Source organism: Somniosus microcephalus, chromosome 13 (genome assembly GCF_052327205.1).
Source record: "Somniosus microcephalus isolate GS21.2 chromosome 13, FLI_Smic_1.0, whole genome shotgun sequence".
Taxonomy (NCBI): domain Eukaryota; kingdom Metazoa; phylum Chordata; class Chondrichthyes; order Squaliformes; family Somniosidae; genus Somniosus; species Somniosus microcephalus.
The window spans coordinates 20,042,566-20,186,744 of NC_140999.1; the positions used below are offsets into that span (position 1 = coordinate 20,042,566).

At 43.8% G+C, this 144,179-nt stretch overlaps 2 protein-coding genes across 12 annotated transcripts; both read right to left on the minus strand.

Moving 5' to 3' along the window:
• Positions 1 to 5,823: 5,823 nt before the first annotated feature.
• Positions 5,824 to 43,648, minus strand: LOC147108116 (cold-inducible RNA-binding protein-like). 8 transcript variants are annotated; one of them, XR_015080527.1, is made up of 11 exons: positions 43,508 to 43,648; positions 42,642 to 42,751; positions 41,947 to 42,053; positions 40,532 to 40,673; positions 40,147 to 40,228; positions 39,960 to 40,015; positions 36,902 to 37,025; positions 36,349 to 36,429; positions 7,874 to 8,007; positions 7,098 to 7,334; positions 5,824 to 6,100 (listed from the first exon to the last, which is right to left on the minus strand). XR_015080527.1 is itself a non-coding variant. In XM_086004609.1 (6 exons), exons 1-5 carry the CDS (start codon positions 42,739 to 42,741, stop codon positions 39,961 to 39,963), a joined length of 486 nt encoding a protein of 161 aa, XP_085860735.1. In that variant the 5' UTR covers positions 42,742 to 43,648; the 3' UTR covers positions 36,386 to 37,025; position 39,960. The 8 variants fall into 8 exon arrangements, 3 of the variants coding, with proteins under 3 accessions (XP_085860735.1, XP_085860734.1, XP_085860736.1); XR_015080525.1 differs by having other exon boundaries at positions 42,642 to 43,648; XR_015080528.1 differs by having other exon boundaries at positions 39,960 to 40,012; positions 42,642 to 43,646.
• A 4,546-nt stretch (positions 43,649 to 48,194) lies between these two features.
• LOC147108117 (cold-inducible RNA-binding protein B-like) lies at positions 48,195 to 76,455 on the minus strand. Of its 4 annotated transcripts, none has more exons than XM_086004607.1 (9): positions 76,319 to 76,455; positions 74,489 to 74,596; positions 72,641 to 72,744; positions 72,020 to 72,152; positions 71,362 to 71,416; positions 71,210 to 71,283; positions 65,030 to 65,106; positions 63,395 to 63,467; positions 48,195 to 49,250 (listed from the first exon to the last, which is right to left on the minus strand). In XM_086004607.1, the coding sequence occupies exons 2-7, from the start codon at positions 74,586 to 74,588 to the stop codon at positions 65,102 to 65,104; spliced, it is 471 nt and encodes a 156-aa protein (XP_085860733.1). In that variant the 5' UTR covers positions 74,589 to 74,596; positions 76,319 to 76,455; the 3' UTR covers positions 48,195 to 49,250; positions 63,395 to 63,467; positions 65,030 to 65,101. The 4 variants fall into 4 exon arrangements, with proteins under 4 accessions (XP_085860733.1, XP_085860732.1, XP_085860731.1 ...); XM_086004606.1 differs by having other exon boundaries at positions 48,195 to 49,279; XM_086004605.1 differs by lacking the exon at positions 48,195 to 49,250 and having other exon boundaries at positions 62,941 to 63,467.
• Between the last annotated feature and the right edge of the window lie 67,724 nt (positions 76,456 to 144,179).

Below are 144,179 nucleotides of genomic sequence, written 5' to 3' on the forward strand. Positions count from 1 at the left end.
GTGAAGCAAGGCTGGGTACAAGCCGAGAGTTTTTTAAATATAAACTAACAGAAAATGCTGGAAACACTCAGCAGGCCAGGCAGCATCCGTGGAGAGAGAAACAAGAGTTAAAGTTTCAGGCCTGTGAATAGCAAGAATGTCCTCTGTGGCAGAGAATTCCACAGGTTCACCACTCTCTGGGTGAAGAAATTCCTCCTCATTTCAGTCCTAAATGTCCTACCCCTTATCCTTAGAATATGACCCCTGGTTCTGGACTCCCCAGCCATCGGTAACATCCTTCCAACATCTACTGTCCAGGCCTGACAGAATTTTATAGGTTTCGATGAGATCCCCTCTCAATCTTCTAAACTCCAGTGAGTATAAGCCCAATCGACACAATCTCTCCTCATACGTCATTCCTGCCATCCCAGGTATCAGCCTGGTGAATCTTCGCTGCACTCCTTCCATGGCAAGAACATCCTTCCTCAGATAAGGCGACCAAAACTGCACACAATACTCAAGGTGCAGTCTCACCAAGGCCCTGTACAACTGCAGCAAGACATCTTTGTTCCTGTACTCGAACCCTCTTGCTACGAAGGCCAACATACCATTTGCCTTCTTAACCGCCTGCTGCACCTGCATGCTTACCTTCAGCGACTGGTGCACAAGAACACACAGGTCTCTTTGCACTTCTCCTTCTCCCAATCTATTGCCATTCAAATAATAATCTGCCTTCCTGTTTTTGCCACCAAAGTGGATAACCTCACATTTATCCACATTATAGTGCATTTGCCATGTTTCTGCCCAATCACGCAACCTGTCCAAATCGTACTGGAGTTTCACGACATCCTCCTCACAGCATACCCTCCTACCAGCTTTGTCTCGTCTGCAAATTTGGAGATATTACATCTAGTTCCCTCGTCCAGATCATTAATATATATTGTGAACAGCTGGGGTCCTAGGACCGATCCCTGTGGTACCCCACTAGTCACTGCCTGCCACTTGGAAAACGACCCGTTTATTCCAACTCTTTGCTTTCTGTCCGCCAACCAGTTCTCTATCCAAGTCAATGCCTTGCCCCCAATCCCATGTGCCTTAATTTTGCACGCTAATCTCTTATGCGGGACCTTATCGAAAGCCTTCTGAAAGTCCAAATACACCACATCCACTGGTTCTCCCTTATCTATTTTACCAGTTACATCCTCAAAAAATTCCAGTAGATTAGTCAAGCATGATTTACCTTTTGTAAATCCATGTTGACTTTGTCCGATCCTGTCACTGCTTTCCAAGTGCTCTGCTGTTACATCTTTTATAATGGACTCTAGCATTTTCCCCACTACCGATGTCAGGCTTACCGGTCTATAATTCCCCACCTTTTCTCTGCCACCTTTTTTGAATAGTGGGGTAACATTAGCTACCCTCCAATCCATGGGTACTGTTCCAGAGTCTATCGAGTTCTGGAAGATGACCAGCAATGCATCTACTATTTCTAGGGCCACTTCCTTAAGTACCCTGGGATGTAGATTATCAGGCCCTGGGGATTTATCGGCCTTCAATCCCATCAATTTTCCTAACACCATTTCCCTACAAATACTGATTTCTTTCAGTTCCTCCCTCTCATTAGTCCCTATGTTCCCCGACATCTCTGGGAGGTTATTAGTGTCCTCCTTTGTGAAGACAGAACCAAAATATGTATTTAATTGGTCTGCCATTTCTTTGTTTCCCATTATAAATTCCCCTGATTCTGACTGTAAGGGACCTACGCTTGACTTCACCAATCTTTTTCTCTTCACATATCTATAAAAGCTTTTACAGTCAGTTTTTATGTTCCCTGCAAGTTTACTTTCATAATCTATTTTCCCCCTCTTAATTAATCCCTTTGTCCTCCTTTGCTGAATCCTAAACTTCTCCCAATCCTCAGGTTTGCTGCTTTTTTGGGCCAATTTATATGTCCTCTCTTTGGATCTTGTTATCCCTAATTTCCCTTGTTAGCCACGGTTGAGTCACCTTTTTTGATTTATTTTTATGCCAAACTGGGATAAACAAATTCTGTAGTTCATCCATGCGCTTTGAATGTTTGCCATTAGCCTATCCACCGTCAACCCTTTGAGTGACATTACCCAATCAATCCTATACAACGCGTGTCTCATACCATCATAGTTCCCTTTATTTAAATTCAGGACCTTAGTCTCCGAGTCAACTACTTCTCTCTCCATCTTAATGAAGAATTCTATCATATTATGATCGCTCCGACCCAAGGGGCCTCGCACAAGATTGCTAATTAATCCTTTCTCATTGTATAATACCCAGTCTAAGACGGCCTGATCCCTAGTTGGTTCCTCGACATATTGGTCCAGGAAACCATCCCGTATACACTCCAGGAATTCCTCCTCCACAGTATTGTTACTAATTTGGTTAGCCCCATCTATATGTAGATTAAAGTCACCCATGATGACTGCTGTGCCCTTAACGCACGCTTCTCTAATTTCCCTTTTAATGCCATTCCCAACCTCTGCATTACTGTTTGGGGGTCTATACACCACTCCCACTAACGTTTTCTGCCCTTTGGTATTTCTCAGTTCTACCCATAGATTCCACATCATCAGAGCTAATGGCCCCGATTTTCTCCCAGCCGTTGGGTGGGGTTCCAGGCGGGCGGGGACTGAATATCCCGAATTTGGGGGTCCCGACACCATCCCGCCCAAAACCCCACCCCACGTAAGTTTCAGGGGCGGCGGGTACCCGCCCCGCACCGGGACCTGCTGAAACCAGGCGGGAAGGGATTAGTGCCAGTTTTTAGCCTAATCCCTATTTTGAGGGGTTTCCCAACGGCTCCAAACCACGCCAGGTTAGAGCAGGCGGGCCGTCGGGTTGAAGGAGTTGGAGGGGTCGCGATGTCGGTGTTCAGGTGAGTGATGGGTGCATGAGTGTAAAGGTAAGTGTGTTTGGTGTGTCTAAAGAACTTTTACTTACCTTCACAGCCTTTCTTCCTGTAGCCGTCGGGAGTCCATCACTCAGCCGGAACTGAAAGCTGAACGGCTGCGATGTCAAAAGTGACAGCCTTCAGCTTTGAGTGCCGGTAAGAGTTCTAACTGAGTCTGTGCAGAATGACTCATGTCAGAACTCAGACTATCAGTGTTTGACAGCTTCAAACAGCTGTGAGACACTGATATTTCATCCCAGATGAAATTTCAGTCTGTGACATCACCTGTTGCCGGGTGGCCCTTAATTGGCCTGCTGAGCCCGCTGGGCGGGCTCAACGTCAATCAAGGGAAAATTGCGCGGATTGGCCGGACGTTGAAGTAGGCGGGTCAAAAACCCGAAAGGGGAAGTCCCGCCTCGGGAAAATCTACCCCAATATCTTTCCTTACAATTGTGTTAGTCCCCTCTTTAACCAGCAATGCTACCTCACCTCCTTTTTGCCTATCTTTCCTGAATATTGAATACCCCTGGATGTTGAGTTCCCAGCCTTGGTCCCCCTGAAGCCATGTTTCCGTAATCCCAATCATATCATATTCATTTACCTCTATTTGCGCTGCTAATTCATCCACCTTATTACGAATGCTCCTTGCATTATGACACAAAGCCTTCAGGCTTGTTTTTTTAACGCTCAGACCTTTTAGAATTATTTACTGTGGCTATGTTTGTTTTAAACCCTTGATTTCTCTGATTGCCACCTTTCTTTTTCTCCTTCCTGTGTTGTGCTTCTATCCTTGTTTCCCTTTCCTTTGTCTCCCTGCTCAGGTTGCCAACCCCCTGTCATTTTAGTTGTTAATGTGTTACTCATGAATTTTATTTGATCTCTGCACAGGGTCGATTTTAACTCACTCTGTCCGGCAGGAACAGGGCAATTGCAGCCCAAAAATAGCTTTGGGCAACTTACCGCTTTGTTTAGACTGGTGGTCTGACTGCCGCCATCTTGTGTAGGGTCCTGATATGGGTGGCCAGAGCACCTGCCTGTTTCAGGCAGGCAGCCACTTGTAATGAGCAAATCAAGCTCCTATCACATACATAGAACCCAGATTGTAATTTTGAGGTACAAATGGGCGGCGCGTGTAATGCACACTTGGCCCATTTAACTAGGTATTGAGTGGTCCACCAGCAATCCTTAAATGGATAACTGGAAGCCGCTCAGTAAACGGCCGAGGAAATGTTTAATTATTTTTGGATGGGCCCAGGAGGAGCAACTCTCTCCCTCAAAAAGTTGTTACAGCTGGGGGTTAATTGAAAATTTCAGAACGGAGATAGATAGGTTTTTGTTAGGCAAGGGTAAAGAACCAAGGCAGGTAGATGGAGTTAAGATGCAGACCAGCCATGATCTAACTGAATGGTGGAACAGGCTCGAGGAGCTGAATGTCCTACTCCTGTTCCTATGTTTCTTAATTTTCTACAAATGGTAAGGGACATTTCAGGAATTGGACCAAAACACAAGAGAATACATTTGCAGCAGTACATATTTCTAACCACGTAGGTCTCAAATTGACTGATAATTTGATTTTTTTCAGAAAAATAAAATGACCTACTAAGGATAAACGGTGTTGAAACATGTAGCATTACAGCGCGCAATTTTTGAAAATGTATAACTCTTTGGCAAGAATATTCTGTCTGCAATCTTGTATAAACAACTGTGTAAGGAAAGTGACAACCTGTCAGTCAGTTCCTACTGTCACTATGCTGATTAGCAAATTGGAAGTAACATGTACATATTTTAATTTAGATACCCAACATGTTACATTTATCATTGACCTGCACGAGTTCCACAATTAAAGGGGTGCCATCTTCATGAAGTGTTTGACAAGTTTGTTTATTTGGAAAGAGAAGATTTTATCATCATCACAGGCAAGTGATCTGAAGATGTGGTTTGTAACAACTTAAATTGTCTGCCTGCAAAAGCCAAAAATATTTTCCTTAAAACTTTTTAAATGAAAATAATGCCTCCTTAACATTATACAGCAAATAAGTGTTTTTCAAATTTATATAAAGTGCTTCATAGCCAATGAATTACTTCTGAAATGTAGTTACTGTTCTTATGTAGGCAAATATGGCAGTCCATTTGTACATAGCAAAGGTCCCACAAACAAGAGATAAATGAGTTAATCTGTTTTGGTGATGTTCATTGATCGATAAATGTTGGCCAAGGTACTGGGAGAATGCGCCAGCCCTTCGAATAATTCTGCAGGATTTTTTACATACACTTGAACAGCCAGATAGGGCCCCAGTTTAGTGTCTCATCCAAAAGACATTACCGCCTACATTGTAGCACTCCCCCGAGTACTGCAGTGAAATGTCAGTCCAGCTTTAAAGTCTCTGGAGCAGGACTTAAACCCATGTGCTGACTCATAGGCTAGAATGCCATCACTGAGCCAAGTTGACTGTAATGGACTCTATAGCATGATTTTATTTTAGTTTCTAATGAAGTTTGGCTTCAATGTCTTTGTATTTTGTAATATTAAATATGTGGTGCATGTGTAGCCCTACCCACAGTCCCAGGAAACATTCTGTGGCATGATAATTCATGGCCTTGGTGTGTAGCTTTTTAAACTGGAGCTTCTGAGTGCACAGCACTATCCCCTGGCCTCATATCTCTATACTAGCCTCCAGTATGGTGTACTGAAGTTGTGTGCCAAAGGTCTATTAAGGCAGTGTTGCAGAGACCAGAAAAGTGGTACCACTTGTCTTAACAGAACTAAGAGTATTAATTACTGCAAATATGGGTTTGACTTGGATTGAGTTCAGATTCCAAGACACCATTTACTGATTCCAATGACTTTATGGAGAAATGGATTATTCACTAATACAGCCAAGAACCATCTAAAACACCAAAGAGGATAAACACTTACAATGTAAATTTTAATAATTCAAGCATTTATTTTGTATATGCAAAATCAAGCAAGATAATGTTTCCCATTGCTAACATAGCCCTTTTCATCAGACGGTTTTCAGTAACATGCAGAATTACATGATTGTTTTCCTTTTACTTAGTAATTTTCTTGATCCAGGCGATATAACTGGAAATCCTTTTGTAAACATTTGGCTCAATCAGACCGTTGTAATCGTTGCCAAAGGAAAGTAATCCTTCAACCTCATTCTTTTTGCAAATCAGTGGCCCAGCAGAATCCCCCTGGAAAACACACCAGTATTCAACATTTAAAAAAAATGAAATGCAACTACAATAAACAAAGTACTTCACTGACAAACTATGTAGCCATCAAAAATAAAATGCTGCTTCAGGACTGCATTAATTTATGTTTAAATTCACATTAAATGTTCATATTCCATACAATTTATGAACACGACAGAAAGCAAAAATTGCAGATGCTAGAAATCAGAAACACCTGGAGAAAACATACAAGTTAATGTTTCAGTTGTAGTCCCTTTGTCAAAACTTGAAAATATTAGATGAACCACATTTAAAAAGGAACAAAGTGAAAGGGGAGGGAAAAACACACGAGGAAGTAGGATGTCCTGGCTTAAAAGTCAGGCATGATATTAAGAGACAACAGGAGACATGGAGAGAGAAATTAAAAGACATTTACAAGACATAGAACATGTAAATAGCCAAGACGGAGGGGGCAAGGCAGACAGAAAGAGAAACAGAGAAAACTGGCTTGGAGTGGGAGGATCCCTTTTTGGAACACTGTGTTGGCAAGGTGATCTGCATCCTTGGTGTCAACCTGGTTTTTTTCTCTTCTCAAAGGCTCCTGGGCAACTGGCGCCTGCTCTGCTCGTCAACGTTCACTTTCCATAACAAAATTTAAGTATAAAAAATTATAAGAGGGTGGCAATAACACCGTGAGTTGTTCCAGGGAGCATCGTCAGTGGTAATCAGAACAAAATTCAATGAATTGATTTTAAGTATTACAAGCCAGCAAAATGGTAGAACTGGATGTGTCTGGCTCATACAGCGCTAAACTTATAAACACGTAATACTCGTGTTTGTCAAGATGAAAATTTAGCAAGGAGGCAGGCCCACCCCTTTACATTTTTTATGTAATTTACTAATCGACAATGTGTACAGAAAAACTACTGGTTTGAAAAATGAGCACGAACCATAGCTGTACATAGGTGAAAATGAAGAATAAATTTCAACTGAAAATTAAAGTGTGTGAAATACTTACCAGAGGCATCTTTTCTCCCCATTCAAGTCACCAGCACATATCCTTGTATCCTTCACCAGATGATCAAACAAATGCAGTCTATTGCACTTTGCATTGCTTATGACCATTATATTCGCTTCTTATTTCTCAGGATATTTTCCTTTATCATTTGCTCCTCATCCATCAGAAAGATTTCTCTTTTTTTTTTAAGGAAGGTTGATGGTTTTCAAAGTGTCAAAGAGTCCCTTTCTTATCAAGCTGCAATTGGGCACAATGCAAAAGAAATATTAGAAGAGCATGCTTACATTTATATAGCACCTTTCATATCTCAGGAAATCACAAAGTGCTTCACAGTTAATTAAATACTTGGTGTGGTCACTGTGGTAATGTAGTTCAATATGGCAGCCAAAATACACATAACAAGGTCCCCTAACAGCAATGAGATAAATGATCTGTTTTAGTGATGTTGGTTGAGGGACAAATAGTGGCCAGGACACCAGAATTCCCCAGCTCTTCAAATAGTGCCATGCGATCTTTTCCTTTTGGTACATTAAAATGGAGAATTTAACTAAGCAGCAGCTAGCTAAAACTGTTTATTTTAAAATATATTCAAACTACTCCTGATAATGCCAAGCTATCCAATAACTCAAAATAAGCAATGTAAATAACACAGCAGTGGTAATTTAGTGCTAAAAATGAAAATGATCCAATAATTTGTATTAATCTACAGTAAATTAAGAGAAGCAGACTGTATATTGGAAACTTAGAGATACTCTTTTTTCTAATTCTTACACTACCTTGGGAAGCATGATGTTGTTTACTTTTGTGATACTGTTATATTCCAGCTGATGAAAGTAACCCTGAATTCGTCTGTGCTTCATTGTTTCGTAGCGAATGAGCACCCAACACAACCTCAAATGGTAATTCTGATCTGCAATAGGAAACCAAAGGAGGAACATTAATCATACCGAACTGCAATAGTATCTTCAGTAAAATTCATAATTTAGGATCTTAACCTTTGTGAACAGAATGCATGTTTTTCATCCTTTAATTATGCAGTTAAAAGTCTTTTTATTTGACCCAGCCCGTGACCTAGGAACATTAACCATACTGAACTGCAAGTGGATCTTCAAAAGTACAAGTGTACAGGTGGAATGGAGAGGATTAATTATAAACTAAAATAAATAATAACACTGAAGAGAAAGGGACAGAGAATATTCTCAAAGGTTTGGAAGCAGAGGGAGTAAATTGAGAGTGAGAGAGAACTCTACTTCAGACCAACAGCAACAAGACGTTGAGTGTCCAGTATCAATGCACAAGCAACACTTGGAACAGATCAACCTAAATAATCAAGTGTTTAAACACTAACATTTTTATGCTCACCCGCTTGACCAGCACTTAGCAAGAACTGACAAGTGATGAAATAAATTCATCTCAATATGCAAAGATGCTTTGATGCAACCAAACCAGTGATGCATGGAAGTGGCTTTGACTTCTTGTGATCCAATTCTGAAGTGGTTAGCTACGTAGATTTCGTGACTATTCAAGTGTTAAATTCTCACAAGAAGGTAAACGAACAGTTTAGCAAGAAATCCTAGCTAAAACAAGTAGAATGGGAAGTTAAAAGATGCAGGCCTAGAAATTGAGTTTTGGCTTAGCCAGGGCTTTAGCGCCGGAAGTTAGTGCCGGCGCTAAGTCCCCCTGCGCGCGCCAAAAATTCAGCAGGGCCGCGCCCAAACGGCTGCCGGCGCTACTGAAGGGTCTTTGCGGCGGTAAATCGGCGCTAACTGCCGTTTCGCGCCGCAATTCCAGCGCTGCGGCACCCGATGCGGTGCGGCAGGCTCGGGAAGTGCAGGCCTCCTCCTTCCCTTGAGGAGCTGCCTGCACCCGATCGCGGCCCGCGAAAATCTTTTAAAAAATGAGCCCGGCACCTCGGACAAGTGCCGGGCTTGCTTCTGTTCCGGGGGGGGGGGGGGGGGGGGGGAAGTCCGGGGAGGGAGCTGCGGCCAGGCGGCCGGCGGGAAAGCGGCCGGCCGCCGCGGGGCCTTTAATGCGCCGGCGCAAAGACTCGTAAGACTCTGTTGCCAGAGTCTTAGTTGCGGCTGTCACGGGCGAGGCGGCCGCAACTGAATTTCGGCGCTGGGGCCCGTCGGCATGGCAACCGGGACGCTGCGCACACCGATGACGTCATCGGTGCCGGCGCAGCGCTACCGGTCTACCGCGGTGTAAGGGCCCCAGGCAATTTCGGCGCCGGCGCCAAATGCAGCGCTAGGCCCTCTAGCGCCGCCAAATCGGCGCTAAGGGCACTCAATTTCTAGGCCGCAGTGTTTTAGGCAAGATATTATTTCAAAAACTGAAAAATAGAATGAAACATCAAAAGATTCCTTGCGTGGCTCAGCTTTGCTTGTTAAGAGCTTAGCCATAAAAACCAGGAAGGTCCAGGTGCAATTCCTGGTACATACAAGGTTAGCTGCTCTTCGCTTTATCTGCCTAAAAAGCGCATCGAGTCCCAAGAGAAAGTGCATGAGTGGACAGTGGGTGAAGACAGGATTGGACAATTTTAATGCTCCCATAATTGAATAGCCTGCTGACTAATTAGGGCTGGTGGCAGAAGGTGGCCAGCATCTGCAGGACCGTACCTCAGATGAGGGGCAAAAATTGAAGATAAGCAATTAATCCTCTGGCAGCAGTTTAAATCTCAATTCATGTTTTAATAACAGATAAAAGTTTATTTTCTTTTTAATTCCACCCCCTCAAAAAAAAAAAAGTTTTTTTTTAATATGCAAGAGGTTTTGAGAGGATAAATGGGGAGAAACTGTTTCCACTGGCAGGAGGATCGGTAACCATAGGAGACAGATTCAAGATACAGGAAACTTTGGTTTATCTGGAGGTTTTATGTCCAGAATACCCGATCTAACGGCAAAAATCAGGAGCCGTTTTCCATAAGTTTTTTTTTAGATCTCGTTCTTTTTTTCCCCCCAGTCAGGCACTGCAAGGTCTGTAGCTATAGCAACAGCTTCAGCTAGAGACGCTTGCAGCTGCAGCCGACTCTTTAGCTGTTGCTAAGCAACAGTGTTTGTTGTCAGATACGGAGATGAAAACCTCCGTATGCTTCAACATTAACTTTGTATGTCCGGCAGTTTTGATAGATCGGCAGTTTTGATAGATCGGCAACACGCCGGTCCCGTCGGTGCCGGATATCACAAAGTTTCCTGTAATTGGCAAAAAAATCCAGGGGGAAAATTAGAATTTTTTTTTAAACACGAGTTATGATGATCTGGAATGCACTGCCTGAAAAGGTGGTGGAAGCAGATTCAATAGTAACTTTCAAAAGGAAATTAGATATATAAATTGAAAAGGAAAATTTTCAGGGCTGTGGGCAAAAAGCAGGAATAATTGGATAGCTCTCTCAATGCGCCGTCAGGCACGATGGGCCAAATGGCCTCCTTCTGTGCTGTATGATTAGATTCTATAGCCCAGGACTACAGAATGTAAATGGAGAACACCCTCAAATTCACACTGTCTGCTGCAATTAAAAGTGAGGTTCAGATGAATTAGCCCATTTCATCTCATCCTCCCAGAATATCAACTTTCACCTCCCCCAATCATAGCATGAGTCCAGAGTACTGGCCAACTGTGAAGCACTTTGGGATGTTTTGCTATGTTTAGGTCACGATTTAAATGCAAGTCGTTTTTTGGGCTTTGGCCACGCTTTCTAGCAATACATTCCAACTGATCATCATCCTCGGTGTAAAGAAATACTTTCTAGAGTCTAGACTGCCCCACGGTCTTTGTATTTCAACTGGAAGTGAAGTAGTTTTATGCTTTACCTTGATTAGAGCACATTGGCTACATCTTATACTGAATGCTTGTACATAGTGTTAAAAAAGAACTAAAATGCTGGGAATAAAATTTAACACTTGTGGTGCTTCATCAATGTTCCCAAGAAAGTGAAGAGGAAGAAAAGGCTATTTCTCCCATCAAATTTACCTCCACGATTTCAACTCACCCAGCTTAGCATCCAACTGATGTATCTGATTCCATTATCTTATCGGGTAGATCATTACAAACGTTTATCACTCAAGTAAAGATGTTATTTCTAAGATTGGTTTTAAATTGACATGGTACTAACTTCAGAAAGAAGTTGGATTTATATAGCATTTTACCTTGGGTACTTTACAGCTTTACTTTTTTTTGAAATGTAGTCACTATTATATAGGCAATCAGTGCATAGCAAGGTCACATAGATTAAAATGAATGATCATGATTTAAGGGGGGAATGATGGCCAGGAGACAAGAACTCCTTGCTCTTCAAATAGTGGTACCTTTTACATCACCTGAACAGGGCCTCGGTTTAACATTGTATTTGAAAGAGGGCACCTGACACAACAGCACTCCCTCGACTATCTTGGGTATCTGGCTAGTAAGTGCTCAAGTTCACAGCGGGACGTGAACAGACAACATTCTGACTCAGAGACGAGTGTGCTACTAAATGAGCCAAACTGATAATAGTTCATCTGGGATTATTCTTGTTGCTCTTCTCTGCACCCTTTCCAATACATGTATATCGCTTTCAAAGCATGGCAACCAGAAGCACAAAAAGTATTCCAACCTGAAGCATTAAATCGTTTTCAGTTTTAGATGCTGATATATCCGTTATATATTTCCATAGTTTTCTGCTTGAACTCATTTCTTTAAATTAGTTTTTCCTTTCAGGTTTTGCCTATGGACATGCACATTTTATAACTGGCCACCAAGAGGTGCAGTTTACCCAGAGATGGTGGCGCCAACCATCTAAAAGGTGCACTATTGTAAATCTATGTATCTATATTTTGTTTTAAGTCTTTTTATGGGTTCTCAAGACAATCTGGAAAGTTTCTTTCTAAAATCAACAGTATTAACTCATGTGGGAAATGCAGCAAGGCTGGAGTTATACTGCACTGAGTGCAAATTCAATCCAGTGTGACACAGAAATGACTCCAAAGCAGCAAGATGTGATCCTAATAGTCGGTCACCAAGAGATAGCAAATTTAATATCTTATAAGTGAAATAATCAATATTGCATGTAGGTTGATCTCCCATTGTGTTTCTCAGTGAGTATAATACATTGTACAATGGGGAAAGCATGGCAATAGGACTGGGTGGTTCCACTCACACCTGTCCAAGCACATCCAATGCATCACTATCTTCTCTTACCACCCTCACACAGGTACCGTCAGTTCCACAAGGATGTATCCCCTTAGGCTTCTCCTCTTCATCTGCATGCTGCCCCTTGATGACATCATGCACTGGTACAGGGTCAGCTTCCATGTGTTTGGTGAGCACACCCAGTTCTCCCTCCCCAATACTTCCCTTGACCACCCAAGTGCTCAGACTGCCCATCCAACATTGAGTCATGGATCAGTCAAGATTTCCAACAACTGAACAATCGGGAAGATTAAAGCCATGGCTTTAGCCTCTGGATTAAGCTCAACTCCCTTGCCACTGACTCCAATCTCCCTCCTTGGCCACTCACTCAGGTCGAACCAGACTGTGCAAAACTTTGATTTTGTTCCAACTCACAGCTGAACATCAAATCCCACATCTTAGAAACCTCACTGCCACTTCTGCAACACTGCTCAGCTCAGCTCTCGTCACTACCTCATCCTCACTGAAACCCTTACTTGTGCTTTTGTCCCCTCTCGGCTCAATTTCGCCAATGTCCTCTTTGCTGGCACCCCACACTCCAGCCTCCATAAATTCCAACTCAGCTGTCCGTATCCTATGCTGCACTAAGACTCATTCACCGATCATCCCTTATCCTCACTGACCCGACATTGCCTTCATGTCCTCCAATGCATAAAAATCAAATTTGTTCATGGCTTTACCCCATCTCTACAACCTTCCACCCCGCACACCCTTCAGTATGCCAAACTACTGTACACCGTCCCCTCCCTTATGTCTGCTTCTCCACCTTTATAAGCCTTATCAAAACCCATCTTTTTCATCAATTTTTCAGCCAACTCTCCCATCATGGCTCATAATTTGTTCCTTTAAACTTTTTATTTTTTATTTTCTGCTTGCAATCTGATGTGATAACAATGCCACGTAAAAATATTTTCAGAAAAATAAGGACTCTTACAAAAGAGACAGACTTCACAAACTAAGTAGGGACAATGAGAATTGCGGGGGAATATCGAAGCAGTTACAGTCATAAAGGTCGTGGGTGGGTGGAGGCGGAGAAAGAGAACTTGATCTAAAACTAGATTGATCAAAGAGTAGAAAGTAGCCATCAGGTGCCAAAAGAGGATACACATCTACAACAAGATGAATGAATATATGAATATGAAAAGTGTTGGGAGTGAATTACCTGAACTGGAGGCCATTATAGCAGATGGGAAGATGTAATAGGAATCTCTGAAACCTCCAGTGCCCAATGTAATGATAATAGAAAAAGCAGAGTCCAGCATCCAAGAAAGAAGGCAATGTAGTCCTTTATATCAGGGGCACCTAGGGAATTAAATGAGTTGTTCTCTTGGGAGATGGATAGTTACATTATTGAGCTATTCTGGTTGGATATCTGTAAAGCTAACACAAGGTTATGAGTATGTAGCTGTGCCTAAAAACCTTGCACACATCCGAAAACACAACCATGATTTTCCGTCCACTGATTTCAATAGACAACACACCCACAATTTTCCAATAGATGCTGGCAGTTGGCTTGTAGCTAGAAATTTGGTATAGGAGCCTGCTACAGAGTGCCAGGTCAGAATGAGAAGAGAGTTTACTCAATGAAGATTAAGAAGGGTATGTGAAAACAGGAAACTTATTTTAATGGGGACTTTAATTAATCAAATAAAAAATTGGGGCTACACAAGTAGCTCGGAATCAGGAGTTGATATGGCTTGGACTCATAAGAACATAAGAAATAGGAGCAGGAGTAGGCCAATCGGCCCCTCGAGCCTGCTCCGCCATTCAATAAGATCATGGCTGATCTGATCCTAACCGCCAATCCACTATCACAGAACCATCTCCTGAATCTAACAGAATTAGACACACGAAATAGGAGCAGGATCAGGCTACACGGCCCCTGGGCCCGCTCCGCTACCCACAGGGCCATGACCGATCCGAACCTAGACTCATGTCCAAATTCCTGCCCGCTCCCCGTAACCCTTAATTCCCTTTACTTCTAGGAAACTGTCTATTTCTGTTTTAAATTTATGTAATGATGTAGCTTCTACAGCCTTTTGGGGCAGCATATTCCATGGACCTACCACCCTCTGAGTGAAGTAGTTCCTCCTCATCTCAGTTTTGAAAGAGCAGCCATTTATTCTAAGACTATGCCCCCTAGTTCTAGTTTCACCCATCATCGGGAACATCTTCCCCGCATCCACCCGATCCAACCCCTTCACAATCTTATATGTTTCAATAAGATCGCCTCTCATTCTCCTGAACTCCAATGAGTCCCAATCTACTCAACCTCTCCTCATATGTCCATCCCCTCATCCCCGGGATTAACCGAGTGAACCTTCTTTGTACTGCCTCGAGAGCAAGTATGTCCTTTCTTAAGTATGGACACCAAAACTGTACGCAGTATTCCAGGTGCGGTCTCACCAATACCTTGTACAACTGAAGCAATACCTCCCTATTTTTATATTCTATCCCCCTAGCAATGAAAGCCAACATTCCATTGGCCTTCTTAATCACTTGCTGCACCTGCATACTAACCTTTTGAGTTTCGTGCACCAGGACCCCCAGATCCTTTTGTACTTCAGTACTTTCCAGTTTCTTGCCATTAAGATAATAACTTGTTCTACGATTTTTCCTGCCAAAGTGCATAACCTCACACTTTCCAGTATTGTATTCCATTTGCCAAATCTCTGCCCACTTACTTAGCCTGTCAATGTCCCCTTGCAGGTTTTTTATGTCCTCCTCACTCACTACTTTCCCTCCCATCTTAGTATCATCTGCAAACTTTGATATGTTACACTCGGTCCCCTCCCCCCTCCTCCAAATCGTTAATATAGATTGTAAAGAGTTGGGGACCCAGCACTGACCCCTGCGGAACACCACTAGTTACTGATTGCCAGTCTGAGAATGAACCATTTATCCCAACTCTCTGCCTTCTGTTAGATAGCCAATCCTCTATCCATGCCAGAATATTACCCCCAATCCCGTGATTTTTTATCTTAAGCAATAATCTTTTGTGTGGCACCTTGTCAAATGCCTTTTGGAAGTCTAAATACACTACGTCCACTGGTTCCCCTTTATCCACCCTATATGTTACTTCCTCAAAGAACTCCAGCAAATTTGTCAAACATGACTTCCCCTTCATAAAACCATGCTGACTTTGTCCTATTAAATTATGATTATCCAAATGTCCTGTTACTGTCTCCTTAATAATGGACTCCAAAATTTTACCTACCACAGATGTTAGGCTAACCGGTCTATAGTTTCCAGCCTTCCGTCTACTGCCCTTTTTAAATAAGGGTGTTACATTAGCAGTTTTCCAGTCTGCCGGGACCTTTGCCGAGTCCAGGGAGTTTTGGAAAATTACCAATGCATCCACAATCCCTACCGCCACTTCCCTCAAGACCCTAGGATGTAAGCCATCAGGTCCAGGTGATTTATCCGCCTTGAGTCCCATTATTTTACCGAGTACCATTTCCTTAGTGATTTTGATCGTGTTTAGCTCCTCCCCCCCTTTAGCCCCCTGTTTGTCCAGTGTTGGGATATTCTTAGTGTCTTCTACCGTAAAGACTGATGTAAAATATTCATTCAGTGTTTTTGCCATCTCCATATTTCCCACCATTAATTTCCCGGTCTCATCCTCTAAGGGACCAACATTTACTTTAGCCACCCTTTTTCTTTTTATATAACTATAAAAACTCTTACTATCTGTTTTTATACAACTTACTAAACATTATGGCCTGTATTTTCCGATCCCCACAGGTGTGTACGAGCTGTGTACACACCCGTGGGGACCTCGCAAGTGCCGGTTTCAGGCATGCGAAGCGCATGCGCTGAAAACCGGCACTTCCGAATCCTCTTGACAGATCATCCTGCCTGCCCTGGAGAAGGGACTCTGCGGTGGAGAGTTCCGCTTTCTGCAGAACCTCCGCCCGCTGAAATCCCTTAAAAATCTTACGCCTGGTAAAAGCAGGCGTAAGGCCTGCTTTTACTAGCATAAGAGTTTTTTAAAGTTTTTTTTTTTTAAATTTCTCCATTTAAAAATACTTTAAAAAGTTTCTTTTTAGCCCCGTAAAAAACTTTCAAAATTAAATTTGTTTAAAATATAATTTTAACTAATTTTAAAAACGTGATTTAAAAAAAAATTATTTAATGTTTTGATGTGTTTTTGAGTGATCCCCATTCATACTTTTGACAGGTCTAAGCTGAGTGACCCATCAAAAGTATGAAGGGGGATTCCCTTCTTTCATTGGTTCCCCATGGCCGACATGGTCCCAGGGATGCTTGCGAACCGCATGCGCCCCGGGATACCTGGGCCCTGCACATTTCGTAGAGCAGTGGCCCAGGAGTGGAAATGTCCAGACCTCCAGAGCCCTCAGGTAAGGGTGCAAATTTTTTCCAGATCGGAGGCCTCCGCACGCAGGCAGCCTCTGATTGGAAAATACAGGCCAATGACTGCATCAGCAAAGCAACTAGAGGCAATGCATATCTTTGCTTGGTAATGGCAAGTGACTCAGAAAACATGCAGACAGGTGGTAACAACCACAAAAAGATCAAATTCAATATGATCTAAGATTCAGAAATTGAGAGGACTAGGGGGGCGGGAGTGGACACATACATTATGTATTTTTTTTTAAAAAGGATAAACATTGAGGAAATGGGGGGGAACAGCTTAAACAAATTGATGGGATGGGGGCATTGCACAACAATACATCAGTAGAGGCCAAGTGGTACACCTTTGAATGCATAATGCTAGTATGCAAGGTTAATTAATTCCAGCATTAGCAGGCATAGACTTGAATACATGCAAAAATATAATAGGGTGGGCAGAGGGGCAAACAAAGCCCTAGATAAAAGCATAGCTGCAGGTGGAAAGCATAAAAGTAAGAAATTTCTTCAATATCTTAACAGTAAGAAGAGTTAGAGAAGAGGCAAGAATCCTAAAAGATGCTAATGAGGCCAAAACTGCAGAGGCACATACTATAGTTAATACACTAAATGAATAGCAGAAAATGCTGGAAAAACTCAGCAGGCCAGGCAACATCCATGGAGAGAAAATAGAGTCAACGTTTCGGGACAAACCCTTTGTCAAGACTGGAAAAGCACAGGAAATGAAATAGATTAAAAGGCCAGGCTGGGAGAGCTATCCACTATCGTACTAAATGACTAGTTCCTCCAAGTATTCATCAGGGTTGACATAACATGTTGTGCTAAATAATATTAATCCAAGTAGAATAACTGACATAAATGAGATTGAAGTTCTAGATAGGATTTAAGGGCTCAAAATAAATCCCCTGGGATGGTTAGTATTTATGTAACAGTACAAAGAGAGACAAGGGATCCATCTGTTTTGTGATGCACTGACTGTTACTATGAGGGAATTGTTGCACACTGGTGAGGTCATGCTAGATTGGAAACTAGTGGTGTGGTACCCATAATCAAAAAAGGAGACAAAAGCAGACACAGGCAATTACAGGCTCATTCATTGCTATGCAAAATAATGGAATCAACTATGAATAAACTTGATCACCTGTATGCAGATAATCTAGTAAATAGCAACCAACTTGGGTTCAGAAGGGAAGATCCTGACCAACTGCTGTTGTGGAAGTAACATTCAAATAGACTATGGAAAGCCCCATGTGGTGTAGCTTGCTCTCCAAAAAGCATTTGACAAAAGTTCTGTATGAAAGACTAATATTTAAGCTTAAAGCTCAAAAACTGCTAATAAAGGACAGAAAGCAGCAAGTACTTGTTAGAGGAGTTATGTCATGTCTAGTCAGAGATAAAGAAGGCATTTAAGCCCTAGAGGCAGTTCAGAGAAGAGCCATAAGGGCTGAATTATGAGGAAAGATGGGGGGGAAATGTGTACTGCAACCTTGAAAGGAGGCAACTGGGAGGCTTATATAGGCATACAAAAAGGTAGGACATGACAGAATTGATCCCGAACACTACCTAAAAAATAAAACATGAACATAAGACAAGGGAACACAAGTTCAAACTAGTAAAAGACAAAATTAGGACTAATGTCAGTAAGTTCTTCCGCACACAGAATGATTCAGACTTCTAGATAGGGCAAGAGGCAAAAACCTCAATTATTTAAGGAACAGTCGGATGCCATGATGGGGGTGGGAGGGCTGTCGGGCTTTTCTGGAAAGATGAGCTAGTGTGGACTTTCCTCATTTGTATCTATCTTGTGCTCCCAAACATCTTCCATTATTACTCTCCAACTAGCCATTAGGCTATGTAAAACAAATTCTACAAGAGACTGAACAAATACTGTAATGTTGCAGTTACATAATGATTTTTTTTTTTTAAATGAACAAAATGCATATAAAATACAATTTAAATAAAATGAATGGATGCAACACAAAATATTATGATATAAAGTTAGCTCACCTTGGGAGTGAATTTCAGTTCCTTATATATAGTACATAGTATTTAGAATTAGTGACTTCATCTTTTTCCATGGTCTGTTTACTGTTTTCCATTTCTGTTCTTTTGCTGGTGTTGGGCATACAGCCCACTTGTGTGCCATGTGACTAGGCCAGAATGAATTGATTTTGCTGGCTGATATAGGGAATTATACTACATTCTTCTGCGATTTTCCTCTCCAACCTTGTGATCATCCAACAGCACTAACTCAGCAACACAACCTCCTTTTAGATTTGAAATCCAGACAATTGGATCTCTTAGATTTCCAATTTGCTTTCCAATCAGATGACCAGTTTTTGACAGATCTTCTGCCAGGTTGTTAAAGGCGTTAACCCAAGTTGTTTTGCAATATGTACAATATCTTGCTTGCTGCAGTCTCTTACTTTATTAACACAATAGTACATGCTGACACAATGCTAATAATGGTGGCACTAGGCATATAATTCATTCCTCAAGCAAGGTTTCTTGATTTCAAAGAAATGAATGACTAATCCAATGATCATATAGTGCCACATAGTACTATGCTTTGCAGCCATCAGAGTAGCTGAATCATAGACGGTTCAGTGCCCAGTTTGTGTAAAATTAGTAACTCTTACAAAGGGTATCAATGAAGGATATGCAATTTGCCTCAATGATCACAGGGTTGGGAAGGGAAAAACAAAATTGGATTCTTGTTCTTCTCCAGCCAAATATTAGAACAGTGACTCCATTTTTAAATCCCATGAGGCTTGCGGTTTGACCCAGACCATTCACATTTTCTTGCTGATTACTGGACCACAAGTGCAGCAGATGGGGAGGAAGGTGTTCTCATTAATGTTTGCACAGGTCATACTTTTAAAGCCTCCTAGAATGTAGAAAAAAATTGTTTGATGCCCCCTCTCCAACAGCTAGTCACTCAAACTGGCAAAATAAAGCAGCTCACCCATGTAACTCAACAATCAGATAACTGCTTAGCACAACCTATTATTATGCACACTCCAAGATGTCAAATTGGTTAAACTAAATTTAAAAATATCCTCATTATCAAATGAAACACATTGGCCTGGCTTTTCCGGCCTCGCAAGTTCCGGGTTTATGCATGCGCTGCGCCTGCGCGAAAACCCGGAACTTGAGATCTGTCAAGAATCTTCTTCCACTTCCCCAGGAAATGGACACTTGCTGGTGGAAAGTTGTGCCCCACAAATGCCCATGAAGCTCTTGCGCCTGGTAAAAGCAGGCGTAGGGCCTTCTTTCACCAGTGTATGGGTTAAAGTAAGTATTAAAATAACATTTTAAAAATCATTTAAACATTCAAAAAACCCTGTAAAATAAGTGTTATTTTTGGCCCCTTGAAAAATGTTTAAACTTTTTAATTAAATTTTTCTTTTAAATGTTTAATTAAATTGTATTAATTAATTTTAAACATGTAATTTTTTTTATTTCAGTGCTGTGTTTTTTGGGCGATTCCTATTAAGCTTAGGGGGATTCCGTACATAAATGGAATCGTCATAAGCATAATGGGAATCCCTTTTCTGATTGGTTGGGCTGGCCCACGTGATCCCAGGGACGCTTGCGAACCGCCTGTGCCCCGGGATACGTAGGCCTCCACCCAGGCGTACGTGTAGAGACCCAGGTGCGCGAGTCTCTGTGGATCCAGAACCATCAGGTAGGTGTGTAGTTTTATTGTGGCTCAGAGGCATCCGCCCGTGGGAAGCCTCTGACTGCAAATTCAGGCCCAATTATGTTCCATTGTTTTAATCATACCATTCACACTCCTGACTTGCAATTAGTTTTAAAAAAGGAACCCAAAAAAACCTAAATCATGGTGTACTTAACAAGGCAGCAATCTACTGGTCCTGTACACTGCAGCTATCCGTTTGACAAGATGCCTGCTTTAATGTGATAGGAACTGGCAGTAGTTATACTAACTGGCTCTACATAGTTCTCTAGATCAGGTAAAAGGGCGGACGGCCAGTTCTTTGCCAACTCTAAAATGCTTTAATGCGAAAGTTTTAAAAGTTTGCTCTGCCTTGGATATAGTTATATTGTAATTGTGCAAAGTGAAGCAATGCCGGACTACCTCGCACGATGGGCTTGTATTATTTCCCAGAATTTGGTGCGCTGTCAGATCACTTCGGAATTACACAAAATGCAAATTAGCTAAGCATTCTGGAAGTAAAAAAAAGTCTCGAGTGCCAAAGTAACATTTCACAGTCAGAAAATATTGTTTTTTGTACATCTCATTAAGGGACAATACAGTCACATGCACTGTACCAAAATTCAAAAAATTTCATATAGATTTGAAGAATAAAACCGCATCACCACAAATGGAATTACTATTTAAGCAGCTAATACTTCATCCACTATAGTGTTTTTCATAAATCACTGTCTTAACCCAAACAGCAGTTGATAACCCTCCAGTGCCACCAAACGTTCACACTCAAGACACTTAGTTGACACTATCGTGCGTTAGTTTTTTAAAAATTATCTGCATTCAGCCCGACTGTTCCTAATCAAGTTCATGTAATTCAGTAAACCATACTACCAGTTTTTCTAACACTACTTCACCCAGTACTATTTTTCATATGCATTAAATTTACAAAGGAAACTGACAAATAGCAAATAAAGTAAAATGATTAAACACCATAAAAACACATTTTTGAAGGTGATATTGGGCCAGAAATTCCAGAACGGGGCTTGCAGCGCGTGCAAGCCCCATATTTGCACTTACCCCGCGCTCCTGCCGATCAGCTTCTGGGACGCCTGAACTTGGAGAAATTGAAAGCACATTCCCGGGCAGCGTATGACGTCACGCCGCCCAGGAGTGCAGCCAGCGCGGACCCAGGAGCATGCAGTGTAAGTGAGACACGCCCCTTGAGGTCTCAGTTTCACTGGACACGCCCCCAATGTTTCTGTCAAGCTGCTTTGCTTTTTTACATGCAAAGCAGCAGTTTAAATAGGTTTTTGGAAGTTTTTTGAAGATTTTGGTAACTTTTATAAACTTTTTTAAATGTTTACATTATTTTGAGTAATCTGAAGTAGTTTTAAAGAGAATTAAAGCAATTTAAAGACTTTTAAAAGCCCTAAAAGAATTTTTTTAATTCCATTTATTTATTTAGCAATGTCGTCGTCATACGTGTCTTCACACTGTTCCCTTTGGGGAACTGTATGAAGTGGTGGAAGGATTTATGGCCGTGATTAACGCTCATTCCGTGACCGTAACCATCTTTGAACCAGCCATTAGGGCGGTTAGTCCTATGGCGGGAGGGTTTTACGGGCTCCCACAAGCTATACAAGGAGGGGGGGGCCACCCACACCCACAAATATCCCACTGGATGTCAACCTAGAATTTAGAGCCGGAGCTCCGACTCCACTTGCCGGGACTGTCTGGAGCGGGGTTCGAAACCCTACCCTGATCTGGCCCAGCGGCGGGGATCCTACCGCTATGACAAACGCCCAATCCGATTAGCTACGTGAAATGGCAGCATAGGGCTCCAGTCACGGGGAGGGAAAAGGCGCAGGAAACGTATGGGTGTCACCTTTTGTGCGGAGTGGGCCTTTTGCGTAGCAGTAAGCATCCCTGCCGTTGGGCCAGGAGTAGGGTTTTGAACCCCACTCCAGACAGTCCCGGCAAGTGGAGTCGGAGCTCCAACTTTAAATTCTGGGTGGACATCCAGCGGGATACTTGCGTCCGTGGGTGTTGGTGGCCCCCCCCCTCAGATGGGTTGTGGGAGCCCGTAAAACCCTCCCGCCATAGGACTAACCACCCTAATGGCTGGTTCAAAGATGGTTACGGTCACGGAATGAGCGTTAATCACGGCCATAAATCCTTCCACCACTTCATACAGTTCCCCAAAGGGAACAGTGTGAGGATACGTGCGATGATGACCTCTTGCGCAATGCACCTCCTTGGACCCTCAGTCGCAGATGCGAGGGGGCAAGTCGTGCAAGTGTTAAATTTTTTATTTTATTGACATGTAAAATGTTGGCCCAATAATTCCCTTCCAAATGCGCTAGTACGGTCGGGGTACTTACGCATCTGGCCGGATGAAATGCCGGTTTTCAGCATGCACAGTGCATGTGGGGAAAACCGGCATTTCCTGTCCTCTGAACGAAGGGGTTCAGAGGCAGAACGCGTGCGACTGCACAGGCAGCGCGTGCGCAGTATAATTCGCCGCTTTCATTAATGCTTTCAGTGAGGTCCAGTCATTACAACTTACACATGAAAAAAGCATGGGTACAGTTGCTACAGAGGAAGATATTTCTTATCGTGGAGCTTCTGAAAGTATGTATGTCTGTATATATTCCTTTGCGTGTTATGTATATATTCCTTTACTTATGTGTATGAATGTATTATTTAATTATGACTTTCAGAGAAAGTAACTTATTGGAAAATCATAATTAAAAACATACATTCATAGTAAAGGAATATAAAACATACATACATATACGTAAAGGAATATATGTGGACATACATACATAACTCATTCTCACATTCCATTCACACAGCCACAATTGCTCCTTCTACCTACCGTTCTGAAAACCCTTTTTAAAAAAAAAAAAAAAAAAAAAAATTTTAACTTTAAAACTTACTTAAAATTTCTTAAAATAACTTCCCTCCCTTTCCCAAACAAAAATATTGCATTTCAAAAGCTCCACGATAAAATATATCTTCCTCCGCAGCCAATGAACCACTTTACACTTGCTTTTTTTCAGTGTAACTTCTAAGGACTTAACCTCACGGATTTCATGAATGAAATCCACGAAGTTCACTGCGCAAGCGCTGCCTGTGCAGTCGCACGCGCTCGAGGTCTGGAAATGCCGGCGTTCCCCGCATGCGCTGTTCATGCTGAACGCCGGCATTTCCAACGGCCAGAAGCGTGAGTAAGCCGACCGCACTCACGCTTCTGGCCTGGAATTTCTGGCCCAATGATGACCTCTGCCGAGTATGTACCAAGATGGCAGAAATGGCTCAACATTTGTGTGGGCATATTATTATACTCATATAAGGTGGTGTTGGTTACTGGAGTAATAAAAGCAGATCAAATAACATTGTACTATGTTAATCCTCATTCAATGACTGGACTCTTGTCCTCTATTTAAAGAACTCCAGCTACATGATGTCTTTTTACAGCAAACTGTGACAAAACCCATTATTAAACTGCATTTGGAAGTTAGAAAACAGATGAGAGGTTTAACTTTTCGTAATGTACAGCAATTCTGACTTTCAAATTTTATTTTTGATAACTTTTATAATACAAGTCTACTTGCAGGTAAGCAACTTGAAAGAGAAACTAATGCAGTTTCAACAAACATGACAAAAATACCGAAACATTTTGCAAAAAAAGAGCGCACAAAAATAAAACACATCTAACTGAAATCAGCGAAGAGTTGAACAACTAACTGAATCTTCTGTACTGCTCTTTTGAAAGCTCAGCAATGGCCAAAGCCATTTCATTCACAAGTACTATATACACAAAATGTAACTGACCAAGTGTTTCCTTTAGAAATATTGCCAGAAGAAAAACTCAATTGTACGCAACTCAAAAAAATCAAGATCAGAATTACTACAAATATCCTTTTGCATCACAAGCACATATGATGGGGGATGGACAAGATGCCAGTTTATCACACCCTCAGCCATACTGTTACTTCCAGGCTCGACTATTCCAACGCTCCCCTGACTGGCCTTCCATCTTCCACCATCCATAAACTTGAGCTCATCCAAAACTCGGCTGTGTGAATCTTAATTTGCACCAAGTCCCGTTTACTCATCACCCCTGTGCTGGCTGACCTACACTGGCTCCCAAACAACAGAAAATGCTGGAAATACTCAGCAGGCCAGGCAACTCTGTTTCTCTCTCCACCGATGCTGCCTGGCCTGCTGAGTATTTCCAGCATTTTCTGTTGTTATTTCAGATTTCCAGCATCCGCAATATTTTGCTATTGTACATTGGCTCCCAGTCCAGCAACGCCTCAAAATTAAAATTCTCATCCTAGCGTTCAAATCCCACCATGGCCTCACCCCTCCCTATCTCGCTTACCTCCACTCGCACTACAACCCAGAGAACTCTACATTCTTCCAAATCTGGCATCCTGTCCATCCCCCACCATTGGCAGCTGTGCTTTTAGCCGTCTAGGCCCTAAGCCAGTAGTGGGGAAAGTCCGGCCCACCAAGCCAGTCTATCCAGCCCGCTGGACAGGACAGAACAGAAATAGAACGGGAGCCGGGGCTCAAGCTGCACATTCGTTTATCCACTTTCACCTTGTGGGTCAGAGACAGACCCGAACTGCAGCCAGGGAACACACAGTAATACATGATTCCATTTTTCAATTCGCAAAAGCGATTCTCCCCAGCCCGATCTGAAAAGGAACTGGTCCACGATTTTGGGCCCCAATGGCGGACGTCTGTACCCAGAATGCACTGCGTACTCGAATATGCCCCATCCATTTTAGAGTCGCGCCACGGCTGCTCATCTCCATTACTCTTTTGCGGTGCATCTTTCCTCTCCTGGTACCCAGAGCACCCTTAATCTTCTATACTCAAAGAAATACAAGCCTAGTCTATGCAACATGGGGGCGTGGGTTGGGAAGAAACCATCAGGTACTGGAGATTTGTCAATCTGCAGCCTCATTATTTTCTCCACTATCAGTCCCCCCCACACTTGTATAATCTAGTAGGTTTCTCCCTGTGATGTTATTTTCCTCCAGTACTTTGTCTTCCTCTACTGTGAAGACCTACACAAAGTAATCATTTAGCAAGTCTAACATTTCCTTATTTTCAATTACAATATTACCTGCGTCTCCCTATTAGCTGACTCACTAAATCTTGATCTCTATCATTCAATGGGAAAGAAATCTTGGTTTACAATTCTTCTACATGCCGCTCAAGTCTAACTAACAGCCATCACCTCCTGGCTTTGATGGTTACCCTGAAACACCTTCATTTATCAACATTCATGGTTTCACCATTTCCTCCACTACTAAAGCTGTGTCCAAGCTGCCTATTTTCATCATGTCAAAATTTTCCCCTCAATCTCTCTCTAATGTCCAAGTGCATCCAACAATTAAATACTGGCACAATATCATGGAATGCTCTAGTTCTTCATAGGATAGAACAAAAACACTTGACAGTTGAGAAGTGATTCTTCTCTAAACTCTGGCCTCCAACTCCCTCCTCTCGCTACAAAATCCAAGCTGATTCAAAACTTGAATATGCCTGGGGAGCTAACTCATGCTGACTAACACCTCTCTTGCACTCCTGTGCAGGATATAAGAAAGTGTTAAATCTGACAGGTGATCTGTTTTTCATCTCAAGCTTCGCACCTCCCTGCATGACAATCTACCTTGTCTCGATTTAAGTGGGGTTTTTTGGTGTTAGCTCTAAGCTGGCACACCTGGAGACTGGAATGGAGTTGATCTGCTGTGACATCAGTCAGAAACCAGTCAGGCATGTTTGCAAGACTTCAAGGCACTGTTAATTAACCAGCCAGCCTGGCTCTTGCAATTTTTCATATTTATTTAGAATGTTCATGGAATCCAACAGTGAGGCTAGCCTTCAAGCAAATAAGATAACATGTTAAGTCCTTTGTCTGAGTTGAAACAAATGTTACATTTGAACAGAACATAAATAGCAGTCACAGAGACGAATCCATAAGTGAATCCAAAGTTGAACTACAAAGTTCCTGGGTTCCCACAGTACAGTATACATGCCAGCTTACCATTACCAAGCCACTGAATTTAAAAATGTGCCACTTTCATACATTTATTTAAAAACAAATACTGCAGTCAAATTTGCTCAAGTTACCACATGCTGTCTACTATAGCCAGACCCAACAATGAACAAAGTGTGAACCAGCGGCGAGAGCGGGATCTGAAGAGCGACACCAGCGGGGATAAAAGGAGCAGCTCCCGAGGCCAGCGGCAAGAGCGGGATCTGAGGAGCGACACCAGCGGGGATCCGAGGAGCTAGCCAGGAGCTGCACGTACCAAGCTGAGGGGGGGGGGGGGGATCCAATTGTGACAACACAGGAAAGCAGGTAAGTGATTGGTTGATGAGTATTTCTCTCTTTTTTTCTAAACTTGGGCATTGGTTTAAATTAAGAGCCGGGATTAAAAACTAAACATAAGATAATTGATATTTCAAAACTTGAAAACCTAATTAATTAAATAAAATAAGTGATGGCAGGGCAGGCGATGTGTTGCAGCTGTTGCACGTGGGAGCTGGTGGACACCAGTGTGATCCACAGTGAGCACATCTACAGTAAGTGTTGGCGGCTTGAGGAACTTCGGCTCATGGAAATATAGAAGATAGGAGCAGGAGTAGGCCATTCGGCCCCTCGAGCCTGCTCCGCCATTCAATGAGATCATGGCTGATCATCCAAATTCAGTACCCTGTCCCTGCTTTCTCCCCATAGCCCTTGATCCCTTTAGCCTTAAGAAATATATCCAACTCTTTCTTGAATATATTTAATGAATTGGCCTCTCCTGCCTTCTGTGGTAGAGAATTCCACAGGTTCACCACTCTCTGGGTGAAGAAATTCCTCCTCATCTCTGTCCTAAATGGCTTACCCCTTATCCTTAGACTGTGACCCCTGGTTCTGGGCTCCCCCACCATCGGGAACATCCTTCCTGCATCTAGTCTGTCCAGTTTCAATGAGATCCCCTCTCATTCTTCTAAACTCCAGTGAGTATAAGTCCAATCGACCCAATCCCTCCTCATACGTCATTCCTGCCATCCCAGGTATCAGCCTGGTGAATCTGCACTGAACTCCTTCCATGGCAAGAACATCCTTCCTCAGATAAGGCGACCCAAAACTGCACACAATACTCAAGATGTGGTCTCACCAAGGCCCTGTACAACTGCAGCAAGACATCCTTGTTCCTGTACTCAAAGCCTCTCGCTACGAAGGCCAACATACCATTTGCCTTCTTAACCGCCTGCTGCACCTGCATGCTTACCTTCAGCGACTGGTGCACAAGGACACCCAGGTCTCGTTGCACTTCCCCTTCGCCCAATCTATTGCCATTCAGATAATAATCTGCCTTCCTGTTTTTGCCACCAAAGTGGATAACCTCACATTTATCCACGTTATATTGCATCTGCCATGCTTCTGCCCAATCACCCAACCTGTCCAAATCATCCTGGAGTTTCTCAGCATCCTCCTCACAGCACACACGCCCACCTAGCTTTGTGTCGTCTGCAAATTTGGAGATATTACATCTAGTTCCCTCGTCTAGATCATTAATATATATTGTGAATGAATAGCTGGGGTCCAAGGACCGATCCCTGCGGTACCCCACTAGTCACTGCCTGCCACTCGGAAAAAGACCCGTTTATTCCAACTCTTTGCTTTCTATCTGCCAACCAGTTTTCTATCCAAGTCAATACCTTGCCCCCAATCCCATGTGCCTTAACTTTACACGCTAACCTCTTATGCGGGACCTTATCGAAAGCCTTCTGAAAGTCCAAATATACCACATCCACTGGTTCTCCCTTATCTATTTTACCAGTTACATCCTCAAAAAATTCCAGTAGATTAGTCAAGCACGATTTACCTTTTGTAAATCCATGTTGACTTTGTCCGATCCTGTCACTGCTTTCCAAGTGCTCAGCTATTACATCTTTTATAATGGACTCTAGCATTTTCCCCACTACCGATGTCAGGCTTACCGGTCTATAATTCCGCGTTTTCTCCCTACCACCTTTTTTTGAATAGCGGGGTAACATTAGCTACCCTCCAATCCATGGGTACTGTACCAGATTCGATCGAATGTTGGAAGATGATCAGCAATGCATCTACTATTTCTAGGGCCACTTCCTTAAGTACCCTAGGATGTAGATTATCAGGCCCTGGGGATTTATTGGCCTTCAGTCCCATCAATTTCCTGAACACCATTTCCTTACAAATACTGATTTCTTTCAGTTCCTCCCCTTCATCAGACCCTATGTTCCCCGACATCTCTGGGAGGTTATTTGTGTCCTCCTTTGTGAAGACAGAACCAAAATATGTATTTAATTGGTCTGCCATTTCTTTGTTACCCATTATAAATTCCCCTGATTCTGACTGCAAGGGACCTACGTTTGACTTCAATCTTTTTCTCTTCACATATCTATAAAAGCTTTTACAGTCAGTTTTACAGTCAGCTTACTCTCATATTCTATTTTCCCCTTCTTAATTAATCCCTTTGTCCTCCTTTGTTGAATCCTAAACTGCTCCCAATCCTCAGGTTTACTGGTTATTTTCTGGCCAATTTATATGTCCTCTCCTTGGATCTTATGCTATCCCTAATTTCCCTTGTTAGCCACGGTTGAGTCACCTTTTTTGTTTTATTTTTATGCCATATACTGGGATGAACAATTTCTATAGTTCATCCATGCAGTCTTTGAATGCTTGCCATTGCCTATCCACCATCAACCCTTTGAGTGACATTCCCCAATCAATCCTACCCAACTCGTGCTTCAGACCATCGTAGTTTCCTTTATTTAAATTTAGGACCCTAGTCTCCGAGTCAACTACTTCATTCTCCATCTTAATGAAGAATTCTATCATATTATGATCGCTCCGACCCAAGGGGCCTCGTACAACAAGATTGCTAATTAATTCTCTCTCATTACATAATACCCAGTCTAAGATGGCCTGATCTCTGGTTGGTTCCTCGACATATTGGTCCAGGAAACCATCCCGTAAACACTCCAGGAATTCCTCCTCCACAGTATTGTTACTAATTTGGTTAGCCCAATCTATATGTAGATTAAAGTCACCCATGATGACTGCTGTGCCCTTTTTGCACGTTTCTCTAATTTCCCTTTTAATGCCATCCCCAACATCCGCATTACTGTTTGGAGGTCTATATGCCACTCCCACTAACGTTTTCTGCCCCTTGGTATTTCTCAGTTCTACCCATACAGATTCCACATCATCAGAGCTAATATCCTTCCTTACAATTGTGTTAATCCCTTCTTTAACCAGCAATGCTACCCCACCTCCCTTTCCTTTTTGCCTATCTTTCCTGAATATTGAATACCCCTGGATGTTGAGTTCCCAGCCTTGGTCACCCTGGAGCCATGTTTCCGTAATCCCAATCAAATCATATTCATTTACTCCTATTTGTGCAGCTAATTCATCCACCTTATTACGAATGCTCCTCGCATTAAGACACAAAGTCTTCAGGCTTGTTTTTTAACGCTCTTAGACCGATTAGAATTATTATTTACTGCGGACATGTTTGATTTAAACCGTTGATTTCTCTGACTGCCACTTTTGTTTTTCTCCTTCCTATCTTTTGCTTTTATCTTTGTTTCCCTTTCCTCTGTCCCCTTGTTCAGGTTCCCAACCCCCTGCCATTTTAGTTTAAACCCTCCCCAGAGCACTAGCAAACACTCCCCGTAGGACATCGGTTCCGGCCCTGCCTGGGTGCAAACCGTCCGGTTTGAACTGGTCCCACCTCCCCCAGAACCGGTTCCAATGTCCCAGGAATTTGAATCCCTCCCCCCTGCACCATTCCTCCAGCCACGTATTCATCTGAAATATCCTTCTATTTCTACTCTGACTAGCACGTGGCACTGGTAGCAATCCTGAGATTACTACCTTTGAGGTCCTATTTTTTAATTTACCTCCTAACTCCCTATATTCAGCTTTTAGGACCTCATCCTGTTTTTTACCTATATCGTTAGTGCCTATATGCACCACAACAACTGGCTGTTCACCCTCCCTTTCCAAAATGTTCTGCAGCCGCTCTGAGACATCCTTGACCCTTGCACCAGGGAGGCAACACAACATCCTGGAGTCTCGTTTGCGGCCGCAGAAACGCCTATCTATTCCCCTTACAATAGAATCCCCTATTACTATAGCTCTCCTGCTCTTTTTCCTCCTGTCCTGTGCAGCAGAGCCACCCCTGGTGCCAGGGAGTTGGCTGCTGCTGCCTTCCTCTGATAAGCCATCCCCCCCATCAGTATCCAAAGCGGTATATCTGTTTGAGAGGGGGATGTCCACAGGGGACCTCTGCACTACCTGCCTGCGCCTACTACTCTGTCTGTTAATGAACTGGAGTCCGAGCTTCTGACACTGCGATACATCAGGGAGGGGGAGAGTTACCTGGACACTGTGTTCCAGGAGGCAGTCACACCCCTTAGGTTAAATAATTCAAATCTGGTCCGTTGTCAGGGACAGGAGGGTGCGACGACGAGCGAGGCAGGTATGAGGATCCAGAAGGTAGCATTGGAGGAACCTCAGCCCTTGCACTTGTCCGACGGGTACGAGGTTCTTTCTCCCTGTGTGGACGAGAGCAGGGACTGCAGGGAGGATGAGCAAACCAGCACCGTGGTACAGGAGGGCATTCAAGTTGGGGGGAGGGGGGTGGGAGTAAAAAGAAATGTAGTAGTGGTAGGGGACAGTAGTTAGGGGGATAGATACTGTTCTCTGCAACCGAGAGCGAGAGTCCCGAAGGCTGTGTTGCCTGCCAGGGTTAAAGACATCTCCTCTGGGCTGGAGAGGAACTTGGGAATGGGAGGGGAAAGATCCAGTTGTCGTGGCCCACGTAGGTACCAATGACATAGGTAGAAGAGAGAAAGAGGTTCTGCTGAGGGAGCATGAGCAGCTAGGGGCTAAATTAAAAAGCAGAATCACAAAGGTAATAATCTCTGGATTACTACCCGAGCCACGAGCAAATTTGCATAGGGTAAAATAAGATCAGAGAGATGACGTGTGGCTGAAAGACTGGTGTGGGAGAAATGGGTTTCAATTCGTGGGGCACTGGCACCAGTACTGGGGTAAGAGGGAGCTGTTCCGTTGGGACGGGCTTCACTTGAACCATGCTGGGACTAGTATCCTGACGAATTGAATAATTAGGGCTGTAGAGAGGGCTTTAAACTAAATAGTGGGGGGGAGGGTTCAGGTGAGCGGGAATTTAGAAAGTCAAAGAAAAAGGAGAAGGCAATAGAGCAGGGTAGCGATGGGGGTAATGGTAACCAGAGTGCGACAGGAAGGAACAGAACGTATAAAAATAAGAGTACATCAGAAAGTGGGGTCAAAGCACGGAAAAATAGTAAAAAGACAAAATTTAAAGCTCTTTATCTGAATGCACGCAGCATTCATAACAAGATAGATGAGTTGACAGCACAAATAGATATAAATGGATATGATCTGATAGCCATTAGAGAGACATGGTTGCAAGGTGTCCAAGGCTGGGAACTGAATATTCAGGGTTATTTGACATTTCAGAAGGATAGACAGAAAGGAAAAGGAGGTGGGGTAGCTCTGTTAATAAAGGATGAGATCAGTGCAGTAGTGAGAAATGATATTGGCTCAGAAGAACAAGATGTAGAATCAGTTTGGGTGGAGATAAGAAATAATAAAGGAAAGTCACTGGTGGGCCTAGTGTAAAGGCCCCCTAACAGTAGCTACACTGTTGGACAGAGCATAAATAAATCAAGAAATAATGGAGGCTTGTAAGAAAGGTACAGCAATAATCATGGGCGATTTTAATCTTCACATTGATTGGACAAATCAAATTGGCCAAGGTAGCCTCGAGGAAGAGTTCATAGAGTGTATCCGGGATGGTTTCCTAGAACAATACGTTGCAGAACCAACCAGGGAGCAGGCTATCTTAGATTTGGTACTGCGTAATGAGACAAGATTAATAAATGATCTCATAGTAAAGGATCCTCTAGGAAAGAGCAATCATAGCATGGTTGAATTTCAAATTCAATTGGAGGGTGAAAAAGTTGGGCCTCAAACCAGTGTCCTGATCTTAAATAAGTGCAATTACAAAGGTATGAAGGCAGAGTTGGCTAAAGTGGACTGGGAAAATAGATTTAAGGGTAAGACAGTTGATAAACAATGACAGACATTTAAGGAGATATTTCATAACTCTCAACAAAAATATATTCCACTGAGAAGGAAAGACTTTAAGAGAAGGGAGAACCATCCGTGGCTAACTAAGGAAGTAAAGGATGGTATCAAATTGAAAACAAAGGTATACAATGTTGCCAAGATTAGTGGGAGGCCGGAGGATTGGGAAATTTTTAAAAACCAGCAAAGGACGACTAAAAAAAATGGATTGAGAGTAAACTAGCAAGAAATATAAAAACATAGAAACATAGACGGTAGGAGCAGGAGGCCATTTGGCCCCTCGAGCCGACTCCGCCATTCAATGAGATCATGGCTGATCATCCAAATTCAGTACCCTGTCCCTGCCTTCTCCCCACATCCCTTGATCCCTTTAGCCTTAAGAAATATATCTAACTCCTTCTTGAATATATTTAATGAATTGGCCTCAACTGCCTTCTGTGGTAGAGAATTCCACAGGTTCACTACTCTCTGGGTGAAGAAATTCCTCCTCATCTCTGTCCTAAATGGCTTACCCCTTATCCTTAGACTGTGACCCCTGGTTCTGGACTCCCCCGCCATCGGGAACATCCTTCCTGCATCTAGTCTGTCTAGTCCTGTTAGAATTTTATAAGTTTCAATGAGATCCCCTCTCATTCTTCTAAACTCCAGCGAGTATAAGCCCAATCAACCCAATCTCGCCTCATGTCATTCCTGCCATCCCAGGTATCAGTCTGGTGAATCTTCGCTGCACTCCCTCCATGGCAAGAACATCCTTCCTCAGATAAGGAAAACAGATAGCAAGAGCTTCTACAGGTATATAAAAAAGGAAGAGAGTAGCTAAAGTAAACATTGGTCCCTTAGAGGATGAGAATGGGAAATTAATAATGGGGAACAGGGAAATGGCAGAGACTTTGAACAAATATTTTGGATCAGTCTTCATGGTAGGAGACAGTAAAACCATCCCAATAATACATAATCAAGGGGCTATAGGGAGGGGGAACTTAAAACAATCACGATCACTAAAGAAAAAGTACTCAGTAAAATAATAGGACTAAAGGTGGACCAGTCCCCTGGACCTGATGGCCTGCATCCTAGGGTCTTAAAAGAAGTGGCTGCAGAGAAAGTGGATGCATTGGTTGCAATCTACCAAAATTCCCTGGATTCTGGAGAAGTCCCAGCAGATTGGAAAACCGCAAATGTAACGCCCCTATTTAAGAAGGGAGGGAGACAGAAAGCAGGCAATATCGACCAGTTAGTCTAACATCTGTCATTGGGAAAATGCTGGAGTCCATCATTAAGGAAGCAGTAGCAGGACATTTAGAAAATCATAACAGTCAAGCAGAGTCAGCATGGTTTTATGAAAGGGAAATCATGTTTAACAAATTTGCTGGAGTTCTTCGAGGATGTAACGAGCGGGGTGGATAAAGAGGAACCAGTGGATGTGGGGCATTTGGATTTCCAGAAGTCTTTCGAGACGGTGCCACATAAAAGGTTACTGCACAAAAGAAGATCTCACGGGGTTGGGGGTAATGTATTAGCATGGATGGATAGAGGATTGGCTAACTAACAGAAAACAGAGTTGGGATAAATGGGTCATTTTCCGGTTGGCAAATGGTAACTAGTGGGGTGCCACAGGGATCAGTGCTGGGGCCTTAACTATTCACAATCTATATTAATGATTTGGATGAAGGGACCGAGTGTAATGTAGCCAAATTTGCTGATGATACAAAGATAGGTGGGAAAGCAAGTTGTGAAGAGGACACAAGGAATCTGTAAAGGGATATAGATAGGCTGAGTGAGTGGGCAAACATTTGGCAGATGGAGTATAATGTGGAAAAGTGTGAGGTTATCCACTTTGGTAAGAAAAATAAGAAAGCAAATTATTTAAATGGAGAGAGATTACAAAATGCTGCAGTACAGAGGGACCTGGAGGTCCTTGTACATGAAACAAAATGTTAGCATGCAGGTACAGCAAGTAATCAGGAAGGCAAATGGAATGTTGGCCTTTATTGCAAGGGGGTTCGAGTATAAAAGCAGGGAAGTCCTGCTACAACTGTACGCAGGGTATTGGCGAGACCACACCTGAAGTACTGCGTACAGTTTTGGTCTCCTTATTTAAAGGAGGGATATACTTGCATTGGAGGCTGTTCAGAGAAGGTTCACGAGGTTGATTCCTGAGGTGAAGGGGTTGACTTATGAAGAAAGGTTGAGCTTATACTCATTGGAGTTTAGAAGAATGAGGTGTGATCTTATTGAAACATAAGATACTGAGGGGGCTCGACGAGGTAGATGCAGAGATGATGTTTCCCCTCGTGGGGGAATCTAGAACTAGGGGGCATAGTTTCAGAATAAAGGGTCGCCCATTTAAAACTGAGAGGAGGAGGAATTTCTTCTCTCAGAGGGTGGTGAATCTGTGGGATTCTCTGCCCCAGAGAGCCGTGGAGGCTGGGTCACTGAATATATTTAAGGTGGAGATAGACAGATTTTTGAACAATAAGGGAGTGAAGGGTTATGGGGAGCGGGCAGGGAAATGGAGCTGAGCCCAAGATCAGATCAGCCATGATCTCATTAAATGGTGGAGCAGGCTCGAGAGGGCAAGTGGCCTAATTCTGCTCCTATTTCTTATGTTCTTATGACCCCATGAAATATAGTAGACCTAGTTTTCAAATTTAAGTTACAACCAGTTGTAGGATTAGGAAGTAAATACAAAGTCTTAGTACTGTCAATTACAATCAAACAGCTTTGTTTCAAACATTTTATTGAACCTTATAAAAGAGACAGCTTTATAATTCAACAATCTTCAGAAATTCTGTAGGCTCCAAAAATCAAGGTTAGACTTGCAGTACTTCGCGTTTTCACACTACCCTTAGCTAGCCAGTCACCACCCCCCACAAATAAAGGCTCAATGAGTTTATTGAACTAGGGGCTAAGCTATACAGATCAAAAAGGCCCCAAGCTCTGCAAAATTAACTGATTTCAGTTGGGTAGCAAAAGGATTGCTGCAACTAGCCTCAATACCCGAGTTAAGATAAAGCAGCCAGGATTCCCACTCTTGATCACTAACCAGTGGCCCATGCTGGAAGTGTATGCCTGTAAACAGTGGGTGAAGAAAAATATCACGCTTGGATGCAATAACCCCCTTGCAAATAAATAGTCAGCTGCCACTCGCCATCAATGCTCAACTTTAGCTCCAAATATCTTCTACTTATGTTAAAAAAACGTCAGCACAATGGAACAAGACTACACCGTTTACAATACTAGAAGCTACAATGATGGATTGTGGAATTGTGGTTTCCAAATATGGCCATAATGCATTGCGAGCCCAACACCACTGGCTTAGCATAATATACTGGAGACTATTAAAAAGTATTGCTAGGATTTTTATCTAAGTTATTTTATATCCATATAGCTGCAACATACAAGTACTTACTACAGTAAAGCAGACTAATTCTGGTACTAATATATTGAACACCAGTTTCTGGGGCATTTTTTAAAAATAGGTGCATCAATGACGATTTTGAGTTTCAAAGCACTCCTTTGGTGTCTTGCAGCTTCATTTTTATTTGCCTGGCTCAATGGGACAGGACACTTCACCTTTTACCAAAAAAAAATTAAGGTGGCAATTGTAGACACAGCAACTTTCCTGAGCAATGACATTACATAGCAAGTGCTTCATTTAACTAAGTGATCACCTGTACTAGTTTTAGCCTCAAGTTAATGGAAATGTGGTACAGTAGATGGGCAATTTAGGAGCCACCAAAAATATTTACATGAAGACTACAGTATTAATCGACAAGCACTTAAAGTTAAAATGTAACTACATAATCAGCAGCCTAGTACAAATGTGAAGCCAAACATACCATACATGCTTTCCTCCGCCTTCAGTGTCAATGGGTGATCAGCATCATTATTCACTCATGAAGTCATCTCTCCATTTCATTCTGTAATATGAAGAGAGACCATTAATTATATTTGGACATTTGAAGCAACTCAGCAAAATATAAACTTTTCAGGCATAAGGATGTGATTACATTAATGTGGTAACTTTTACAATTTTCAGAAAACCACTTTCTATTTGAGTCACTAACAAGGCGAATCCTATTTAAGGAAACACATTGTGCCACTAACAGTATAAGATCCAATTTCCTTTTTTTGAAGGGAGTGGGGGGGACAATATTTTTTTTAGCGTGCTCACTTTGTTACACGTCAATGGAGTAGATACAGCAAGCAACTGAATGAACAAAAGATCAAGGAATGAAGCATTATAGTAAGGTTTGCTGTGGTGTCCAATCTTAAGAGTCGGATTCTTCAAGAGAACCCAATAAAATAAATGAAATTTCACAAGCATATTATTTCAGAAGTGTTTTGAATGAACAGTCAACGTAAACTGCCCACGAGAGTAAAAGGAGTTACCTCAAATCTAGGACTATATCCACATTTGCACTTAGCCATGTGCTGTTTTCATCTCAGGTTTCATTGAAGAAGGCACAGCACTTCGTTCTCCATGGCCATTTCTTTCCAAATGCTAGCAAAGATCCTTAGAAGTTGTGAAGTGTTATAAAAATCTTTAATGGACTTGAACACCTTTCTGAACAGACGTTTGCACTAAATTTAGCTGTGCCCAATTTTTCCTTTTTCTTTTCAATAAAAAAATATTTTACAGCAACAGAGACAGTTTATTTTTGAACTGTTTGTAACCTTTATCCTGATGTTTCGGATAACTGAACTCCAAAAAGCTATTATAGACCATCCAGCTGCTAGTACTAATTTTATCACTTCACCGATACAGCAGCTAGTTTCGGAATGGAAATTTTCCATTTTGTTATCAATTACTCCTTATCAGTCGTTACAAAGCTATCAGTTTTTGAGAAACATGAAAAGGCAGAGAGAGTAGGTTTTTTTTTCTAATTAAGTTTCAAACAGAAACAGATAGCCTTTTGATATCTGGCACTAAAAAAGATTCTTTTCAAACCAATTATGGCCATGATACACAGAAAACCTCCACTTCAAAATTTGCCTTTTTGCACAAATGAAGTGATGAGAGTTAGCACTAAAACATAAGATGTTTATATGCATTAAAAATGGCTGATCTAAAATAAAAGCCAAGGACAGATTCGAGTCCAACCTAAGGAATCATTTGAAATAAGCACCATAGTTGGCAATGACCTCAGACATGCCACTGACATGGGAAAACGAGTAGTACTGATTATACGAGTACTCCTACAACTGTTGCAAAGGGACAGTTGAGATTTCAGTTTAGATCAATTGGTTAATACTGTACTACAGTACTTTATACAGTATACTACAATCATGACAATGCAGTGTATCTGGAACAACTTTTTGCCACAGGTTGCTTGATGCTAAGCTGGCAATTTGTTCACATCACTTAGTTGTCAAGATATGTGGGGCATCAACTGCAGTGGCTATACATCTACAACTGAATAGCAATACAAGACTTCACTGCTGGCTCAAGAGTCATTTCCTAATACCCCCTAATTCGTTTCTAAAATGACCTTTCTCCAACTGCTTTTACCATTACAAATGAATTACAATTAATCCCCACCTATACCTTTTCTATATCCCATCCCACAAGAATCCAACTACAGGAAGATCAGGGTGATGAGTCAGGTATTTCTTTTAATGAGGCTTCGTGAAGCCTGTTTCAGTACAAAAAGGTCAACTCTAAACCACTTGAACATACAACACAAAGAAAGCCATTTCCAAATATTTCTCATCCAATACATGTCAGCTTATAAAGATACATTGCTCAGAACTTCATTTGTAAATTTTGAAGAATTTGGAACATGATTAACTAGTTATTTACAGTGTACAGAACTCTTGAAACTACTGAAAGATGCACAAATGTCCAATTACAAGTTAAAAATGAAGCCTTTTATCTTTAGCAGTATCAAGGCGGTTTGTGAGGCAGAGAATATCTTCTGTTCCCGTGTTGCTTCCCTACCTTGCTACACTAAAGGAACGTTTCAAATGACAATTTTTTACAAGAATAAGTGGCTATAAAAGCCTTTATTTTAAAATAAAGACCACAGCTTGTTCAGCTTCTATAAAACATCAGTTTGCTTAGCATAAAAATAGATTGAGAACACACTATTAACCCCTTTTGCATGTTTGTTTTCACCAGAATTCCAGTCAACCCCACAACTTCAATTCAGAAATAGCTAGACATTATGGGAAGCATTTGAGCAATGTTAAGACAAAAACAAAGAAACAGATCTAAAGTAAAAAGAAAACCTCAAAACATTACTAAAAAATAAAATATTGAGGGCTCTGCCAAGTGCCTGAGAATGCTTAAGATTGCTTGATTGTTTAATTCCAAAATTACTGAGCCAACACTTAGTGTGCATCCTCATGTCAGAAGCTGTCAGGCTGTGATTAACAAGGCCAAACTGAATTACTACAAGTCAGTGAGAATACAAGTACACAATACGATTCCACGAAGCTCCGAAAATCTTTATAAATACAGCCATAGGAAGGACGATCTTGAGTCAGGAAGATTTATTTATTCGTTGTGTGTAGCTGAGAACAAGAAGCAGGTACAATGTAAAAAGACTGCAACAGTAATCATAGCTTCCTCTTCCTACTGTTAGATCAGTGGTATGGACTGACTTGATCATGGTTTAGACAGCTACTGGGGTATGGTAGAACATTATCTGAAGCATCACGTAACATTGAAAGTTATGGCATTTGCATTCCCTTATCAGAGTAAATGCAATCTCATATTGAATATATTATGGGAATATAGCAGGGAACTGATTTATGAGATTTCTGATATATTTGAAGTCTGATACTGAACTTTCCTAAGATGCCCTCAATGGTTCAAAAATTTAGAATACACTGCTGCTTTCTTGGTTTTGGTTCAAGGTAGTAGTACATATATAAAGTGATTTATAAAAGGAGTGGACAAATTCATTCAGCTATGCAAATGATCGCTGAAAAGTTTGACATGCAGAACAAGAGCTAAAAGTATACTAGCCCAAGACGTCAATGCAAAAAAAAAATGCATTAAACTAAGGTACTATATATTTGAATTCAAGGTTTGTAATCCATTTCTCAATATTGCACCGTTGCAGTTAACTTATAGAACCTAGTAGCAGGGATCAAGCACTGTGGTGTAGCACAGACCAAGAACCTGTTCTTTCCGCCTGGACCCAACAGAACTGCAAGGCCAGAACCTACCATCAGTAGAACTTTCCGCCCCCAGAGATGCACTGTTGACTGGTACTACAGGAAGAATCAATGTTGCATTGTACTGAGCGCTGAGGACTTTCATTATTCAGGTTATGGTTAAGTAACCCAAATCCTTTGTGGACAACGTTGACATGCAGATACACTGCTTATTGGCCATTCACATTACATAATAATTTTAGCAAGTCAACTAGATCTTTTCAGAAGATTATAGTTACCCCAACCCGACAGTTTTCACTTGATTTCCATTTTTAATGGCACCTACCTTAACTGTCATAACTGTCCCTGTAGGATCCACCGCCGCCATAGCTCCCTTGACTCCTAGGGACAAACAAAAACCCCTGTAGTGTTTGCAGATCAGTTCAGAGCAAATAACTAATCATAACAATATGTACCCAAACATAAACTGAATATAATAAAATCAAACGATAATAATAAAGAAACATCTTTACCTATCTCTGTTATAGTAATCTCTTGACCCCGAGTAACCACTTCTTGAATCATAGCGTGCAACGTACCCTCTATCTCCTCCACCTGTGCAAGAATCCAAATAAAGGTGTGAATACAATCAAATGGACAAAGGTGCATTAATAATCAAACCAAACCACATGAACTGGGCCCACGTTCGAAGACTCCAGTGGCCATAAGGTCCCAGCTACAAGTTAAAAAGTGATTTTAATATTGCTATACACTTTCTCCAGACGCGGTCATTTTAGTGTTCAATATAACAAACAAAAGGACCAATGGCAGTCTGGCGAATCGATCCTTTTAACTGCCACTGTCTCGGGACACTAAAGTGGATAAAATTCTTTAAAACCAGATTGGATAAGTTGGTACCTCTAGAAAACCCACGTGCTCTACGTCCAGACCCACCACGGAAAAATCCACGGCTGCTCGCATTTCCACCCCTGTAGCCTCGGGATCGGTCTCCAGAGGATTTGCCAGCTTGATCCACCCTAATCTGACGCCCATCAATAGACTGGAATTGAAGAAAAGCATCAAATAGTTATTGGTTATCAAATGGCATTGTTTTAAAATATAAAAGAACCTGTATTTGTATAGCGCTTTCCATAATCTTTAGACATCCCGACGTACTTTACATGGAAACGTAGGAACAGGAGTAGGACATTCAGCCCCTGAAGCCTGTTCCGTTAACTTCAACTTGCATTTATGCAGCGCCTTAATGTAGCAAAATGTCCAAAGGTGCTTCACAGCAGCGCAAGACGACAAAAATTGACACTGATCCAAAGGAGAAGATAAAACAGCTGACTAAAATTTTGGTCAAAGAGATAGGTAGAGAGGGAATTTTAAAGCTGAAGGCACAGCTGCCAATAGTGGGGCGAAGGAAGTGGGAGATGCACATGGCCAGAGTGGGTGGAACGCAGAGTTCTCGGAGTGTTGTAGGTGGTGACCGAGATACATAGAAGATAGGAGCAGGAGTAGGCCATTCAGCCCCTCGAGCCTGCTCCGCCATTCAACGAGATCATGGCTGATCATCCAAACTCAGTACCCGGTCCCTGCCTTCTCCCCATATCCCTTTAGCCTTAAGAAATATATCCAACTCCTTCTTGAATATATTTAATGATAGGTAGGGGAGAGGCCATAGAGGCATTGCTGAACAGGGAGTCAATGTAGGTAATCAAGCACAGGAGCAATGGGTGAATGGGACTTGGTACAAGTTAGGGGACGGGTAAAAGACTTGGATGAGCTCGTTTATGGAGGGTGGCAGACAGGAGCCTGGTCAAGAGAGCATTGGTAAGCCAGAGTCTGGAGGTAACAAAAAAGCATGGATGAGGGTTTCAGGAGTTAGGCTGGACAGAGACAGGCGATATTAGAGGTGGAAATAGGCAGTCTTTGTGATGGATATTGGGTTGGAAGCTCAGCGTCAAATAGGACACTGAAGTGGCACAGTCTGGTTACAGCTGCCAGGGAGATTGATGGAATCAGTGGCTGAGGAACCAAGTTTGTGGTTGGGGTCGAAAAAAATGGCTTTGGACTTTCCAATGTTTAATTGGAGGAAATTTCAGCTCATCCGAGACTGGCTGTCGGAAAACATCTCATCCGAAGGACAGCACCTCTGACAGTGCAGCACGCCCTCAGTACTGTACTGAATAGTCATCCTGGATTATGTGCTCAATCTCAGGAATGGGGCGTGAACCCATGACCTTCTCACACAGGGGCAGGAGCGATACCACTTAACCAAGGCTGACACCTAAACTGTAAATCGCAATTTATGGGTATTTAAAATGTACCTTTCCATTCATAGCTAACATAGCATCCTTTGCATCATCAGGATTTTCAAAGGTGACGAAACCAAACCCCCTCGACCTCTGCGTCTCCCGGTCCTTAATTACAATAACTAAAGGAGATAAGGGGAAAACAATTCAAGTTACCAAACGTCATCTCACGACCAAAACTGCTAAAGAAAAGTTATAAAACACAAATTTTCAATAATTTAAAGCTGCAATTGGAAACCAACACCAAGTTTCTTTCCCCAATCAAAATGTGATCTTGAACCTCTGTTAAGTAGTTTGTTATATATAACATAGAATTTACAGCATAGAAACAGGCCATTCGGCCCGACAAGTCTATACTGGTGTTTATGCTCCACAAGTCTCCTTCCACTCCATTAACTGGTGCCCTCCCCCCATTATCTGCCTGAGCAGCTATCTACAATATGAAAAAACCTTCTCGCCCATTTAAAACTTCAAAATTATAAAGAATGCGGGGAGGATGCACACTGATCAGTAAAAAAAATTCCAGTCTTGAATTATAAACCGAAGATGGGAGAATGTAAACAAATACCCATCTTAAAAATAACCTTCGGGTCAGAATGGTCTTTGAGACAATCATAATTGAGCTGCTGCGGTCCCGAAACCGTGCATTGCATTCAACATGTCTGCATTGCTAACACGGGATGGATTATATTTAGACGCGCGATACCGACCTTCAGAGATCTGTCCATATTTGGAGAAGACGGATTCCAGGGACTGCTCGTTCGTGTCAAAGTTGAGACCACCGACAAAAAGCTTGCCTTCGTCCGACATTTTGCTTTATCTGTTTGGGAAGCGGGGAGGGATGCAAGATGCAGAAGAGTCAAATTAATTTGAGATATGGAAACGGCTTGCACCCGGCACGGTGGCAACAGAGTTTAAAAGCGACCCTGTGGTGGAGCGGAGCTTGTTGCAGCCTCAGCCCCAGTGCCGCAGTGCGGCAGGATCCGGGCCCCAGCCAATGGGCAGCGAGCGAGCGAGCGCCCACCCGGCTTTGTGCCGCCGGCCGCCGCCATTTTGTGGGAGACCCTCTCCTCACCGCCCGCCACAGCCCACCGGAGCAAGCCGCTTAATGCCGGCAAGATCTTCGCCTAGCTGCTCACCTATAAACCACCCACACATTTTTGTGTGTGTGTGTGTGTGTCGGTTTTTGCATTGGGGTTCATTTGTTTTTTGTTGTTGATTAAAGTAAACCTTTTTAAAGAAATAATAATTCGCTCTCCAATTGTTTGGCACAGTTTGCAAGAAGTCGATTGCAACCGGCGCGGGCTAAAATAAGTCAGCAATTTGTATTTAAATAATGCCTCCACTCGCGCGAATCGCCACAGATGATGTCTCAGGCCCGCCTGAGTTTAAAGGACCGGCGTTTAGCCCCACCCCTCGCTCTCAGTTCAAAAGGAAGCCGCCGACCACACCGACACAAACGCGGCTCAACCTCCCCGCCCCCCCACCCCGGGGGGGCGGCACCCCAAATCCCCGCCAACCGGGAGCCGCTCACTCTTCATGCCGAAATTTGCAGCGCAGCGCCAAGGATACTCACAACAAGCGACGCAGCAACGGCGAGTCCGAGTGCCAGGGTCGAAATGTGAGCATGGCGTCGCTGGGTGGTATTTATAGCTGCGGCCCCGTGCCCCGGATCCACAGCTCTGCGCATCCTCCAACAATCCCCCCCCTCCCCTCCCCTCCCTCCTCCTCCTCCTCTTCCTCTTGGTAAATGAAATCCCATCCAACACAGCTGCTATTAGTGACTGAGCAACTCAGGGCCCAGCAGCCAAACCCAACAGGAGAGGAACACATCAAAGCCACAGCATCCATCAGTCGTCTTTTAACACTGGTGCATTTTATTTACACACAAAGTAAAATGAGGGGCTTGGGTCTATCACATTATAAACCTGCCAGGGCTGTTTGGTTTATTTACAGCTCAGTAATGTTAAGGGCTCTCTTCTCGACAACTTGCATTTATGTAGCACCTTTAACATAGTAAAAACACCCCTTCACAGGAGGGATATTCTCTACCCCAAAGGGCTGTGGATGCTGAGTCATTGAGTATACTCAGGGCTGATAGATTATTGGACTCTAGGGGAATTAAGGGATATGTAGATCGGGTAGGAAAGTGGAGTTGAGGTCAAAGATCAGCCATGATCTTATTGAATGACAGAGCAAGCCAAAGGGCCACATGGCCTACTCCTGCTTATGTTATCAAACAAAATTTGACACCGAGCCATATAAGGAGATATTAGGACAGGTGGACAAAAGCTTCAACGAGGTTGGCTCTAACAAGTCTCTTGAAGGAGAAAGGTAGCAAGGTTTAGGGAAGGAATTCTAGAACTTGGGGCTTGAGCAACTGAAGGTACAGCCACCAATTGCGGAGCGATAAAAATCAGGGTTTTGCAAATAGTAAATGCTAGAAACACTCAGCAAGGCAGGCAGCATCTGTGGCAAGAGAAATAAAGTTTAACAGTTCAGTTTGATCAGAAGTCACAGAAACCCCACAGTGCAGATAGAGGCCATTTCGGCCCATTGAGCCTGCACCGACACATATCCCACCCGATCCCCGTAACCCCTACACCAACACATATCCCACCCCATCCCCGTAACCCCCTGTATTTAATCCCCCTAACACTAAGGGTCAATTTATCATAGCCAATCAACCTAACCTGCACATCTTTGGACTGTGGGAGGAAACCGGAGCACCCGGAGTAAACCCACGCAAACACGGGGAGAATGTGCAAACTCCACAGACAGTCGCCCGAGGCCAGATTCGAACCCGGGTCCCTGGCGCTGTGAGGCAACAGTGCTAACCACTATGCCACCGTGCTGCCTCCAGTCTCACCCTTTGCTGAATGTTGCTCAAGATGATTTTCCACTTTAGCCTGAAATTGTTTTGGAAGCGCAGGTACACACAAACTAGGCAACAGAAATATAGGAGCAGCTTGCCCTATACATCTTAAAATGGCATTGGACCATGTCTTGCCCAATCACCCATTTTATTACAAGGGTGTTAATATCAACAGTGATCCAATCATGTCATAGGTGTACTATATCAGCACCTAATCCAATACGTTTTCTACTGTGACACCGGAGAAGTTACCTTTTTTTGAAGCTGGAGTGATAAGTTTGGGTTCTCATATGAGAGCAAGGCAGATGGAATGTAAAAGAGCAGTTCTCCCACCCACAGTCACAATGTTCACTACAGCGGGATAGCATCTATTCTACACTTTTTAAAAAATCGACAATGCTACCGGCTAGAATATTAAAATGCAGGATTCATTAAAAAAAATCAAATCTAATGTGAAAGTCAGGAATTTTACTAGTGTTATATCACAAGCACTGAACAGCTCTTTGCCTGGTAGAGCCTTAACTTCAGTGCAGATACTACACTTTATCCTTGCCGGAGGGCTAACTTGTAGTACTTTATTCACTGCATTTACGATAGTTCTGCATCATGCTACATCACTGCTACTATGGGCTATGATTTTATTGAAAAACATCGATATGGTATGCATCTTCCATAGCTTGTATGAGGAAGCAGGACGGCACCTATTGGTTGTAATTTAGCCTTTTCCACTTGTCATTTTTTTTCTCCATCAAACCCCAGTTTGGTGTCTTAAAGCACTTGCGATTAAGTGCCAAAACCAATAGTTTGGGAAGTTCAGATTTTCTCTGAGACCAAATCAACAGCTCTCTGCTGAACAAGGTAGATTCGGTAATAGATCAATACATCATGCATAAATTCAGTTGGAGGAACCAAACTTTGTTAAATGCTATCTTCATAGGGTGTCCAAAGCAAAATGTGAACACAAAACATGCATATATGGAACACTTTTGTTATGGTATAACACCTCAAGGAAATTTTTCAAGGGAGAAAATAGCCAAGAGACAAAGCAAGAGTTAGGAGGTGTGATTGTATACATGCATTTTTACAATGGATGAAACATGCCTTAAAATTAGGTGGCCCTTTTTGATTTAAACAACCTAATCTTTGAATATTAGTCAAGGAAAAATTTAAACAGCACATGCGTGTGCCAGAATAGGACTTTTGTTTTTTTGGAACAAGGCAATTATTCTCAATAATACAACCCCCAAAAAAGGCACAAAAGTTTCACAGAATCACAGAAACCCCACAGTGCAGATAGAGGCCATTTCGGCCCATCGAGCCTGCACCGACACATATCCCACCCGATCCCCGTAACCCCTACACCAACACATATCCCACCCGATCCCCGTAACCCCTACACCAACACATATCCCACCCGATCCCCGTAACCCCTACACCAACACATATCCCACCCTATCCCTGTAACCCCACGTATTTAATCCCCCTAACACTAAGGGTCAATTTATCATAGCCAATCAACCTAACCCGCACATCTTTGGACTGTGGGAGGAAACCGGAGCACCCGGAGAAAACCCACGCAAACACGGGGAGAATGTGCAAACTCCACAGTCGCCAGAGGCCGGATTCGAACCCGGGTCTCTGGCGCTGTGAGGCAACAGTGCTAACCACTATGCCAGTGGTTTAAAAGATTAAATAAACCGGTCAAGAAAATCTTTCTGGTACAATTATGTACTTGCTAGTAAGCCTATTTTTCTGTCTTTACACTATTGCTGGGCAGTAAGATTGATTTGTACATAACCTCATTGTCAATTGTAGTGCAAAAGATGGAGAACTTTACATTTCAGATTCCCTTTTCTTAATATAACTCCTCTCCTCACATCCCAGCAAAGATAGAAGATCATCCTTAGTACTATACCATTACCTTCCTGAAAGCACCAGCATTTTCCTCCTCCACAATGCTGCTGTTTAAGGCTATAACTACTTAGAATCATAGAATGATTACAGCACAGGAGGCCATTTGGCTTGTCAAGCCCGTGCCAGCTCTCTGCAAGAGCACTTCAGCTAGTACCACTCCCCCACCCTTTCCCTGTAGTCCTGCAATTCCCCCCCCACCCCCTTTAGGTACTTATCCAATTCCCTTTTGAAAGCCACGATTGAGTCTGCCTCCACCACCCTTTCAGGCAGTGCATTCCAGATCCTAACCACTCGCTGCGTAAAAAAGTTTTTCCTCATGTCGCCTTTGGTTCTTTTGCCAATCACCTTAAATCTGTACCCTCTGGTTCTCGACCCTTTCGCCAGTGGGAACAGTTTCTCTCATCTACTCTGTCTAGACCCCTACTTGCCCTATAGTTTACAGTTATACAATGAAACAAATATTTGCATTGGAACAAATCTGAAAATAAACTCATCCCAACCTTCCACACATGCCTTGCCCAAATTCATCAAGACTGCAGAAACACAAAACTATCCCTGGAGCCGAGGTGGGAATACTTCACCTTGTGCTTGATTTGAGAGTGCCAAGTTAACTTTTATATATATATATTGCAAAGTCATATATGGCCCACGATTTCAGAGGCTGAACATTGCATTATTTAAAAAAATGGATGGCAGATGGAGATTTCAGTGAGAGGTCCACCCCTTTGTCCTTTAGGACCTTTCAACTCTCCTATGCAGCTGCCGTTCTACAAGGAATCCAAACTGGAATCACAAAGCCATAGCTAATATAAAACCTCAGCTGCTCAAAAAAAGAGTAATTCGCAGCTTCCTTTGGAAAAGTTATTTATGAATTCCCAGACACATCTAAAAAACAGATCTAGCCAAGCCACCAACCAAAATAACTATTTGGGCAGCAAGGTAGAATTAATAAACTCCCAAGTGGGGAAGTGATATTGTAAACTATTATTGGAATTTTTCCTCTGCCCTTTCAACATTTATTAGGAAATACTGGATTCTATTGTCTTTGAAACCATCCAGCCAACTGCGTTAATGCACAAGCAAGGCTCCATTTACAAAACTCAATTGCTACTTGTTCAGTTATTTTAAAAAGTGTAATTTGTGGAATTACTAACTTATTTTGTAAAGGAATTTTCTTTGATTTGTGTTGAAGATAAGTGCAAGGGCTGAAAATGCAAAGAATTTTGGAAAAATTGGGAAGTATTTACACCAAAAGCACAAATGGTGTGAGTCATGGTGACAAGTGATTACATTTTAAAAGTACTTAATTTGCTCTGAAACACTTTAGGACATCCTGAGGTTGTGAACGGTGCTACATAAATGAAAGTTCTTTCCTTCTTTGAATGTGAATTACAGCAATTATGTGCGCACAATTGAAATAACTGATTATGTAGGCATTAAAGCAGAGAAGTCATCAACACAACTAGAAAGAAGATAGCATTTACAACTGTAATAGTCATTAATCTATTAAAAACAATACATCTGCGCACACTTCCAATCAATTTTCCCCATTACAAATTCCCAAGTCCCCATTTATAATGGAAGAGAGCCCATGTAAACCGGTCAGGTCTTAATTTCACATATTACCAATGGATGCACACAACTGGTGGGAGGGTATAATTACCTTGCGACAAGTTACACTAGTCAGTTTCCATTACAAATGGAATTTGTAGTGTAAATATAAAGACAGAATGCACGACTTTAAAATTGGATTTAATCAATCAGTGCAGCCTGGTCCAATCGCCCCCTATAATCTTCACCAAAGGACACACCTGGTCTTGACTTCCTGTGTACAACACCACAGGACAAAGTCTTCTCGCATTGGTTTATCATATCCCTATGCCGTTTTCCATTCAACTTCACTACCACCCTCCACAAGAGGGGTAGGGTAGTAGGGGGTAGACAGTATATCCACTTTCCATTTTTTAAAAATTATATATAAGATTAAACACTGTTGTACTTATGGTAACATTATCTTCCACATTATTTAATCTTATTATATTTCACATATAATCCATATTATCAATGTTCATCATTCATATACATGACATTTGTATATTCCCCCTCAAGCTAATTAACAGGCTAAAAAGAAATCCCCATTCCAATACTAAGTGGGTAATTATGAATGATTTATTGCCCATATAATTTATCCCCTTATTGCTCAAACCTGGCATCTGATTAGTAATTTAGCTTCATCTTATCCTCAATCACATCATCCCTCTTTGGAAGGCAAAACTAAAATTGAGATGTAACTGCATAGCATTTTTAAATGAAATTAATTCACTTTTAATTTGAGCAAACCCAATTATATGTTAAAAAGTACATAATTAGGCGATTAACAAAAAAATCTCAAAACATGACAAATTTTATATTGTGCGCGAGAAATGGACCACTTCCCTCTCTTGTGGGATCCAAAGTAGTACATCAGATCCTGGCTCCAAAAGCATAAAATGGCAGACGACAATGCCAAGGCAATGTATGCAGCCACCCTCTGATGAAGATAAGATTCTGTGGCAGTTACTGCAATTAAAAGCCATGTTAAAACTATGCATGTAATCGCAGCGATTCATTTTCTGACCAAAGCGTGGAAATTAGTGTTGTAGATATTAGCAAATGCTTACATTCATTGACACTCCTTTGGTCTGAGGTATTAATCAGTTTAAAATACATAGGCTAATGACCGCATCAAAATAGCAGACCAAAGGAGCAGCTCATGAGCAAATAATTAGTGTTCATATCACCAATAGTAATTGTTAGGCTCAAAGTATACAGTGTTGTCCAATGTTAGCCACATTCCATGTGGCCAATTGGGAATCCAGATGTGGCTATTTTTTTTTAAATTTAGAAATCAAAAATGCAATCAGTAAAGAGACAGTTGTTGGGCACAAACTCAATGCTCAAATTCACACGACATATGCATGCATACTTTAACCTTTCCGTCGGTTTGTAAAATGGCAAGTCAAAAAAGTGTGCGTGATTTTTGATCAGTGTCTGCGCTTTACATCTGCAATTACTGCTTATTGGTTATCTGTTAAAATGCTGAACTTCAGCATCATGGAAACACCAGCAACATCATACGGAGCGGAGCGGTCACCTTGGTTAGCATGACCATTGGAATAACCACTCCAGGAAAGCAAGCCAAACCAATAACAAGCAGCTCCAACTGGACATATCATGGCAAAGAGCAAGCAGCAGCCAGCCACAATGGAAAGCAGGGGCGGGTCAGCCACATCTCGTATGAGTGAATGTTCTCAGCAATTACGCTGAAGTCAAGAACCACTCGCAACTGCCGGACAAAAACCAGCTGCACTAAATTGTGCTGTGTCTGAAATTCATGCTAGAATTCTAAACTTTAGTAAGAGACTTTAAAGTTGCACATTGAAAAGTGGTAGATGCTTGTTATGTATACACATGAAGTGCATTTACCAACTTGATCTCCAGCCCTTCTTCCAGCTTCTCCCCCACATTCAAACAACTTGCCCTCTTTCACATCTTTCCAGATCCACAAGTGCCTTCCTCACCAAATTATTCTGTTGTGCGCCTTCAATCACTGCATCTTATCAATCTCCACCTCCACTTAAAGTTACCCTCTCCCACTTCTAAAAGTGACCTCTGTATCTGGAATTCCCTTCCTAAACCTCTCCACCTCCCTCCTCCTTTAAGACTCTTTAGAACCTACCTCTTTGGCCAAGCTTTTGATCACCTGTCCAAATATCTCATGTGGCCTGGTGTCAAATTTTGTCTGATAATGCTCCTTTGAAGTGCCTTGGGATGTTTTACTACATTAAAGGCACTATATAAATGAAAATTATTGTAATTTCATTCAACAGCATGGACATCCTTGTGAACCTCAATCTCGCCCTTAATGTAGCTCCCTTCTCTCCACCCACCATACCATCCCCTGAGATTTCCATCACCAACCAGGGCCTCTTCAATCACCATCTTTCTCTTATATGCATTCTTCTGCCAGTCCAAATCCATCCACCAACATGTCATTCTTATTTCTTCAGCCAAAAACTGTAGCACAGACGTTAATTAGAGCAGGTAATCAATAAAGCATACATACTAAAAGTAGCTATAAACAGTATCAGGTTAGAAAGAAATCAGTTGGCATGCTCAGCCCCCCATATAGAAAAAAAGTGCACCAGAAATTGTGGTATATCCCTGAAGAGCCAGATATTCAGAACATCTTGGACTGCTGCAGAGATCAAGGCAATAATTATTTCCAAGCTGCTTTACCAGGAGTAATACATTTGAAAATGTAACACCCTCATTGCTATGTTACAAGTTCCAAAGCTAACATTCCAGGGGAGGGAAGAGACCGAGGAAAAATACAAAAATTCCAAAATTGAGGCTAATGGCCAATCTCCTACATATTAAGTTGTCAACATGATTTAACACAATCTGTGTACCCAACCCAAGTCTCCCTTTGCGCTGACTGAATTAAGTCAAACACCATTTTTATTAGTTGTCAGCCTGGGATTTTACTAGTGTTTTAGTTCATACACTTAATTTGTGGTTTCAATCAGCAGCCTTGATCATATTGCAGCTTTTTGCAACTAGTGGACATATGTTGGGAAAGGCTTCATGCTTTGTCTTCCATGTGTGTAATTTGCTGAATGTGCCAAAGCATCTTAAATTGGAAGCAAGAACTCATTCTCGAGTCAACATCTACACAGCTGAACCAGGTTAGCCCAGAGATAACCCATTGTGCAAATATGTGCTCAATTTCCTTGACAAACTCAGACATCAGCTTGCTCAAGAGATTCAAATCTAAGGGGGAAAACAGGAAAGCAGATTAAAGCAGCAGAAGTGGCGAGAGGATAAAGAACGGCCCGAGAATGGACCTGAATTAAAGCAGCGGCGAGAGGATAAAGAACGGCCCGAGAATGGACCTGAATTAAAGCAGCGGCAGGAGGATAAAGAGCAGCCTGAGAGCGGACCTGAATTAATGCAGCGGCAGTGGCTAGAGGATAAAGAGCAGCCTGAGCGCGGACTTGAATTTAAGCAGCGGCAGGAGGATAAAGAGCAGCCCGAGAGCAGATCTGAATATAAGCAGCGGCAGTGGCGAGAGGATAAAGAGCAGCCAGAGAGTGGACCTGAATTTAAGCAGCGACAGCGGACCTGAATAAAAGCAGCAGCGAGATTCAGCAGATTCAAATACAACAGAAAAATCAGTGTGACCTCACAGGAGAGCAGGTAGGTGATTGGTTGGCGAGTATTACAGCTTTTATTTGCTCTCTAAGTTAGGGAAGGTGGTTAAATTAAGAGCTGAGAAACTAACTTGCTAGTACTTAATAAATTAACAAACTAGAATAATCAAACAATAAAACAAATATTGATTGAATAAAAGCTTTAACTAATTAATTAAATAAATAAAACATAGAAGCAGGAGTAGGCCATTCGGCCCCTCGAGCCTGCTCCGCCATTTAATGAGATCATGGCTGATCATCCAAATTCAGTACCCCGTTCCTGCCTTCTCCCCATATCCCTTTAGCCTTAAGAAATATATCCAACTCCTTCTTGAATATATTTAATAAATTGGCCTCCACCGCCTTCTGTGGCAGAGAATTCCACAGGTTCACCACTCTCTGGGTGAAGAAATTCCTCATCTCAGTCCTAAATGTCCTACCCCTTATCCTTAGACTGTGACTCCTGGTTCTGGACTCCCTGGCCATCGGGAACATTCTTCCTGCATCTAGTCTGTCCAGGCCTGACTGAATTTTATAGGTTTCGATGAGATCCCCTCTCAATCTTCTAAACTCCAGTGAGTACAAGCCCAATCGACCCAATCTCTCCTCGTATGTCATTCCTGCCATCCCAGGTATTAGCCTGGTGAATCTTCGCTGCACTCCTTCCATGGCAAGAACGTCCTTCCTCAGATAAGGCGACCAAAACTACACACAATACTCAAGGTGCGGTCTCACCAAGGCCCTGTACAACTGCAGCAAGACATCCTTGTTCCTGTACTCGAACCCTCTGGCTACAAAGGCCAACATACCATTTGCCTTCTTAACCGCCTGCTGCACCTGCATGCTTACCTTCAGTGACTGGTGCACAAGGACACCCAGGTCTCTTTGCACTTCCCCTTCTCCCAATCTATTGCCATTCAAATAATAATCTGCCTTCCTGTTTTTGCCACCAAAGTGGATAACCTCACATTTATCCACATTATAGTGCATTTGCCATGTTTCTGCCCAATCACCCAACCTGTCCAAATCGTACTGGAGTTTCACAACATCCTCCTCACAGCATACCCTCCCACCCAGCTTTGTGTCGTCTGCAAATTTGGAGATACTACATCCAATTCCCTCGTCCAGATCATTAATATATAGTGAACAGCTGGGGTCCTAGGACCGATCCTTGCAGTACCCCACTAGTCACTGCCTGCCACTCGGAAAACGACCCGTTTATTCCAACTCTGCTTTCTATCTGCCAACCAGTTCTATCCAAGTCAATACCTTGCCCCCAATCCCATATGCCTTAATTTTACAAGCTAATCTCTTATGTGGGACCTTATCGAAAGCCTTCTGAAAGTCCAAATACACCACATTCACTGGTTCTCCCTTATCTATTTTACCAATTACATCCTCAAAAAATTCCAGTAAATTAGTCAAGCACGATTTACCTTTTGTAAATCCATGTTGACTTTGTCCGATCCTGTCACTGCTTTCCAAGTGCTCTATTACATCTTTTATAATGGACTCTAGCATTTTCCCCACTACCGATGTCAGGCTTACCGGTCTATAATTCCCCGCTTTTTCTCTACCACCTTTTTTGAATAGTGGGGTAACATTAGCTACCCTCCAATCCATGGGTACTGTTTCAGAGTCTATCGAGTTCTGGAAGATGACCAGCAATGCATCTACTATCTCCAGGGCCACTTCCTTAAGTACCCTAGGATGTAGATTATCAGGCCCTGGGTTAGAGATGGCAGGGAAGGTGGTGTGTCATAACTGCAGCATGTGGGAGTTTGTGGAGATCATCGCGATCCCGAGCAACCACATCTGCAGTAAGTGTCTGCAACTTGAGGAACTTTGGCTCAGAATTGTTGAGCTGGAGTACGAGCTGCAGACATTGCGATGCATCAGGGAGGGGAAGGGTTACCTGGACACTTTGTTTCAGGGCGGGCTCCACTTACTGGGCTGGGACCAGCATCCTGGCAAATCGAATAACTAGGGCTGTAGATAGGGCTTTAAACTAAAAAAGGGGGCGGGAAAAGGGGTCAGGTGAGGGGAAATTTAGAAATCTAAAGAGAAAGGTCAAGGCAATAGAGCAGTGTAGCGATTTGGGTAAAAAATAAGCAGAGTGCGACAGGAAGGGACAGAGAGTTTAACCGGAGCAGTGCAGCAGAGAATAAGGTCAAAGTACGGAATAATAGTAAATAAATGTAATTAAAGGCTCTTTATCTGAATGCATGAAGCATTCATAACAAGATAGTCGAACTAGTGGCACAAATAGAGATAAATGGATTTGATCTAATAGCCATTAGAGATATGGTTGCAACTAAATGTTCCAGGGTATTTAACGTTTTGAAAAGACAGGCAGAATGGAAAAGGAGGGGGTAGTAGCCCTGAATAAAGGAGGACATAAGGACAGTAGAGAGAAAGGATCTCGGCTCAGAAGATCAGGAAGTAGAATGAGTATGGGTGGAGATAAGGAATAACAAAGGACACAAAACACTGGTAGTAGCATATAAGCCCCCTAACAGTAGCTATACTGTTGGACAGAATATTAATCAATAAATAGTAGGAGCTTGCAACAAAGGTAATGCAATAATCATGGGGGACTTTAATCTTCATATAGACTGGACAAATCAAATTGGCAAAGGTAGTCTGGAGGATGAGTTCATGGAATGCATTTGGGATAATTTCCTAGAACAATGTGCCATGCAACCAACCAGGGAACAGGCTATTTTAGATCTTGCATTGTGTAATGAGACAGGGTTAATTAGCAATCTCATAGTAAAGGATTCTCTGGGGCAGAGATCATATGATAAAATTAATGTGAAATTCTGAGAGCAAGTCCGAAACTAGAGTCTTAAACTTAAATAAAGCCAACTACATAGATATGATGAGGGGAGAGTTGGCTAAGCTGGATTGGAAAAATAGATTAAAAAAGGTATGGCGATAGAGTGGCTAACATTTAAAGAAATGTCATAATTCTCAACAAAAATACATTCCATTGAGAAACAAAAACTCCACGGGAAAAGTGATCCAACCGTGGCTAACTAAAGAAGTTAAGGATAGCAATAGATTGAAAAAAGCTTATAAATGTTGTAAAGAATAATAGTAAGCCTGAGGATTGAGTTTCAGAAACCAGCAAAGGATGACCAAAAAAAAATTGATAAAAAGGGAAAAAATAGGAGAGAAAACTAGCAAGAAATATAAAAGCAGATTGGAAGAGCTTCTACAAGTATGTAAAAAGGAAGAGTAGCAAAAGCAAACGTTGGTTCCTTAGAGGCCAAGACAGGAGAAATTATGGGGAATAAGGAAATGGCAGAAACGTTAAATAGTTTGTATCTGACTTCACAGTAGAAGACACAAAAAGCATACCAAAAATGGTAGGGAACCAAGGGTCTAATGAGGGTGAGGAACTTAACATAATTAATATAAGTAGGGAAAAAGTACTAGAGAAACTAACGGGATTAAAAGCCGGCAAATCCCCTGGACCCAACGGCCTACATCCTCGGGTTCTAAGAAGTGGCTGAAGAGATAGTGGATGCATTGGTTTTGATTTTCCAAAATTCCCTAGATTCTAGAACAGTCCCAGCGGATTGGAAGGTCGCAAATGTAACTCCGCTATTCAAGAAAGGAGGAGAAAAAACAGGGAACTACAGACCAGTTAGCCTGACATCAGTAGTCAGGAAAATGCTGGAATCTATTGTTAAGGAAGTGGTATCAGGGCACTTAGAAAATCATAACATGATTAAGCAGTCAACATGCTTTTATGAAAGGGAAATAGTGTTTGACAAATTTGAGAGTTTTTTTGAGGATGTAACTAGCAGGGTAGATAAAGGGGAACCAGTGGATGTAGTATATTTGGATTTCCAAAAGGCATTTGAGAAGGTGCCACATAAAAGGTTATTACACAAGATTAGGACTCATGGGGTTTTTTGGGGGGGGGGGGGGGGGGGTTAATACAGTAGCATGGATAGAGGATTGGTTAACAGGCAGAAAACAGAGTAGGGACAAACAGATCTTTTTCAGGTTGGCAGGCTGTAACTAGTGGGGTGCCGCAAGGGACACCTTTCTGGATAACATATACACTCACAATAAAGAAGGCGTAAACCGGGCAGTAAATAACCTAAACAATATTTTTGATAATTTGGCAACAAGTGCAAACTTGAAAGCTCACAAGAACAAACCCAAAACAAAAAACTATGAAAAATGGTTTGACCCAGATTGCCATAACATGAGGAAAAAACTTAGAAAAATATCAAACCAAAAACACAGACATCCAGAAAACGAGGAATTACGCCTTACTTATTGTCAGACACTAACACAATACAGAAACACACTTAGAACCAAAAAAGAGCAATATATTAAGAATACACTCAGCTCCATGGAGGAATCCATTGATTCCAATTGTTTCTGGGACAACTTGAATACACTACACAAAAAACAACACGACGAATTGGCCATTCAAAATGGGGACACATGGGTAAACCACTTTGAAAAATTATACCAGAAAAACGCACTAAGACCAGAGCAACACCAAATATGCAAAAAACTGGAAAAGCTAGAAATGGCCATAAAAGATAACCAAAACCCGCTAGACTCCATAATAACAGAAAAAGAACTTTTTGAAAAACTCAAGGACCTGCGACCAGGAAAAGCTTGCGGGACAGACGGCATACTAAACGAGATGATTAAACACACAGATGACAAAATGAAACTGGCTATCCTAAAACTCTTCAACTTGGTTCTGAGTGTCGGTTATTTCCCTGATATCTGGAACAAAGGACTTATAACGCCCATATACAAAAGTGGGGACAAAAATCGACCCAAACAACTATCGAGGCATCTGTGTAAACAGTAACCTGGGGAAGGTATTCTGTAGCATCATAAACAAAAGACTTATAAACTTCCTTGAGGAGCACAATGTCTTGAGTAAAAGCCAAATTGGATTCCTGCCAAACTATAGAACATCAGATCATATCTTCACCCTACAGACCCTAATTGACAAACACGTTCACCATAACAAAAGCAAAATCTACGCATGCTTTATAGATTTCCAGAAGGCTTTCGACTCCATTTGGCATGACGGTTTATTCCTGAAACTTATCGAAAGCGGGGTAGGAGGAAAAACATATGATGTAATTAAATCAATGTATACAAACAACAAATGTGCAGTTAAGATTGGAGACAAACAAACAAAATACTTCCCACAGAGGCGGGGGGTGACGCAGGGCTTGCCAATCTCACCGACACTCTAATATTTACATAAATGATTTGGCAAAACTACTTGAACAATCCACAGCACCCGGCCTCACCCTATATGAATCCAAGGTTACATTCCTCCTCTATGCAGACGACCTGGTTCTGCTGTCACCAACTAAGGAGGGTCTACAGCAGAACCTGGACCTGCTGGAGTCGTACTGCCAGACTTGGGCCCTGACAATAAATCCCCAAAAAACCAAAGTCCTTGTGTTCCAGCAAAGATCCAAACATCAGGGACCCAAAATAAATTTCACACTAGGAACAACCAAAATTGAACAAACCACTAACTACATATACTTGGGCTTAAAAATCAGTTCTACGGGAAACTTCAAACTGGCTGTGAATGAACTGAAAGAGAAAGCAAGAAGGGCTTTCTATGCCATCAAAAAATCAATCCAAATAGAAATCCCAATTAGCATTTGGCTCAAAATTTTCAAATCAGTAATTGAACCAATTGCACTCTATGGCAGTGAAGTATGGGGACCGCTAACACAACAAGAATTTGCAAAATGGGACAAACACCCAATTGAGATCCTACATGCAGAATTCTGTAAAAGTATCCTCCGGACTCAAAGGAAAACAGTAAACAATGCATGCAGGGCGGAACTAGGCCAATATCCATTAATAATCACTATCCAAAAAAGAGCCACCAAATTTTGGAATCACCTACAAATGAGCAACCCCCAATGCTATCACTACAACGCCATGAAATGCCAAGAGCTGACCATAAAGAAGAATACCCTCAGTCAACTAGTCCTGGGACTCAGTGAAGTAACTAACAATACCCAGCCCCAGGACAGTGACAGGGTAACACAAAGAATTCGACCCAACACAATCGTCGCTAAGCAAAAGGAAAAATATCTGACATATTGGGCAGAAACAACAAAAACCCAAAGCAAACTCAATTGCTACTTGGCCCTAAACAGACAATACAACATAGCTGATTACCTGACCATGGTAAAGGATAACAAACTGAGAAGAACCTTGACAAGGTACAGACTTAGCGAACATAGCCTAGCGATCGAAAAAGGCAGACACAGGCAGCCAAGAGAAGACAGGATATGCTCTCACTGCAGTCAGGGAGTAGTGGAGACAGAGATGCACTTCCTCACAGCCTGTGGAAAATATCAGGGCATCAGGGAGAATTTCTACCAAAAATTCTCAAATATGCCCTGAATTCAGAAATCTGAATGACAACCAAAAACTCCCATGCCTACTGGGGGAAGGAGAGAAGCTGTGTAACGCTGGCAGCACACTATGTTACAGCTTGCCATGAAGAGAGGGACAACCAGTAAACTAAGAAAAGAGTATATAAATAATGCGATTGTCTATTTATACACTCAGGGATATACCTGTTTATACACTATGAATAGAACTGCGTTTATGTGTTCAACCATAAATGTATTATGATGCTTTGGCAACATAAGATGTACCTTATCATGCCAATAAAGCGATTTGAATTTGAAGCCTCAGCTATTTACAATCTATATTAATGACCTAGATGAAGGGACCGAGTGTAATGTATCCAAGTTTGTTGATTATGCAAAGCTAGGTGGGACAGTAAGCTGTGAGAACAGAGTCTGCAAAGGGATATAGATAGACTAAGTGAGTGGGCAATAAGGTGGCAGATGGAGTATAATGTAGGGGAATGAGGTTGGCCCAGAAATTAGGTTCGGGGGCTTGCCGAGCGTGCAAGCCCCCGATGTGCACTTACACTGCGCGCTGGCCGTTCTGCTCCCGGGACGCTTGGAATTCCTTTTTTCAGTTGATTACTCCCGGGCAGCGTCTGACGTCACGCCGCCCAGGAGTGCAGCCAGCGCGAAGCCTCGAGCGCGGAGTCTAAGTTAGACACGCCCCTTGAGGTCTCCTTACTATAGGCCACGCCCCCAATTTTTTACACAAGCTGAAAAGCAATTTCACATGCAGAGCAGCATTTTAAATAATTTTTTTGTATTTTTATTAGTCTTTAGCTAACTTTTATAAAGTTTTAAATACTTTTACATTATTTTGAAGAATGTAAAGTAGTTTTAAACAGAATTAAAGCGTAGTTATTTTGATGAGCCGGCTGGGATCACGTGGGCACTGGGCAACCAATGGGAGGTTGCAAAAGTTCATTCATGAGTTTGATAGTAAGAACTGTCAAACTCATGAAAACTCAGGGTGCCCAAAACAGCACTTAGAACTACAACTAAAAGTTAAAAAAACATCCCAATAAATAAATGAACTACGAATAACTGTAAAAAACTATTTTAAACAATTAATCAAATTTTTGAAAAAATAATTTAACACATCGGGTCTAAAAATACACTTACCATACTGTAAATTCTTTAAAAATAATAAACCCGTTGAAAAAAAATTCTAAATTAATAGACCACTTACCTGTAAAGCCAAGTACTTACGTCTGGTTTTTTCAAGCGAAAAAACCGGAGGCCTTTACGCACGGGCAACTCTTTACAAAAAATGGAATTTCAGCGCGCACGCGCTGCCTGAAACGTCGCACGCATTCTGCCTCTTAACCCCTTGGTTCAGAGGACAGGAAATGCCGGTTTTCAGCGCATGCGCTGTGCATCCTGAAAACCGGCACTTCCATCGGGCCCACGCGTGAGTACCCCTTCTGTACTCACGCATTGGGACCCGAATTACTGGGCCGTTATTTATTTTGGTAGGAAGAATAGAAAAACTGAATATTTTTTAAATGGTGAGAAACTATCAAATGTTGGTGTTGAGAGATTTGGGTGTCCTTGTGCAAGAAACACAGAAAGCTAGCATGCAGGTAAAGTAAGCAGTAAGGCACATGGCATGTTGGCCTTTATTGCAAGGGAGTTGGCGTATAAGAGTAAGGAAGTCTTGCTACAATCGTACAGGGCCTTGTGGTGAGACCACACCTAGAGTACAGTGCAGTTTTGGTTTCCTTATCGAAGGAGGATATACCTGCCTTGGAGGCGGTGCAACGAAGGTTCACTGGATTGATTCCTGGGATGAGGGCTGTCCTATGAGAGATTGTGTAGAATGGGCCTCTACTCTGGAGTTTAGAAGAATGAGGTGATCTCATTGAAACATACAAGATTCTGAAGGGGATTGACAGGGTAGATGCTGAGAGGTTGTTTCCCCTGGCTGGAGCGTCTAGAACTAGGGGGCATAGTCTCAGGATAAGACTGAGATGAGGAGGAATTTCTTCACTCAGCAGGTTGTGAATCTTTGGCATTCTCTGCCCCAGAGGGCAGTGAATGCTGAGTCTGAGTATATTCAAGGCCGAGATAGATTTTTGGACTCTAGGGGGAATCAAGGGATATGGAGATCAGGCAGGAAAGTGGGGTTGAGGTCAATGATCAACCATGATCTTACTGAATGGCGGAGCAGGCTCGAGGGCCATATGGCCTACTCCTGCTCCTATTTCTTATGAAAAAAAGGCTAATCTTCATAGACAGCTTTCATAAATCCAGACACTGCCGGGCCAAAAAGTAACAAGCAGATAATAGCAAATGGACTTTTAATTTCTGCTGAAACATAGGAATGTAAGTAGGCCATTCAGCCCCTCGAGTCGGTTTCACCATTCCATTATATCATGGCTGATCTGTACCTGAACTCCATTTACCTGCCTTTTCTCCATATCCCTCAAGAGAGATCAATTGTCAGGCAAGGGCATCAATGGATATGGAGCAACGGTGGTTAAATTGAGTTTTGAAATATAGATCAGCTGCAGGAACAGGCTGGAGGGGATAACTTGCCTTCTGTTCCTGTGACAGTTACATATTTTCACTATGCTCGTGTGAAAAAGTACAACCTTTTGCACAACAGATGACATAGCTTTAAAGGGCAATAAAATTCAATCACTGGGATAATCACACCTGAAGACAGGTTTGTGTATGTTCAGGTATCATTCCAAAATTTAACCAATCTTCAGACAGAAAGGCAGTCTCCACAAACAGAAACAAATCTCAAGCTCCAACGCATGGTAAAGCAGCTCACAGGAATAAATGACAACGGTCAATTCAGAGCATTCGGGTCTGAACAACTATGCTCTTCAGCCCTCTCAAACTCAACACTTCAGCCTAAAAGCAAGTCAGATTTATTTCCAATTTAGATAATTACACAGCATGAAATTAGCATTGAATAATTGGATTGCGTCATATGCAAGCTATTTTAAAACCAAAAAGTGACAGATCTGTCTCATTTTTCCAATAGCTTTTGGTTGCCCAGAATCAGGGTCAAAGAGAAGAGGTCCCTCGGACAGCTGTTCAATTACATGTTTGTCTCTGAAGTTGAAGCAGGCTCATTTTAAGATGACTTCTGAATGATCAGGAAATTAAGATTAATCACTTATAGACACTGAAGGCATGAACAGCAGTCTATTGGACATCTGGTGGTTCATTTGCTTTTGCCACCTAGCCACAATAGAAGCCAGGTGCAGTTAGACTCTTCAAGTTAAATATCAGTTTCCTTACTGTCACCGCTAATTTAGTTATCCCTTTGGAACAAACCTAATGTGTCCGGCTCGAGTAGACCACCTCTCAAACTGCAGATGTTTCCAGACAGTTGTGCCATGATCTCCCCAATTAAAGTAAAAACTCAAAAGAGTTACCATAAGCCATTCTAAAACTATTTCTTAATGCATTACTCTTGCTGAAAATTCTGCTTCATTAAGTTGACTCTGACATCAAATGATTGCTGTGCCAAATTTGACCCTTCACCTAAGCCTGCAGATCCTTCCTTTCAACCAGCCCTTCAGAATAGTTTACAAGTCTGAAAGCCAAGTCGTCTTCAGCCAGCAAGGGGTTAGCTTCTCTGCTTGCTAAGAATCTTTACAATAGGGGATAAGAGATGTACATAATTCTTCCCAATCCAGTTCAAAACCCTCACTCAAAAACTTCTGCAAGGTGTCTCCAGGAAGTTACATTTCTTGATGACTCGGCTTAAAGCATTCAATCCTAACTACACTTACCCTTCAGAATGCATCTTCTGCACCCCAGCAAATGTTAAGAGTTTGCGGTTGTTGCATGATTATAGTGCTACATTAGGAGCCAAGAGAATGGAAAAGCCAGGACAGTGATCTTTTACAACATACTTGCAGTTCGGAGAGAACGCATAAAAACAAAGGGAGTGTGACCAAAAGTGGTGACAATGACACTAGTTTATTAATGAATCCCAAAGTGACTCTTTCCTACCTGTATTGAGCAGCACTATCCCTATTTGTGTATAACAAGTGAGGAATACCATTCAGAAAATCAAATGGTGGCGCACCTTTCAACATATAAATACTCTGCTTCAAAAGCAGAACAGGCTCCCATTCACCGAATCTGCACAGTGTTCAACTGAAGCCAACTCATTCAAAAAATATATTATACAATACACACATATGCATGTATGTGGAGATATAATGTAAATTCTCTCAATTAAAACATTTTGCCAGGCACCAGCTTTGGTCAGTTTAAAACCTACATAAGAACCTTGTGTGATGGTTGACAATTATTGTAATTAGCAATTTCCACTCATTACCCCACTTGGTGTCAACATTTAAGGGTAGTTTGGAAATGAAATGCTGCAGGTACAGTATCATTTAATAAATCTATTACTAATTCAGATAATTTAGCTTTTTAAGTGTCCTGTAATCCATCTACCATTCATTCCAAGCAGCCTTATTCTAGACAGCAAATTAAAGTTTTTTTTGCAGCCACCCGATATTCAATTCATAAAAAACAAAAATGGGTCTTAATTGTTAAAGTAAAAAGACTAACCATATTCAATAGAACTAAAACATTTAATTGAACATTTAACAGGTTTGAAGTACATTCCAAATTTTTTTTTTTTTTTGTAAAAACAGTAAAGTCCTCATTTATTTATAGTACATAATAATTGAGCTTCCTGAAGTAACCAGTGATGTAGAGTCAGGATCTGGTTTGATAGTGCTCAGCTAGATGGAACATTTTTGGACAGGGATTGATGCATAAGAGAATGAAGGAAAAATTCATCATGTCCAAGTGTTCACACACTTGCTCATCAGGTCAGCACATTGTGTAACGGCAGGCAGATCCCCCCCCCCCCACCCCTCTTAGGTTGGGGTGGGGACACAATATTTTAAGTATGGTGCTTTCAAGAATGCAATCTCCGGAATTTCAATGTGTAACGAAATGGGAGGAGAACCCTGTCGGCTGGACACAAACAATTTTAGCCAACAAAAGTCTTGTCCAGTTACCTGAAAACATTAACTGCAACTATGCTAAAAATGTTTTTCCTTTTTTCTTTTTCTTTCCAACAGAAGGATCAGCCTGAAATGAGTAAACGCAGCATTAAAAGATTGTTCAATCAAATGTGCTTATTTAGAGCCTTTCAAAGAATGTGTTGACATATTTTCAAAACTTCTATACAAAATAGAAACAAAACAGATCTAGGGGTAGAGTATTGATTATCCAGATTTACAACTGGCATACGAGAGTAAACTAAGATCGATCTTAAACCCAATTATATCCTGCTATTAGATGCAATATTCTACAAATAAAATGGCTTGAAGAAACTGTTCAAGGATTGACTCATTGTCTCAATACACAGCTGGAACTACACACACAAGGATAATGGAAGTGGGAAGAACAGAGGAAACCGAACATCCGTGTTTAGTCAGAACACTTCGGATTAGTAAAAAGCAAACTTATAGCAGCACTCAAAATCTTGAATTAGGCTAAAGAAACAAACCTCATCACTACTTAACAGTAACCAATGTTTAGTGGCTAGCAAAAAGTCGCTTTTCTTCACAGATGAAATTCTTCTCTTCGCCCTCGACCACCCTGATTAATTTACACGAGAATCATAAAAACTTACAATACAGAAGGCCATTCGGCCAGTCATGCTGTGCGCGCTCTTTGAAAGAACAGTCGTGCTTAGTCCCACACCCCCACTTCTTGTCAATAACTCTGCAAGATCCTCTCAAGTACCCGTCCAACTCCCTTTTAAAATTAGTTACGGAATCAGCTTTCACCACCTTTTCAGGTAGAGCATTCCAAATCCCAACAATCAAGTGAAAAAACTTCTCATCTCCCCTCTAGATCTTTTCCCAATGATTTTGAATTTATGACCTCTAGTTATTGAACCACACACCAGAGGAATACTTTTTTCCCTATTTACTCTATTACAATCTCTCATCATTTTGAAAACCTCCATTAGGTCACGCCATGCTTCTGCTCATTCCACCATCCGGAAGCCTATAACCATCCTCATCGTGATCTACTACTTTGTCAAGTTTTGTATCATTTGCAAACTTTATAATGCTGCTCCCTACACCAGAGTTTAGGTTGTTTATAAAAATTGCAAAGAGTAATGGACCCAAAACTGACCCTTGGGACACACCACTGCAAACCACCTCCCAATCTGAAAAACATCCTTCCACCACCGCACACAGCAAAATACTGTGCATGCTGGATGTTTCCTGTATAGTGGCGCAAGATTGGTCAGGATATATTAGAACCAAAACAAGTGTACAGGAGTTCATTTTTAAGTCGAAGAGTCTTTGTATGTACTGACTCAGATCTGCACCCAAAAGTGGTAGATTCCTAAATAAATGTGATCAGACAGTGCCACTAGTACATGAACTAAAAGACTGTCAATTGATTGCATAGAAGAGACTAAATTGAACAGGCAAAAGGCACCGAAGCAACATCGCAGTTCTAATATACTAGTTTTACAATTTTAAAAAAACCATCAGGTGGGGCTTTCAAAGTTTTACATTTTCTCCAGTTTTGTATTGTCAAATGTAGATGTGCACAATTATCTAATTCACACTGGTGACAAGCTCGTGCTGGCTATTCAAATTTTGTTTTAAATTAATTAAAGTACTTACATTGCATTTCATGAGATTTCACCTCATCCTTTCCAAAATTTAAACACGACAATCTTCTTACTTCAGCTTTGTTCATTCTACAACAGAACAAGTCAATAAGTTAACCTCCTCTTACATGTCATTTCAAATATTAATCCATTAACCAATATTCTACCCAAGCCTAAAATTCTGCTTCAGCACAAAAGTTTAGGTGTAACATCAGAAAGCTAATCCAAGATATTCTATTGTCCTTGCTTTCAAAATGTCTTTTACTTTAGCAGATCCAAAAATTGAATAGTATGTGCTACTCAGCATGACAAAATTAAAGTTTGTTTTCCTCTAATTGAAAAAGTTGTGGGGGGGGGGGGGGGGGAGAAAGAGTGGAGTGTGGCAGAATTAAAACCCGCACGTTCAGAAAAATGTGGGCATCAAACTCATCACATAACCTATAGATTGTTTTCAAATTTGTGTGTGAAGACCCTGTGCAAATATTCAAGACCCCAAGAGATCCTCATCCCAACTTCCTAAAAGAGATTAGCTACACAAAAAGGGAATACAGGAAACTTTGTGATATCCGGCACAGACGAGACCAAGCTGTTGCCGTTCCCTCAAAACTGCCGGACAAACCAGCGTTAATGTTGAAGCATACGGAGCGGCAACAAACACTTTTGCTTAGCAACAGCTTCAGAGAGACTTTGCAGAGCCTGACTGTTGAAAAAAAAAGCCACGAGAAGAAAAAAAACCTAACAAACGGCTCCTGATTTTTGCCGGTGGCTCGAGCTTGCCGGACATTTAGCCTCCGGATAACACAAAGTTTCCTGTACAGTGCTATAGTTGCAGAAAACACTAGCATTCAACAAGCATGCTAGTAAATTAAATACAAGGAAAATACAGAATTTGAGCCATTGCTTGTGGTATGCCGGGCCCCAGACTGAAATCTGGGGACCTTGCGAACCCGTTTGGAAACCTATGCTGTATATTGGGAATAACGTGTTATGAACAGGAACTAGAATATTTGATAAAATTGCTCGAGAAGACAAATTCCTCTCCCTGTTCCACTTAACAGTACAGTTGACCATAACATCCATATTGCTGCGTTTGGCAAGTTAAGATCCAAGATATGAAGTGGACACTTATGATCAGTTTCATATCAAAAGTCCTCCATTGATCTTTTCACCCAATGGCAACAAGTCAACTTGATCTGGGTGCATTTCACAAACAGGGGAACTTTATATAGAGATGTATACATTAAAGAGGCCAAGGAGGAAATGCACTCGAATTTATTCCAAGCACATCACCAGAACATTTAAAATGGATCAGCTTAACGAAATGGGAAAGTGGACATTGTACGAGATCAAAATGAGTTACCTCAAGGCTATGATTATATCCATTGATGCATTAGTCATAACCAGCTGAAGTTTCTTTGCAGGAGGAACACGTCATTCTTCAATGCCACTACTTTCACCAAAGCTAGCAAAAATCTTGATATTGTAAAGTATATGAAAATCTTTGACAGGTAATATGGGTTGTTATCTTAATTCACGTAATAGTTGCACAAGTTTTGAATATTAAAAAGGACAAAATAACTAACTAGGAAGTACTTTCAGAAGATAGTCTGAAGCAGTTTTATTTAAATGCCTGATGAAATAGGGTTTCTCTTTTTGGAGAGTGGGGGGGGGGGGGGGGGGAAAGAGAACAGAAGAATTTGCATTCCACATAACTGGAACTACATTAGTATTTTTTTTTTTTTTTAAATTACCTTTGGAGCTAGGGTTTTTCTTTTTGGAGAGGGGAGGTGGGGGGGGGGGGGGGAAAGAGAAAAGAATTTGCATTTCACATAATTTAAAAAAACAAAAACAAATGTAGTTAATAGTTACCTTTGGAGCTAGAGTAGTAACTTAAAATCATTGATCTCATTCTATCTACAACCTAAATTCTAAGATGCTGGAATGTCATTTGGGCTCATTTCAGGACTGGTGTTGTGGAATTTCCTTGAACAGCTATGTAGAGTAAGTGTAGCAAGTTTTCATCGGAGCAAGCTAGCTTTACCGACTGAAAGAAACATGGCAGTTTTAATCCGCTATGATTACTCATTTAGTTATCCACAAAAAACACACCTCAACTAGAAATGAAGAGGGTTTACGAATTAAATTCAGGGGAGTCATTAAAAAAATATGGGGAGGAAAGGACATGGATTACCACGTTTGTATACAGCCAGGTCATCCCCTATATTTCAGCACTTACTACAAATCAAATCAAAATGACTCATTCATGGCTTTTCAAAAATGGTCTAAAGAAGATACATCAGCATCATTTTCAGCATATAAAAAAGAGAAACTGGCTTGCTGGGCTGGGGGAGAAGAGCGGGTCTGGAGAAGAGAGGAAATCATTGGAACAAATAAACAAGCAGATCAATGTTAATTCATCTCCCCTGCATAACTGGGTTCCAACTCCACCCCACCCCACTTTGGTTCCAAATTTCCTCACTGTTTAAAAATGTAGGATATTCAGTGACTTCAAATGTAGAACACTTTATAGAACAGGTAGAATGTCCATCATTTCACTTGCACTGTTAACCCCATTTTAAGGCTGATGCACTACAGGTTACCCAACAAATAGGAAGATTTTAAAAAATGATGTTGCTTCTAAAAGCGTTATGTAGAAAGCAAGCTGTGAAACAATGCAATTGTGCGTTTTTGGAAACCTCCATTTACACACACAGCTTTAAAAAAAATTGTGCTAGGAAGTTATTACAAAGCATCTGGATTTACTTAAATATAGGTCAAATAGAAAATGGAGTTCTTGCTGCATAAATTCAGCATTTAGAATTCTAACGGTAGATAAATAAAGGACCCAATAATCAGAATGTCACGTGTATTAAGAGTACTCAACATCCAATTTCAGTCGCTACATTTTATCCAAATTGGATGAACTTCAGTTAACAGGGTTCACTATAACACTTATGGTTGATTAAAGGCAACAAGAGATCTTTGGGCAAGGTTCTTTAATCAGTTTCCAAAAAGCCAAGTTTATACAAAAAAAAAGTGTTTCATCCTTGTGCATGAAATACAGCATGAACAAATGGCCAACTTTACCAGTATATAATTTTCCAAAAACAAGCCTCCTATATTAGATTAAAAATGAATGCATTTTTTGTAAATTGTATCTTAACAGGCTCTATGCAAATACTCAAGACCCAGCAGATTTGAACATTCCACTGCAAGTTAATTTTCAATGACAGGCAGAACGACTGAATGTTGATTTACCATCAGGAAAGTAATCGGTGTTATAATTGTATTTCATCAAATAAGCGTGAAAAAAGAGTCAATACTCTGCAGCATGCGCAGCTTTTGTGATCTAGCTCAAATTTATCTTTTTTATATGGGCAGCAGAGGGGAAAGAGAACGAGAAATATATCAAAATTCAGCAAAAACCAGGGTGGGAGGGGGAACTGATGAGGATTTCAACAGGATAAAATAAAATGAAGACCAAGTCTGTTCTTTACAGGTGTCGGCCTGAATGAAAGTGAAAAAGTTTGTTTTAAAATAAATAGGCTCAATAGGTCTTTCTTGACCTAAAAGTAAATGCACATTCAAGTCAGAAGCTATCAGACTGTCAATAATTTTGATAATGTTAAACAGGCAACAAGTTCAGAAGACAACTGTTTTCTGTAGTTCCAAAACTCAAGAGCCAAAAGGAGGATGATCTTGATTCAAGGAGATTGATTATTCATTTGTAGCTGAGGAGGAGAAGCAGGCACAATGTAAAGAATTTGTAATACATTTTTTTTTTTTTTTTTTGTTAAACTCAGCTTCTCCATATTCTATCAGATTGTAAAAAAATAGCAACTGACTGGCACACGCTTCCCTCGTTTGGCACCATTAATTTTAACTACATGTTGCATTAAGTGCCAGTAATGAAAAGGCTCAAACTTAAGTATATTTGAGACAAGCAACTGGGCAGGTAGCACAAAATTCCAATTCCAATTCGGGAATCTATTTCAACTGACGAGCTATTGCATTTGCCAGAATGTTAGATGAACACCTCATTCCCAAGTCTTTTTTCTTGGAGTTATAGATAAAAGGGGAAAAGGAGGTAGAGAAGAAAGGCTAGCATACGAAGCACCCACCTCTGAACACTTGATACAGAATGCCGCTGAAGAGACATTATGGCAACATCCACAACCAAGACAATTTCCTTCAGTTATGATAAGGTTGTATGTAGGCAGAAAATAATAGATACCAAGAGAAATATCAAGCTAAAGGATCTCCTATGGTGCTGCTCAGAGAGTCAGGACAAAGCAAATGCCCTTTAGAGTGCATTAGTAATGCTGTAGGTAGAAGTGTGGGCAACCTGGAGCTTCTGAAGCTGCTTCTAGGGGTAGAAGTGTGTAGTTGCAGGATCGAGTCAATGCCCAAATAAGGAGTGGGCAACAAGCATCGCTAATTATATAGATAATTCACATTGAAATAGGTCTGGTAACCCAAGCTTTAGTGCTCCACTCCTAAAGCCCCGTGGAGAACAAAATTCAACAGCCAAAGCACCATGGAGCACAATGCAGAGAAGATGATGTTATTTCATGTCAGTCACCCCCTTCTGCCTTCAATATACTGTTGATTAAATAGCACATTATAGTAAACATTAAGATAACTCGGCTACCAGTGGCAGAAGTCATGGTCTCAAAAATGAGCTAGAAAATAGTGCTTTTAAAATACTGGATCTTATCTGTCCTCAAGACACGCATTTCATATTTAATAGAAACAATTTCTTCAGTCCCAGAGGACAGTTGAAAAGCAAAATTTCATGTGAATTTGAAGCTGACTGGATACAATTTTCTCATCTTGTGTAATTTGGGTTACAAACATTTGCAGAAAAATAGACCCTAGAAAACAATACTGGAGGGTAACCAGCGTTTTTCTGTAAACATACATGACAAACAGGAGCACTCCATTTATCCAGCTGTTAAAATTGAACTTAATTTATCAGAGCTAGAAGACAACTGATAAAGGAAAAAAAAATCACAGTAAGCTCCTGATTATCCAATCTAGTCTGTAGACTTCACATTTTGACTCTAAAATAAATCTGTTGAGCTAAGCGGTTGCATTAGTCCTAGAAGCACATTTTATTGAAAACACTTATGAATAGTGGAATTTTACAAAACATTAGCCTCTTCCATGTAACTGAAGAAATTTGAGTATTGTAACAAAATCCTAAATTACAAAAATAAACATCTAAAATACAATTTAAAACAAGTGCAACTACTTCTGTTCAACCCATCAGAATTCCCATCGCTTCTTCCTACTCATCTAATCCATTGTAGCCTTTTAGAAATAGTTACACTTTCACCTGGCTTCCACTTCCAGTTTAGAGGATGGAATACATTTAAAAAACTTGTGTGTACGGTAGGGGGGGGGGGGGGGGGGTTGAAGAACAGCTTTTCAGCTACTTGAATCTCCAAGTCTTAAAATTTTCTAACGAGTAAAAATAGGCCCCAACAGTGGCTCTGTTAAATTAAGAGAGTAATCTTACAGGTTAGCTCCTTCCCAAAAAACCACTGCCAAACAGTCATGGTATTATCTCCAGTTCAATACTGAATTTTTGCAACATGTACTTTTGTAAGTATTAAGTTCATTGATAAAGGCATACATGAAATGAGATATTTACAAATAACTTCCAAGGCATTATTATTGCAGCGAAAACCCAATATTGGGAAAAGTTGAAAAAGGAACTTGAAAGGAATATACTGCACAGCTCCAGTTAACCCCAGGTGAGATTTTAAGAAAGCTTATACTTTACAAAGCAGCATGTAATATTTTCACATTAAGTTGAATCTCATCCATACGTTGGCACTTATTTCTTTATTAATAGGATAGGAAATGTCATTGTCCCAACAAGATGAGCTTCTTGAAGATTGTGAAAGGAGAAATATGGACCTTTTAAATACAAGATTAAATGAGGAAGATACGTGGCTGCAACTACATTGTTTTAAGCTCAATGATTTTCAGTGTTAAATTGCAAATTGCACTGGAAGCTCACACAAACACGCTTATATTAGCCTCACTAACCATTTTATTGTAATCTCAGACATTTACTTCAATGAGATTTTTCACTTCATTATAAGTATTCAAATGTTTAGAACAGGTGACAACATACTAGAACATTGAAATTAACCCATATTTCCAGCGGTTTATATGTACTTACCATAACTATCATAGTCATCCCGGTAGGACTTCCCGGCTGAACTGCTGTAGCCATAGCTGCTAGAATTTTGACTCCTACAATTTAAAAAAAATTGTATTTACCATGTGCAATACAAAATAGACTTAAAAATATGCAAGATTGCAAATATTTACCTATTATTATTATAGGAGTCATTTCTGTAACTGCTTCGTCCACTTCTGTCACTATCTGGTGGAAGATGGAGCAAGTTCGTTTTTCAGTATTTTTGTTAAGAGGTGGGGGGCAGGAACAGAAAAGGGAGAAAGTTAACATTTACCCAGGTATTACATTTTTAAGATTTGCTTACTATATAAAATCACTTTGTATTAAAATTGTGGATAGAATCATACGTTAAGCTCGGACATGCTGAATGCCACCAATCTCCCAGGCATTCTGTACAATATTGCATTCAATGCTAGCACCCACTTTCTATTCAAGGAAGTTTTTATTGTTCGACATTGGCATGGCAATATTTATTACCCAACCCTAGTTGCCCTAAGGGCATTGAGTCAACCAGGTCGTGTAGAACTGAAGTCACATGTAGGCCAGGCCAGGCCAGGCAGGAGTGTGTTACACCTAAAAAAAAACTCAGATGGGTTTTTACAATAATCCTGCAGCATTCATAGTAATTTTTTCTGGTGCAAGTCCACAATTTAGCAGATTTATTGATTTCAATTTCCAAATTGCTGTGGTTGGATTTGAACTCATACCCAGTAACATAAGCAATAAGCTACCATACCCCCATTACATTCACAGGTCAGCAGCAGACTACTTTCCACCATTAAAGATCACCTCTGTAAGATCCACGGCTGCTTCTCCCACCACGGAATCCATAACCTCGTGATTGCCCACTTTGGTAATTCCGAGATCGTCCCCCAGAGCCTTTTCCCGCCTGGTCTACTCGAATTTGCCGACCATCAACTGACTGAAGTGTCAAGAGAAATGAAACTGATGAATTGTCATAGTGGAGCAGTATTGATAGTATAAACTGAGTACAATCACAACACTTCATCACTTCGTTTTTATCTAGGTTTAGAATTCAAAATGAGCTCTCGCTTCATTCGAGTAATGTGTTATTAGACGCATGTGAGGAGTTGAGTGGAGAAAAAATAAAATCTGGAAACATCAAGCTAACCAAGTGGGAGATAATTAGTCCACTAGTCTAATTTACTTACTGGTTGAAAGTCTGGAGATAGTTACTTCAGGGAAAGGGTGGAATTAGATAGGTTCAGACAGTTTACAATGGTGTAAATGTATGCTCTTTGGAGAACTGTTTTTTATAGTACAAATTGCTCCCATTTATTTGAATATATTCTATTTTCCCCAGATTAATTTAAAATATTCAAAGTACTTTACATCTGAAGAGATGCCTACCACTGAATCTTTAAAAGACAGTCATCTAGAAATATATACCTTCCCATTCATGGCCAAAGCATCCCTTGCGTCATCAGGATTTTCAAAAGTAACAAAACCAAACCCTCTAGATTTGTGTGTGTCTTTATCTTTGATCACTAGAACTGAACATGAGCCAGGAGAAAAGAAAACAGCATTAGAAATAAGTTAAAAATGCATTTAAATTTCTGAAGTAAACATCTTAGCATATAGTATTTGTTGACGGGGTATTACTCATGAGCTGGCTTTTAAAAGAAATTATATAATTAAAAGGATTACTGTGTCCCAGGCACTGTCTGTGGACTGAGGATTGATGATTCCACACCAGGAACCTTTTCCTATATCAAGGAAACCCACTAGCCTTCAACAGGAGCACAAGATTTGCCAGCATTTAAGCCAAACTTCATTCACTACCCTGGCCATTTGTTCAAGCTGAACAACACCGCATAAAGCCTTGGTGCCATGTTTGATCCAGAGCTGTGCGTCAAACCCCACATCACCAAATCCACTTCTAAACGTCACCCATCACCGTATCTCCATTTTGTAATTTCTACAATGTCCTCCTTTTCAGCATGCCATCCACCACAAATTTCAAGTTGCTGAAAATTCAACTGCACATATGCTAAACCTTGCTCACCCACTCCTCCCCATCCTCACAAACCTACATTTGGCTGAATGTACCACGACGCAATCATTTCGAAACACTTTTCAAATCCCTCCATGGCCTAGGCCCTAAGTTCTGGAATTCCCTGCCTAAACCTCTCCATCTCGCTACCTCTCTTTCCTCCTTTAAGACACTCCTTAAAACCTACCTTATGTGACTTGGTGTCAAATTTTTTGACTTTTAATACTCCTGTGAAGCGCCTTGGGACATTTTACTACATTAAAGGCACTATATAAATACAAGTTGTTGTTGTCCCAACCTCATTTTCCCTTCCGTACTCTTCAACGATCCATCTGTGACCGTTTGCATATCCTTCCCATCCCTTTGTCCCAATACCAGGAGATACTTCAGCCACCTTGGCTTGAATCTCAAGTTCCTTGCCTAAATCTTTCTGCCTCTTCACTTCAAAAAACCTTTGCAAAGCCTAACTTTTCAGCCATGATTTCAGTCACCTCTCCTAACATGCACTATGGCTCAGCAACGGCTCCCTAATTCCTTTTATCCATTCTCCTTTCCTCCCTTCACCCAACCACCTCCACCAAAACAAAGCACCCTGGATGATTGTTTTCTACACTGACGGTGCAGTATAAATGCAGTATGAATAACCAGTTACTATTTTTTCCAGTGGTGTTGGTTGAAGTAAGAATGCAGCCCAAGAATACTCGATGCTTTGCTTCATGGGGCTTTGAACATCCACAAGAGCAACAAATAGTTTCTCTTCTGTACTACACTGCAGCATGAACCTAGACTTGTATGCTCAAATCCCGGGAGTAAGGCTTGGACCTATAATCTTTTTATTTAGGAGAGTGCCATCATCTGAGACAAACTGATGAGAATCATTGCAGTTGGACGTCAATCCAAAATAACCACCTAAAACACATTACTCCTCCACCCTGTCAGAGTCCATTTTTCCACAGAAAGTGAAAGCATTAAGAATGCACTGGGGGTATGAGAATCTGTAATATTGCTAGCTCAATACATACAATCTTTCGTGTCTTTCTTCACTCCCAGCAAATACCAGCCAACTTTGACCGTCTCCTTTTCTGGTTGTCCTCTCCTGCAGCACCCTATTGTTTCAGTTAACATACCAAACACTATCAACCAGTAACAAAGCATATTTGGGACAGGCCAGTCAGTTCTTTTCTCTTAGTAAGGGAATGCCCCGTTAAAATTGCTCAAATTAAACACACACATCAGGACCTTACCATCACGAACCTCTCCATACTTGGAAAATAACTGCTCCAGTGATTGCTCATCTGTGTCAAAGTTGAGCCCACCAACAAAAAGTTTTCCTTCATCAGACATGGTGTTTCCTGGAAGAGAACATAAACCAATCCAGACTATAATAAACACTACATTTACAATCTCAATGGAAAATCCTACATACTGCAATGATTAAATTACATTTTGCAAGGGAGAACCTACTGTGAAAATTAGATTAGTTCATTTTCCTGCACATCTAAATTGGAATTGGGTTTTTTCTTTAAAAAAGGAGTTAATTCAGCAGAAAAGTAGCACGTGTGATAAGTTTTTGTAGATAAATTCTGAAAACTGACTAAAATGGAAAATACATGTTCCCAACGCCTGCAATACTGGAACAAAGGCACTACTTCCTTACACAGGTGTACTGCAAGGCCTACTTCAATCCATCATTTGTTAAACAGGTACCACCATTTAATACATTTAGTATGGTTACAGAAAAAGTACAACTTTTGAATTTGCCCACACTGTGGCATTGGCACTCAAGAGGCAAGAACTTTCCAAAGAAGAATGAGGAAATGAACAAGCATATACACCTTGTGGGCCGTATTAAAATATAATTGACCTGCAACAAGGCCTCATTTTCAAGTCCCCAATGTTTTAATGATTTAAAAGATATAAAACAAAATGAAGGTTTTTTTTTTGGAAAGAGGTAAATGACAATCTTAAATCTCGATGTGTTTTAATTGTAAGTTTACAGATTTTGACTTTTTAAAAATGTTTTTAAACTAGCTAGGGCAGGACCAAACGGCTAAGATGTTAGGATATAATCCACATTTTTATTGAAAATTAATGCAAGATCTATAAAGTTTCTAAAAATATGAAAACACATCTCAGTATTTGTTTAAACAACTTTGCTCAGTTAAAATTGCAACATATACATCTCATTTAAAACAAGGGAAATTGTACACCAAGCAGAACAGTTGATAAGTTAATACCACACTTCCTTTATTCTTCATTTTGTGCTACTTAGAAAATCTGTTGTGTTTAGATGGGAAGTTATGTATATACTTCACTAAAAGTCAAACAGAAGTCAGTATTAAGGAATGGAGACACATACATTTTAAAAAACACATCTACATAACTAATTCATCTTGTGTATTATACAAGTAATTTGAAGTGGCGAAACAATCTCCCCAGTAAGCCCTTCAAATTGCGAAAAAAAACTTTCACAACCCATTAGGTGCTGCTTTACAATTTTTTAAAAAAAACCCCCAAGCATCTCAGTTTAACCATCGCCGGCTGGCGCGCTGCAAGTTTCTGGGCACACTATTGTGGAAGGGGCAGAATTAAACGCCGAGTTTTGAATTCCAACTGCGACACAGAAGATGGAGGCGGCCAAACCCCCTCAGGGTGAGAGAGAGCGAGAGAAAGAAAGAGAGGAAAAAAGCTGGAGAAACCCCGGCCGCCATTTTACCGCCTCGGCGCCATTTTAAACCGTGGCCCGCGGCCAACCAAGGGCAAAACAAGCCTCAGCCATAACGCTCATCAAAAAAAACTGAAACCAGATATTTCCGGGTTTTAAATTCACTCTCGCCACCCGATCCCAGTTTAATTTTCCACACAACGTAGGGAGGAAAGAGGAGAGCCTCTTAGCGCTTAAGTTAGCTTCCTTTTTTTTTACTTCACAAACCGGAGGACGGCTGTCGCTCTGGCTTCAATGTAAACATTTAACCGGCCATAGTTATCTCGAATACCGTAAAACCTCGATTTCCGTCAAATCTCCTCAACTTAAGATTACTTTTCGCCGGTAGCCGTACACATGTTGCACTCACCGTGTATTATCCGCAAACGACACAATATTTTCTTTTTTTTTGCAACACCTCCTCTCCGATTTGCGATGAGACAGAACGAAAAGGGGGGGGGGGAATTCAACCCAACCTTTTTTCTCAGTACTGCGCAGGCGCAGCGCATTGATTTCCGATTCGCTCCTGGTGAGCGGACCCAATGACTCGACAGTGCGCAGGCGCGGCGAACCGATTTTTTTAATTTTTGAAAAAACCGTCACCCCGCGGCCAGTAGTGCGCAGGCGCGGGGGAGGGCTATTGCCCAGATTGCTTTCCTTGGTCCTGTTCAAGGCTTACTAGCCCATTCATTGGACTGTTCTGACCCAGGCCCCTTCCCTAATAAGTCATCAAACAAAGACCTTTATGTAGTAAACGTATTAAAAACAGCAAATGCTGGAAATACTCAGCAGGTTTTCTTTTTATTTGTTTTTATGGGATGGTGGGTGTCACTGGCAACGCCAGCATTTATTGCCCATCCCTAATTGCCCTCGAGAAGGTGGTGGTGAGCCGCCTTCTTGAACCGCTGCAGTCCGTGTGGTGAAGGTGCTCCCACAGTGCTGTTAGGTAGGGAGTTCCAGGATTGTGACCCAGCGACGATGAAGGATCGACGATATGCTTCTAAGTCAGGATGGTGTGTGACTTGGAGGTGGTGATGTTCTTATGCACCTGCTGCCCTTGTCCTTCTAGGTATATGAGGTCGCTGGTTTGGGAGGTGCTGCCGAAGAAGCCTTGGCGATTCAGGCAGCATCTGTGGAGAGAGAAACAGAGTTAACATTTCAGGCCAATGACCTTTCGCCAGAACCTAGCATCTATCCATGGGAATCTCATGCCATCATTGCGGAAAAGAGTTTAAAACTTCTACCACACTTTGCGTGTAGAAGTGTTTCCTGACTTCACTCCTGAAAGACCTGGCTGGCGAAAGGTCATCGACCTGCAATGTTAACTCTGTTTCTCTCTCCACAGATGCTGCCAGACCTGCAGAGTATTTCCAGCATTTACTGTTTTTATTTCAGATTTCCAGCAACCGCAGTATTTTGCTTTTAGAATAGAATCATAGAATGGTTACAGTACAGGAGGAGGCCATTCGGCCCGTGGAGCCCGTACAGGCTCCCTGGAAGAGCACTTCAGCTAGCCCCACTCCCCTGCCCTTTCCCCGTCGCCCTGCAAGTTTTTATCCTTCAGGTACTTACCTAATTCCCTTTTGAAAGCCACGATTGAATCTAACTCCACCACCTTTTCAGGCATTGCATTCCAGATCATGACCACTTGCTGCATTAAAAAGTTTTCCCTCTTGTTGCCTTTGGTCTTTCAGCCAATCACTTTAAATCAGATGGTTAAGATGGCTGTTGCTAGGCTGGCAGTTCCATAAGGAGATCTGGAGCCCTTCACTTCTATCCATGGGAATCTCCTGCCATCCTTTGCCCTTTCTCTCCCAAATCTCCTTGCTTCCACTGTTCAAGTTCCTCTGGCTCCATCAGTTGGTGCATTTTAGCCCTAACTACAGGTTAACTACAAGTTATCTGTTTTAAACCTGCAATACCCAGCCCCCACCCCGCTCTCTGCTTCTCAAATTTGGTTTCCAAATTCCTGGACTTCTCAGGACATTTGCTGTGTCAAAAACTTGCTTCTAAAAAAATTATCTTCCCCACTGTGGCTATTTCTCTGCTGAGCTGGGTGACTCATTCGACTGGTTTTTCAGCTTGTTGGTTCCTGCTAGTACGATAGCAAAATACTGCAGATGTTGGAAATCCGAAATAACAACAGAAAATGCTGGAAAAACTCAGCAAGTCAGGCAACATCCGTGGAGAGAAATTTGAGTTGACGTTTCGGGTTTGACCCTTCTTCAAAACTGGAGAGAAAAGGAACTAGATCGAAGGCAGGGCTGCGATCGGACAAAAGAATAAAAGAACCAAAAGAAGTAAAAGAGATTAGAAGCTAGACGAGATGGTAATAGGCTGTGATTGGGTGTAAAGTGTACTGGCAGGGCAAAAGATAGCTGCCAGGTGTGAGAGAGAAACAAAAGGAAAGGGGGGGGGGGGGAAAGGAAAGGAGTGGGTTAGGGTTAGGGTTAGGGTTAGGAAAACAGCGATTTACTTGTACTTCTCGCAATCTAGTATACTGTATTCGCTGCTCACGATGCGGTCTCCTCTACATTGGGGAGACCAAACGCAGATTGGGTGACCGCTTTGCGGAACACCTCCGTTCAGTCCGTAAGGGTGACCCCGAGCTTCCGGTCGCCTGTCATTTCAATTCACCGCTCCATTCCCACTCGGACCTCACCGTCCTTGGCCTCTTGTACTGTTCCACGGAAGCTCAACGTAAACTCGAGGAACAGCACCTCATCTTCCGATTAGGCAGTCTGCAGCCTTCCGGTCTCAATATCGAGTTCAACAATTTCAGATCATAACCTCGGCCCCTATTTCATTTTCACTTATATTTTTCCACTCCTTTCCTTTTCCCCCCCCCCCTTTCCTTTTGTTTCTCTCTCACACCTGGCAGCTATCTTTTGCCCTGCTAGTACACTTTACACCCAATCACAGCCTATTACCATCTCGTCTAGCTTCTAATCTCTTTTACTTCTTTTGGTTCTTTTATTCTTTTGTCCGATCGCAGCCCTGCCTTCGATCTAGTTCCTTTTCTCTCCAGTTTTGAAGAAGGGTCAAACCCGAAACGTCAACTCAAATTTCTCTCCACGGATGTTGCCTGACTTGCTGAGTTTTTCCAGCATTTTCTGTTGTTATTTTGGTTCCTGCTAGTTGCTGTTGTTTCTCTGATGAGCTGGGTGACCCGTTCTACTGGTTTTTCTGCTTTGTTAGTCACTGGCTTGTGGTTTTACATTTTCTCCGCTGCTTCTGATGTATGGTCACCTCCAACTTCACGTCAACTTTGCCATCACCTTCCTGCACCGCAACCGTTTCTCATTACTACAGCAATAACCTCCATCCTTCAATTCTCAACACTTTAAATAGCTTCTGGCCTTCACTCATCTGCTACTGCTGTCTCCGAGCATGGACAACAGTTCTTTGATGCTCCACATCGACTCCATCCTACCTATGTCAACTTTTTCCCTCCACGGGACCTCCAAATTTAACTCTGGACTCCCTACTAGTGTCACCAACCTATTCCCTGCTACTAACAGGAAATATGCATCCCTATATCACAGAATCACAGAAACCCCACAGTGCAGATAGAGGCCATTTCGGCCCATCGAGCCTGCACTGACACATATCCCACCCAATCCCCCCCTATCCCCGTAACCCCAAGTATTTAATCCCCCTAACACTAAGGGTCAATTTATCATAGCCAATCATCCTAACCCGCACATCTTTGGACTGTGGGAGGAAACCGGAGCACCCGGAGGAAACCCACGCAAACATGTAAGATTCGCAATTTTCAGCAAAAATCACGCAAGAAAACTGGATAAAATTAAGACTGTTTATTGACCAAAGTAAGCTTGCACAGAAAAACCTTTGATAAAAGGGCATACAAAATGGCCGCCAGGCCCCGTGATCAGTTTATGAACCATTTTATTTCTGTTACTGCAAGCCAGACAGGCTTGTGGATTGAAGACAGTGAGCCCACGAAAGCCAATCTCTGGGAACCGAAACTCAGAGCAACAGCATACATATTCAATGGATTATAAGTACAGGATGGGGCCCATCAAGATATGGGCGGACAATGTAAAAACACTTATACCCATTTATCGTACAAAGGAAAAACCGTTTAGCAGCCATCAAGGAAAATGTCCGGACCGATCAATATGCGAACCGAGCCACGGTGACAATGCAAAAGACATTGAAAGACATTATCGGCCAGGAAGGCCAGTTTAAGTTATCACCGGCTCCGTTACAAGACAAAGCGCCCCTGCAGAGATTTCTGCCCGCCAAAATTAATACAAAGACAGGACTATGATTTGGCGGGAGATAAGACTGTCCCAAAAGAGTATAACTATGGATTGAAAGTCCATCTAAAAAACTTCGGACTCCGGGTTACTTGAACAACTTCTTCTTCACTGCCACGGCTTTCTTGTTGGGCGACTTCAGGCTTCCATTTTCTTCAAGAACTTTCTTCTACGAGGAACGAACGAAGGGCGGACGGTGCCCGGATCGGCGCCTCTTCCACTTCGGCAGATCGATGAAAACGTTTTCGTCTTTTTAAAGACGGACGGTTTCGGTAAAAGGACAACGTGGTCGGTGTTCAGCCAAACAAGGCTCGGCCACGACGAGAAGACGACGAGGGTGGCCCGGGTACTGGGGTCGGGAGATCATCGACGACCCAGGCCGACGGAGAAGAAACCCTCTGGAGAACCGGCGATCGATGCCACAAGATTCTCCCAAGTGCATAGCCTGCATCTGGGTCTGCTCCATGAACCCAAATTGACTTGGTGGATCTCAACCTTAACGAGCGCTCATCGAGGCTGGGTCTACCCCACCGCCTCGAGGGAGGAGAGAATATCGACTGCGCCAGAAGTTTCCAAATCCACGTGACGACGGAAAGCGGTGCCAAAAAGGCTGCGAACCCCCCTTTCTCGCGATTTCGAGAGTGGTGAGCATGATCCCAAGTTCCCCAGGTCGAAACTTAGTTTAGGTATAGGGGAGGGAGTTAAGGGAAATCGTAATGTGTTTCCCCTTTTTCGATGTGCCGTGTGTTCCCCATTTCCATAGAGTCAAGTTCATAAATTTGTGCATGATTGTAGTAACTTTAATCTGTGCCTATGATATGTATTTTGTAATGCTTCAAACTGTTTAAAAATAAAAGCATCCATTTCGTGCTATTCAACCTGGTCTATTGAGTTCTTTCTCTGCACTACTGTTCTCTGCACCTAAGTCCAAGGTCTAGAACCGTAGGGGGGAGTGGGTCGAACCACTCAAGGGTAATTATTGCACGAAGCCTGGCAGGAGACCAGAAAGAGCAAGAGAAACCCCCTACAGAAATGGCGACCGCGGCAGGACCTTGGCAGCAGGAAAGTAGTGTGTTAGATCAAGATCTGAATAGACGAAATGTGATGGATGAAAGAATAGCAGATTATGTTTTCGGAAAAGTCAACCTCACAAAACAATGGATATCTGATCTACTAAGGGATAGGCGCCCGCTAGACGCAGCCATCAAGTGGACAGCGGGTAGAGAGCATAAGAAATCTGTAGAAAAGGCGGTCTGGCTGATGTGCTACAAGAAGCAAGTCCAGCTTTTGGACCAGGTAGTTGCAGCACAGACAGTCCAGATCAACGGCTTGCTTAAAGGCGTGGAGGAAAAGGTTGCGGGAGGTCAAAAACTGATTGAATCGCTTGACGCGCTGAACCAGGAACGCCGCTCTGTAATTCGCTGCCACGAAACCCGGGTAGAATATTTAAAATGTCAGGTCGTGGAGGCCAAGGCCAGTGAAGGTAGAATGAGAGAGAGGTGTTCCCGTCTAGCCAAACAAGTAGATGCCCAAGAGGAAAAGCTCCTGGGAGCCAGGGCAGCATATAAAATGGCCATGGAGGATAGATCTGAGAACACCGACCACAGCACTTGCCGCCGGGAGCTAGAGGACCTGAGAAAGGCCCTAGCGAAGGCAAACGGGTTGGTGTGTCTCATAAATCCACCAGCGAGTCAGCTGTTGCTAGCCAAGGAATCCAAAAGACCGATTCCACAAGAGGCAGTTGGGGTACCAACCCCCGAACCTTCTGCGCCTCCTGCCTATGAGGAGTCTTGGACTCCGGGACAGGAGACGGAGACGGTAGAGGAAAAGAGCCCTGAGGTAGAGCAACCCCAGACAGTAGAGTCGGGGTCGGCGCCAATGTGTCCAACGAGACACCGGAGGATCGGTCCAAATGAAGAAAATGGCGATGACGGACCCCTTGAGAGTCAGATCATAATGCCTCATAGCGCACGACAGCTAAGAGAGATGATAAGTCACATCCCAAAACTCTCCGAGTCAGGAGATCCCTCCGTGCATTTCAGGGACGTGGAGCAGACCGCAGCAGTCAATGACTGCGACGGGGTTGAACAGTCTAAAATGCTGCTGTTCTCCCTGGACAGTTCGCTCCTCCAGTGTCTCCCTGACGAGAGCAAGAGAGGGCACAGGGACTATGAGTTGCTACGGGATGAGATTCTGGAGATCATGGGAGAGGGGGACGGAACTCCGTTCCTCCGTTTAGAAAAGACAGTGCAGCTAGAGGGAGAACCCCCACGGGTTTTCGCCGACAGGTTGTGGCCAGTGTATCGGCGCAGCTGCCCGGGCGGGCCGGCCCGGGCCGGGCTGGATGGCGAACAAAGGGCTCACTGGCTTCGGTGCCTGGTAGCAGGTTGCCTGCCAGTAGTGAAGGAACAGGCCAAAGCATGGTTTGACCCCACTAACGCCCGCTCCACGGAGGAAGTAGTACTAGATCAGCTCACGATCAGTTATAGAAACAACAAGGGCAAGAAAACGCCTGTTGTGAAAGGAAAGGTGCATGAGGTGAGACCCGCAGCCTCTGCTAAAAAGGAATGGCGTCAGGAGGGAAATCGCCATCCCCAAGCAAATAGCAGTTGTTACGGGTGTGGGAAGGAGGGTCATTGGCGCAAGGACTGTAGGAATCCTTGGAAGGATAAGAGGGAGAGAGAGTTCGCCGCAGCCCAAGATCGAGCCCAAGCCCGAGTCGCCAATGGCCCGAGAGTTTCCCCAACACCAGCACAACCACAAGTGCAGGCCGCTGCCCCAACACCAGTCCAGAACCCAACCGTAGCTTTTGCCCCGAATGAAGGGGGTGGTGCGGTTGTGGACCCCGCTGCGATCGAGTCAGTCTTGGAGACTATGCGGTCTCTGATGACCTGGCAGGGGAAGGTAGCGGTTGCTAACAGCCCTATCGCCCCCGAGACCCCAGCCGAAACACCTAAATGACTGACGCCCGCGCAGCCCATCTACTTGTGTCCGCTCCGCTATGACGCTTGGAGAAGACCTGTGGTGGAGATGGAGGTGGAGAAACAAAGGGGTAGTTACCTGTTGGATACGGGAGCTTCGTGTACCTTGATCCACACGGACAAACCTTTTGCCTCACCTCTGTCCGCCCAGGCTCCATATTTAGTAGCGGGTTTCACGGGTAGAGCACAGGCTGGCGCGCACTCCCTCCCGCTCTCCATTCAGTTGGGAGCGCTCCACACCACATGGACGTGCATCCTATTGAAGTGGAAAGGGGGGGGGGGGGGGAAGGCATCCTCGGGGCTGATTTCTTGGTGGAACACGGGATCCTCGTGGACCTGAGAAATCACTGTCTCTGGGGAGCCGAGGGCGGTTTAGGTAAGGTAGTCGTAATCCCGGGGAAGGAAGAAAAGGGGGCCCTGTGCACTATGAAGCCATCAGGAGGTTACGATCTCGAGCTCATGATAACAAACGTCCCAACGGACTTGCAGGCGCGTGTGTCAGAAAATCTGACCGCGTTCGCCACCCACAAGCACGACTGCGGGAGAGTCACTGGGTTCGAAGTCAGCGTAGACGGGGACCCCATGATCCGACCCCAAAAGCAGTATAATTTCCCCAAGGAGGCAGAACCCGACATGGAGACAGCAATATCTTCATTGGTACAGCAGGGCGTATTGAGGACGATAGCCACCCACGTGAACTCCCCATTATGGCCGGTAAAGAAACCGGACAATTCGTGGAGAGCCACGGTGGACTATAGAGTCCTCAATAGTAATATCCCAGCCTGCGCGCCCACGGTAGCAGCAGTTGCAGACTTAATAGGGAGTATTCCAGCATCGGCGACCACATTCACGGTGCTGGACATCTCGAACGGTTTTTGGTCCATTCCGCTGCGGCGGGAGGACCAGTACAAGTTTGCCTTTACTTTCAAAGGGCAACAGTACACCTGGAACTGCTTACCACAGGGTTTTCACAACAGCCCCAGCATTTTCCATCAGTGTATGGCGGGGAGTTTGAAAGAGTTCAGCCAGCCCAACCAGATAGTGCAGTATGTGGACGACTTACTCCTGTTCACAGATACAAGGGAGCAGCACGGCCCACTGTTAGCCGAATTGTTGGAACTGTTAGAAAGGAAGGGTTTCAAAGTAAACCCAAAGAAAGCGCAGATCGGCCAGCAGGAAGTTAAATTCCTGGGTCTGGCCATCCGCGCTGGGGAAAGAGCCATAGATAAGGCCAGACGGGAATCTATACAAGATCTGCCGATTCCCAACACAGTAACGGGTGTAAGGTCCTTTTTGGGATTGACCGGGTACTGCAGAGATTTCATCGAGGACTATGCTGCCACAGCGGCCCCGCTACTTCGACTCTTACACAAGGGAGTCGAGTGGTCTTGGGACGAGGGGTGCCAGGCAGCATTCGAGAAGTTGAAAAGAGATCTGCAGACCGCGCCAGCCCTAGGGGCCATAGATGGGGGAGAGGAGTTCTTTCTGGAGGTAGCCGCTAGTGGGGACAGCCTGAGCGCAGTACTGCTCCAAGAGCGGCACGGCAAGCTAAGACCAGTAGTTTATTCCTCCAGGGTGCTCACGGATGTGGAGAGGAGTTTCTCCAATTGCGAACGGCATCTCCTGGCCACGCATTGGGCTGTGAACAGATCAGTGATCTTCACAGGGACCTCTCCCATTACGCTCCTCACCCATCACACCCCCACGAAGATGCTTCTGGACGGGAGGATTAAGGATGGGACCGTAAGCAGCGCTCGGATTGCGCGCTGGACCCTCCTCCTTTCCCAGATGGATCTCAAAGTTAAAGGCCTCTGCGCGCCAAGGCTCGCAGCCAATATGGCATATCCCGGGACAGCCCATCAATGTTCCGTAGAAGGGGTATGGGAAGTTAACATAGGTTTACGGGCCGGGATACATCCCACGGGCCGCGAGATCTACGTAGACGGTTCTAGCACTGTAGCTGACGGCAAGCGACTCACAGGGTGTGGAGTTTATGACCCTGCGGCAAACATTGCCCTGGCAATTAAGCTCCCCAGCACTATGAGCGCGCAGCAGGCTGAACTGTCCGCGGTGGCGTACGTGGTTACCCACCCCGAGATTTTCCCAACCCCATACACGATTTGCTCAGACAGCATGTTCACGTGCAATTCGTGTACGGAGTACCTCGCCATCTGGTCCCGACGCGGGTACACCTCCGCGGACGGGCGGCCTTTAACAGTTAAGCCCTTGCTGGAGAAGATCCTAGCAGCTGTGGGGGAGAAAGGAGAGGTGTTCATCCATAAGGTGAAGGCTCACTCCATTACAGAACCCCGCAGTCAGGGCAACCAGCAGGCGGATGCGCTAGCCAGGGAGGGTGCCCGCAGCGGCATTCTCTGGGACCCATACGAACCCGGACCCGTGGCGGCGATCCAAGGCAGGGAGGGAATTCCCGGGAACACAGGGGTGACACCGCCCCCAGACCTAAAGACCGTCCAAACCCTGGATCCCGCCCTAAAAGCAGTCCTAAAAGCCATCACAGAGGGCAAACAGGTAGAAGGTCCGTACAGTACGGCAGCCCTCACAGTCAAGGAAGGTATGCTGTTCCGAAAGGAGCAGTGGGTTGTGCCGCAGCAGCACCGAAGGGAATTCCTGCAATTGGCCCACGAGGGTCCAGGAGCGGGACACCCCGGACCTGAGGTCACCTGGCAACGGGTGGAACAGGCGGGATGGTGGCCAGGACTTCGGGACGATGTCCGCGAGTTCTGCGCAAGCTGTCTTGTGTGTGCTGCTAACAACCCAGACCCCCACAAAAGGAAGGTGCCCATGGGGCACATCAGGAGGGTAGAGGGACCATGGCAGTCGATTCAGGTCGACTACATAGGGCCCCTGCCCGCCGCCCAGGGAGGCTATAAGTACTGCCTTGTCCTGGTAGATGTGTTCACCAAATGGGTAGAAGCCTTCCCGTGCAGAACAGCTACGGCACTGGGTACTGCTAAGATCTTGATTCGGGAAGTGTTCTCACGGTGGGGACTCCCCCGTTTTGTAGAGTCCGACCAAGGGAGTCAGTTCACCGGTCAAGTAATGCAGAACGCCCTCAGGCTCTTGGGCATTGAGGGAAAGTGGCACGTAGCATACAATCCCCAGTCATCCGGGATTGTTGAGCGTATGAATCGGACCCTCAAGGAAAAGCTGAGGAAAGAGACAATGGGCTCGCCCCAGAAATGGGCGGAGGTCCTGCCTTTAGTCCTCATGGGGATCCGAGCCAGCCAGTCCAAAAGCACGGGGTATTCCCCGCACGAGTTAATGACTGGAAGGATCATGCGAACACCCACCCATGTGCTAGCCCCGGTGCTCACTGAGGGCCAGCTCCGAGAGGTGAAACGGGACAAATTCGCCCAAACCCTCTTGGAGCGCCTGAGACAGATTTATGGGCAGGCGGCTGGGAACATGGGAAGACAGCACCAGGGAAATAAACTGTTGTTGGAACCTCGGAAACAACAAGAGTGGGTAGTCGGGGACCAGGTCATGGTCCGAAACTACGCCAGGGTAGGGAGTTTTGAACCACTGTACATGGGGCCATACAGCATTGTAGACAAAGCCAGCCCCATGGTTTATGCAGTGAAGACGCCCCGACGTACCAAATGGTTTCACATCAACCAGTGTAAACTGTTTAAACCGGGTACACCAGGGCCACCAAAGGGGACCAGGTCTGAGAACAAAGATCCTCAGCCTGTAACAGAGTCACAGACCACACAGGCTGGAGCAGTAGCCTGCGTGAAGGGAGAGGCCATCCCATTGGAGTGGGAGGTCTCATCTTTTGAATGGGATTTAGGCAGGGGAGAGCCCGAACAGCTCAACCTCGCTTTAGACCCAATCACGGAGGAGGAAGAGTCAGAGGACGGCAGTCCCGCCCTCGACTCAAGCTTGGGGGAGGTAGGGAGTGGGGGTGAAGACTCGTTACCTGTAGGGACAGGTGAGGTGGAGTCGGAAGCCACAGATCCCGACCCCGGGGGGGCGGAGCCTGAGGAAGGGGAGCTGGAGCCGGCAGCTGTGGAGGAACCACAGGCTGTGACGGTAACAGTCACGACCCCAGGTCCATCGGCCCCGGGAGCCCAACCCAAAGCAGCCCCTCGTAGGTCAGCTCGAGCGCCCCAGCCCAGAAAAGTTTGGCCAGATTCTCCCCATCCTCCCCAACCACGGTTTAAAGCAGCCCCAGGAAGACATGATCCCCGTTCAGCAGCGACAGGCTGCGGGGGATCAAGGCCAAAGATCAATGCAGCCCCACCGCAGGGTGTGGCACACGACAGACCTCACAGGGATTCGGAAAGCCGCCCCACGGAGGGCGGCGCTGTACATAAGTTAAGATAGGTAATTATGGTCATAGTTTAAGGAATGTAAAGTATATGGTGTTAAGAGTACAATTTTGAAGTCTGCCCGGTATGTGTGTTTGTTAGGGAGCGGGGTCCAGGAACCCGCGCGTCCAATTAATTTAGGCCAGCACCTATCGGGAGCCCGGCTACATCATTTTGTTGGTTACAGAAACCTGGGATACGATGGAAAGGATTGTCGTCGTGTTCATGGCGATCGGGTGCGGGTGGGCCTACCGAGGCCGCACCAAGGACGTCATCATTTTCGGGTGCTCCGGGGACACGGCCCCCATCGCAACGGATGGGACGGGGGAGCGAGAGGTAGAGGAAACCGCCACCTACTTCCACCAAGGGAGATGGCCAGGTTGGCTGGGAACGAATTCTACGGAATATTCCAGCAATTTCGGTTTTGCCTACCAAGAGACTTCATTAACGTGCCCTCGAGTGAGGATCCTAGCGCCCAGAGTCAGCGTCACCGTGGGAAAGAGGATTTGTCTGGTGTGCAATGGGAACGTACCACCAAGGCGATGGTGGTGGCTACGAAAGCTGGGAAAGGACATGAGAAACTCTACGGTCGAGTGGGAGCGACTGGGTAATAATACCCATCGGACTATTACGGGAACTCACGGACAATTACGTGTGTGTTGGGACAAATGGTGGGAACCGGATGAGGGAATATATGTCTGTATGTGGGGTTCGAGACGCGTCTGCCCCAAGGGCGTGTCCATCTTCTTCCAGAGGCAGTGGCAGGATGAAGGGAAGGGGATGAGATGGGATGTTAGCACTCGAGCGTGCGGAGCCCCATACTCCCCTATTCCGGTGAACGCCACTGAACTCATCACCCGCCCACGCAAGCCCCTGCCCACGCTTCCGGTAGCACTAGCCCAGAAAGGAGGGTGCCCAACCACCACCAGGGGACCCGGGAACGGTTTAGTATTGGTACCCACCGGTCAGGTGCTGTACCAAGGGGTACACTACGCGGTGGCCTCAGTGATTTTAAATCTCACTGAGGTAAGATTGCCGGAGTGGTGTCCCAAAGAAACGGAACAATTATACCAGGTCCTGTTAACCAGTATGTTTAGACAATTTTACGAATTTGATTTTGCCGACATCGACAGAGACAAATTATACACCACACCGCCAGAAGTTTTGGATCGAGTCGGGAGGCAAAGAAGGGGTACTGTAAATGACATATTCACTGCTTTTAATACCGGGACATCTGTTGTCAACGCTCTAGATAACGTGGAACTGCAGACACAGATCAACGGTTTAAAAGCCCAGTTAAGGAACATATTGACAGACGAAAACAAGGTCGTGGGTTCTGAGTTGCATGAGGACCAGGCCATGACACTACACTTTAAGGACATAATTGCTGAGCTGGAGAAACACGCGAGAACGGTAAATGCACTCATTAAGGAGGATCGGAATGCGTCCGATCAAGCTGCGCAAAACGAGGCCTGTGTGCTGTACGGGGCGTGGTTATTGGGCGAGGGCCGCAGTAATCTTGAGGATTTAAAACAGGGTTTGGTCCCGTCCTGGATCAGCAACAAGCACTTGCAAGCGCTCCACCCTTTTGAGAATGCATTAAGCCCGTGCCAGCTCAGACTAGCCGCAGAAGCATACCCAGTTCCAGTGGACTGCGGACATTCGAATCACACTATTATGGGAATAGTAGTAAGAATGCCGGTGTTGGGTCCCGCAGCAAAGCCCGCCCCGGTATACAGAGTAGAGAACATTGGAGTCATTCAGGGGGGCGCACACATTCGTTACGCAGTGGTCCCGCCTTACGTCATCAGATGGGAGCGTACGATGACAGGCACCGACCTCTCGGGATGTCGGAGCCGGGGAGCACACATCATCCTGTGTCCCCAGCACTTGAATGCCTTTTTGAAACCACAGTGCGGGTTCAGAACCGCTAGCGCGAAGCCGGTGAATTGCACCATGGAGGCAATGGCAGAGGACCATGTGCCCCCACAGGTAGCATATATCGGGGGTGGGACATACTGCGTCACCACTGCAGCGCCTCAGTACCGATATGGACAACACGAGTGGTGTTCGGTCGGTGATAGCAGTTTCTGTTTCAAACCCAGGGCCGAGGTTCAAGTGGCACAACAACGAATTGTTCCCATTCCTGCGCCCTCCACTGTACACATCACTATCAAACAGAATTTCACAGACTTACAACGATTTGTCGCGCATTTTGGTTATGTCATTCCCCCTCTTCCCGAACACCTCACCAAGGTTTTAAAAGCCGTTATAGTTTCGCAGAAACATTTCTATACACTGGAGCAGAAGACTTTAGAGATAGGAAAAGACATATTGGATATAACCATCCCACCATGGTGGGACTTGTTCACCAACATAGAGGTCCCCGCCTGGATTAGAATAGCATCCCATATCCTAGTAGTATGTCAGGTTTTGATTGTGATATTTTTGCTCTTCGTGCATTGCAAAAGAGGCAAACGCCTCCAGAGGCACGAGAACACAGGAGAATGGAGAGAACGCTATGTGCAGATGGGGGAAGCAGATACCCCACTCTAAGCTGCTAGTATAAGATTAAGCGTCCCTCCATTTAAAAAAATTTTTTTTTTTTTTTGATTGTTTTGGGTTATAAGGAAATAAGTATTGTCATGTTATTAGTTGTTCTTAAGTTTTTTTGGATTAATAAAAGATGCATGCAGATGGCGCAAAAGGGTATCAACCCCTGCCCATCTGACAGGTGAAGGTGTTATAGTTTAAGATTTGCTGTCTATGATTCCAAATGTGCATGAGGTAATTTTCATTTTTCTCCGGAAATGGGAACTGCATGTGTCGTGAGGGGCATAGATAGTTAAGTGCCAGGAATGTTTGGATGTGGGGAATCAGGGAAAATTTGCTCATCAAGGATTATTGATACTTTAAGCAAGCTATCAGTATCACAGGGGGGCCTGTAAGATTCGCAATTTTCAGCAAAAATCACGCAAGAAAACTGGATAAAATTAAGACTGTTTATTGACCAAAGTAAGCTTGCACAGAAAAACCTTTGATAAAAGGGCATACAAAATGGCCGCCAGGCCCCGTGATCAGTTTATGAACCATTTTATTTCTGTTACTGCAAGCCAGACAGGCTTGTGGATTGAAGACAGTGAGCCCACGAAAGCCAATCTCTGGGAACCGAAACTCAGAGCAACAGCATACATATTCAATGGATTATAAGTACAGGATGGGGCCCATCAAGATATGGGCGGACAATGTAAAAACACTTATACCCATTTATCGTACAAAGGAAAAACCGTTTAGCAGCCATCAAGGAAAATGTCCGGACCGATCAATATGCGAACCGAGCCACGGTGACAATGCAAAAGACATTGAAAGACATTATCGGCCAGGAAGGCCAGTTTAAGTTATCACCGGCTCCGTTACAAGACAAAGCGCCCCTGCAGAGATTTCTGCCCGCCAAAATTAATACAAAGACAGGACTATGATTTGGCGGGAGATAAGACTGTCCCAAAAGAGTATAACTATGGATTGAAAGTCCATCTAAAAAACTTCGGACTCCGGGTTACTTGAACAACTTCTTCTTCACTGCCACGGCTTTCTTGTTGGGCGACTTCAGGCTTCCATTTTCTTCAAGAACTTTCTTCTACGAGGAACGAACGAAGGGCGGACGGTGCCCGGATCGGCGCCTCTTCCACTTCGGCAGATCGATGAAAACGTTTTCGTCTTTTTAAAGACGGACGGTTTCGGTAAAAGGACAACGTGGTCGGTGTTCAGCCAAACAAGGCTCGGCCACGACGAGAAGACGACGAGGGTGGCCCGGGTACTGGGGTCGGGAGATCATCGACGACCCAGGCCGACGGAGAAGAAACCCTCTGGAGAACCGGCGATCGATGCCACAAGATTCTCCCAAGTGCATAGCCTGCATCTGGGTCTGCTCCATGAACCCAAATTGACTTGGTGGATCTCAACCTTAACGAGCGCTCATCGAGGCTGGGTCTACCCCACCGCCTCGAGGGAGGAGAGAATATCGACTGCGCCAGAAGTTTCCAAATCCACGTGACGACGGAAAGCGGTGCCAAAAAGGCTGCGAACCCCCCTTTCTCGCGATTTCGAGAGTGGTGAGCATGATCCCAAGTTCCCCAGGTCGAAACTTAGTTTAGGTATAGGGGAGGGAGTTAAGGGAAATCGTAATGTGTTTCCCCTTTTTCGATGTGCCGTGTGTTCCCCATTTCCATAGAGTCAAGTTCATAAATTTGTGCATGATTGTAGTAACTTTAATCTGTGCCTATGATATGTATTTTGTAATGCTTCAAACTATTTAAAAATAAAAGCATCCATTTCGTGCTATTCAACCTGGTCTATTGAGTTCTTTCTCTGCACTACTGTTCTCTGCACCTAAGTCCAAGGTCTAGAACCGTAGGGGGGAGTGGGTCGAACCACTCAAGGGTAATTATTGCACGAAGCCTGGCAGGAGACCAGAAAGAGCAAGAGAAACCCCCTACAAACACGGGGAGAATGTGCAAACTCCACACAGACAGTCACCCGAGGCCGGATTCGAACCCGGGTCCCTGGCGCTGTGAGGCACTATAATTGCTACATAACCAGGTCTATGTGTTTTTCTTGAGTTTTTCCGTGTCCATTTGTGTGCGTGTTTTCGCTGCCGCTCTGGACCCGAGCTGTTCACTTATATTTCCACCTTTTTCTCCCCTGTTTTTCTTTTCTCTCTATCCCTCCCTGACCAGTCTCTCCCGTCATCATGCCGCCCTTCATCTCTCCTCTCTCGGATACTCTGCCCTCCCAAATCCCTATCCCAACCCTTCATTACTCTTCAACCTTCCTACTCTCCTGCCACCGTCCCAGGCTTGACTCCCTCTTGGATAAGCCTACAGCTTCCCCCTGTGCCTCACTTGGCATCCTCCGTAGGGCCCACTATGGCACTCGTCGCTGTCTCCTCATGAGTAGCAACCCCAACTGTTCCATCCTACTCTCTCAGCGACCTTCCCGTCCAGCGTGCCTGCGGGGGGCTAGTCTTCCCAATCTTCTCCCCAACCAACTCACCCCTCCAAGCGCTGACGCTGTGGATTCTGGCAGTGGATTAGCCATCACCAACCCTCTCCGCATCTCCCTGCAGAATGTCCATTCACTTGCGAACAAGGCCCTTGCCATCCATGAGCTTATCGTGGATGACTGCATCGACATCATGGCTCTGACAGAAACTTGGCTGAGGGGTGATGACACCTTACCCTTAAATGAAGCCTCCCTGCCTGGCTATACCTTCCACCACTTGCCCTGACTATTTGGGGGCCTATAGTACACTCCCAGCAAAGTGCTTGCCTCCTTTTTGTTTTTAAGTTCTACCCGTATGGCCTCATTAGAGGAACCTGCTAAGATATCATCTCTCATTACAGCAGTAATTGACTCCTTGATTAATATTGCGACACGCCCTCTGTAATGATCAGTAACATGTCATTCTAGAATGGTACACTAGGTGGAGCTGTATGTTTAGTAGTGGGCTACCCACAAGGCAGTAGTCAAGATGGATGCCTGTACACTAGTCCACATGGCTGAATAAATGACTAGCACAAGCTAGCTGTTCATAATGAAAACGTCTATTTATTTATGAACATAACATGGTACCAGGATTGGTAATATCTGCTGAATATTGTGAAACGCGACATGGAGAATTTGAAGCCACCGGAGGGTTTGAAACTCATGGGGAATGTCGACTGCAATTGGCGGACTTTCAAACAACAATTCGAACTCTACATTGCTGCCATCGGGTTCGGTACAAAGCCAGACGCAAGGAAAATAGCGTTACTGCTCACGGTTGCAGGCCCGCAGGTGATAGAGGTATTTAATACATTTGTATTTAATCAAGAGGAGGACAGAGAAAAGATGGACGATGTGCTAAAGAAGTTTGATACACATTGTTCGCCAAAAAAGAATGAGACATACGAGAGGTACGTATTCCGTTCACGGACACAGCAGCAAAATGAGACTTTTGATAGCTTTGTGACCGATCTGAAACTGAAAGAACAGACATGTAATTTCTCTGAACTGAAATCATCCATGATTCATGACCAGATTGTGTTTGGTATTCATGATAAAAAAGTCAGGGAATGTTTGTTGAGAGAAACCGAACTAACATTGGAGGATGCTGTGAAAATATGCCATGCCAGTGAGCTAGCTCAACAGCACGCAAAGACTTTCAGTGAAATTAATAATAATGCGACTGTAATGAGTGACTGTGCTGCTGTCGGTGCTGTGTCCTACAAGGGGAAGAAACATGGGCAGAACAGAAATGCAAAGCAATCGGAGGATGGAATTTTTAATTGTAAATGCTGTGGTTACCAGCACCAGCCAAGACAATGCCCAGCGTTTGGAAAAATGTGCACAAAATGTAATGGAAAGAATCACTTTGCCAAACAATGCTTTTCAAAAGTAAAAACAAAGAAAGGGCAACAAGTCAATGTGATTGAGGACACTGATTTAAGTGAGACATTTTTTGTAGGAATGGTGTCATGTGACAATATCGAAAAGGATACAGAAAATGTGCAGCCCTCAGGAATGGACAATGCTGAACATAAAGTTAATGCAGTAAAAGAGGACAAATGGATGATGCCACTGCAGGTAAATGGAGCATTAGTTACATTGAAACTAGACACTGGGGCAAAAGCAAACTTAATCAGTATGAGTGACATTAAAAATATGAAAGAAAAGCCCAAAATACAGAAAAAGTCAGTACTACTAAAGAACTATAATGGACAGAAAATAGATAGCTTAGGTGTATGCACACTCAAAGTGACAGTCAAAGACAAAGTGCATCATCTCATGTTTTCTGTTGTGGCTGAAGAACTTGATTCACTACTAGGTGACAAAGCTTGTGAGGACTTAGAACTGGTCAAGAGAGTCTACCATATAAACCGTGCCATAAGCAGACCAGATGACTTGGTGGATTCTGTAGTGAGTAATTTCCAGGATGTGTTCAAAGGATTTGGAGTTCTACCATTCACTTACAAGATCCAGCTAAAGGAGGATGCTCAGCCAGTGGTACATGCTCCACGGAGAGTTCCAGCACCCCTGTGTGACCGGCTCAAGAAAGAACTGGACAGAATGACCACACTAGGAGTCATCAGGAAAGTCGAAGAGCCAACAGACTGGGTTAACTCCATGGTATGTGTAAAGAAAAAGAACAATGATCTAAGAGTATGCATGGATCCAAAGGACTTAAATGCAAACATAAAACGTGAACACTACCAGATTCCCAAGCAAGAAGAAATCACCAGTGAAATGTCAGGTGCCAGATACTTCACAAAGCTCGATGCCTCACAAAGGATTTTGGCAACTAAAACTGGATGAAGAGAGCACCAAATACTGTACCTTCAACACACCATTTGGCAGGTATTGTTTCCTCAGAATGCCTTTCGGGATAATATCTGCATCTGAAATCTTTCATAGAGCGATGGAACACATAATTGAAGGTCTGGAAGGAGTTCGGGTCTATGTTGATGACATCATCATCTGGGGTTCCACACTGAAAGAACACAATGAGAGACTGACTGAAGTGCTACAGAGCATACGCCGGAATGGACTGAAGCTCAACAAAGCCAAGTGTCAGTTTGGCATCCAGGAAGTCACTTTCCTAGGAGATAATCTATCTGGTAAAGGAATAGAGCCAGATATGGAAAAAGTAAACGCCATACTCAAAATGCCCCGACCCACTGACAAAAAAGGAGTGCTACGCATCATGGGGATGATAAACTTCATTGGAAAGTTCATTCCTAACTTGTCAGCCAAGACAGCCTGTCTGAGAGACCTGCTACATAAAACAAATGAGTTCGCATGGACAGAAAGACATGAACAAGAGTGGATGAACCTCAAAACAGTGCTGACAACCACACCTGTACTCACCTTCTTTGACCCAACAAAGAGAATCAAAGTGTCAACAGATGCATCAAAAGATGGATTAGGCGCAGACTTGCTACAAGCAGAGGGTGAAGATTGGAAACCTGTTGCCTATGCCTCCAGGTCTATGACTGACTCTGAGTGTCGATACGCCCAGATTGAAAAGGAATGTCTAGGCTTGGTAGTTGGACTAGAAAAGTTCCATGGCTACATATATGGACTTCCCACCTTCACAGTTGAGACAGACCACTGCCCACTGGTTGCCATCATAAAAAAAAATCTGAATGAGATGTCTCCAAGGATTCAACGACTCATGATGAAGCTGCAAAGATATGACTTTGAACTGATCTACACACCAGGCAAACACATAGGCCTAGAAATTCACTTTGGGGCGGCCAGCTCGCTCGCACCCAAAAGTTAGCGCTGGGCGGGGAGCCATTAGCGATCGTCAGATATTCAGTGTTAGCGCCCCAAATCGGAACCGGGCGCTATACCAGGGTGTGCCCGCCTCTGCTTGGGGCGCTGACACTGAATTTCAGCGCTCTTGGCGCCGCTGCGCCAGCCGCTGCGGAGCGGCAGGCTGCGGTACTGCAGGCCTCCTCCTTCTCTTAAGGGGGAGCTGCCTGCAACGGGGAGATCGCCGCTGGAGAGTGCCGGCAAATGAGCCCGGCACCACGGAGAAGTGCCGGGTTCGCGGAAAGCAGCTGGCAATGCCGCGGGGGGGGGGGCGGAGGAGGCCGGGGAAGGAGGTGCGGGCAGGCGGCCGCCGAAAAAGCGGCCGGCCGCACCTTCACCTTTAAAGCGCCCCACTAAGGCTACAGCATGGCCCCGTTTTTTGGTCGCTGTTTGCGGCCGCTTCGGAGGAGGCGGCCGCTACTAAATATGGGGATTGGGCCGGTTTCGGGCCGGTTTCGGGGCGGAACCGGGGCGCTGCGCACACCGATAACGTCATCGGTGCCGGCGCAGCGCTAACGGCTACCGCCGCCAATACCGCTGCGCTGAATATCAGCGCAAACTCATTTTTGGCGCAGAAGCCCTCTTTAGGCGGTAACTGGCCACAAAGCTGGCAGCGCCTTAATGAATTTCTAGGCCATAGTGTTAGCAGATGCACTATCCCGAGCACCCACAATGAGTCATGTGAGCTCTACTGAGGAAGACGTGGATGTTCATGTGAGTATGGTCACTGCTGCGCTGCCCGTGTCAGACACAAAATCAAAGCAAATAGCAGAAGAAACAGTAAAATATACAGTGTTACAAACAGTAATAGAGAACATTCATCATGGTTGGCTAAAAGGTTCCTGTCCAAAGTACTATCACATCAGGTCAGAGTTAAGTGTCGCAAGTGGACTATTACTAAAACAGAACAGAATAGTCATTCCACAGGCTCTACGTCAAGACATGCTCAAAAGGATTCATGAGGGACACCTCGGAATTGAAAAATGCAAAAGGAGAGCAAGAGACACTTTATTGGCCTGGCATAAATAAGGACATTGAGAACATGATAGGCATATGTGAGACATGTCAGAAACACCAAAACAAACAAGCAAAGGAACCAATGATAGTAGCTGACTTACCAACAGCACCATGGCAAAAGGTTGGTATGGACCTCTTTCATTTGAATGGTAAAGACTATCTAATAGTGATTGACTACTATTCTAACTATCCTGAGATGGCGCTGCTCTCAAGCACATCAGCAAGCAGTGTCATAATGCATGTTAAATCCATCTTCGCCAGACATGGAATTCCCAGGATTGCCGTTAGCGACAATGGTCCGTGCTTCAACTGTAAAGAGTGGCAACAGTTTGCAGCACATTATGACTTTCAACACATCACATCTAGTCCTCTGTATGCTCAGTCGAATGGTAAGGCAGAGAAAGGTGTTCAAGTTCTCAAACAGCTACTGAAGAAAGCAACAGAAAGCAAGCCTGATCCTTATCTCGCCCTGCTGAACTCCTAATGGGTCGCAAGTTGCGCACCACGCTACCCTGCTGTGCAAAAGAAAAGCAGAGTAAGGAACTGAGACAGAGACTTCAACTGTTAAAACTGAAACAGAAATCACACTATGACAAGTCATCCAAAACTCTGAAACCATTGACAAGGGATGATGTTGTCAGGATTGAGGATCCAGATGCATGGAACAGGAAAGCTACAGTTCTTGAGGAAGTAGGACCAAGGTCATACACTGTTAGAACTGAGGAAGGACAGATTCTCAGGAGGAACCGCCATTCCCTCCTGAAAACACAAGAAACTATCCAGCAGCAAATCGATGAAAATGCCGCAACTGAATCTTGTCACTCACAACCAGAACAATCTAACACAAGCACACATACAGGCTCTCATGAAAACACATCAGACTTACCTGTGCTGAGAAGATCCACACGTGAAGTAAAAAAGCCTGATAGACTTAATCTTTGAGTACAAAGAAAACTATAATAAAAGAATGAAAAGCTTAGAGTTCATAAAGTAAAGCTTTGAAAATGTGTTGACTGTTGTGAAGATGTTTATGTCGTTATGATTGATTGATATTGATTTAGATTAACCTCTAAGGAAGGGGGATGTAATGATCAGTAACATGTCATTCTAGAATGGTACACTAGGTGGAGCTGTATGTTTAGTAGTGGGCTACCCACAAGGCAGTGGTCAAGATGGATGCCTGTACACTAGTCCACATGGCTGAATAAATGACTAGCGCAAGCTAGCTGTTCATAACGAAAACGTCTATTTATTTATGAACATAACACCCCTCCTCTTTTACACCCCCCTCTGTCTTGCCTGAAGATTCTACACCCCGGAATATTGAGCTGCCAGTCCTGCCCCTCCCTCAACCATGTCTCTGTGATAGCAACAATATCAAACTCCCACGTGTTCATCAACACCTTCAATTCATCTGACTTACTCGCAAGACTACTTGCATTAAAATAAATGCCATCCAGCCTTGCTATACCCCTTTGTGCCATTACATATTTGCTCTGCCTTCCAGGCTGACTTATTTTTTCCTCTATATTTGGCTGTGCATCACCCCCTACTATAGCTCCACTCCGTATCCCATCCCTCTGCCAAGTTAGTTTAAACTCCCCCCACCCCCCAACAGTACTAGCAAACCTCCCCGCAAGGATGTTGGTCCTGTTTCAGTTCAGGTGCAACCCATCCGACTTGTACAGGTCCCACCTTCCCCAGAAGCAGACCCAGTGATCCAGGAAACTAAAGTCCTCCCTCCTGCACCAACTCTTTAGCCACGCATTCATCTGCTCTATCCTCCTATCCCTATACTCACTAGCACTTGGCACCGGGAGTAATCCAGAGATTACAACCTTTGAGGTCCTGCTTTTTAATCTGCTACCTAGCTCCCTAAATTCTTGTTGCAGGACCTCATCCCTCTTTCTACCCATGTCGTTGGTACCAATGTGAACCACGACCTCGGACTGTTCGCCCTCCCGCCGTTCAGTGACATTCTTGACCCTGGCACCAGGGAGGCAACATACCATCCTTGAATCACGTCTGCGGCCACAGAAACATCTATCTGTTCCCCTTACGATAGAATCCCCTATCACTATTGCTCTCCCATTCTTTTTCCTCCCCTCCTGTGTAGCTGAGCCACTCATAGTGTCACGGACTTGTCTCTTGCTGCATTCCCCTGAGAAACCATCTCCCCCATCAGTATCCAAAATGGAAAATCTGCTGGAGAGGGCAATGGACCCAGGGGACTCCTGCACTACCTTCCTAGTTCTTTTACTCAGCCTGGCATTCACCCATTTCCTGTTTGCCTGTGCACTCTTTACCTGTGGTGTGACCACCTCGTTAAACGGGCTATCCACGAAGATCTCAGCTTCGCGGATGCTCCACAGCGACTCCAGCCTCAGCGTCAGCTCCAAAACGCGGATTTCGAGTAGCTGCAGCTGGAGACACTTCCTGCACATGTGTTCGCCCTGGACACCCTTCCTGCACATGTGTTCGCCCTGGACACCTAAAGTGTCCCCGACTTCCAACATAGCACAGGAGGAGCACTCCACGCTGCCGAGCTGCCCTGCCATGTCCTACCCTTAATTTACTCCCTTTACTTCCTTTAAATTAAAGAATATTAAATACACTAGGGACCTTACTTCCCTTTAAACACTACTTACTCTAAACTAGAGACCTTACTTTTACTTTAACGACTGGAATGTAGAAATACTGTAGAAATACTCACCGCTGGTTCTCTGTCCCCTCTTGTGCAGCTTTTTAGCTCCTGCTCTCCTGGAAGCTGACAAAGATAGAAAAAGAAAGTGACACCTCCCTCCCCGAACTCCCTGACTCGCCAAACTCACAGCTTAACACTCTGTTCCGATCTGCACTCCGTGACAAACTGCACTCTAGCCTCCCTTATTTATACTGCTGAGATTTAAATAAGTGAGCTCTCTGGCTTCGGTCTTCCCAATATTTAGTTGGAGAAAATTTCTGCTCATCCAGTACTGGACGTCACCAGGCTTAATTATTACGGTGTATTGTAGGGAAACACACAGCAGCCAATTTGCACACAGCAAGGTCCCACAAACAGCCATGTGAATAATGACCAGCTAAATCTGTTTTAGTGATGTCTGTTGAGGGGTAAATATTGGCCAGGACACCTCCTGCTTTTTTTCCAATAGCACCTCAATTTAACATTTGATCGGAAAAACAGCACTCCCTCTGTACTACAATGAAACGTCAGCCTAGATTTATGTGCTCACATCACTGGAGTGGGGCTTGAACCCACAACCTTTTGACTTAAGAGGCAAGAGTGCTACCACGGAGTAAAGGCTGACACCTAAGTCCCCATCTCATGCGCATTGTTGTGAAGAGATCTCAAGGAAAGAAAGAAATAATGCATACTGCTCTTAACAAATAAAATGTATTGTGAACAGTGTAATTTAATTCTCAAGACATTGAGAGCATTATTGTATTATTAATGTTGATGGAAACTGAACTCTATTTAGAACGGGAAAAGATGGTTCAGAAACCTTTTCCTATATCCTATTCAATTTCCCCTATATCTGCTGTATATCCGTGGTCATTTTAAGAAAAAGCAAAAAGAAAGACTTGCATTTTTATATAGCGCCTTTCACAACCTCAGGACATCCCAAATCCCTTTACAGCCAATGAAGTACTTTTGAAGTGCAGTTACTTTGTAAAGTAGGAAATGTGGCAGCCAATTTGCGCACAGCAAGGTCCCACAAAGAGCAATGTGATAATGACCAGATCATCTGTTTTAGTTACAAAAACAGAAAGTGCTGGAAATACTCAGCAGGTCAGGCAGCATCCGTGGACAGAGAAACAGAGTTAATGGGAGTGATTTTGCCAATGGGGAGCTTTTGAAGGCGGGACTCCCACTTGTTGGGTTTTAGTCCCGCCTCCATCAACTTCTGGCCAACCCACGCTATTTCCCTTGATTGACCTTGTTACGCCCGCCCAGCGGGCTTAGCAGGCCAATTAAGGGGAAGCCGGTTGCAGAGAACGTTTTTGACAAAATATTTTTGACAGATGAATTGTCATCGTTTGACAGCTCTGTGAAGCTGTCAAACACTAACAATCTCTGTAGTTTCATAAGGTCTTGAATTCAGGACCTCGTCAAACCTCTTTCTTTTGCAGAAATGAACTGGTTGTTGCATTGGAGAATGCAACGGCCATCTGTCATCTCTGCCGCGGAGGTGCGAGACTCTCCGCATACCCACCGACTGAAGCCTGCAGGAAGAAACAAAGGTAAGTACACTTTTTCTAACACTTTGCACTTACCTCAGATACTCACCTCTCCACACTTACACCCATCACTCACCTCCACAGCAAACCTTTGGACCCTTCCGAACCCCGCAGACCCTCAACTCACCTCGCTGACCTGGCAGGTTTCAGAGCCTTCGGGAAGCCCGCATTTGTGAGGGCAAAAAGGGGATAATCCTATTTTCTGCCTGTTAACTACCTGTTAAAAGGCAGTTAATAGGCTTTAATCCCTTCCCGCTTCCAAGGAGACAGGACCCGGCACGGGACAGCTACCTGCCTCCTGGCAAGATGGCATGGAGGCGGGTTGGGGGCGTGTTGGGCACCCGCTCCCAAATTCTGACATTTTCCCGACAGTCCCGCCTCCATACCCGCCTCCCCAGGGCTGGCAAAATCGCCCCCAACATTTTAGGTTGATGACCTTTCGTTAGATCTGTTGTAGTGATGTTGGTTGAGGGATAAATATTGGCCAGGACACCAGGGAGAACTCTCCTGCTCTTCTTCAAAATAATGCCATGAGATCATTTACATCCACCTGAAAGGGCAGACAGAGCCTCAGTTTGACATCTCATCTGAAAGACGACACCTCTGACAGTGCAGCACCCCTTCAGTACTACACTGAAGTGTTAGCCTAGATTTTGAGCTCAAGTCTCTGGAGTGGGACTATGAACCCACAACCTTTTGACTCCGAGGCGAGGGCGCTACCCACTGAGCCACGGCTGACACCTGGACTGTAAAACACATCTGGAAAATGATAGAAACAAAGAAATTGCTTTGATACCTTGCTAAAATACTTGCTTGTGAAGTGTGTGTCCAACAGGTATGATTTGAGTAGTGCCTGCAATTTTTAATTCTGGAAACTCTAGGAGATCTTTAGAACCAATGTTGGTACAAACGACGTAGATAGGACTAGGAAGCCGGTTCTGTTAAAGGAGTATGAGCAGCTAGGGGTCAAATTAAAAAACAGAACCTCAAGGGTAATAATATTACCTGAGCCACGAGCGAATTTGGCTAGGACAAATAAAATTAGTGAGTTAAATGCGTGGCTCAAAGACTGGTGTGGGAGAAATGGGTTTTGCTTCCTGGGACACTGGCACCAGTACTGGGGCAGGAGGGAGCTGTTCCGTTGGGACGGGCTTCACTTGGCCAGTGCTGGGACTAGAGTCCTGGCGGATCATATAACTAGGGCTGCAGAGAGGGCTTTAAACTAACTAGTGGGGGGGGGAGGTTCCTAGAGAGCAAATAATAAAAATGACAACAGAGAAGGTCATAGACTTAGGTAGCAGTGGAGAAATTAAAAACCAGAGCGTGTCAGGAAGGGGCAGAAGGTATGGAGTAAAAGGTAAAGTAATAAAAAGGGCAAAAGCAGGAACTAAGTGTCACAAAACATATTTGAAAGTTCTCTATCTGAAGGCACGTAGCATTCGTAACAAAATAGACGAGTTAATGGCACAAATAACTACATATGGGTATGATCTTGTGGCCATTACAGAAACATGGCTGCAGGGTGACAATGCCTGGGAATTAAACATACCAGGTTATTTAACGATCAGGAAGGACAGGCAGGAAGGAAGGGGAGGTGGGGTGGCTATGTTAATAAAGGAAGGAATCACTGTAATACAGAGAAATGATATTGGGTCAAAAGATCAGAATAATGAAACAGTTTGGGTGGAGGTAAGGAATAATAAGGGGAAAAAAACACTAGTGGGCGTAGTCTATAGGCCTCCGAACAGTTGCAACTCTGTTGGACGGAGTATCAATCAGGAAATAGTTGAGGCTTGTAATAAGGGAACATCTATAATTATGGGGGATTTTAACTATCATATTAATTGGACAAATCAAATTGGGCAGGGCTGCCTTGAGGATGAGTTCATTGAGTGTATTAGGGATAGGTTTCTTGAGCAGTATGTAACTGAACCGACCAGGGGGCAAGCAACCTTAGATCTGGTCCTGTGTAACGAGACAGGATTAATTAAAAATGTCCTAGTAAAGGATCCCCTTGGAATGAGTGACCATAACATGGTTGAATTCCATATTCAATTAGAGGGTGAGAAGGTTGGAACTCAAACAAGCGTGCTAAGCTTGAATAAAGGAGACTATGAAGGTATGAGAGCGGAATTGAGTAGAGTGGATTGGGAAAATAGATTAAAGGGTAAGACGATACGTGATCAGTGGTGTACATTTAAGGAGTTATTTTACAACTTCCAAAAAAAATATATTCCACTGAGAAGAAAAGGGTGTAAAAGAAAAGACAGCCATCCGTGGCTAAGTAAAGAAATTAAGGATAGTATTCGACTAAAAACAAGGGCATTTAAGATAGCCAAATCTAGTGGGAGGATAGAGGATTGGGAAAACTATAAAAGACAGCAAAAAATAACAAAAATATTGATTAAGAAAGGGAAGATAGATTATGAAAGTAAATTAGCAAAAAATATAAAAACAGATAGTAAGAGTTTTTATAGTTATATAAAAAGAAAAAGGGTGGCTAAAGTAAATGTTGGTCCCTTAGAGGATGAGACCGGGAAATTAATGGTGGGAAATATGGAGATGGCAAAAACACTGAATGAATATTTTGTATCAGTCTTTACAGTAGAGGACACTAAGAATATCCCAACACTGGACAAACAGGGGACTATAGCGGGGGAGGAGCTAAACACGATCAAAATCACTAAGGAAGTGGTACTCGGTAAAATAATGGGACTCAAGGCAGATAAATCACCTGGACCTGATGGCTTACATCCTAGGGTCTTGAGGGAAGTGACGGTAGGGATTGTGGATGCATTGGTAATAATTTTCCAAAACTCCCTGGACTCAGCAAAGGTCCCGGCAGACTGGAAAACTGCTAATGTAACACCCTTATTTAAAAAGGGCAGTAGACAGAAGGCTGGAAACTATAGATCGGTTAGCCTAACATCTGTGGTAGGTAAAATTTTGGAGTCCATTATTAAGGAGACAGTAACTGGACATTTGGATAATCATAATTTAATAGGACAAAGTCAGCATGGTTTTATGAAGGGGAAGTCATGTTTGACAAATTTGCTGGAGTTCTTTGAGGAAGTAACATATAGGGTGGATAAAGGGGAACCAGTGGACGTAGTGTATTTAGACTTCCAAAAGGCATTTGGCAAGGTACCACACAAAAGATTATTGCTTAAGATAAAAAATCACGGGATTGGGGGTAATATTCTGGCATGGATAGAGGATCGGCTATCTAACAGAAGGCAGAGAGTTGGGATAAATGGTTCATTCTCAGACTGGCAATCAGTAACTAGTGGTGTTCCGCAGGGGTCAGTGCTGGGTCCCCAACTCTTTACAATCTATATTAACGATTTGGAGGAGGGGACCGAGTGTAACATATCAAAGTTTGCAGATGATACTAAGATGGGAGGGAAAGTAGTGAGTGAGGAGGACATAAAAAACCTGCAAGGGGACATAGACAGGCTAATTAAGTGGGCAGAGATTTGGCAGATGGAATACAATACTGGAAAGTGTGAGGTTATGCACTTTGGCAGGAAAAATCGTAGAGCAAGTTATTATCTTAATGGCAAGAAACTGGAAAGTACTGAAGTAGAAAGGGATCTGGGGGTCCTGGTGCACGAAACTCAAAAGGTTAGTATGCAGGTGCAGCAAGTGATTAAGAAGGCCAATGGAATGTTGGCTTTCATTGCTAGGGGGATAGAATATAAAAATAGGGAGGTATTGCTTCAGTTGTACAAGGTATTGGTGAGACCGCACCTGGAATACTGCATACAGTTTTGGTGTCCATACTTAAGAAAAGACATACTTGCTCTCGAGTCAGTACAAAGAAGGTTCACTCGGTTAATCCCGGGGATGAGGGGATGGACATATGAGGAGAGGTTGAGTAGATTGGGACTCTACTCATTGGAGTTCAGAAGAATGAGAGGCGATCTTACTGAAACATATAAGATTGTGAAGGGGTTGGATCGGGTGGATGCGGGGAGGATGTTCCCGATGATGGGTGAAACTAGAACTAGGGGGCATAGTCTTAGAATAAGGGGCTGCTCTTTCAAAACTGAGATGAGGAGGAACTACTTCACTGAGAGGGTGGTAGGTCCATGGAATATGCTGCCCCAAAAAGCTGTAGAAGCTACATCATTACATAAATTTAAAACAGAAATAGACAGTTTCCTAGAAGTAAAGGGAATTAAGGGTTACGGGGAGCAGGCAGGAATTTGGACATGAGTCTAGGTTCGGATCGGACATGGCCCTGTGGGTAGCAGAGCGGGCCCAGGGGCCGTGTAGCCTGATCCTGCTCCTATTTCGTGTGTCTAATTCTGTTAGATTCAGGAGATGGTCCTGTGATAGTAGATTGGTGGTTAGGATCAGATCAGCCATGATCTTATTGAATGGCGGAGCAGGCTCGAGGGGCCGATTGGCGTACTCCTGCTCCTATTTCTTATGTTCTTAATTATTTTTCAGTTTTGTTGGGTTCTTTTCCAGTAAGCAACGTGGTCATTTTTTTCTTGTACCATATAATACTTGCCGGCAGCAGTAGCTCTTGTCGTATTAATGACATCAGCTCAGCATTATCCATGATACAGGCATTCTTCTATCCTACAAGGAAATGACCAAGTTGCTTACTGGAAGGTGTTAAGTCCGTGAATGATTTAGACACGGACTAGCAGGAGTGAAAACAACAGATCTTTACTGGTGAAAGGCAATAACGAAACTAAACAACAGAGGCTCTCTAGCGCCTTTTATACAGGGGTGGTCACTGCCGGTACTGCAGCCTGAGACCAGTTATTCTCTTAAAGGTACATACACAACAGAAGGAAACCAATGAACCTGCAAATCTCCGCCTCTCCAGTTCTCTCTCCTTCACCAAGACCCTCCTTAAAACCTACCTCTTTGACAAAGCTTTTAGTCATCCCTTCTAATATCTCCTTCCTTGGCTCGGTGTCAATTTTTGTCTGATTACATTTTTGTGTTAAAGGCACTATATAAATGCAAAGTATTGCTGATGCCACTACAATTAAACTATCATGATCTTTACAATTTTTTTTATTGCTAATAATGTAATTTTTGAAGCAGCACTTACCTGGAGTTTGGTGATATATCATGCAAATTTTGAATTGATTGGAGTTTTGTGAACTTTAGATGCCGAACTCATCCTTCTGACCACGTGTGCCAGTTTGGCTCAGTTGTTAGCACTCTTGCCGTGCTCAGAATAGTGTGGATTTCAGCTCCACACGAGTACTTGAGGGCATAATCTAGGCTGACACTCACGTGCATTACTGAGAGCATGCTGTATTGTCAGAGGTGCCATCCTTTGGCTGAACCATTGAACAGAGTGTTAAACATCCCATGGCACTATTTGAACAACGCAAGGGAGTGTATTCCCTCAACAAATTCCACCTAAAAACAGAATAAATACTTACTCATTTCATAGCTGGGGATATTACTGTCATAGAATGGCTGCTGCATTTCCCAATGTAACAAAAGTCAATACACTTCAAAAAATAATTCACTATGTGAAACATATTTTGACAGGATAAAGTGTCACATATTGAGATTATTCCAAAAGGACACATTATACACTCTTCAGATATTGTAAAGAAATTCTATTCTTTCTCAGGAAGTGAGTTTCAGTGACCACTAGTGTAGTAAAGCACCAGGGAATTCATGGAATTAGTCTGCATTGAACAACAACAGCTGACCATCATTTTTCAATCCTCTCTGGCTATAGGTGTGGTACTGGAGGACTGCTAACGTTGTACCATTATTTAAAATGGGAGAAAGAGATAGACCGAATAATTACAGGCCTTGGTGGTAGGCAAATTATTGGAAAACAGGATTAATCATCATTTAGAAGGGCATGGAATAATCAAGGACAGTCAGCATGGATTTGTTAAAGGAAGGTCGTGTCTGACTAACTTGATTGAATTTTTTGAGGAGGTAACAAGGAGGGTCGATGAGGGTAGCATATTTGATGTAGTCTACATGGATTTTAGCAAGGTTTTTGACAAGGTCCCACATGGCAGACTGGTCAAAAAAGTAAAAGCTACCTTCAAGGATCTGTGGACGTGCACTCCATTTATTGTGTATTTCCATACATTGTTAGCCCTCCCCAACAGAAAATGGCAAGTTGGTTCCAAAATTGGCTCAGTGGCAGGAAGCAAAGGGTAATGGTCGACAGGTGTTTTTGTGACTGGAAGGCTGTTTCCAATGGGGTTGCGCAGGGCTCAATACTAGGTCCCTTGCATTTTGTGGTATATATCAATGATTTAGACTTCAGTGTAGATTAAGAAGTTTGCAGATGATACAAAAATATCCATGTGGCTGATAGTGAAGAAGAAAGCTGTTGACTACAGGAAGATATCAATGGACTGGTCAGGTGGGCAGAAAAGTGGCAAATGGAAATCAATCTGGAGAAATGTGAGGTAATGCATTTGGGGAGGGCTAACAAGGTATGGAAATACACAATAAATGGAGTGCACATCCACAGATCCTTGAAGGTAGCAGGACAGGTAGATAAGGTGGTTAAGAAGGCATACAGGATACTTGCCTTTATTAGCCAAGGCATAGAATATAAGAGCAGGGAGGTTATGCTTCAACTGTATAAACCACTAGTTAGGCCACAGCTAGAATACTGCGTGCAGTTATGGTCACCACATTACAGGAAAGATGTGATTGCATTAGAGAGGGTATAGAGGAGATTTACGAGGATGTTGCCAGGACTGGGGAATTTTAGCTATGAGGAAAGATTGGATAGGCTGGGGTTGTTTTATTTGGAACAGAGGAGGCTGAGGGGAGACTTAATTGTAGTGTATAAAATTATGAGGGGCCTAGATAGAGTGGATAGGAAGGACCTATTTCCCTTAGCAGAGGGGTCAATAACCAGGGGGCATAGATTTAAAGTAATTGGTAGAAGGATTAGAGGGGAGTTGAGGAGAACTTTTTACACCCAGAGGGTGGTCGGGGTCTGGAACTTACTTCCTGACAGGGTGGTAGAGGCAGAAACCCTCATCACATTTAAAAAAGTATTTAGATATGCACTTGAAGTGCTGTAACCTACAAGGCTATGGACCAAGAGCTGTAAATTGGGATTAGGCTGGATAGCTCTTTTTCGGACAGCACAGACACGAGGGGCCGAATGGCCTCCTTCTGTGCTGTAAATTTCTATGATTCTATGATTTATGTAACACCTTTAACATGGAAAAAGTTCCAAAAGCATTTCATGAAAATAAAAAGGACGGTGAGCCAAGGAAGGAGATATTAGGAGCTGTGATCAAAAGTACGGCCAAACATGTGGGTTTTAAGGAAGCTCTTAAAGGAAGAGAGGGAGGTTGAAAGGTGGAGGTCTTTAGGGAGGGAATTCCAGAGTGTAGGGCCTGAGCAACTGAAGGCACAGCTGCTAATGGTCGGGTGAAGGGCAGGGGAAGCTCTATAAGTACATGAGGGAGAAAGGAATAGAAGGATATGCTGATAGGGTTAGATGAAGTAGGGTAGGAGGATACTCGTGTGGAGCATAAACACCGGCATGGACTAGTTGGGCCGAATGGCCTGTTTCTGTGCTGTACATTCTATGTAATTCTACGTAAGACCGGGGGCGCGATCTTGCCAGCCCTGGGGAGGCAGGACTGCTGGGAAAATGGCAGAATTTGGGGGCAGGTGCCCAACGCGCCCCCATGCCTCTTGCCAGGAGGCGGGTAGCCGTCCCACGCCGGGTCCCGTCTCCTTGGAGGCGGGAAGGGATTACAGCCACTTAACTGTTTGTTAACAGGCAGAAAATAGGCTCATCACCATTTTGCCCACACAAGTGTGGGCTTCCCGAAGGCTCCGAACCCCGCCAGGGTCACCGAGGCAAGTAGTGGGTCTGCGGGGGTCGGAGGGGTCCAAAGTGTGCTGTGGAGGTGAGTGATGGATGCTAGTGTGGAAAGGTGAATATCTGAGGTAAGTGGAAAGTGTTAGAAAAAGTTTACTTACCTTTGTTTCTTCCTGCAGGCTTCAGTCGGTGGGTATGCGGAGAGTCTCGCACCTCCGCGGTAGAGATGACCGATGGCCGTTGCATTCTCCAATGCAACAAACAGCTCATTTCTGCAAAAGAAAGAGGTTCGATGAGGTCTTGAATTCAAGACCTCATCAAACTACAGAGAATGTCAGTGTTTGACAGCTTAACAGAGCTGCCAGATGATGACAATCCATCTGTCAAAAATTTTTGACAGATGAAACGTCGTATGTTGATGTTCTCTGCAACCGGCTTTCCCTTAATTAGCCTGCTAAGTCCACTGGGCGGGCTTAACAGGGTCAATCAAGGGAAAATAGCGTGGGTTGGCCAGAAGTTGATGGAGGCGGGACTGAAACCCGACAAGTGGGAGTCCCGCCTCCAAAAGCTCCCCATTGGCAAAATCACCCCCTGGATGTCGGACGAGCAGCCTAACAACGCAGAGACAGTGGAATGGTCGAGAGGGGTGGTGGAGGTAGAATACGGTGTTGAAGCTGATCCCATGTCTGCAGTTGATGTTAACAAGTGGCAGCATGTAGATGGTAAAGGGGAGGAGCACAAGTTAGATCCTTGGGTGATTCTGGATGCAATTGTGTGGGGGTGGGAAGGGAAGCCATTGCTGGAGAAGTTCTGGCTACAATTGGATAGGTTAAGAATGGAATTAAGTGAGAGTCGTCCCACTAAGCTGGACAGTAGAGGAGGGGTGTTGGAGCAGGATGGTGTGGTTGACCATGTCAAAGGCTGCAGAGAGGTTGAGGAGGATGCGGAGGGATAATGCACGATGGTCACAGTCACAGAGAATGTCCTTTGGTTAGGGCCATTTCAGTGATGTGGCAGGAGCAGAAACCTGATTGCAGAGATTGAAACAGGGAATTGTGTCAGAGATGGGCAAAGATTTGGGAAGTAACAACACAATCAAATAATTTGGAGATGGAGATATTTTGCAAGGGCAGAGGGGTCCAAGTTGGGTTTTTGAGGAGGTTGTAATGACAAGACTTTTTCAAAGGGACGGTGGGGGGGCGGGGCTGGGGGGGGGGGTGGGCGGGAAGCGGGAAGAGGAAATTATTTACAATATCAGCTACCATGGGTGCCAGGAAGGGAAATTGGGTAGTTAGCAGTTTAGTGGGAATGGGATCATGTGTGCAGGAGGTGGACAAAATAAGCTCGAAGAGGCCATGAGGAAAGATGCTAGAGAAACTAGAGAGAAATATGGGTTCAGGGCTAAGGCTTGGGGGAAGATTTGGCTTGCTTGGAAAGAGGGGGGAAATCAGCACAGGCAGTTAAATGGATCGTCTCAATCTTAATGACAAGGAAGTCCATGAACTTCTCACTTTTGTTTTTAGATATAATGGCGGCGGGGGAAGGGAAGAAGAGTTTGAGGAGATGTTTGGTAGTAGAGAAAAGAAGCCAGGGGTTAGCTTTGCCCTCCAGAATGCTCCAGGGATAGTGGCCAGTTTTGGCAAAGGATAGAGTGAGGTCTGATATTGCTTGATATGGTCTAATCAGATCTGGTGATGGATGACTGAGCTAATTGTGCACCAGATACATTCAAGTTTGTGCCTCTTGGACTTGAGGGAGCAAAAATGGGGGCCATAACTGGGATGGGAGAGTGTTAAGGTTTCACTGAGGACAAGGACATCACGGGAGGAGTTGAGAGAGATATTGAGCAAATTGATGGCTACAGAAGTAGCATGGAAAATGGAGGGCTAAAGGCAAAGCAGATGGGAATTTGAAGGTGGAGTTGTAAGTGACTCAGGGGAGAGTTTTTTCCAGGGCAGATGCAGAAAGCAAAATTGTGTCTGCATGTGGGAAGGACTTAAAATAGTTTGATTTATTTTGTTACCTAACTTTGGTTGTACAGCATCTCTATTTATCTGTCTATCTATCTAGCTACCTGTCTATCTATTGCATCTAGTGCAGTCTGTCACACTCAGATGTCACACTTCAAAGTGTCAAAGTATATTAAAAAAGAGAGAAATAAAGGCATTTATGTCATGCTGAGTTCCTCTGATTGAGAACTGGAAATTCACAATCACCTGCCAATCTGTAAATGTCCTTCTCCAACACCAATTACCCCCAAACTGACCTCAGCATTTACAGCAATGGGATGTTGTTGCCATAAAGAGTTAGTTAGCCCAGGGTAAGGGCAGCTGCACTTTAACAGCAGAGCCATGCATTGTACATTACGTGATGTGACTCTCCTGTCATTATAAAATCACATATCATCCGACTCTCCATGAGCGATGCCGTGCGAGATCTGCTATTATATACAATAAATTATTTGCAGCAATATACCGATTATTAAGCTCAATTCATGAAGCTTGGAGCATTACATATTGGCCATTAGTAGAGGTGGCAGGTGAGTGAAACCTCAATATGACTTTGGAAGTTTCCAGTGAAAAAAGGGAGAGTAAAGGACATCTTAACATGACCAAGTAACAATGCAGCTTTTGAAACAGAAGCCAAGGATTCTAGTCTATCAGCAGAGTTACCAATGTCAGACAACGCCAATGAGATAGGTTGCAAATGAATAGGAGTGTGTTTATTTTTTTTCAGTATGTTACACAGAAATGGGTTACATGAAAGTAAGCGAGACTTGGCAGGTTAATGGGATGTTTAACTGTTTAATTCTGACTGGAAGAAGATGAATGTTTGGCATGCTTGTATATCTGTACGTTTTTTGCCATTCAGTACAAGAAGCCCTTTGATTACTTTACATCAAGGAATTAGACTTGGAATTATATATTGAAGACAAAGGGCCCTTGAAACGAATACCAAGTGCAAATTTTGGCAGGCCAAACTGGAATGGTCTCAGTCAGAAAGTTCCTACCTTTGACGGCATCTCATCTACCAGTCAAAAGATCCAGACGTCATCTAAGCTTAGTCAAAGTAGATTATATCTAGTACGGAAGAGCGCCACATCCTTTTTAAGTACAGGTACTAGCTTAAAGCCCCAGTTTCATGAACAAGTAGGAATGCTTCAGTAGATGAGAAAGATCAAGCACCAAAAAGAGAGTGAAGCCTACCTCCATGTCAAGTCCCAATATGAAACAAAATCCTCTCATCAACTTACCAGAGATACAAGTCTAAGATCAAATTCTAATTGAGTGATTCTTGAACAAGCTCCAAAGATTGGCGGAGGACAGTAAAACCTGTACCCAGCATTAAGTACAACTCGAATATTTTTACTGTGAGAAGAACTGAGGCATATGTCATACCCCTGTAAAACAGGCAAATATTTTAAGCACCTTGGGATGTTTTACTATGTTAAAGGCGCTATATAAATACAATTTGTCGTTGTTGAACCTCATACTTTCTGAAAAGTTATTAAATCAAGTTCCTACACCAAAAGTTCCTTCCCAAATGTGGCAACCCAATTAGCCAAATCAATATGAGGGGCAAGACACTTAAACACTTCATCAAAAGCGTATTTGTAAGAAAAGCAGCGGAAAGCAACACTGTGGTCATCCACTAGGAGGAATAAAAGTCAAACTCCACAGCAGTATTTCTGATGCTGACTATATAAATGTTTGTAAAAAAAAAGTGTACAGAAGTTATGGCACCATCTTAATCGCAACAATCACAACCACTTCCATTTACATCGCACCTTCCATCTGACAAACATCCCAGGTCGAGTTATAGGAGGTAGGATGACAGAAAGTGGGAGAGAAGTTATGGGAGGTGAACGAGGGCGACAGTAAAACAGGTAGTTGGTGAGGAGACTTTTCAAGTTGGGAAAAGAAGTAGTAAGAGGAATGGGCTTAGGAAGAGAGTTGCAGGAGTTTGGTGGTTGAAGAATTTGCCACCCAGAGTGGCGCAGAAGAAGGTACACAATAAATCAGAATTAAAAGAGGGTAGGGTGCATGCTAGGATGGAGGGAGTTGAAGAAGGTTTCAGAGGTAGAAGCATAGGAACAGGAGTAGGCTATTCAACCCTTGAGCCTGTTCCGCCATCCAATTAGATCATGGCTGATCTGCATCTCAACTCCATTTGCCTGCCTTTGAGCCATACCGCTTGATACCCTTACCTAAAAAAATCTGTTAATCTCAGTCTTGAAAATTGGAGAGAATTCCAGATTTACACTACCCTTTGTGTGAAAAAGTGGTTCCTGATTTCTCTCTTCCATGGCCCAGCTCTAATTTTAAGGTTGTGTCCCCTTGTTCTACATCATCCCAGTTCATCCATTATCGCTTTCCTACATTGACTCCTGGGGCTGGAATTTGCCAATGGGGAGCTTTTGGAGGCGGGACTCCCACTTGTCGGGTTTCAGTCCCGCCTTCATCAACTTCTGGCCAACCCACGCTATTTTCCCTTGATTGACCTTGTTACACCCGCCCAGCGGACTTAGCAGGCCAATTAAGGGAAAGCCGGTTACAGAGAACATCAACGTATGACGTTTCATCTGTCAAAGATTTTTGACAGATAAATTGTCATCGTTTGACAGCTCTGTTAAGCTGTCAAACATTGACATTCTCTGTAGTTTGAGGAGGTCTTGAATTCAAGACCTCATCGAACCTCTTTCTTTTGTAGAAATTAGATGGTTGTTGCATTGGAGAATGCAACGGCCGTCTGTCATCTCTAACGCGGATGTGCGAGACTCTCCGCATACCCACTGACTGAAGCCTGCAGGAAGAAATGAAGGTAAGTAAACTTTTTCTAAGACTTTCCACTTACCTCAGATACTCACCTCTTCACACTTGCACCCATCACTCACCCCCACAGTGCACTTTTGGACCCTTCCGACCCCCGCAGACCCACTCGCCTCGGTGACCCTGGCAGGTTTCGGAGCCTTCAGGAAGAATGCACTTGTGAGGGCAAAAAGGGGATAATCCTATTTTCTGCCTGTTAACTACCTGTTAACAGGCAGTTAAGTGGCTGTAATGCCTTCCTGCCTCCAAGGAGATGGGACCCGGTGCGGGACGGCTACCCGCCTCCTGGCAAGATGGCATCGGGTTGGGCATCCACCCTCAAATTCTGCCACTTTCCCAGCAGTCCCACCTCCAAACCTGCCTCCCCAGGGCTGGCAAGATCGTGCCCCTGTTCTGGCAACACTTCGAATGTAAAATTCTCATCCTTGTGTTAAAATCCCTCCCTACCTCTCTAACCTCCTCCAGCCCTACAACTCTCCGAGAAATCTTCTAGCTATTTTTATGATTTTGTTAACATCCTTTCCACCATACACCTTAACCGTAGAAAAAACAGCCTCCACTTAACCAGTGCAAATCTTTTGATTTGCCACATCAGCCGGGTTTGTATGGATTCGGGCTCCGAAATTCCTTGGCTTGAGGAGTGCTAAAAAGATTTCCGTCCAAGTTACGAGCAGAAATTTGGGGTTGCATCTGGTTCCACCAAGATTCCGTCCCGAACAAAGTTCCAAAGGCATTTTGGAATTTTTATTCTGTGATTCTGTCCATTATTTGGTAAAAGTGGAAAACCATTGCCCTTTCTACTTCGATTCCTATTCATTTTACCTCTCTCTCTAGAGATATGACCACTGTAATGTCAATTGATTTTTTTTACAAAGCTTCAAAATAAAGTTAGCCCTATTTTTTTTGGCCCTCATTTCTTTAGTTCTTTTAGCCAAGCTGTGTGTCAGCTGTGGCTCAGTGGGTAGCACACTCGCCTGAGTCAGAAGGTAGCGGGTTCAAGTCCCACTTCAGGGACTTGAGCACATAAAGCTAGGCTGACACTGCAGTGCAATGCTGAGGGAGTGCTGCACTGTCGGAGATGCTGTCTTTCAGACAAGACATTAAACCGAGGCCCTGGCTGCTCTCTCAGGTGGACGTAAAAGATCCCATGGCACTATTTTCGAAGAGGAGCAGGGAAGTTATCCCTGGTGTCCTAGCCAATATTTATCCCTCAACCAACATAACAAAAAAAAAACAGATTATCTGGTCATTATCACATTGCTGTTTGTGGGAGCTTGCTGTGCGCAAATTGGCTGCCGCGTTTCCCACATTACAACAGTGACTACACTTCAAAAAGTACTTCATTGGCTGTAAAGTGCTTTGAGAGGTCCGGTGGTTGGGAAAGGCGCTACATAAATGTAAGTCTTTCTTTAGCTAATCATCGTTTTTACACCGTGACAATCACATAGAATTACTTAGAATGCACAGAACAGAAACAAGCCATTTGGCCCAACTGGTCCATGTTGGTGTTTATGCTACAGATGAGATTCCTCCCATCCAATTCATGTAACCCTACCAACTTATCCTTCTATTCCTTTCTCCCTCCTGTGCTTATCTAAGTTCCCATTAAATGCATCTCTGCTATTCACATCCCTGTGGTAGCGAGTTCCACATTCTAACCACTCTCTGAGTAAAGAAGTTTCTCCTGAATTCCCTAATAGATTTATTAGAACATAAGAAGTAGGAGCAGGAGTAGGCCATACGGCCCCTCGGGCCTGCACCGCCATTCAATAGGACCATGGCTGATCCGAACCTAGACTCACGTCCACTTCCCTGCCCTCTCCCCATAACCCTTAATTCCCTTATCAGCTAGGAAACTGTATCTCTGTTTTAAATTTATTTAATGTCGCAGCTTCCACAGCTCTCTGGGGTAGCAAATTCCATAGATTTACTACCCTCTGAGTGAAGAAGTTTCTCCTCATCTCAGTTTTGAAACGGCAGCCCCTTATTCGAAGATTATGCCCCCTAGTTCTAGTCTCACCCATCAGTGGAAACACCCTCACTGCATCCACCCGATCAAGCCCCCTCACAATCTTATATGTTTCGATAAGGTCGCCTCTCATTCTTCTGAATTCCAATGAGTAGAGGCCCAACCTACTCAACCTTTCCTCATAAGTCAACCCCCTCATCTCCAGAATCAACCGAGTGAACCTTCTCTGAACTGCCTCGAGAGCAAGTATATCTTTTCTTAAATATGGAAACCAAAACTGTACGCAGTGACTATCTTATATTTAGGGCCCCGAGTTTTGAACTCCCCCACGTGGAAACATATTCTCTATGTCTACCCTATCAAACCCTTCCATAATCTTAAAGCCCTCTATCTAAAGAAAAGGGCCCCAGTCTTCGTTCGCTGAACAGATTCACTGTAGTGATAAACTCCCTTCCCTCGATAACCGGGACTTTTATTTATTTCCACTTTTACTTCCCACCCTGAGGTAATGCTTCCTAGTTATCTCCGCGTCAAACGTCTCACAATAAACTGGCGATGCCAGGTTTAACTTCGAGTGTTTTGACATTCAATTGGTTAGGAAAAGTGCACGCCTACAAAGAGTAATGGTAAATAACAAAAAAAAGGGCAAGGAATAGGATAAATTGAAGGCTGAAATTTTTATTATTATAACATTGCACATTGGAACCTTTCTGAAAACATTAGTAAAATTGCATTGGTGAAAGGGAATGATTTACCACACTGCCCTCTGGTGACCAAAATGTGAACAACTATCACTGGACAAACCTATTGAGAACCCTAATTATGTATAAGAAATAGAGTAAATGAACCATCACAAAAACCTGTGGCTCAGTTGGTAGCACAGTCACCTCTGAGTCAGAAGGTTGTGGGACTTGAGCACATAAAGCTAGGCTGACACTCCAGTGCAGTGCTGAGGGAGTGCTGCACTGTCGGAGGTGCCGTCTTTTGGATGAGACGTTAAGCCGAGGCCCCGTCTGCTCTCTCAGGCGGATGTAAAAGATCCCATGGCACTATTTCAAAGAAGAGCAGCGGGAGTTATCCCCGGTGTCCTGGCCAATATTTATCCCTCAATCAACATAACAAAAACAGATTATCTGGTCATTATCACATTGCTGTTTGTGGGAGCTTGCTGTGCGCAAATTGGCTGCTGTGTTTCCCACATTACAACAGTGACTACACTTCAAAAAGTACTTCATTGGCTGTAAAGCACTTTGAGAGGTCCAGTGGTCATGAAAGGTGCTATAGAAATGCAAGTCTTTCTTTCTTTATTCCCTATAGTAAACAAAATCTGAGCAAGTATGTCATCGTTATAGACTGGGACTAGTCCAAGGAAACAGTGGAGATTCTAGAAAAAAACTAATTCTGTTGCTGTTTTTGTTACAAGGTTTGATCCAGTATTACTTGCACAATTCCTTTCTGAGTTCGAGAATCCCAGAAGCTGAAAATCTGCCCTATTGTATTTTGACACTTTATAAAATAATTTCCCCTATTTTATTGCAGCAACAACTTGTATTTATATAGCACCTTTAACGTAGTAAATCGTCCCAAGGCGCTGCACGGGAGTATTTTAAGACAAAAAATTTGACACCGATCCACATAAGGATAAATTAGGCCAGGTGACCAAAAGCTTGGTCAAAGAGGTAGGTTTTAAGGAACGTCTTAAAGGAGGAAAGAGAGGTAGAAAGACAGGGAGGTTTAGGCAGGGAATTCCAGAGCTTAGGGCTACAATAAAAAGTGATGAATTTCAGTACTAGATATCAGAGCTCTAAGCTCAAGTTTTCCAATTGGACGTGAGCCTGGCTGGAAGTATGGCGGAACGTAATTCTTGCCCCTCTCGACTTCACACCCATTTTTGCCCTACCTGGGGGGGGTCAGTCTGAACAACAACCACTTGCATTTACATAGCGCCTTTAACTTAGTAAAATATCCCAAGGTGCTTCACAGGAGCACTATTAAACAAAATTTGACACCGAGCCACATAAGGAGATATTAGGGCAGCTGACAGGTAGGTTTTAAGGAACGTCTTAAAGGAGGAGAGGTAGAGAGGCGGAGAGGTTTAGGGAGGGAATTACAGAGCTTAGGGCCTAGGCAGCTGAAGGCACGGCCACCAATAGTGGAGCAATTAAAATCGGGGATGCGCAAGTGGCCAGAATTGGAGGAGCGCAGATATCTCGGCGGGTTGTAGGGCTGGAGGAGGTTACAGATATAGAGAGGGGGGGTGAGGCCATGGAGGGATTTGAAAACAAGGATGAGAATTTTAAAATCTAGGCATTGCTGGACTGGGAGCCAATGTAGGTCAGCGAGCACAGCGGTGATGGGTGAACGGAACTTGGTGTGAGTTAGGATACGGGTAGCCGAGCTTTGGATTGACCATAAGTTTATGGAGGGTTTATGAAGATGGGAGGCCGGCCAGGAGTGCGTTGGAATAGTCAAGTCTGGAGGTAACAAAGGCATGGATGAGGGTTTCAGCAGCAGCTGAGCAGAGGCAAGGGGGGAGACGGGTGATGTTACGGAGGTGGAAGTAGGTGGTCTTAGTGATGGCGCGGATATGTGGTCAGAAGCTCATCTCGGGGTCAAATATCTCATTAAAATAGTGCAGGAGAGCTCCAGGTGTTGGGAACATGCAGGATTTAAAGGCCGACAGCGTCTTAAAGGGCCAGGCATCAGCTGAATCAATTTTGCCAAGCAAATTATTTTCCGACAGGGCAGAGAGACTTCACTTCTCGGATGCGGCCGTGGAAGTACAGTTTCAGGTGGGCAGGCAGAGGAATGAGGTCCCGTTTGGAACAGAGCAATGCAGGACCCCGAGAGCTGCTCAGGAAGGAGTGGGCCAGGACAGTGCCAAGTGCGACAGCCCATGTGTGTTCACTCAGCGGCGGAAAAGTTTAATGATCCGTCATGTTGGGTAATGAGCCACGCCTTTCCCAGAATGCATTCTATCAAATAGGTCTGCCACACTATTATGACCTGCCCCCTCACACTGTATTAAAGTGCTTGAATTACTTACCATCAGTGCCCATGGTCCGTTGTGTTTCTTTACACCCTCAGCTTTCACTTGCAGGATTGCCTTCACTCACATCCTTACTTGCTTCCACCCCCTCCCCCATAAAAAGCCCTGTATGGCCTGTAATTGCTTATTGCAAGCCCCTAGCATCACAGCCGTTATGGGCTGCCTGCTGCCATTCAGGTTTTACTGCAGGCCATGCTAATAAAGAGTAATTATTGTAGTGATCAAGAGCATGTCATTCTATAGTGGACACTAGGTGGAGCCATAGAGCTGTATATAGCTGTATGTATAAGACTACACTACCCAGCTATATATTATATTAAGACTACATTACCCATGAGGCTAGGCTACCCACAAGGCAGCAGTCAAGATGGAAGCCTCTGCAAGATGCTGTACAAGTCCACATGTGCTCAACAAAGCAGCTAGCAAAAGCTAGCTGTGTTCATAATAAGAATGTCTATTTATTAATGAACATAACAATGATCACTTTTTTTTTTGCCTTCTTGCTCAAGGGCAAGACAGCGCATAACAGCCGAGAGAAATCTGCAACAGGAGGCCATCCCCTCAACCTCCGACCTCTCACCAACATCCGCAGTATTTTGCTATCGTCGGAATGACTCTATCCTGGGTAGAGAAGCCATAGAGGATGTCAAAGATGAAGAGCTAAGAGGATAGATGGCAGCTATTGGTTTCTGATGATATTCCTCTTCTCTTCCTTCCCTTCCTATTGTACCCTACGATACCCTTCACTGAGCCATATTGCTCCTTTACTGAAAGGGACATGGGAGTTTCATTCCTCAGGGAGCCATTCAAAATACTCGTCAATTCCTCGTCTCCTCTTTTCGATATGCTTCTGGAAGAAGAGAGGGGCCTCCCTGCATCTGGCATGGTCACAAAACTCTGCCCCCCCATAAGCACCAGCTCAGAGGTATCTAGCTTGGGGAGGTTAATGAGTGAGCTAGAGGGAGTGCACTGGGTAACACACGGAGCAGAAATGGCCAAGAGCAGCTGATCGTGGCACATGAGGAGGGTCACCTTGCTGGCCAGAGGGCCAATATGCATTTTGTATTGCCTGAACAGCCCGGGGACCCAGAGCTCATAGTTCATTCGCTTAAAAGAGTGATGCTGGCAGGGCAGCAAGTGCGGGTGCCGTCTCTCTGGTTAGCAACACGTGTGTGTGTGTGTGTGTGTGTGTGTGCCCGCCCTCCCACCTCGCTCGCCTGCACATGTGGCAGAACCCGTGAAGCAGCCCAGGAGGTGCAGCCTGCAGCAAGTCTATGTTAGGACTTCGCTCCTGTGAAACGAGGGCAAAGAGGCCCCTTGTGAAGAACAGCAGCAACTATCTCAAGCACTCATGCCACTGAGGTAGCATCTAGGAGAAGCACCAGCTAGTTCATACGTTACGCACTTCCACCAAGGGGTGGTACAGTGGTAAGAATACAAGACACACACACAATAGAGGCTTCCATGGTGGTGCTGAAGAGATTGGAAGGCGGTGAAAATTGATGAAAGGGATATGGTTGGGGGGGGTGGGGGGCACGGTCGGTGGGTGGTGTTGAGGGTTTCACGACCACCGGACGTCTCAAAGCGCTTTACAGCCAATGAAGTACTTTTGAAATGTAGTCACAGTTGTAATGTAGGAAACGCAGCAGCCACTTTGCACACAGCAAGCTCCCACAAACAGCAATGTGATAATGACCAGATAATCTGTTTTAGTTATGTTGGTTGAGGGATAAATATTGGCCCCAGGACACCGGGGATAACTCCCCTGCTCTTCTTTGAAATAGTGCCCTGGGATCTTTTACGTCCACTGGAGAGAGCAGACGGGGCCTCAGTTCTAACATCTCATCCGAAAGATGGCAACTCCGGCAGTGCAGCACTCCCTCAGCACTGCACTGGAGTGTCAGCCGAGTTTTTATGTGCTCGAGTCCCTGGAGTGGGACTTGAACCCACAATCTTCTGACTCAGAGGCAAGTGTGCTGCCCACTGAGCCACAGCTGACACTTGCCACAGTTGTAGATGAAGGCATAATTGTGGGGGGAAGATACAGACAGAATTTTTAATGTATTGGCCAGATATGGTAGTCAAGAGAAGGTCTCCTGTATGAGAGTGGCACTAATGTTTTTTCCAACTGGCAATTGGTAGTGATCCGCATCCTCTTCCGGCTCCTGTTCCTCTTGCTGCTCACCTGCATCCTGTGGGAGCCTCTTTCCTCCAGGATCTCTAGATTGAGCCCCCTTAGTCAGGCAAGTTGTGCACAGCATGCAGTAGACAATCATGATCCTTGCTTGGGCCTTATTATAATGGAAAGCTGCACAGGTGCCATCAGCCATGGCGGTAGTGATCTCTCAGAAGCTACCCAGGGACTTGCCTTTCTTAGGGAAAGACTGCCGTTATGGTGGACTGCCTTCAAATGAAGCCATCGTGGCTGCTGCCAGGGAAGCAAACAAACAGTCACTTGCATTACGTCGTAGTCCTGATCATAAACAAGCTGCACACCGAGAGAGCAAAGTCCTTACCATGTCGATGAGGTAGTTGGCATGAGCAAGGCAGCACATGTGGCCATGTGGGTGCAGCCTTGGGCCTTCAGGAATTCTGCTAATTGATAAACTTGCAGTGGTGACCTGCTATTCTGCTGTCAATTGGGGAATGAGATTAAATTACTACCTCAAGGAAACAATGGCCTCGATATTAACCCCCTCTCCCCCCGATTATAGACGGGAGAGTGTTGGGTGGGGGGTTAGTGGGGCGTCCGAGCGTTGCACCGTGGAGCAGTGGGATGCTTATTAACATATTGAAATTGGGCTCCAACCGTGCAATTGGGAGCCCGATTTGAAATTAACTGGTGCGGCACAGGGTCAGGAAACTCGCCAGTGAAACGGGGGCGGGAGTGGTCGGCTCCCCGAGGTAAGCAATTGAAGCCCCGCCGTTAAGATCGGCAGGACCTCCGCGTCCCCGGGCTTGCCGGGGCTCTTCAGCCGTTTTTGGCCTCCACTGCACCCTCCCTGCCTCCCCGTAAATAACGAGGACCAATGCACCTGTGACTTGCATGATGAATCTGTAGGCGGCTGATTGGCTCATGTTACTGACGCCCCTCCCCCAGTGGCAACCTGTAATGGTCCTTGAAAACAAAAAGGGCATTTGTCACCTTTACAGCCACTGAAGTGCGATGCCTGTGGCAGAGGTGGGCTGTAGACCGGATTTCAGCAACTCGCTGTGCCTCAGTGAAGGCCTCCTTTGTAAAGAAAGAACTTGCGTTTATATAGCGCCTTTCATGGCCGCGGGAGGTCCCAGAAGTGTTTACAGCCAATGAAGTACTTTTGAAGTACAGTCACTGTTGTAATGTAGGAAACAGGCCAGCCAATTTACACACAGCAAGATCCCACAAACAGCAATGAGACAATGCCCAGATAACCTGTATTTTATTGATGTCGGTTGAGGGATAATTATTGGCTGGGACACCGGGGCGGGGGGGTGGGGAGAACTCCCCTGCTCTTTGCAAGTAAGTGCAAACCTTGCCGCACCCAACAATCCTACAGTCAGTCCTCCAAAGTTAGAACCGTTTTTCAGGAGCACATTGCATTTCCGGTAGGTTCTGTTTCTCTTTCCAGCTCTACAATCAGTCCTGTTTTATTCACATCTGATTATATGTAATTATTTTATTCACACTTTTGCACACGGTGGGATTCAACTATACTTTTATAATCATATACATGTCAATAACAACCATAATAATAGTGTTATAGATAGCTACAAATAGAAAGCTGAAAACCTTAAACAGCATTACATCCAAGATCTATATCATACAAAACAAAGTCCTAAAAAGGAAGCGGAACTTGACGTGGGCACTTTAAAAAGAGGTCGCGTCAGATCACAACAAAGCCCGGCGCCCACTTTTTGCCTGCCTCTGTACAAAGTCTCTGGCTGAGGAATGCTTAAGATGTGTCACCTGCTGTTTACAATCTATCTCTCACCCACATCACTTCATCTCTTGTCAGGCTGACAAATGCTGATTCCCTTGTCCACCTTCGCAAACGCCAACACACTGCTGCGAACCGGGCAGATCTCACGCAAGGCAACAGTACCCAATGGGCAAAGAGTAGGCTGCTGCAAGAGAAAGGTAGTGCCGGCTGTAGGTGTAAGATCATTCTGGCTTTCAAGCAATTTAATTCTGCAGCAATTCGAGGACTCATCAGTTCCGAGGATAACAACACAATGCCTATATACTCCCTTCAGTTATGGTGCCAGGATGACTTCTTTTCCCTTGAATGCACAGGCTCATTGCCTTGACCACAATTATAATGTCACTTTGTTCAGTAGCTGCACTTTAATAGTTAAACCATATATTTGTATAATGCTGCTACCATTAATTTTCTGCCAGCCCGATTGCTATGCGCATGATTATTGTACTCGGTCCCCTTTTCTGCCTGATTTCCATTTAACAATTGAATTCAACTTTTTCCAGTTATGTGCACAAACCCACAAGGTCGCTTTTGCAATGATCTTCTTGTCACTTTAATGTCTTTGATATTCAGACCACTTAAAAGAACCCACTAACCTTTCAACTGATGTGCGGGATCTTTTTTCAGTACCTCTCAAACACCAACGTGCAGCTCAGGAGTATTTGCAACGTCCATTTGCGGTGGAGCTGTAAGATTTCTATTGGTAGTCCCGAAAGCACATTGGGGTAGAAATTAGTCTGGGCCGGTTTACGGAAACAAGAAGCCCGCCCCCCTCCCTGCCGAGGATCGGTAGCAATTGGTCCTCGGGCCTTGGCTGAATACTTGGAGCGCGCGGCCGGCGCTCGCCCAATGGGAGATGTCAATTTTTGCAGTGTTCCTCGGGTATATACTGGGGGGATGAGGTGTGTGTTGGAGTAGGCACGGGCTGCATTCGGGAAAACCAGGTCTACATGCGGCTTAACAGGCGTTCTCTTTAAGGACCGCCTGTTAGGCTGTGTCTAGAAAGGTAAGGTTTTAAAATATACTTAACCGAATGTGGAGCTGGGAGGAGCAGGAGCGCTGCTCCCGATCCCACGTTCAGAGCGAACGTGGCGCTGCCGACCGCTACCCTCCCAGCCTGATCGCTGCTTCCCTACCCACCCGATCGCCTCCCCCATTCCGATCGCTCCCCTCCCCGATCCCTTATGATGTTGATCTCCCAAGTTTTAATTTGAAGACATTGTGCAATGAAGGGTGCTGCTTGCAGGAGCAACGTGCAGTTTGCTTGGCCCTGGGTTCGGCGGGTGATTGGGTTTTGGGATGGTGCGGAGACGTCCTGCGTACTGGTGGCCATTTTGTTGCCTTTTCCAGCTGTTCTGCTGTTCTACTCACCGTAACTTATACATTGATAACTTCCTCATTTTTAAAGTTTAAATAACATCCCATATCCCCTTTCTCCCATGACATTGCGGCAAAGGATTTGCATGCAATTCATCTATAGTACCTTTCTAGCTTGGGTACAACACCATTAGCATACGTTTGCATGTATTAGCATACGATCTGCAAACTTAGCATAAATTAGAACATTTCCTGATTGCATGAAAGATGTGACAACTATCAATTAAAATTTCACAAATCCATTATATCTTGGCTCCAAGATGTGAACATCATTTATTGAAGACTGTAATTTTACAAAACATTTTCCGTATCAGTCTTAATGAAAAGATTAAGGAAAATGAATGCTGGAACCTCAAATCCGGATTTTCCCCCTGTAAATTTAAGCTTGCTTTACAATGCAGTTACTGACATGTATATAATTGGCTGGTCTATCTGGATAAGTTGGGTGCAAAAGTAACTCCCATGAAATAAAATGATTATTGACTTTTAACATTTTGTACAGCACCATTTCAAAGGAGGGAGACGAAAATGAATAATGAAGTAATTGTCTTACAGTCATGGGGTCATTCAGTCAAATGGTGTGTAGGCGGCAGTTATAAGAAATGCTGCCAGTTTGAGTCAGTTCACAATGCTTTTGTAGATGTACGGTAAGACAAAAGTAGCTGATGAAAAATCACTATGCTGTATGACACCGACTATTAAATCAATTAACACTCTGAAGTTCTTCATGCGGAGATAATGGGTTTCAATTGAATAGAAAACTGGTCTAGAAAACACAGAAACATAGAAAAATAGGAGCAGGAGTAGGCCATTCGGCCCTTCGAGCCTGCTCATCCATTCAATATGATCATGGCTGATTCTCTATCTCAATACCATATTCCCGCTCTCTCCCCATACCCCTTGGTGCCTTTTGTGTCTAGAAATCTATCTATCTCCTTCTTAAATATATTCAGTGACTTGGCCTCCACAGCCTTCTGTGGTAGAGAATTCCACAGGTTCACCATCCTCAGTGAAGAAATTTCTCCTCATCTCAGTCCTAAATGTCCTACCCCGTATCCTGAGACTGTGACCCCCTCGTTCTAGACCCCCCCCCAGCCAGGGGAAACATCCTCCCTGCATCCAGTCTGTCTAGCCCGGTCAGAATTTTATACGTTTCAATGAGATCCCCTCTCATTCTTCTAAACTCTCGTGAATACAGGCCTAGTCGACCCAATCTCTCCTCATATGACAGTCCTGCCATCCCAGGAATCAGTCTGGTGAACCTTCGCTACACTCCCTCTATGGCAAGTATATCCTTTCTTAGGTAAGGAGAGGTCTAGATTTAAAGTGTTGGCCTTACCTCAATGGTAGCACTCTCACCTTTGAGTTCGAAGGTTGTGGGGTTGAAGTCCCACTCCTGATACGGAACACGTAATCTAGGTCGACACTTCTGCCAGGATTTTAACTTGGAGGCAGGTAGGCAGAGCCTGATTAACATTTGTGTCCCCCTCTGTTTTCCGCCCGCACCCAGCCAAATCGAGAGGCTGGCTGGTTGTTGGGCAGGGAGGGAGAGGAAAGGAGGGAGGGATCGGAGGCCGGGGCGGGGAGGTCGGGTTAAATCGGAAGTGGGCGAGTTGGAGGCGGGATTCAGATTTCTAACACTAACATTTGACCTGACCCAAACCCGCCCGTTTTTGGTGTTAAAATTCTCCCCTTCAGTGCCCTGAGGGAATGCTGCACTGTCGGAAGTGCTGTTTTTCAGTTCATGGTGCATAAATGTGCCCAAGGCTATAAAAGCTCATTCAGTTCTTATACTTCCAAATTTACCACATTGTAAACAATTACTTTATAAGCACATTTTTAAAATCACAAATAAATTAGTGTGACTATTTGCTGTTAGAATAATGACCAAAAAAACAAGTCATCCTTTAAATACCTCCCATCTGAAATTCAGTAGCCTAGCGAATGATTTGATAGCCTAAGTCTGTTGTAGATTTGGACCCTTTTGGATGTCACGAGTTGCAGGTCTTGCTCAATCCATCAATATCTACATTAAATAGGCCTAGGAATGGATTACCTTCCCTATCTCAGGTGACCAAGCTAAGACTAGCAAACACGCCTTCCAGAGGAAACAAAATGATGAATATCAGCCAAGAAACCAATGGAACGTTAGAGACAATAATGCAAATTAAAGTTCTTAACAACTGCAAATGATCCACTTGACCTTTTACTAATGACTGTGGCTTATTTTATGCAGGCAGTGACTGAAGCAAAATAGTTTATCTGACTTGACAGCGACATTAGCAATGTTTCAGTCAATAGGAGCTTCATAGTTGAGTGAAAACATTTCTTCCTGAAAAAGGACTGAGTGTCAAAAATTCTTGCAGCTGCAGCAAATGGATGTTGAAAAGTTGCCTCAGATGTGTGTGTAAAATCTCAAAAACAAAGAGGCCTCCAGGGAGTGGTTTAAATGACCTGAAGAGGGTAGCAAGGGGTGAGTATGGCCCATATTAAAGGTTTGTGAAGCAGTAATAATAATGGTGGAGTTGTGACACCCCAAATAGCAACGTCAGCAGAAAGAAAATAATCTTGTGACCAAGGGGGAGATCATGTGCGCTGACTTTTCTCATACATTACACAATGGGATAGAAATGAGGGGGCTCTGTTGCAGGCACAGGGGATCGCTAAACACAAGCGTGGGTTGGAGATGGGCCACGACGTTGGTAACCCAATTCTGCAACCGATGCTCACGTTTAGTGAGCAGAGTCTCACATTTCCTGCCCTATTGTATCATATATCAACAACAACAACAATTCACATTTATATAGCGCCTTTAATGTAGTAAAACATCCCAAGGCGCTTCACAGGAGCGATATCAAACAACATTTTTACACCGAACACAGCAGGAGATATTAGGACAGGTGACCAAAAGTTTGGTCAAAGAGGTAGGTTTTAAGGAGCGTCTTAAAAGGAGGAGAGCGAGAAGTAGAGAGGCGGAGAGGTTAAGGGAGGGAATTCCAGAGCTTCCCCAATAGTGGGGCAAAAGAAACTGGGGATGCAGAATTGGAGGAATGCAGCATTCTCAGAGGGTTGTAGGGCATAAGGAGGTTACAGAGATAGGGAAGGGCGAGGCCATGGAGGGATTTGAACACAAGGATGAGAATTTTAAATGAGAATCTGTGTATGAAAATACACAGTAATGTTGAAGAATATGACACTGATGTTAATTGAATTTTGAAGAGCGCATAAAAATACATGTATAATGTTCATAGTTCACTTTTATCTGATTTTAATGAACTTCTAGAAGGAAACATATTTCAACCTGAAGAAAAGAAACCTCCCGAGATGGTAGATTGCACAGATATGAGCCATACTTCTATGTCGACACAGATGATCCCTCAGGAAAAGGCACTGTTGTCAATTTTAGGAAGAGGATGAAGATAAGATGAATAAATAAAGGAAGAGTAGGGGGGTGACTTCACTGGCAACATGGAATGCCATCTAACATAGAAACATAGAAGGTAGGAGCAGGAGTAGGCCATTCGGCCGCTCGAGCCCGCTCCGCCATTCAATGAGATCATGGCTGATCATCCAAATTCAGTACCCTGTCCCTGCTTTCTCCCCATATCGTTTGATCCCTTTAGCCTCAATAGAAAACATCTGAGAGCCATAACACCGCCGACAAAGAGAATGGCTGAAGGACAACACTTGAGCTGCAGCACTCGTAATTGGGCTAGTTTACAGAGGAAGAGGTCAGCCCCCTCAATCTCTACCCCACCCACACACACATTGTGAGGCTGCAAGAGACAGGGAGTACCATTACAGTCAGATCTCACAGCAACAAAAACATTTGTTGACACTCTGCAAACGGCTTTGAACCCAGTGGTACAGTGACATTTCCAGTCTCCGCCCCTACGAGTAGGTTATATGTCCCTCCGAGCCTGCTCCGCCATTCAATAAGATCATGGCTGATCTTCTACCTCAATCCACTTTCCCGCCCGATCCCCATATCCCTTGATTTCCTTAGTGTCCAAAATTCTATCGATCTCAGTCTTGAATATACTTGAACAACTGAGGCTCCACAGGCCTCGGGTAGAGCATTCCAAAGATTCACCACCCTCTGAGTGAAGAAATTTCTCCTCATCTCAGTCCTAAATGGCCGACCCCTTATCCTGAGACTGTGACCCCTAGTTCTAGACTCTCCAGCCAGGGGAAACAGCCTCTCAATATCTATCCTGTCAAGCCCACTAAGAATTTTATACATTTCAATTATATCACCTCTCATTCTTCTAAATGCCAGAGAATATAGGCCAATTTAACTCAATCTCTCCTCATAAGAAAACCCTCTCATCCCAGGAATCAGTCCTTTATGTTGTTATTGTTGTTGCGGCATCCTTGTTGTTTTATTCCTACATATACTGTGCAAGTTAGCTGGCACTGTTAACCTGAACAGAATGAATCCCTCATCAATCTATACGGTCTACACTATTTGGCCACCTACTTCCCTCTTACTTGCAATTGTTACCAGGTGGGTCCCTCTGATGGGTGGGCTTAGTAACATGGAGTGTCACAATGGTTGGCGTGCCACTCCATTTCCACAAAATATGATTGAAACCTCAAAATGAAATCTGTGCTGGGAACAAAAAAGTGGTTAAAGATTTCCTTCGGGCAATACAGGTGCATGACTTGGCAGAGGCAAAAAAATACATTCGGATCAGGAGGGAATATGTGTCTCTCAGCTTCATTTTTCTGCAATACCGCAGTATGTGGATTCTACCACTAGATGTTGTAAAGAGCTTTGTAGAACCCGTTGCCGTGGAAACTGAGTATGTAGGTAGAGTGCTAACTCTTATCAAATGCCAATTACGATAGCACAGGTGTCACCAGTCGAAATCAAATGAACAAAAGTGCCCCCGTTTTAAAGGGACACAAACTCCAAATTCTAAGTAAAACAAAAGGGAGTTTATCAAATTGATTTTGTCCCTGGTGTCGCCTACGCTCTCTCGTCGCTCTGGTGCTCACTGGTCGCGGAAGGCCTCGAGTGTACCGGTGGAAACCACACGCTCACTCTCCAGTAAGGAGAGTGCTCAAGACTATTTTGACTGGACCATTACATTTTTGATGGAAACAAAAGCAAAATACTGCGGATGCTGGAAATCTGAAATAAAAACAGAAAATGCTGGAAACACTCAGCAGGTCAGGCAGCATCTGCAGAGAGAGAAACAGAGTTAACGTTTCAGGTCGATGACCTTTCGTCAGAACTGCAAGTTGGAGATGTAACAGGTTTTTAAGCAAGTGTAGGGGCAGGGGGAGGAGAGGAAAGAACAAAAGGGAAGGTCTGATTGGATGGAAGACAGGAGCGATTAAGAGACAAAAGGGATGATGGTGCAAGGCAAAAGGAGATGGTAATGAGACAAGTTAAGAAACAAAAGATGACTCAAGATGAAGTGTAAATGGCAATGGCAGGATGATCAACAGCTGCCATGTGAGAGAGGGAAAAAATGATAGGGGCAGAGGTTATGGTCTGAAATTATTTTTGATGGACCTTTTTATGCTCAGTGAATGAGGACCCCCAGTGAGGGTCAGTAATGGGATCAGTGAGTGAGGAACCTCAGTGAGGGGTCAGTACTGGGATCAGTGAGTGAGGATCCTCAGTGAGGGGTCAGTATTGGGATCAGTGAATGAGGAACCTCAGTGAGGGGTCAGTACTGGGATTAGTGAGTGAGGAACCTCAGTGAGGGGTCAGTACTGGGATCAGTGAGTGAGGAACCTCAGTGAGGGGTCAGTACTGGGATCAGTGAGTGAGGAACCTCAGTGAGGGGTCAGTACTGGGATCAGTGAGTGAGGACCCCCAGTGAGGGGTCAGTACTGGGATCAGTGAGTGAGGAACCTCAGTGAGGGGTCAGTACTGGGATCAGTGAGTGAGGAACCTCAGTGAGGGGTCAGTACTGGGATCAGTGAGTGAGGAACCTCAGCGAGGGGTCAGTAATGGGATCAGTGAGTGAGGAACCTCAGTGAGGGGTCAGTACTGGGATCAGTGAGTGAGGATCCTCAGTGAGGGGTCAGTATTGGGATCAGTGAATGAGGAACCTCAGTGAGGGTCACTACTGGGATCAGTGAGTGAGGAACCTCAGTGAGGGGTCAGTACTGGGATCAGTGAGTGAGGACCCTCAGTGAGGGGTCAGTACTGGGATCAGTGAGTGAGGACCCTCAGTGAGGGGTCAGTACTGGGATCAGTGAGTGAGGAACCTCAGCGAGGGGTCAGTAATGGGATCAGTGAGTGAGGAGCCTCAGTGAGGGGTCAGTACTGGGATCAGTGAGTGAGGAACCTCAGTGAGGGGTCAGTACTGGGATCAGTGAGTGAGGCCACCCAGTGAGGGGTCAGTACTGGGATCAGTAAGTGAGGAACCTCAGTGAGGGGTCAGTACTGGGATCAGTGAGTGAGGACCCCCAGTGAGGGGTCAGTACTGGGATCAGTGAGTGAGGAACCTCAGTGAGGGGTCAGTACTGGGATCAGTGAATGAGGAAGCTCAGTGAGGGGTCAGTACTGGGATCAGTGAATGAGGAGCCTCAGTGAGGGGTCAGTACTGGGATCAGTGAGTGAGGAACCTCAGTGAGGGGTCAGTACTGGGATCAGTGAGTGAGGAACCTCAGTGAGGGGTCAGTACTGGGATCAGTGAGTGAGGAACCTCAGTGAGGGGTCAGTACTGGGATCAGTGAGTGAGGAACCTCAGTGAGGGGTCAGTACTGGGATCAGTGAGTGAGGACCCCCAGTGAGGGGTCAGTACTGGGATCAGTGAGTGAGGAACCTCAGTGAGGGGTCAGTACTGGGATCAGTGAGTGAGGAACCTCAGTGAGGGGTCAGTACTGGGATCAGTGAGTGAGGAACCTCAGCGAGGGGTCAGTAATGGGATCAGTGAGTGAGGAACCTCAGTGAGGGGTCAGTACTGGGATCAGTGAGTGAGGATCCTCAGTGAGGGGTCAGTATTGGGATCAGTGAATGAGGAACCTCAGTGAGGGTCACTACTGGGATCAGTGAGTGAGGAACCTCAGTGAGGGGTCAGTACTGGGATCAGTGAGTGAGGACCCTCAGTGAGGGGTCAGTACTGGGATCAGTGAGTGAGGACACTCAGTGAGGGGTCAGTACTGGGATCAGTGAGTGAGGAACCTCAGCGAGGGGTCAGTAATGGGATCAGTGAGTGAGGAGCCTCAGTGAGGGGTCAGTACTGGGATCAGTGAGTGAGGAACCTCAGTGAGGGGTCAGTACTGGGATCAGTGAGTGAGGCCACCCAGTGAGGGGTCAGTACTGGGATCAGTAAGTGAGGAACCTCAGTGAGGGGTCAGTACTGGGATCAGTGAGTGAGGACCCCCAGTGAGGGGTCAGTACTGGGATCAGTGAGTGAGGCCGCCCAGTGAGGGGTCAGTACTGGGATCAGTGAATGAGGAAGCTCAGTGAGGGGTCAGTACTGGGATCAGTGAATGAGGAGCCTCAGTGAGGGGTCAGTACTGGGATCAGTGAGTGAGGAACCTCAGTGAGGGGTCAGTACTGGGATCAGTGAGTGAGGAACCTCAGTGAGGGGTCAGTACTGGGATCAGTGAGTGAGGACCCTCAGTGAGGGGTCAGTATTGGGATCAGTGAATGAGGACCCTCAGTGAGGGTCAGTATTGGGATCAGTGAATGAGGAACCTCAGTGAGGGTCACTACTGGGATCAGTGAGTGAGGAACCTCAGTGAGGGGTCAGTACTGGGATCAGTGAGTGAGGAACCTCAGTGAGGGGTCAGTACTGGGATCAGTGAGTGAGGATCCTCAGTGAGGGGTCAGTGAAATAAAGAATAGATTTGCCTTTCTAATCTAGGCTTTATTAACTTAAAAAACCCAGTAGCACATCTTTCAACACCAGTCTTCAACAATGACTAGAGAGAACTGAATTTAAGATGGCCACCACAAATCACCTGACATCCACTACCAATGAGTTTACAACATATATCTCAAAGTAGAAACAAACAACCAATTACAATACTTCTTACTAATACAGAGAACAACCACCCCATTCACCAATCACAATACTTCTTATTAAACATAGGAAATAATCACCACATTCACCCCTCCTTTTAAAACATGCTCCAACCTAAATAACCTTTACAATTTATAATTAATTTATTTACAACTAAAATACAAATATAATATTTCAACAACTTTAAAACATTACTATCAATTTAAAAGTCCATTTTCAATCGGTCGACCGGATATCTTGTTCGTGTCGACCTTCTTAACCTTGGTGAAATTCCTTGCCCTCCCACACCCGGAGGCACCGAAGTATCTTCTGCAGACAGGCTATCCATATCCCGATTATCAACGGTTTCTGGATTGGAAATCCCATCAGGAAGTAAACTAGGACGGTCATGAACATCCATCAAAGGCTGACTAATAGAAGTATAATTATCTGCAATAGGATTGGAAACATTCGTAGTATCTATAACAACATCCACATTATCTGAATCATGACTATTATTAGTATCCTCGGAAGAGGGCTGGCCACCACAAGGAGCCAAGTCTTTAATTGAAACAGTACTTTCTTTCCCATCTTGGAATCGAATATGAGCATATTGGGAATTTGCCTCCAACAGCTCCACCTCCTCCACTAAAGGATCATATTTTGACAATCTAACATGGCGTCGAAGCAACACAGGTCCCTGCATAGTAAGCCATGAAGGTACCGAATATCCCGTAGTAGATCTCCGCGGGTAATTAAAGAGCCTTTCATGGGGGGGTCATATTAGTAGCCGTTGAAAGCAATGATCTAATGGAATGCAGGGCATCAGGCAGTACCATTTCCCACTGTGTATTCTTAAGATTCCGGGATGTCAAAGCCAACATAACTGCCTTCCAGATCACCCCATTATATCGTTCGCACTGTCCATTACCCTGGGGGTTATACGGGGTAGTTCTACTAGTAGAAATTCCCCAACTCTGAAGGTATTCCTTCAACTGGGAAGACATAAAAGAACTTCCTTGATCCGAATGGATATACGCAGGCATCCCAAAGATGACAAAAAGTTGAGTCAGACATTTGATAACTGTAGCAGCTGATACATCTGCGCAAGGAAAAGCAAAAGGAAACCTTGAAAACTCATCCACAACAGTAAATATGTATCGATTTTGAGTAGTTGAAGGAAGAGGCCCCTTAAAATCAACGCTCAAACGTTCAAAAGGAGAAGTAGCCTTTATAAGATGAGCTCGTTGAGGCTTAAAGAAATTCGGTTTACACCGATAGAACATGATGAAGTCATCCGCTTGACGTCTTCAACTGAAAAGGACAAATTCTTACTGCGTACGAAGTGTATCATCCTCGTAACCCCAGGATGACATAAAGCATTGTGAAGATTAATAAGCGTATCTCCGTGAATCACAGAACAATAAGCCCTCGACAGTGCATCAGCAGCAACATTATCCTTCCCCGGACGATAAACTATATCAAAATGGTAACATGCCAACTCAATCTTCCACCTCATTATTTTATCATTTTTAATCTTTCCAAAATATTTAACATCAAACATAAAGGACACAGATTTTTGATCGGTTACCAACGTGAAATGTCGCCCCGATAAATAATGTCTCCATTTACGCAGTGCTTCTACTATTGCATATGCCTCTTTCTCTATTGAAGAATGCCTTTTTTCACTATTGTTCAAAGTACGTGAGAAAAAGGCCACAGGTCTTCCATTTTGGTTCAGAGTAGCCCCAATTGCAAAATCAGAAGCATCCGTCTCAATCACAAAGGGAACCTACTCATCAATAGAATGCACAACTGCTCCTAGGATATCCTTTTAAAATTTATCAAAACATGTCCTGGCCTCCCATGATAGAGGATATGTTGTAACCCGTATAAGGGGCCGGATCTTCTGTGAAAAGTTTGCAATCCAATTAGAATAGTAAGAAAACAGTCCAACAACTCGTTGCAAAGCCTTAGAATTAGTAGGATAAGGTAAATCGATCAATGGTCGCAGACGTTCTGGATCTGGTTTAATCTTATTTCCCGAGATAATATACCCCAGTAGATTTACCTCAGTAGTCGAAAAGATACACTTCTCTTTATTAAAAGTTAAACCAACTTTTTCCGCAGCTTGAAGGAATCTTTCTAAATTAGAATCATGCTCCACCCTTGATTTACCACACACCGTAATATCATCTAAATATGAAAAGGTGTCAGAGAGAGAGTTATCACTTATAAAAGCATCCATTGCCCATTGAAAACAAGCAACACTATTAGTAACACCAAATGGTATTCGGCAAAACTGATACAGCTTTCCACCAGCCTCAAAGGCTGTATATGGTTGATCCCTCTTAACAATAGGAATCTGATGATAAGCACTCTTTAAATCAATAGTGCTAAAAAACTTATACTGAGATACTTTGTTGATAAGCTCATCAATCTTAGGCAAAGGGTACACATCTAATTGAGTATACCTATTAATAGTTTGAGAGTAGTCTATCACCATTCATTTCTTATGCCTCTCGTTAGTGGTGACAACTACCTGAGCCCGCCAAGGCGAACAACTAGGTTCAATGATTCCTTCCAATAAAAGACGTTGGACTTCAGAATTAATAAATTCTCTATCCTGACTGCTATACCTTCTTGACTTGATAGCAATTGGCTTACATTCCGGCATCAAATTGGAAAAAAGTGATAATGGAGAAATGGATAAAGAAGTTAATCCACAAATGGATAAGGGTGGCTTAGTCCCTCCAAACGAAAGACTAAGACTCTCGTGTAATTTAAGCACATCATGACCAATCAAAATATCCGCACAAAGATTAGGCAAAACAGATAGGCGTATATCAGTATACGTATTACCTAGAAGAATCAATTTCACAAGGCAACAACCAGCTACTTGTGAAGTAAGGGTCGTCTGAGCCATACACACCTGATAAGTAACAGGCAAGATTTTCAAACACTTTTCCTTCACAAACTGAAGACTTATAAAACTCTCGGTACTGCCCGTATCTATGAGAGCCTTCACTTCTAACCCATTAACTTGGGCCATAACTATAGCTTTGTTTAGGCCATGAGCAAATGCAGCAGAAATTGATGCAATAAACGCCCTCTCTACAGGTTGAATAGTCACAGAAGAGGAGGTAATTGAACCTAATGATTTACAAACACGTGCATAATGACCTCTCTTGCCGCATTTACTACATACAGCCTCCCGGGCAGGACACTTCAAACGAGGATGCCGGACGTTCCCACAAAAATAACACTTCTGAATCCTAGAGGCAACAGCCGCCGAAGTAAAAGGTGGAGCTGTTGGAGTAGAAACTATTTCAGAATCTAGTAACCCACTCCCATTAAGTCCACCTAATTCCTTTTCGTCCGGAACTGCCAAAACCACAGTCACAGGCCGATTAGAAAGAGCATAAGAATCCGAACTTCTCTGAGCCATATCCAATGTAGAAGCTTGCTCAAAAGCACTCTTGAGATCCAAAGTCTTATCTTCTAACAACTGCTGACGAATTGATCTAGACAGTAGTCCATTAATAAAAGCATCCCGTACCGATTCTTCCTTATATTCTTCGGCCGTCACGGCTTTATAATTACAGTTAGCACCAAGGTGCCGAAGTGCTTGTAAATAAGTATCCAAAGATTCTCCCACCTGCTGCCTATGGGCAGATAGAAGGTAACGTGCAAATACCTCATTCTTTGGTTTAACAAAAATCTTCTCCAATGTAGAAATAGCCAATTCGTAAGTTTTACAGTCCAAAATATACTTATACACATCCGGAGCAATGTAGTTGATCAGCATATTCAGCTTATTCAGAGGCTCTTGTTCCAACACACCCAAAAAGTTTGTAAATGTACAATACCAATGTTTCCATTTATCATCCACTCCTGCAGAATTAGGGTCAGCATTGAATCGTTCCGGTTGAAGATATCGCTCCATTCTGATAAAAAGTTAATAAATTGAAATAAAGAATAGATTTGCCTTTCTAATCTACGCTTTATTAATTTAAAAAACCCAGTAGCACATCTTTCGACACCCGTCTCCAACAATGACTAGAGAGAACTGAATTTAAGATGGCCACCACAAATCACCTGACATCCACTACCAATGAGTTTACAACATATATCTCAAGGTAGAAACAAACAACCAATTACAATACTTCTTACTAATACAGAGAACAACCACCCCATTCACCAATCACAATACTTCTTATTAAACATAGGAAATAATCACCACAGTCAGTACTGGGATCAGTGAGTGAGGAACCTCAGTGAGGGGTCAGTATTGGGATCAGTGAATGAGGAACCTCAGTGAGGGTCACTACTGGGATCAGTGAGTGAGGAACCTCAGTGAGGGGTCAGTACTGGGATCAGTGAGTGAGGACCCTCAGTGAGGGGTCAGTACTGGGATCAGTGAGTGAGGAACCTCAGTGAGGGGTCAGTACTGGGATCAGTGAGTGAGGAACCTCAGTGAGGGGTCAGTACTGGGATCAGTGAGTGAGGATCCTCAGTGAGGGGTCAGTACTGGGATCAGTAAGTGAGGACCCTCAGTGAGGGGTCAGTACTGGGATCAGTGAGTGAGGAACCTCAGTGAGGGGTCAGTACTGAGATCAGTTAGTGAGGAACCTCAGTGAGGGGTCAGTACTGGGATCAGTGAGTGAGGAACCTCAGTGAGGGGTCAGTACTGGGATCAGTGATTGAGGAACCTCAGTGAGGGGTCAGTACTGGGATCAGTGAGTGAGGAACCTCAGTGAGGGGTCAGTACTGGGATCAGTGAGTGAGGAACCTCAGTGAGGGGTCAGTACTGGGATCAGTGAGTGTGGAACCTCAGTGAGGGGTCAGTACTGGGATCAGTGAATGAGGAACCTCAGTGAGGGGTCAGTACTGGGATCAGTGAGTGAGGAACCTCAGTGAGGGGTCAGTATTGGGATCAGTAAATGAGGAACCTCAGTGTGGGGTCAGTACTGGGATCAGTGAGTGAGGAACCTCAGTGTGGGGTCAGTACTGGGATCAGTGAGTGAGGAACCTTAGTGAGGGGTCAGTACTGGGATCAGTGAGTGAGGCCGCCCAGTGAGGGGTCAGTACTGGGATCAGTGAGTGAGGAACCTCAGTGAGGGGTCAGTACTGGGATCAGTGAATGAGGAACCTCAGTGAGGGGTCAGTACTGGGATCAGTGAATGAGGAACCTCAGTGAGGGGTCAGTACTGGGATCAGTGAGTGAGGACCCTCAGTGAGGGGTCAGTATTGGGATCAGTGAGTGAGGACCCTCAGTAAGGGGTCAGTACTGGGATCAGTGAGTGAGGACCCTCAGTGAGGGGTCAGTATTGGGATCAGTGAATGAGGAACCTCAGTGAGGGGTCAGTACTGGGATCAGTGAGTGAGGACCCTCAGTGAGGGGTCAGTACTGGGATCAGTGAGTGAGGACCCTCAGTGAGGGGTCAGTACTGGGATCAGTAAGTGAGGAACCTCAGTGAGGGGTCAGTACTGGGATCAGTGAGTGAGGAACCTCAGTGAGGGGTCAGTACTGGGATCAGTGAGTGAGGAACCTCAGTGAGGGGTCAGTACTGGGATCAGTGAATGAGGACCCCCAGTGAGGGTCACTACTGGGATCAGTGAGTGAGGAACCTCAGTGAGGGGTCAGTACTGGGATCAGTGAGTGAGGAACCTCAGTGAGGGGTCAGTACCGGGATCAGTGAGTGAGGACCATCAGTGAGGGGTCAGGGAACTTTGAGCCCTTGCAAAGTCTGTCCAGGATGAAGTAATTAAATCTATCTTTGTTGGAGTGAGGGCAGCAAACCCTATGATTGCATAAACATTTTAAAAATTAATTTATGATTTCTCTTAGCAAAGCACCCAGAGCTAATCTTCCACTCATTAATTTTACAATTTTTTTAAATTATGTTTCTGGTCAATTAACTTTGTTGTTCTTATCCCTGGTATTTTTTTTGCCTCATAACATTTTATAGATTTTTTTTTCAATCATATAGACACAGCCTGAATTCAGGAATAATTAAATAACTTTAATAGTTTAGCTGCAGTGCAGAGTAATTCTGCTGTGGTCAATATTTTTAAATTTTGTTTTAAAGAGAGCTGTTTGATTGGCCATAAAAAGACTTCAATGAAAATTCAATATCGACACTTAGCTTTATACTTTTAAGTTAGAATTTTCCTGCCAGCTTCTGGTGATTTTACAACACATTACTGCATTTCAGTTAGAGGAAATGGTTACTTCATTGATCCAACTTCCATAGGTACAGTATATTTAAGGGTCAAAATGTGAGTTAAGTAACAAGCAGGTTAATACACACATCAAATTCCATTCTCTGCTTTTTCCCATTATTTCAAAAGACGGACAGATGTTTCATATAAGCCCTAGCACATTTTAAACTAATATCATGTAGTATGATTTCAACCACTTAATTCCTTGACCAAACCTATCAAAATATTAATGCATGACTTGATCCTTATTAAATAGGCCCCATTGATTGACCCTAATGGGGAAATTTTAATCCTCCCCCCTCACCCCAGAGGGTGGGACAGTGTCAGGAGAGGGATAAATTGTTAAAAATGGCAAACCTGTCCCCAAGCCTCCATGAACGCACCCAGTTCCGGTTTAACCAGGTCAAGTTGGAGGTTGGCCGAGTAACCCGCTCCTGAGAGGCTGGTCGCTAGTTAGATTATTTAAATGAGGCTCCGTGCCTCAGATTTTGTCAGCAGTTTGGATTTAATGCCTCCAGCGTGAGTTTCTATGGCTCGGGTAAACCAGACAGCTGAAGGGAGGCGGGAGCTGCCAGATCCAGGAGGTAAGTGGTTTTCCAGCACTGCTTGTGGCCCAGGAGGTGCAGGAGTGCTCCCCACCACCACGGGATCCCCACGCATTCCCACCGCGATCTCTCCCTCCCCGAGATCCGATCTCTCCCCCACTGCGATATTCCGAATCCCCCATGATCTCTTCCCCGCCACAGATCTCTGCCGTGCTCCGAACTCTCGACCCCCCCGCCCGCTGCCCACCAATCTGGCCAGCTGCCGGCGGTGGGGGGGGGGGTGGAAATTGGAGTAAAATATTCCAATGAGGTCCTGCCATTAAAGGACCTTTGCATTCCCGGCATTTTCAGATTTCCCAGCCACTGATGGGTGTTCCCACTCCCTCCCCACCTCCTCGTAACCATCAGGGGCCTTAGTGTCGATCATCAAAGCAAGCTAGAATGTCAGTAGTTAAGAATGTTGGCAAAGAATTTTAGACATCGTGTGGGTGTATCATAGTGCTAATTTTTCTGAATGACCACTGGTGGTATGGTTCCTTACCCGCCATTAGTCTGTATTAGAAAACCATCAGCAGTGTGTATTAGAAAATCATGGGAACAAAAGATGTACCTCATCCATCATCAGTGCGTGTTGGAATATCATGGGCACAGAAAGGTACCTCACCACTGGCACTGGCTTGGAAAATTTACCCCACATGGAAGAGATTCAGATGTTCTCCTGGTGGCTTATTGGTAACTGCACCGTGTGAGGTGCTCCTAAACCATATAGACATTCGATCCCCGGTCTGTGCTGAGTTATCTGGTGTCAGGTGGGGCTGCTGTTGGCGTGCTACACTTGCCCTGAGTGCTCTTGGGCTAAGGAGGGGAAAAATCAGATAAGATTCCAGGGTTTGATCACTATTGCGAGACTCATGCACATGTGTGGGTGTCAAATGAGGACAAGATCAGGCTTGTATGATATATTCTTCATAGAATAGTCTAACGACTCTCACTGCCTAGGCTCATGCATGCAGAATAGCCACTTGGACAAGTTTCTGAAGAGCTGGCTTTAGCATTGTATCCAGCAAATGTCTTCAGAAGAAGACGGGAGGAATATTTCAGTCCCACCCTGTAAAGATGTACCTCTCGCATTCCCCCCCAGGGGCATGGCTAAATTTGGGAACTATTATGTGGAGAATCTTGGGATTGAGCTCGTATCCTATTGCCATTGCATCGCTCCAACATAAAGGTTAAATTTTGCTCTTTATTTCATTTCTATTACAGCTAACTAAAAATATCACCCTTGATGGCTCAGTGGGAAACTGCACCAAAATGGACCATGAAAGGCCCAGGTTGAATCCTCGTTCTGTGCCGACTTATCGAATCTCAGCTGACGTGGTGGCAGCTCTATGATTTGCTTCAGTGGCTGAGGAGAGAAAGGCCCGCTAAAGTTAGTGCTCCTGGTCACCATCCAGTGACTTGCTGGAAATTGTACCCGTGCGTGTGGGGACGATCAAACTTAGTTGTGATACTGCCCTGCCACGGTCAAATGGACTGTTGATGCTCATTGTCAACAGGAAAAGTAGTCAGTTGCATGAGGTACTGGGTAGCACTCAGTGCTTGTGGAACCTCTACTACATTCAGAAGGCGGCGGAGTGAAAAAGCACAATATAGATTCATACTACTGTATTGCTGTGTGCACCCCCAGCAGAAAATGCCATGCTGACAGAGACCAGGCAAACATCATCCAAAAAGCAGGTGATAGGATTTTTCCAACTAGAAAACATCTTTATGTTCCTATATTCCTGTGTGTGATAGCATAAGTTTATCTCGCAGTTCTAGAGACTATCATAAGTTGTATGAATAGTGTTCACAAAGTATTAATAAAGAGCTTATGTAGTTCACACCTTCTACACTCAAAAGGTAATGATCATTTAAACTGACAAGAGAAAAGATATGAGGTATCATCGCTAGTGCAAAGTCCTACATTTATTCCAAAACAAAGTAGCCTAGAAATCACTGTTTGTCATATTAGCGGCTGAATGTTTAACATGCTCATGTGGCATTCCTCCATCTGCTACTCTAAAGCAAGTGTTAACCTGTTTGTGTTAAATAGGGCAATGCTTGTGCTAAAACAGCAGACAGGCGAATGTCATCTGAACACTAGGGTTATATATCAGTATGAAAGAAAGAAAGACTTTCATTTATATAGTGCCTTTCACAACCTCAGGATGTCCCAGAGTGCTTTACAGCCAACAAAGTACTTTTGAAGTGTTGTCATGCACTGATGGGTTGCTTATATTTTTCTCGTTCAGGACAATTTAGAGTTTTCGCATTCAAATTAAAACGCTACACTGAACGGCTGAAGTGCAGATGTTGTCAACAATCCTAAAATGAACTTAATTGAATTTTTTTTAGCTATGAAGTGCTAAAAGGCAACAGCCAGCCTCTGCCCACACATAAGACTCTCTGAATTGAATTTGCATCCTTTATCTATCAGAGTGCTTTTAAAATTCATCGTGTGGTGGATTGCTTCTTCTTAAAATAGCACATCATGTTACAGCAACTTTGGCCATACATGCAACACCTACACATCACTCCATGCATTGAAATGCCCCAATAAACAAACAATCGCTGCACGCTCTCTCCACTTTAGAATTCATCAACAGCAAGGATTCTCCAATGAGACATAAGGGAGATTTAATGATTTGGAATGATAGATAGGACAAACGGAAGCACAAATGCTCGAGCCAGGAATCATAGATTTTGGATAAATCAGCCTCATTGAACCAGATTGGAAAGACTGAGTAAATAACGCTTTTATGTTGCAGCGTGGGTGGTTTGGAGATGCTATCAATTGCAGATGATGTTTGCTGTTTTCTCAAAAATATGCACAAAAGACCAAGGACAGTTGCAAAGTAAATCACCGCTCCATTTATAGCGAGAGTTAAATTATAACTTTGCTCAACTTAATCTAAACCTTCTTGTCGGAGATTGCTTTGCTCCTTCATTTCCAGTCTGGCGTGACAAGCAATATGTTTTGAGTTTTTTTTCTCTTCGCCACAAACTAATGCAGATTTAAGCGATGTAATTATGGTGCACATATTACCACATATCTCAGGCACAACGCTTAACTCATGTGTTGTGGGATACATAAATCAGCCTTGGTCCAAAGTGGTTTGATCCTAATTGAAACCAGTCCTATTCGGCAGTAAAATTAGTTTGTGGAAGAGATAAAGCTATATCCCTCTGATTTATATTTTCCCTCCAGATTTTCCATTACCCCTCCTGAGCACCACCAGCACATAGCTGCCTTCATCTAGCATAGCAGATGAGCAAGTCATGGCCTTCCTCATAAGTTTGGCACATAGGGCAGTCACACTTAACTTGTATTTACAGGTTAGTGCAGATGCACTGAGTCATATTTCCCTTTCCTGAGGCAAAACAGATGTGTCACGGTCATGATTCATGCTGCCTATTGGCCTTGATGAGAACTGAAGACAATAGCTGGAAACATGGGTGGCATAAATCACATGTGTGCACCTATCTAATCAAATCATGGGCAGAACTAAGTATGGCATCGTCATTGTGCCGTGGAAATTAGAAGATGGTTATTATAAATGCTAACTATTCAAGATGGGAATAGGAACTAATGGATTTCCATAAGAATCCACCCTGCGATTTCTGTCGTTCATTATATTTAGTAATGGCTGAAAAAGGAATGGTGACTGTAATTTTGTTTGGCCATGCTGGTTTTTTTTTATTCGTTTGTGGGATGTGGGCGTCGCCGGCAAGGCCAGCATTTATTGCCTATCCCTAATTGCCCTCGAGAAGGTGGTGGTGAGCCGCCGCCTTGAACCGTGTAGTGTATGTAACCGTTCCACCTTTAAGAGAACTATTTTAAGGGTTGCACTACTTTATCTTAACAGTGGCGACGAGTACGATCTTACCCTACGGCAGAGATACATCCAAGGCAGTTTAACGGGCGTCGAGAGGAGGCATCCGCCCTCGATATAATAGACTGGTTTTTGGAGTGGCTTCGGCTCCGGCAATTTGGCAGAGGGCCATGGAGCAGGTATTACAGGGAATTCCAAGCACTCAATGTTACTTGGACGATATCCTGATTACAGGAGATGACGATGAGGAACACCTTGCAAATTTGAAACTGGTGCTCACCAGGTTGAAGGAATATGGCCTTCGAGTTAATCGCCAGAAATGTGAGTTCTTTCAGAAACGGATCTCGTACTGTGGTCATGTCATTGACCAGGAGGGGCTGCACAAGTCACCTGACAAGATCGAAGCTGTTGTGAAGGCTCCCGCTCCGGAAAATGTATCCCAGTTGAGATCGTTCCTAGGGTTGATTAACTATTACCATAAGTTTCTGCCAAATCTATCCACGGTGCTGCACCCGCTGAATGCTCTTTTGCAGAAAGAAGTACCATGGAAGTGGAGCGAGGACTGTAAGAAGGCCTTTCACAAAAGCAAGACATTGATCACCTCAGAGGAAGTGTTGGCTCACTTCAACCCAACGCTACCTATTCGTTTAGCTTGTGATGCTTCTCCTTATGGTATTGGAGCAGTACTCTCACACAAGTTGCCAAATGGCTCGGAAAGGCCAGTCGCATTTGCATCCAGATCATTGACCTCCGCTGAGCGCAACTATGCTCAGATTGATAGGGAGGCTCTCAGCCTGGTGTGGGGAGTAAAGAAGTTTAATCATTACCTGCAGGGCCAGAAGTTTACACTGCTGACAGACCACCAGCCGTTGGTATCCATATTCAACCCTAAAAAGGGCGTTTCCATTATGACAGCGCAAAGGCTACAGAGGTGGTCCCTTTTCCTAGGGGCACACCAATATGACATAGAATACAAAGGATCAAAACAGCATGGGAATGCTGACGGTTTATCACGCCTACCGTTGCCAACGGTAGAAGAGGCGCCTACAGTGGACCCAGTGGAGATGTTCCACTCAACCATAGTGGAATGTCTACCAGTAACAAATTCTATGATCGAAAAGGAAACAAGAAATGACCCGACTCTCTCACGAGTCTACGATTTAACGGTGAAGGGATGGCCAGCACATGGCGAACCACTGTTGCCAGCATTTTCGCAAAGAAGAGAACAGCTGTCAGTGTGCCGAGGAACTTTGATGTGTGGATCCAGAGTGGTGATTCCACCCAAACTCCAGCAAAAAGTGCTAAAGGAGCTTCACGAGGGGCATCTGGGTGGAGTGAAAATGAAGAACCTAGCCAGAGCGTTCGTGTGGTGGCCAGGTATCGATGGAGACATCGAAGAAATGACCAAGAGCTGTTTAGGATG

Bases quoted from the DNA above. Each gene is read 5' to 3' on its own strand.
- LOC147108116 (XM_086004609.1), bottom strand. From the start codon at position 42,741: ATGTCGGACGAAGGCAAGCTTTTTGTCGGTGGTCTCAACTTTGACACG. The intron at 42,054-42,641 runs GTCGGTATCGCG...TATCTCCTTTAG, and splicing joins ATATGGACAGATCTCTGAAG to TTATTGTAATTAAGGACCGG. The intron at 40,229-40,531 runs GTACCAACTTAT...ATTCTTGCACAG, and splicing joins AGCACGTGGGTTTTCTAGAG to GTGGAGGAGATAGAGGGTAC.
- LOC147108117 (XM_086004603.1), bottom strand. From the start codon at position 74,588: ATGTCTGATGAAGGAAAACTTTTTGTTGGTGGGCTCAACTTTGACACA. The intron at 72,745-74,488 runs GTAAGGTCCTGA...GCTCATGTTCAG, and splicing joins GTATGGAGAGGTTCGTGATG to TTCTAGTGATCAAAGATAAA. The intron at 71,284-71,361 runs GTAAATATTTGC...TTTAAATTGTAG, and splicing joins GACTCCTATAATAATAATAG to GAGTCAAAATTCTAGCAGCT.